Below are 121,896 nucleotides of genomic sequence, written 5' to 3' on the forward strand. Positions count from 1 at the left end.
TACATCTTCTTGCTCCAAACTCCCACCAGTTTCTCAGACACGTTAAATTTTGTTGCAGCAGCACAGTTACCAATTTCTTTCGCCACTTCAATGACATTTAATTTGAAACCAGCTTCATATTTTCTTCTGATTGAACGCTCCATTGTAGATAAGGGATGCTTTTACGATAAAGGTGTATGAGGGTGTGAGATACAAAAAACACAAAACAGTGCAAACGCCGCTTCAGAATGATTTGGGTATTACTGTGTGGTCACGTAGGCACAATACATAGAAAAAAAAGGCTGTGTGCTCCATGGTTACTCACTGAGGTGGGCATTAGCATATCATAATCTCTTGGACCAATAGTTTTCCACATTTGACTTATACGACTGACATTATAAAATACCAGAAATTATACGGTAAAATCAAGTTCTGACTTCTCCACGGGAGAACTTAAAATGCGAGTATATATGGTGGGTGCATTTAAACATACTGTAAAAGCACCTACTGCAATAGTCTTGTCTGTCCGCTGCCTGCAATGAAACAACTCAGTTCTCAAACTGGAAGTCGTGTCTTGGCAATGTGGTTCACAAAATGGTGACACGAACACAGGAAACGCAACAAGGCCATTGCAGCTCATGATTGTCTTCTTGATTCTTCACCACAGGCCACAAGCGACCACAGCAGGGCTAATTAGAGGACCTCACTAAACTATCCAATCAGACGTTGCGACTGGAGGTGCGTGCAAAGGATTGGGTCTTAATAAAAAAACCCATGTGATTCTTACTTACTGGGAACTCCTCCTTTGTGGAAACCTTGGTCCACATCACGAATGGGGTTCAGGGGCTTACACATGCCTCTCGTGGCAGGAGGACACACATGTAGTGCTCATGCAGCCCTGGACATCTAAGGGCATCCTAGACCTATTATTGCTAATGTGTCGCTGCTGCATGATGGCTCTCTCAGAATTATTTTTTGTTGAACATTTCCACAAATAGTTGTGCGTAGACCATGGGATAGACCTTCATAATAGCAGATAAGCAAGGATGTACTGTACATCCCCAAAGCATAAAAATGCATGAAGGTGTCAAAAGTCTGACGTATAACAGAGCTCTGTTTATAAGTTGTTACCACTTGCTGCAATTTTATTCTAAAGTTTAGACTTAAGCCTTCACAGTACAAAGATTGTGTGTTGATTGATTATTCGAACTTTGTTGTATTAACATGTTATGTATCAAACCTGTCACATTTAATTGTTCCATTAATTACCATCCTGTCGCCACACCATCTTTGTTTTAGGTTGTGCTCAATCGAAGCAAGTTGCAGCCATTAAGAAACAACCGTTCATTGCTAAGGAGTGGATGCAGGAAGTTATGCTGACTGAGTTTATCGAGCGCAACGGTACTTAAATGGGCAAGTCGATTTCGGCACTGTCCTTGTTTTTCTGGGGGAATTCCTAAATGAAAGAACATTGAGCATTTTGTCTTTTATGCTGCATTTCATTTGAAGTGAGAAGTGAGAAGTTCTGAATTTCTAGTTGGAATTTTCAATTTGAATGCCCTCTTAAAATGAATTTCCCACTTGGAAACTCGGGGATGGTCTGTCAGGTCAAGTTAGCCTGACTTCAGACGTCAGTCCACAATGGCGACGTACACCTCAAACTTTAATGAAAGCTTTAGTACTCTACTGTTTATTAGTACTTCAGTCTATTTGAATCTCATTAAATCAGTTGTACACACAATACAATCCAACTTCTATCCACGGGCATGTTGTTACTGTGTTTGTATACCCAAATTACCACGTAATGTGTTCTAATCAACTGCTATTTATTCCGATGGAGCAAACACAACAAAGGTTTTCCAACACACATCCATATTGGTTTTCCAAAACTGTTTTACTGGAACGTAGTCAATGTGGGTGTAACGTCATTCCCAACTCTTCGACCTCCAGCTTCCGAGGTAAATGAAACACAGCATAAAATATGAACCTTGGATAATATTTTTGAGTCTGATATTTAGCTTGCATTTTTTGATTGACTGTTGCTTTTGATCATCTAGTTTTACCTGTGCCCGTCTTTGACTTTGTTTTTGTTTATGGTCATTTCCCTGTCCTCTTTCCTCTATTTTTTAATGGGGGTTACAATGACAAAGTGATTTATAATACTGCCTCAAAAATTCAGAGACTCGAATAGATAGATAGATAGATAGATAGATAGATAGATAGATAGATAGATAGATAGATAGATAGATAGATAGATAGATAGATAGATAGATAGATAGATAGATAGATAGATAGATAGATAGTATGGCCACCCAGACTTGGACACAAGTCTGCCACAAATAAGAGGATTCTTCATTCTGTTTTGTGGGAAACTTTTCAGGTAAGTGTTTCCCACAGTACCAAGCACCGATACAAAGCACAGCCACAATAAAGCACTTTGCAACACTCTCTGTCTTTACTCTCTCTCTCTCTCTCTCCTCTCTGTCACTGCCTCCAATCCTCCAAAAAAGTGTTGTCCACCTCCTCCCGATTCTGGCTCTATGTGTTGTTGCAGGCAGCTCTTTTTATGTAATCCCCAAAAGTACTTCCGGTGTCCTGAAGTTGTGGCTCAAAATCACTTATGGGTAATGTTGGGGCCCGACAAAGTAAGGCTGACCAGTCGTACTCAGTGCTCCACGGCGGCACCCATGGAACCCAACAGGGATGAGCCAACAAACTCCAATTCCCATGATGCACTGTGGCATTCCGTGCCAAGGCCACAGCCATTTGCCATCTAGTGCCCTGGGGGAGACAAAGCCCTGTGTAGGCTGTACCCATAGATAGATAGATAGATAGATAGATAGATAGATAGATAGATAGATAGATAGATAGATAGATAGATGTGAAAGGCACTATATAATAGATAGATAGATAGATAGATAGATAGATAGATAGATAGATGTGAAAGGCACTATATAATAGATAGATAGATAGATAGATAGATAGATAGATAGATAGATAGATAGATAGATAGATAGATAGATAGATAGATAGATAGATAGATAGATAGATAGAATTTTATTTGTTCCCAGGGGGAAATTTATCTCTTTCCAGAAGCTCTTTAAATAAATGTGGAGTGTCTGTTGATGGAGTTCAATTCCCAGCCCAGGCAGTTCCTTTACACATTTTCCACAGGGGTTTTCTCTCTCTATTTACTCTCCCACCTAAAGACATGTGTTAGATTAATTAGCCCAGTATGGATGTTAATGTGCTTTGTGAAGAACTGGCAACAAGTCCAGACTGCCTTCTGTCTTGTGGTTGTTTCTATTGGAATACTTTGCCATTCAAAAAAGTCAAGGTTTTTTTCCATAAGTGACATAGTAACACTCTAATTCTTTCATTCATTCTGCTTTGGAGATTTGTTATTGCAATTCCAGATACACCAGTATATCACATACCTTAAGGACCCAAAATGCAGGACGAGTTTCATATGTACATAGCAGTAAAATAGGGTTTCATAAATTGGTAAAAGGTTAGCACCTGTGAAATACCTTTCTCTTGGTATTAAAGGTCATTTAAAGCTTTCAGGATATTCCTATCTTTATTATCCACGTTTTCCTGTTATTGGCCCCCCAAGGTGTTTCTAGTAATTCTCTCTCACGCAAGGTGCCTTACAGCCCTTTAGCGGATGACAAATCACCCCAGTAAGCCTCTAAATGATAAATCATATGCTGGGCACACAGTATTGATCAAATGGGTCATAAAGGTCCTCACTCCACCGAAGAGACGGCTAAATATAATGACATTTAGTAATTGATGTAGATCATTAACCCAGGAGCTGCTGTGTAATGGTCCTAGCAGGTGGCTTCAGCAGGGGGTCCTTTAATTTAAGAGCAACTGCATGAATGCGTAAAGTGAGTTACAAAACACACGACGTACAGGACGGAACTGATGGACTTTCTATTTTACTTGAAGGCCACATTTAGGAAGGACTAACTTTGAGACGGGTGGTCAGATGAACAGGAGGATTTTTAAAAGGATGGCACAAGGCCAGGCCATAGACTCTTAAACATTAAAGTCCTTTAATGGCACTTTACTGGGTTATGTGGTTCCTCTTTGAACCACTGCTTGCCAAAGAGTCATTTGATTCTGTTATGGGTTCTATGCACATGAATTTGGTTCTTTGAGCTTTGAAAAGGTTCCTAACATGTGGGAAAAACAGAAATGTTTAATGTCTAGTAAGCTATTTAGCAGAATACTAACAGGTCAAGAAAATCTGATTGCATGCAGTAAGAGTCCTTTCAAAAGCAGGAACCCATTGCTATTTCACATATCAATGATCATCTGCTCATGGTTACTTATGGAACCTGTTAACAGATCCATCCATCCATCCATCATCCAACCTGGTCTGCTGGAGCCAATCCCAGGGCAGGAAACAAACCCCTGGCAGGGTGCCAGCCCACCACAGGGCACGCACACACTAGGGACAATTTAGGATCGCCAATGCACCTAACCTGCATGTCTTTGGACTGTGGAAGGAAACCCACATAGAAACGGGGAGAACATGCAAACTCCACGCAGGGAGGACCGGGAAGCGAAACCTAGGTCTCCTTACTGTGAGGCAGCAGTGCTACCCACTGCGCCACCGTGCTGCCCCCTGTTAACAAATCTAAATACATAAACCTTCACATGGTTCCAGACAGTCCGTCTTATTTAAACAGTGCATACAATATTTTTGTTAAACCCTTTGAATTAAAACTGAAAGTCACATTTGGACTACTATGTTTGAAATCCATTTTGACGGTGTACGGCGCCAGAATTTTGAAAATGATGTAATTGACCAAGGACCTGACTGTATAGAAATAAAACTATTATTGTTAAGTGGGTAAAAATATGAGCTTGCATTTTCTCCATGCTTTTTTTGGGTATTGTGTCCTGTTTGTTCCAAGTCTAATGTCCCCATCCTTGCCTGTTCAAGGTCTTCTCAGCCTATAATATCAGAAGTTCGGTTAGTGCAGTGGTCTCAAACTCCAGTCCTGGAGGGCCGCATTGGCAGCAGGGTTTCATTCTAACTCTTTTCTTAATTAGTGGTCTGTTTTTGCTGCTAATTAACTTCTTTTGAATTCATTATAACTGACCAGCTCTCAAAGACTCAGACCCCTTCGTTGTTTCTTTATCCTTAATTAGCAGATGATCTTCTATAATACGCTACCGTGGCTGTTTGACACAATAAATCATTTCTACATTTTATCTCCTTACTTTAAAATAAGTGCCTGCATTTTATAATGAACTAAAAAGAGAGACTATAGTGACAGTCTTGAGGTGCTGTTACTTTGTGAATTCACCACATATAGCACTTTATTTATTTCTTGTGTCACACACGGGTGTCAGAGGAACACTCTCCCGGCTCATCACAGGTATGCAATACCCCGCTGGAGTTAAAGGGGGCACTGTCGCAAACTGCCTCATCTTTTTTTCTCCTCCTCTACAGCAGTGAGGGAAGATAACTCCGCCCCTTCTAGCAGGAGGGCTATAAAGTTCTGATGCCTACTGATGTTGGTGCCACATTTGGACCCGGACATAGTGGCAGGACAGAACTCCCTGTGGCAGATCTGCTCTCTGGAGCCAAAGCCTTTTTTTTCCCTCCTTGCTTATTTTGTTTTCATTTTTTCATCCTCGAGTACTGAATTTTGATTTTTATATTAGACAAGTAGGGGGGCAAGCCCCCCTTGGCACCCAAGCCCCAGTTGCGGTCAGTCATCTGCTGCTGCTGTTTGTCTGGCCAGGATTTTAAATCATCCATCCATCCATCTTCTAACCCGCTGAATCCGAATAGGGTCACGGGGGTCTGCTGGAGCCAATCCCAGCCAACACAGGGCACAAGGCAGGAACCAATCCTGGGCAGGGTGCCAACCCACCGTTGCACACACTAGGGCCAATTTAGAATCACCAATCCACCTAACCTGCATGTCTTTGCCCACGCAGACACGGGAGAACATGCAACTTTGAACCCGGTCTCCTAACTCGAGCCAGCGCTACCATTTTTAAATCACCTGTAGCTCACAAACCGTTTGAACTATTGACCTGAAATTTGGTACACATATACTATGTGACGTCTACTGTCCGCTTTCGGAGTGGTGATTGACCTCCAAGGTTATTCCTCTTTTTATTTTTATTTTATTGTAGAATCAACTCTCGACAGCAGGCAGCATTGTGGCTGTGCGGCGCATGCGTACGGGCGCAGTTCTCATTCCCTACCATCTTCGCCGTCACTTCCTCTACCTCTTCATATCTAAAATCATTCTTAAGTCTTCAATCTGCCTCAAGTGCCAGCTTAAGTGAAAAATTAAGGAAAATGTACTAAGTGATTGCAACACAAACACTGGCTTAATCAGTTTTAATTAACGTAAAAAGATGCCGGCGGAAGAAGAGAAGATGTGGGCCGCTAGGGTGGAGAAATGAAGAGAAGCAGCAAGTGCATCGACCTCTCAGCAAACAAATGGTAAACATACAGAGAAAGATGATGAAAAATATTAGTCATGTGTATTCACTGTACGTTATCGTGCAGTCCGCCATTACTGGTAAACAATAACAAGATACAAAATGAGACAAAATAACACCAGTAAACTGTGTCCATCATATAGTATCTGAAAATAAAGAGAGATTAGAGTCTCAGGAATGATCTGCTCAGGTCTACAAAACATTTTAACAATACAATACAATACAATTTATTTTTGTAGAGCCCAAAATCACACAAGAAGTACCAAAATGAGCTTTAATACGCCCTGCCTTTTGACAGCCCCCCAGCCTTGACTCTCTAAGACACAGCTGTCAAACTCCAGGCCTGGAGGGCCGCAGTGGCTCAACCTTTTCCTAATCAGTGACCAGTTTTCACTGCTAATTCACTTTTTTCCCCTTTTATTTTAACAGCCATGTTAGAAGGATTCAGTCCTCTGAATTGATTCTTTTCCTCATTAAATGACAGCCAAACAGAAATGAGATGTGAAACGAGCCAACAGATGACCAGCTTAAACTGGGGCTTCAAACTCCAACTAGTTTCTTTAATGAGAAGCCGATGCTTGCTTGCTATTAATTAAACCCGTTATTTAATTCCACGGCTTGTTGCTGCTCTCGTTCGGCAACAGCAGACATTTCCAAAACTGTTGATTTTCTGTTTTTATAAGAACATTGTCAAAGTGTTTTGAGATATTAATCTTACTGAGACCATCACCTTTCTTTATTTTCAGATATTGTGTGATGTGGCAGCTTGTTTGGTCTCATTATTGTTTGGATGGTAAGGAAGGAAAAAAACTAAAGGGCCTGAGTCAAGTTAATTAAAAGAAGTAATTAGCAGCAAAAATTGGTCACTAATTAAGAAGATGGTTAGAATGAAAACCTGCAGGTACTGCGATCCTCCAGGACTGGAGTTCGACACCCCTGCTCTAAGAAGACAACTCACAAAAAAAAATGTTGTGGTGAAAAAAAAGGAAGAAACCTCAGGAAAGGCAGTTCAAAGAGAGACCCTTTTTCAGGTAGTTTGGGCATGCAGTGGGTGTCAAAAAAGGGGGTAAATACAAGACAATACACAGAACAGAACACAAGTCATCCTCAATATAATATATTAGTGCAATATAAATATTACAGGCACAGAACAATACTCTTAGAAAACAGAAAATCTGCAATATCGGAAAGGTTTGCTATTGCACAATGAGAGCAGCAACAAGCCATGGAATTAAAGAACGGGTTTGATTAACAACAAGAATCAGTGCCTGATTAAGCAACTGGTTGGAATGAAATTGGTTGGAGTTTGAGGCCCTGACTTACAGTAGTTGGTCTTCTGTTGGCTCACTCACTTCACATTTGGGTGCCATCTAAGGAAAGAAATGAAGCAATTTAGAGGAACGAGGAAGAAATTCAGAGGAACAAGTCTTAAAAAAGGAATTCAATTAAAATGAAAGGAAATAGAGTTAATTAGCAGCAATAACAGATCACCAATTAAGAAAAAGGGTTTTAGAATGAAAACCTGCAGCCACTACAGCCCTCCAGGACTGGAGTTTGAGACCACCGTGCTAGTGTTCTCGCATTGTAAACTTGCTCTTTTGCAGCCCCAGGATGCACTCCGGCTTTTTAACATGAGTGTCGAGAATAACGTTCGTATAATTATTTCCCATTTTTCTAAAGCAGGTGCCTGAAAATACAGACAGTGTAGAGAAACAAGTGTGAAATCAAAAATGCCATTAATGGTTCCTTCTGACAGACCTGACACAATAAATCATTTCTACATTTTATCTCCTTACATTAAAGTAAGTGCCTGCATTTTATGATGAACTAAAAGGAGAGACTACAGTGGCAGTCTTGAAGTGCTGCTACTTTGTGAATTCACCATATATAGCACTTTATTTATTATATTTATTAGAGGAACACTCTCCCGGCTCATCACAGATATGCAAACTGCCTCATCTCTTTATCCTCCTCCTCCTCTACAGCAGTGAGGGAAGATAACTCCGCCCCTTCCAGCAGGAGGTCTATTAAGGTCCGACGCCTTCTGATGTCAGTGTCACTTTTGGACCGGACATAGTGTTAGGATTGAACTCCCTTTGACAGATCTCCTCTCTGGAGCCAAAGCCGTCTTTTTCCTCCTTGCTTATTTTGTTTTCATTTTTGTATCCTCAAGCACTGAATTTTGATTTTTAAATTAGAAAACTAGGGGGTAAGCCCACACTGTGGCCAGTCTGCCGCTCACATTGTGAAGAGAGGTGCTGAACGAACCCCAAGGAGAAGTGGTCGCTCCTCCGAAACCCCCTCTTAAGTGGTGATACAATGGGAAACAAACAGTTTTTTTTTTTACCTCCTCTTTGCTCGATCAGCTGCTGGGCTGCTGCTGCTGTCGTGCTGTGTGATCTGCATCTCGCATGGCTCTTCAAACATTTAAAGACCTTTTCAGCATCTGTCCTACTCTTTGTCTTTTATTTCCGGCCCTGGGCGGGGTTAAATCTCTTGCCGCAAATTCTCGTCTTGCGGGACGTGAGTTCTTCATACTTTTTAGTTTATAATTCAAAAATGGAATAAGAATCTGAAAATCTAACAACATCACATTAAAGTATAAATCCTGAAAAGAATGATACCAGACATATATATGTAGGTTTTAAAATAAGCCCGATTTAAAAAACAAAAAATGTGACATAACAACGTCACATAAAATCGTTGCACTTTTAGGCTTAGGATTTTATATATAGAGAGAGAGCAGATATGACTCACTGCTACAAATATAAGAACTAAACAAAACTGCGATAAACTCTTTGATGAACGTACTTAATTTGATTTAGATCCTCCCATGCTACACAGCATATCAGGCAACAAGCGTTCCCCAACGTTTCTAATCTTTGGTAAAGATCTCGGCTTCGTCCCATCTGCTGTTCAGCAACCTCAGGCCTTGTACCATCATTCTTCTTCAAGTGTTCCACGGGCGTCCTTTTGGTTATTTGGCGTTGGGAGGTACCCGTGTCATTGCCGACTTTGGGATCCAATGCATCTCCTTTGGAAGGATGTGACCGGTCATTCTGTGTCTTCTGTGGGCGACGGTGATGTGGAGTTTGCACAAGTCACTTCTTCATAGAACCTCTTCATAGGTAATGTGATAATAGTATTGGATCTTGAGAATTTTGGCATAGGTGCCTCTATCGGAAGACATCAAGTTTCTTATAAATGCCATCTTACACCTTTCAGGTTTCACTGACAAAAATGGCCGTAGGAATCACAATAGAGGTAAGCAGGGGAAACTTGATTTTCAGGGAGACGGATGGCGAGTACCAGATCTTGTCCCTCCTCCAGGACAGTACTGTCGCCTTCCAGATGCGGCACTTGACATCTGCTTCCTTGTCGCCATCTTTGGTGATCAAACTACCCAAACAGGTAAATCTCTCAGTTTCCTCCAGCCGCTTTAATCCTGTCATCACTCCCTTCATTTGGGCCACAGTATGTACGTTCATGATCTTTGACTTATCAGCACTACCTCCGCCATTGCTGGTCTCAAGCCCGGATGTGGACAGAGGAGGTTTGAGAGTCGGGCTAGCAACCCATCCATGTTAAAAACTATAACTTCCATGGAGATGACAAGCAGAATCTCAACAATTACTGCTCTTTCATGAAGTTGTAACAAATCGGCCGACACGGGACACGATTACTACACTTCACCACCCGAGAGGGAAGTGGATGATATTTGAAGGATAAAATAGATAGATAGATAGATAGATAGATAGATAGATAGATAGATAGATAGATAGATAGATAGATAGATAGATAGATAGATAGATAGATAGATAGATAGATAGATAGATAGATAGATAGATAGATAGATAGATAGATAGATACTTTATTAATCCCAAGGGGAAATTCACATAGCATTAACATATTCGGTCCTCGGCCCCTCTTCTCTCCTATACGCACCCCTAAATAACACTGATCTACAAAAAAATATTTTTTGTTTGCTACTGGGAACTTCAGTCCAGCTCTTTAGTTTTTTACATTTACATTTATTTCATACATGAAATCAGAATTAAGCTAGCACGTCCGATTTTTGAGATACACATCATTGCTGTTTTGACACTTCTGAATATCAATATAATATTTCAATACATTATCTGGAGTTTGAACGTTTTGAGTCCCAAAAAATTGTTTTGATGTGTTTACTCAGAAAACAAACCAGAAGTCAATAAGTTTATTTCAATTTACCTCAATATAAAAGTGAGGTCAGCATGCTCAAATATCTTTGAGGCAATTGCTTTTGCAAGAACCAACAGCAGTCACCCATCATGCTTGGAGTAAATTTTCCCCGATATCAGTTTTCCATCACCTTTATATCTTGATGAAATCTTTCCCCATGCTCATCTCTGACATTGTTTAGATTTGGTGGAAAAAAGTGGAGATGAGAATGTAAAAAATGTGTCTTCAGTGACATTCTGGCTCCCGTAACCTAATAGACTTTCAGCAGGTTCTCCACAAGCTGAGCATAATTCTCTGCTTTGTGACTGTCAAGAAAATTTAGGACAACCCGCACGAATGAGGGTGCTTATTCAGTGGGCTTCAGTTTCCTTTTGAACTCCTCGTCAAGCAGCAGTTCATGGACTTCAGGACCAACAAAAACACCTTCTTTAATTTTGGCTTCACTTTCCTTGAGACCAAACTTATTTCCTAAGATTGCTGAAACGCATCGCCTTTACTGTCCAGTCAACCTAGTTGTCCAAGACCTGGAACGTCATAACTAAAAAACGGGACGTGCTGCTGGACGAAAACGGTTTTCAGATTTGGAGTCGGCAAGTGAAATTTGTTAAAGTACAGGTGAAAGAATCCCAGTAGCAAAATGCTTGTTGACCAGTGTAACTGGCAAAAATCAGAAGGAAGTTGGACTGTTTAAGTATATTGTAATCCAATTAATACATTTACTTAACTGGTGCCCGAGTGCTCATTTGTGAACCCTTTCCCCCAGACGCCCTCCCCATTGGCCAAATCTTAACCCCGGGTTCGAAACAAACATAAAGAAAAAATCTCCATAAAAAAAAGAAAGATGTAACATTGTCCATGAACACGGCAAACAAACCAGCAGTACACTTCCTACTGTAGGATGAAGTGAAAAAAAAAAACAATCCTCCGACGGAAACTGCTTCCCGGCTGGCTATCCCAGGGCAGAGGCGGCCTTTGGGGGGTGGCGACTAGGGCAATCGCCCCAGGCCCCGCAATAGGAGATTCTTTTGTCACCGTCAGCTGATCATACAAATATGTGGGGCCTCTACAAGACATTCAAACCCGTTATAGAATGAAATACGGTACGTGGTGGATTTCTTCGGAATAAGGCACCATGTTTTTTTAACAATAATAAGGCGTACAGCATTAGAGGCGGACAAGGCCGTGAGCGTGGTGGTACGGCATATAGCCTACACTTATGGCTCTCGGCCCCGCATATGACACTCGCCCAAGGCCCCGTGTACTCCTAAGGCCGCCTCGTTAATCACGAGTCCAAGTCACCAAACGGGAGCACCCAGAGAACACCAGCCCCTGGCCTCTTCTCGGGATTCGTCACATTGATTCAACTTCGGGGTGGCCACCCACAAATAGCAGATGTCCCTGGGTGAAGTCTGATCCCGAAGATTCTGTAAGCGCAGATAGTCACCTCCTTGCCTTCTGCCTTTTCTTTTTTTTCCTTCCTCCCCATTCTCCTTAAAAAGAAAAGTTTCCCGCCCAAATATCCTTTCCCTGCTTAGTTGTTATAGCAACATGATGCCGGCAACTGGGAGCTGGAATACTTACCGGGCGGGATCCTCCCAGCACTTGGTCGTCCACAAAAGTGCCTGAAGGGCTATTCCTTAGACACCCTCCCAGCCACATTATATAGTGACGGCCAGTCCAGAAGGCCAACCCGCCTGACAAGTTATGTAGCCTTGCTACAAAGTGACCAGAAAATTTGAAAATGCTTTTAACACAGCTAGCTAACTCTCTATTATGCCATACCGACATTTTATTACTTGTTTATTATAGTGCAAGCACCATCACGAGTCATTTGAGAAAACAGACCAAATTACAATAGCAAGCAAGCACACATTAGAGAGCAAACAACAGAACAATATCAAGAAACTGTCCATAAAGGGGCCGATCCAAAGGCAATTCACAATCGAGAGAGTTGCAAAGGCTCTCTGCTCTTTGACAGCATTCAGATCTTTCCGTTATTGCCAGCAATTCCATGTTTTACAAGACGAGAGCAAGTGGCTTGTAAAACACTAACAGATTTAGAAGGCAATGGCTTTGCACTCTCATTTCTGTGTGTGAATATGTGAGGCATTTGACATTTCAGTCTTGTGGTATTGAGCACATGGCGGCATGTTAGGAAGACATCCAAAGACATGTGCGGCACGAATTTGAAAAATTACTCAGCTCTTACTATAGGGAGACTGTATTTAGTCACTTTGGAAGTTATGGACGGTGCAAATGACTTTCATTTATGCGAGTAACAAACACCACATCCACTGAAAGCTGAGGAGTTCAATGATTACGTTTGTTTTACTTGATTTTTTTTTGTACAGATACTTGCTGATATAAGCAAACGACCGAGAAGAAATTCTTGGCAGCTACTGTTCCTCGATTTAACAGCCCACTCTGATCTCACACTGACTCTGTAGTTCAACCTTAGATGTTTTCCAGCCTGCCATTCCGCAATTTAAGCAGTCATCACTTTAGTGCTGATGAAGGACATGTTCCCATCTGGTTCTCCTTGACCTCATGTCAGTTTATAGAACCGGTGACCACAGCATCTCCATTAAGTCGATTCTGTTAAAATGTTGGGTGTGTCCCCAGTTAGAACATTAGAACAATCTAAACGAGAACAGGCCATTCAACCCAACAAAGCTCGCCAGTTCTATCCACTTAATTCTTCCAAAATAACATCAAGTCGAGTTTTGAAGACCCCTAAAGATCTACTTGGTAACTTGCTCCATGTGTTTATGGCTATGTTCACATTACCAGGATGATATGACTCAAATGTGATTTTTTGCCCTAATGTGACACAAATCGGATGTTTTCAGGGCATGCGTGGACATAGAAATCTGATTTTTTTCTAATTGGATATGAGTCACTTTCATATGTGGTCCTAGATCGGATACATGTCTGATTCGAGGTCATGCCACATAAAAGAGGACAATCAGATTGGAATTCATGAACTTTTTTGAAAATGACCAAACGTATCCTTTAATAAGGGTTGCCACTACAATACACTAAACCTTCCACGCTGTGGTGTGCTGAGCTGGTGTGCTGAGAGGCCCACCAAAATAACCAGTTAACTTAAAGGGCAGGCTCAGTTATGGGACACATTCTAGACCCCCTGGAGGTCATAGCAAAGGAACGAATTAACACAGAACTGAGTGCCGTTATGAACAATTCTGCACATCCCCTCCATGACACACTAACTCTGAGGACTTTCAGATAAAGATTTATTCAGCAGAAAACGCTTACAGGGGTCCTTTATACCAGGGGTCGCCAAGTCCGGTCCTGGAGGACCACCGTGTCTGCAGGTTTATCATTCTAACCCTTTTTTAAATTTAGTGCCCTTTTGTGCTGCTAATTCATTTCTTGTGAATGCACTTAAATTGAACTGCTTGTTTAAGATTTCTTGATCATTCCTCTGATTTGCTTCATTTCTTTCCTTAAATGGCACCCAAACAGAAATGAAATGTGAAGTGAGGGAGCCAACAGAAGACCAACTAAGTCAGGGCCTCAAACTCCAACCAATTTCACTCCAACCAGCTGCCTAATGAGGTGCCGATTCGTGTTGTTAATTAAACTTGTTCTTAATTCCATGGCTTGTTGCTGCTCTCGTGGTGCATTCGCAGACATATCCAAAAATTGTTGATTTTCTCTTTCTAAGAGCTCCGTTAAAATGTTTGGGGGATCTGAGCAGATCAACATTCCCGAGACCTTCATCATTCTTTATTTTCAGATATTGAATGATAGACACCAGTTGTTTTGGCTCATTTTGTATCTCATTATTGTTTGACTGCTAATTAAGGAAAAAGAAACAATGAAGGGTTCTGAGTCTTCAAGAGCAAGTCACTTCAAATGAATTCAAAAGAAGTTAATTAGCAGAAAAAACAGGTCACTAATTACGAAAAGGGTTAGAATGAAAACCTGCATGGTGGTCCTCCAGGACCGGAGTTGGGGAGCCCTGCTTAATACCAACAGCAATATACACTCACCTAAAGGATTATTAGGAACACCATACTAATACGGTGTTTGACCCCCTTTCGCCTTCAGAACTGCCTTCATTCTACGTGGCATTGATTCAACAAGGTGCTGAAAGCATTCTTTACAAATGTTGGCCCATATTGATAGGATAGCATCTTGCAGTTGATGGAGATTTGTGGGATGCACATCCAGGGCACGAAGCTCCCGTTCCACCACATCCCAAAGATGCTCTATTGGGTTGAGCTCTGGTGACTGTGGGGGCCATTTTAGTACAGTGAACTCATTGTCATGTTCAAGAAACCAATTTGAAATGATTCGAGCTTTGTGACATGGTGCATTATCCTGCTGGAAGTAGTCATCAGAGGATGGGTACATGGTGGTCATGAAGGGATGGACATGGTCAGAAACAATGCTCAGGTAGCCCGTGGCATTTAAACGATGCCCAATTGGCACTAAGGGGCCTAAAGTGTGCCAAGGAAACATCCCCCACACCATTACACCACCACCACCAGCCTGCACAGTGGTAACAAGGCATGATGGATCCATGTTCTCATTCTGTTTACGCCAAATTCTGACTCTACCATTTGAATGTCTCAACAGAAATCGAGACTCATCAGACCAGGCAACATGTTTCCAGTCTTCGACTGTCTAATTTTGGTGAGCTTGTGCAAATTGTAGCCTCTTTTTCCTATTTGTAGTGGAGATGAGTGGTACCCGGTGGGGTCTTCTGCTGTTGTAGCCCATCCGCCTCAAGGTTGTGCGTGTTGTGGCTTCACAAATGCTTTGCTGCATACCTCAGTTGTAACGAGTGGTTATTTCAGTCAAAGTTGCTCTTCTATCAGCTTGAATCAGTCGGCCCATTCTCCTCTCACCTCTAGCATCAACACGGCATTTTCTCCCACAGGACTGCCGCATACTGGATGTTTTTCCCTTTTCACACCATTCTTTGTAAACCCTAGAAATGGTTGTGCGTGAAAATCCCAGTAAGTGAGCAGATTGTGAAATACTCAGACCGGCCCGTCTGGCACCAACAACCATGCCACACTCCAAATTGCTTAAATCACCTTTCTTCCCATTCTGACATTCAGTTTGGAGTTCAGGAGATTGTCTTGACCAGGACCACACCCCTAAACGCATTGAAGCAACTGCCATGTGATTGGTTGATTAGATAATTGCATTAATGAGAAATTGAACAGGTGTTCCTAATAATCCTTTAGGTGAGTGTACGTGTATAGTGCTTCACAGTAACTATGACTGCTGAGGCAGAAGTTCTCTTGCGTTTTACATTTCCTTCCTTTTTAGTTATTCTAATGCGTGTTCAGACCATAGTGAGTGTGTGTATCTCTCTATTATTAAAGCAAATCTTGAGACGAGACTATTGCCAAGAGAGTTTTTCAAGTGCCGCCCTCCTCTCAACCATTTCAGGTTAACAGCCCACACCCACAGTCCTCTCACCTCTCATTCGTTTGAATGCTTTTGTCAGACACAGTTCCACCACTCTCAGCTCTTATAAATTTTAACGTTTCCTTCACTTTAACTTCCCAATAAAAGATGACTTATTATGTCCAAATCTTACTGAAGAATTTCATCCCGAAGGGTTCTTAAAAGAAGAAATGAGTACATGGACAATCCTGGCAGCGAGAAACGACGAACTCAAATGAATTAACGCTAAAAATGTCAATCGGTTACACAGCAAATCGGTTAAATGCGTACCAATAGACTTTGCTGAAACAGTTGGCGGTGATGGTGCGGAAGATGAAAACATCAACTTACAATATCCTGTAGAATATCTACAACCGTTAACACCATATGGTCTTCCACCGGCCGAATTACTGTTGAAAGAAAGATGTATCGTAATGTTATTGCGTAATTTATGTCTGAGTGATGGGATATGTGATACAACAAGATTAGCTGTATTCAAAATTGGACAAACAATTCTGACATTTTAAATTTTAACAGGCGACAAGAAAGGTAATGTAGTACTTCTTCAGGAGATAACATTAGACACCAAAAGAGATCTTGATATGCCATTCTTATTAAAACATTTACAGTTTCCCGTTAGAATAGCTTTTGCAAAGACAACAGGGACAAACATTTGAAAAAGTTGGTTTACTTATTAGAGAGAAAGAAATGAAATTCATTCACGGGCAGTTATACTTTGCGTTCTCACGATGTAAGTCCAAACACGGAATCAAAATTCAATGCAATCTTGAAGAAAAGTTAATTCCAAATATTGTTTTAACTGAAGTTTTAAAGTAAAAGTGAAAATAATGCATATGTAACAATTCCCATGAAAATAACAATAATCTCTTTAAATTGTATATCCGGTTAACCAAACCCAGGGGTTGGCGAGGGAAGTGAGCAGAGGGTGGAGCCCACTAGCTGTTGAATAAAAATGTCACCCTTACCGAAGTGCCATCTGAGGCCTTGTCGCCTGATCTCACACGCCAGCCATGATGGTCAGCAAGTTACAAAGCCAGAGCAAATCTACAAATTAACAAAGAAGCTATGCAGCAGGCTTTGGCCGGAACTGGATCAGGAAGGTTAATAATTGATGGATGATTTATTTTAAAAAATGGCCTTAGTTTAACTCAGAAACCCCAAAACGACATATATTTGGAGGAAACAAATATCTCGAGATTTGAGCCCTGCTTGTTTCCTAACCCCTCACCTATCATGCTAACGTCCCTTTAGGAAGAAGCAGAGCCCAGTAAAGTGTCCACATGAAGGGTGCCATCTGGACACTGATTTCTTTGCTTTATTCTGAGGCCGTGTGCCATAATTTGGAAAGGTCACTAACAGGCTGGGAACAGTTGGTAAATATGTGAAGAAACTGCAATGCACCATGAAAGGGCTGCTGCTGCACCGCCAACAGAAGTGAGCCGAAAGAAACGTAAAATGAGGCCCAATGTCACATATTTGAAAAAGTTGATTAAATTAACTTCTTTTGTTACAAATGTTCACACTCACCACAAACAAACTTAAACTGAAAGGACACACTGATTTGCTTCGATGCTAGTTGTTGCTTTGGGCAGCATGATGGCACAGTGTCTAGCATCCTAGGTTCAAATTCCATTCCGGTCATTTATCTGTATTTAGTCTGCAAGCTCTTCCTGTGTCTGTGTGGATTTTCCTTCTATGTCATTGTAAGAATCATGATGGATTACCTGGCAATCCACCCAGGAGGAAAGATGGCCCCTTGCAGGGATGGGTGACCAGAGTTAAAGGAGAGCAGAGGATTGGCATCCCAACCTGACTGAGAATTGATCCCTTGCCCAGAAGGGAGGGCAGCATAATAAACGTGAACTTAGTTTTGTCAAGTTTGACTTGCTTGTGTGGAATGTTACCTGCTTGTAATAAATACAACAGAACGTTAATAACAAAAAAAAAAAAAGTAATGAAAGGTCCAGGAGAGTTAGCCTTTTTTGGAGTATACACTCCCCCGACACACTAGAGGGCAGCATTTCTTGTGTCGCTGCTCCCATGGGGCAGGCTGGGAATCGTAGTCCTGTAGGCCAGTCCTGCTGGGTGTCATGTGAGCTGCAGGGATGGACCATCTCTACTTTATGACACTTCCACCTGACAAAGAAGTGACTCCTTCAGTCCTTGTCCAGACACCAGAAGTACATCACAGGTCCAGCTTAAAAAGAACCCTCCACCTCACCTAAGGGAGTAGGAGTCAGAGGATAAAATGTGCATGGAGAGGGAGGAGTTGGGAGAAAGAGGAAGGACTCACCTGTATGTGGAGCAGATTCTACAGGATCTGTAAAGGTATTTGAAGAAATATTAAAAAAAGCACTGCATTTGAAGCCATGACCGTGTTTATGTCAGTTGAGTCAAAGGGTTTGGGACTCTATGACGCACCTGTCATCCACACCGCATACACATGGAGGCCAGTTTAACTGGCAGGACTAAGTTGGCCCCAATGAGAATGCACAAGTTCTGCAATGAACTGAAATAAGCAGCACAGCTCCGGGAAAACTGGGCAAACACGGATGCCAGGGGCAGTTTATTCCCCCCACACAATAGATGGCAGTATCACTCCAGGCTGGTCCCAATTAGGACTCCCGCAGGGTTGCATAGGAGTTGGTGTACAGAAGAGCAACCCTGCTGGGATCCTTGGGTGCCATCAGAGGGTGCTGCCGGGGGAAGATTGTCCTGGTTTCTGTACAACCTGGAAGTGTTCCTGATGACCACCACTGCAACACCAGCGGCATTCTCTGGTCCGCTTTAAAAGAACGTGGACGCATCTCTTGAGAGTGTCAAAGTCGAGGGGCAGCGGGCACAACTCACTAGGAGGAAGGAAGAAGAGAAAAACTTCTTATGTTGATATGGCTGATGCTCAATTGCAAAGGCGCTTGTGTTCCTTTATTTGAGATCAAAGTTGTGCTTGGGTACTACTGAGTCTGTGGTTTGGGGCTCAGTGGCACCACCTTGAGGTTACATTATCTACAGTTAATTATATAGTGCCTTCTCTGTCCATCTGTTATTTAGCTTTAGCTTTCCTTATCCATCACTTAGTTATATAGCATCTTCCATATCTACCTATCCATCTATCACATAGTGCCTTTCATCTCTTTCTTTCTATCTATTATATAGTGCTTTTCACATCTCTCTCCCTATCTATCTAACTGTCATATAGTGCCTTTCATTTCTTTCTTTCTTTCAATCTATTGTAACCCAAGGGGGGGCAGCCATCTAGTGTCCGGGGGGAGGTATTGCAGTGTTCAGGGCTGCTCCCCCTAAATATAGTGTGCAGGGGCGTCCGCCTGCCTCACTATGTATCATATAGTGCCTTTCATCTCTTTCTTTCTATCTATTATATAGTGCCTTTCACATCTCTCTCCCCATCTATCTGTCATATTAAATTCATTTTAAAACTTTTTAATCTTTAATATTTCTATCTTTTTAATCTTTAATCATAATCTAATTTTAAGTCTTTTTAAATCTATGCATCATATAGTGCCTATCATATCTTTCTATCTATTATATAGTGTCTTTCACATCTATCTACCTATCTCTCTGTCATATAGTGCCTTTCATGTCTTTCTTTCTTACTTTCTATCTATCATATAGTGCCTTTCACATCTCTCTCCCCATCTATCTGTCATATTAAATTCATTTTAAAACTTTTTAATCTTTAATATTTCTATCTTTTTAATCTTTAATCATAATCTAATTTTAAGTCTTTTTAAATCTATGCATCATATAGTGCCTATCATGTCTTTCTATCTATCATATAGTGCCTTTTACATCTATCTCCCCATCTATCTGTCTTATAGTGCATTTCATGTGTTTCTTTCTTTCTTTCTATCTGTCATATAGTGCCTTTCATTTCTTTCTTTCTTTCTATCTGTCATATAGTGCCTTTCATGTCTTTCTATCTATCTATGTGTTGCCTATTTTTCGGCTCCACATGGAGTTGATACTGAGCACCTTCAGTGGCAACCTTGCGGTTTATAGTAATAGGATTAAATGTTTCATTAATTCCACAAAGGTCTTTTGGGCATTTACTTGCTGTTGCCATGACCCCATGGAGTCTGCTCACTTCATTAAATGTTATTGCTCTCAAAGGGTACCTTTCTGCTTTCAGTTACAAAACTGAAAAACGGCGAGTTTCTCTGCCTGAGCGTGTGTGTTGAGATTAGGTGACCCTGGCTATCCAGGATTTCTTCCAGTTCTCTTAGAAGCCCCCCAATGTTATGATAAAGAGATTTTGTCCTCTGGCTGGCACTGCAAAAGCAGGCATATTAAAATAAATACGCAGGTGGAATAAGCGAGCTGGCAGATGGAGGAGGCAGGGGTCACCGTTCAGCATGTGATTACTGGCAGTGGCCTGAGATCACAGGTGAGGAGTGAATAAGTAATATAAATTGGAGATATAACATTAAAAAAAAAGAAAATATAAGCAAATAATATTAAAAAATGCACCTATTAAAAAAAGTCCACCTGTGTCAAATTGAACTAAATGGACGTCATTTGGATGAATCTCAGCTGTTCCCCTCACCTTTTCTAAATACCGCAGCAGTTTCAAAACTAAAAACATGTACTGCAAACATTAGAGACACTGAACTGACATGATACATGTGCCACACACCATAACACCAACTCAGAAATTAAATAAATATCAAAAATGACAACCAATATATACTACACCAAACCTCAGACACAACTACCAGTGACACAGTCCTAGGTCAATAAAAGGCTTTTTATTAGAACAATCTAGAAAATAAGAAGCCAATCAGCCCTCAAAGCCTGCCAGTCCTGTCAACTTAATTCTTCTAAAATAACATCAAGTTGAGTTTTGAAAGACCCTCAAGTCCTACTGTCTACCACACTACTTGGTCTCTTATTCCTTATGTCTGTGGTTCTCTGTGTGAAGAAAAATGTCAGTGATGAAATTACAAAACCAAGTTTGACTGTTTTTATTAAAATGTATTAAGTAGCTATACGGGGATAATGTATTTTTTCTGTTTTTCCATTTTAACAATACAGTATTTTTATCCTGATTTTCATTCTGCTTTTCCAGGTGTTCTGGCTATTTAATCCATTTTTTTACTAACTAGCAGTGCTACCTATCTAAGATGGTTTGAAATCTACGTGGTCAAACCCTGTAAACCCCAGCGTTAACGTTTGCAGTGCACCATGCATTCACACCAATGTGAAATGCCATTAGTATGAAAGATTTGTGATGCACCATCTGTTGGAATGAAATGTGCAACGCATTTTATTACTAAAAGTGTTGGTTTTGCGCCATCTGTTGGAATGACAGAGACACAGCAACTGGACAGACACACAGACACTTATCCTTATATTAACCTCCTTATGGTTACATTTTTTACTCAAAAAAATATGTAAAAAGCGTTTTGTGGCTTGAAAAGTAACATATTTATTAAATCTCATCTTTCTACTGTAAGATGTGCAAAAAACTACAAGTACAAAGTCAGAAGTGTAGAAAAGATAATAATGATACCAATAATAATACTACTAATCAGTCAGTCGTTTTCCAACCCACTATATCCTAACTACAGGATCACAGGGGTCTGCTGGACCCAATCCCAGCCAACACAGGGCACAAGGCAGGAACAAACCCTAGGCAGGGTGCCAGCCCACTGCAGGGCACACACTAGGGACAATTTAGAATCGCCAATCCACCTAACCTGCATGTCTTTGGACTGTGGGAGGAAACCCACACAGACACGGGGAGAACATGCAAACTCCACGCAGGGAGGACCTGGGAAGCGAACCCGGGTCTCCTAATTGCAAGGCCGCAGCGCTACCCACTACACTGCCACTAATAATAATAATAATGATAAAAATAATGCTAATACTGTATTATGTGTCAAAATGTGTTGTTTGTGCGGCATATTTTGAAGCACAGTGAAATACACAATCCAGCATCGCAGTCAGGACAATAGTACAGTAGTGTGATTCCTTGCGGATTTCCTTGCCAGACTGATCAGCTTTTGAACAGCACACTGCACATGTGCAATTGACATGAGCGTCACTTTCAGATTCCCAGAATCCCTTTGGATTTCATTGACCATTTCAATTTCATTGCCTGAAGACAGACTCACTTCGTCATCACTGCTTGTGTATCACTGTCAAGAGCGGGCAACACCTGGGCTGCAGAAAAACACTTCTTATGAGATGCTGTTATGAGGCTAGGAGAAGACGTGTGTGCACTGTTGCCCAGATAACACTCGGGTCTGTCGCTTATGCAAGACACACCTATTGTGATGTATGGCTGGCTCTTCATCCCGGCCAATACCCCCACGCTGCCAGGTGGAGCCCTCCCTGCAGTATGGAGGTGCCCCAAAGACCAGCAGGGCATTATGGACATTGGAGTCTTTATTCACAGCCCTGCTGGATACCATGGGGGCCGCCAGGAGTCGCTGCCGGGATGGCCCAGAGACTATTTGCCTTACGCCCAGGAAGTACGTCATAGTCACATGGACAAAGAGAACAATGTGCTTCCTGGGTGAAGAAAAAAGGATTTTTATCTGACCCGGAAGTGTTCCAGGTCACATGGACAGAGAGGGTGAAACGCTTCCGGGTCAAGGAATATAAAGGACTGTGAGAAATCCCAGATGGACGAGCTGAGTTGGGAGGCAGGGTGGCTAAGCGTCTGGGAGTTTGGAGGATTGTTATTGTGATTGATTATTGTTTCTTTGATTATTAGAGAATTGTGGAGAGGAGCGTGCTTTGTGCACATTATTATTATAATAAATAATAACTGGACTTTTTATCTGGTGTCTGACGTGGTGTCTGAGGGCACAAGGGTGCGAGAAAGCCCTTATCTGTCACACTATATTGTACACCGAGCCACGCTCTGCACTAACGCTGTTAGCACTTTTACAGCCCGAGTCATCCTCACGTCTTATGCTTATACGAGACACTTCTTTACAGTTGCCCGAGAGACGCTAGGGTCTAACTTAAGCTTAAGTTGGATTTACGGGTCTGACACTGAAATAGTTGCAGCCTTTCGTCATTTCGTGATGTTCACCTGGGTGTCTAATTTGCCTGTTTTTATTTGTCACTATTAGGATCCAATGAAGGGCGCAGACAACACAGAATAAGGGTAGAATAACAGAAAAACAATGAAAAAGAGTTACCGTATATATTCGCGTACAAGTCAGGTCTTGAAATCCGAAAAATCGATCATACAACCCCGTTTGCCGTTCAAAAATGCAACACTTTAATTTTTGTTTCTATATCTTCTTGCCTCCTCCAATCTCCCATCAGTTCCTCAGATGCATTGAATTTTGTTGCAGCAGCGCAGTTACCAATTTATTTTGCTACTTCAACGATGTTTAATTTAAGACCTGCTTCATATTTTCTTCTGATCGAACGCTCCATCGTAGATAAGGGATGCTCTTACGATAAGGGTTTGAGATACTAAAACACAAAACAGTGCAAACATCTCTTTAGAACAGTTCGGGCCTTACCATGTGGTCATGTTGGCACAATATTCTCTCACGTGGGCATTAGTTCAAGTTCTTCCATGTGAATCTTGAATACCATGAGGACTGATTGAGGTCCTCCATTGATGTTAGATAGAATGCCTAGAGGGAGCTGGGTGGTCTCGTGGCCTCGGGACCCCCGAAGATTTTACTGTTTTTTTCTCCAGTCGTCTGGAGTTTTTTTTTTTTTGTTTTTTCTGTCCTCCCTGGCCATCGGACCTTACTTATATTCCATGTAATTAATGTTCCCTTATTTTAATTCTTATTTATTTTGTCTTTTTTCTCTTTCTTCATCGTGTAAAACACTTTGAGCTCCATTATTTGTATGAAAATGTGCTATAGAAATAAATGTTGTCGTTAGCATATCGTAATCTCTTGGACCGATAGCGTGAGTTTTTCGCATTCGACTTATATGACCGACATTATAAAATACCAGAAATTATACGGTAAAATCAAGCCCCGACTTACCCGCCAGTATATATGGTAAGCATTTAAACCTACAGCAAAAAACAGAAATACTTCTAAATGTCTTATAATGTAAAAATCATACTGCTTTGTTTTTCTAAATGCAGAATAAGAGAACAGAAAAAAGACCAGCTAGGCATTTGTACTCCATCAACATTAATTATTTCCAGAGACATAATTTTGTCTATTTTTCCAGCGCATCGCGCACAAAAGCAAGGGAACGATGGTAGCACCAGAACTCTGCTCACATCATGTCGCTTGCATCGCAAGCTGCAAGTAGTAAGTCTGTGATAAGCGGAATACCGCTACGCTTTACAATCACAGGACGGAAGGACAATCCTGACCGCTTTTATATAATAAGAATGAAGAAGAAGATATCGCAGAGTCTGGAGTAGAAAATCATCTTTTACCTGGAAAAACGAAACTACAAATCCCATCGTGCATGGCAAAATAGACGGGCATGTGTGAAACTCCGCGCCTGCGTAGTAGCTCACGGGACAGAAGGAAAATCCCGACCGCTTTTATATAGAAGGATTGTAAATCAGGTTGGAACAAAAACCTGAAGCCACAGGGGGTCCCAAGAACCAAGTTTAGGAACCACTGCTTTAGTGCTCTCAATTTATAACATACTAGCTACCCCCATAGCCCCCCCCCCACGGAGTAGTGAAACAGGAGAAACTTTAAAAATCAATTAGAAAAAAAAATAAAAATGTAATAATTTGTATTGAGAAAAATATATATTGATAGCTTTCGTATCCGAGAGGCTCTTGATATACTGTACTATATTTTTGGTTTTGCTATGAGGATGAGAATGTAACTGTGATCTCTTTGCCAAAAATGTAAAAAGTAATGAAAATGTAAAAAGCGGAATGAAAAATGTAAAAAGCGGAAAGTTGGTACGCTCTGACGACAAACGGCTCTGTATCTGATCATGCTGAGCTCTGATGAGAGAGCGTCCCCCGCGTGGGGAGAAGAGCACGTGGCCATGATATCTCTGGCAATGAGCAGCTACCCTCTAAAACACGCAGCTCTGATATCTCTCTCAAAAACGTCAAACGTTACTCCTTAACAATCTGTAGATGATAACGTCTACTGAACAAACAGGTATCGCTAGCTAAGTGGAGGCAAGGTGCACTAAACGTGGCGAGAAGTACAGCGACTCGAATGGAGGCTGGTACGCGAGTGAGGGGGGCTCTCTCGGATTCAAGCAAATAAATCAGTGCCGCATCAGAACTATAATACTTAGTGCGATGAGAGAATTCGTAAAATCAGCTGGAATGTTTAAGCAAATTATATAGGGTGGACCAGATCTAATTATGCAATTTTCATTACACTATAACTTATTAAGTTTATTACATAGAAAATCACCCGAAAAAACCCGGACCATCATGAAGTGTGCTAATTGATGACATAAAGAATCATCTTCACGCCGAACTGGAATCGTGCCCGCATAAATCAAAGTCATCCAGACGATCTGGATCTGCATAATTAGATCTGGACCACCCTGTAGAAAAAGACCCGAACTAAGTCCTTTAAGTCGTTTTCTCTGTTGAAAACCGGACAGACAGACAGGCAGTGGATTTTATATATATATATATATATATAGAGAGAGAGAGAGAGAGAGAGAGAGAGAGAGAGAGAGAGAGAGAGAGAGAGAGAGAGAGAGAGATGAACACCAGTATCAGTTACTGACATGAAGCGTTAAAATACGCATGCGTGACTTTGATACTCGGACACTCACAGTGCACCAAAGTGGTGTGAATTGCAATTCTGAAAATTTTTAAAATGACCCTATTCCTTGCAATTTTTAAAGGCAGTATATAAATGATGCACTTGATTACATATGTAAGCCTTACACTTCATACTTAACTTTCATTTCTTTGCGTTATTATTTCATAATGTGAAAAACTACAAATGAAAATGCAGTCTGACCGAAGTGTCGCTTGAGGCAGTCGCCTTTCCGCTTTGCCCTGTCGACAAGGGTCTGCAAAAGGTGCGGGGACATTCAAGACAGGAGCTCACTCCCCTCTGTCAGGCCCTGCTTAATGTGACCCATTATTAGATTTGTTTTCTGCCTATTGTAAGAACATAGAAAACTAACTTCTATCATTTTACATCTGTCTTCATTTTACAGTCTTATGAAAGAACCCTCTAATAATAAAATACGTGTTCCTACACTATTTCTAACCATTATTATTAATTCTGCATGACAGAAAGATGAGTCAACATGCTGCAAAGAGCAACAGAAACAAAAATAGTAAAAAGAAATAAGCAAACATAAGTCGGTCCCTGGGGTATCTTTTTTTCTTCTGATGAGATACTGCCCCCTTGAGGGCTGACGTGATCCTGACAGTTTCATGCCTTGTGGATAACGTTGTGGATTCCAAAACACAGACAGATGGAATTCTTTGCCAGGTCTGCATTATTCCCATCAATTAACAACCCCTTCTGGACTGCTTGGGACAACCACTGTCCCACTCCTGGAGGTTAACAATCAGCCTCTAGGACGGGGGTACTCAAGCCAGGCTTGGCAGATAATGAATCTTGGTGCAGTTTTTCATTATATGGCTGATTAGTGCCTTCATTCTTCTCTGACATCTTTCTTTTTCACTTTGTAAGTTTTTCTTTTCCCAAGATCATCATCCATATGTTTTGTGGTCCATCCCTTCACTCTCATTTATTTCAAAACCTATTAATACAGATATACTCCATGACGCATGTGCACAGTTTCAAATGGAAGCACGTTAGCTGGTGGCTCCTTTATCATTTGGTCCTCATTGTTAACTGATGGCTGGCTAAGAAAGCAGGCAGCAGTTCAAACTTCAATGCAGCTGTTTGAAACTAAAATAGGCAGTTAGGGGTTCTGAATTGTAACAAACGAGTTGACATTGTAGCAGTGCTACTATAAGTTAAAACTGCATCTCCCAGCAGTCCCTGCAGAGGCTCTGATTGGTCTTCCGTCAGGGGTGCAGGGGCTGTTGGGGTCGAAGGGGGTCAGAGTGGCTCTTAAAAGGAGTGCAGGTGTCCAAAGAAGAAAGAGGTGGTTTTTGTTGTATTCTGTGTTCCTATTTGTTGATTTACCGTACTTAGTCGTTGTGTCCTGGATTGTTTCGTTGTTGGGCTCTGGATCGTCTTCTGTCTACCTGTGTGCTGAGGACTGATAGTGTATTCATTGGCTTTCATGCAAGAAAAGGAGCGCTCCTGAACTGTCCACCCATCTTCACCTTTACAGTGTCTACCGGTAGGACTGTTTTTTCATTCCCTTTCAACGTACAGATCACTGGACTTACCATCATCATCATTTCATTACATCCGGTGCTGTTTTCCATGGACTTTGCTTTCATTATCTAGATATACTCAGCAAAAAAAGAAACGTCCCTTTTTCAGGACTGTGTATTTCAACAATAATGTTTTAAAAATCCAAATAACTTTACAGATCTTCATTGTAAAGGGTTTAAACAATGTTTTCCATGCATGTTCAATTAGCCATAATCAATTAATTAACATGCACCTGTGGAATGGTCGTTAAGACCTTAACAGCTTACAGAAAGTAGGCATTTAAGGTCACAGTTCTAAAATTGCAGGACACTAAAGAGACTTGTCTACCGACTGTGAAAAACACCCAAAGAAAGATGCCCAGGGTCCCTGCTCATCTGCGTGAACGTGCATTAGGCATGCTGCAGGGAGGCATGAGGACTGCTGATGTGGCTAGGGCAGCAAATTGCCATGTCCGCACTGTGAGACGCCTAAGACAGCACTACAGGGAGACAGGAAGGACAGCTGATCATTCTCGCAGCGGAAGACCACGTGTAACGACACCTGCACAGGATCGGTACACACCTGCGTGACAGGTACAGGATGGCCACAACAACTGCCCGAGTCACACCAGGAACACACAATCCCTCCATCAGTGCTCAGACTGTCCGCAATAGGCTGAGAGAGGCTGGACTGAGGGCTTGTAGGCCTGTTGTAAGGCAGGTCCTTACCAGACATCACCAGCAACAACGCCGCCTATGGGCACAAACCCACCTTCGCTGGACCAGACAGGAGTGGCAAAAAGTGCTCTTCACTGATGAGTCACGGTTTTGTCTCACCAGGGGTGATGGACGGATTCGTGTTTATCGTCAAAGGAATTGAGCACGCCTGGGACCTGTTGGATCGCAGGGTGAGGGCTAGGCCATTCCCCAGAAATGTCCAGGAACTTGCAGGTGCCTTTGTGGAAGAGTGGGGTAACATCTCACAGCAAGAACTGACAAATCTGGTCCAGTCCATGAGGAGGAGATGCACTGCAGTACTTCAAGCAGCTGGTGGCCACACCAGATACTGACTGGTACTTTTGATTTTGAGCCTCCCTTCATTCAGGGACACATTGTGAAAGATTTTTAGTTTATGTCTTATGGTGTTGACTCTTTTAGTGTTCATACAAATATTTACACATTAAGTTTACTGAAAGTAAAAACAGTTGAAAGTCAGAGGACATTTCTTTTTTTGCTGAGTATATATAATTCACTAAGGCAAGACGACCATGGAAAGCACGCCGGAAGGGGCGTGGATTCACTAAGCCCGACAAGTGAGACACCTATGGCGCACGCAGGAAGGAGCCACGCCCACCAACTCCAAGACCATTGGATACGACGACAACTCGCAGAGCCACGCCCACCAACTCAGACACGACGACACAGAAAAAATGGCGTCATTTATATTCGTCTGTCGTAGAGGCAACATGCAGCTCCAACCCACGCTGACTGTTCATAGAGGCATGTTTCTCGTGGAGGTGAATCGCCATATGCAGCGTGTAAAACGGTTTGCGAGGGGTATCCCATGGGATCCTTAAAACATTCCTTTACAACTGAGGTTAGAACACAATGAAGTAAGCAGTCTTTTAAAAACGAGTTTTCGGTTATGACGCACGACCGCGTGACCATAGCAAACTGTTTTACACGCTACATACAGCAATTCGCATCCGCGACAAACATGCGTCTTCTTAGATGCTCCTGCACTTTGTTCACACCGCCCTCGCTACTACCGTGGTCGGGTGTCTTGGTGGATTATATATAGAAAGGCAGCCAAAACCGCACAGAGCAATGAAATGTCTACGTGAGTCACAGGTGCATCTGGACTGTACAAAGACGACAACGACTCGAGTGACGAGTTGAGGAAGCAGTCTTTAAAAACCAATAAGCCCTGTGCCTCTGTTTCATTACCGCCTCACCTGCTTCACCAATGCAGGCCCCGCAACAGGGCAGCCAACCGGGTAACCAAAGTCTTTGGGTTCAGGGGGGAGTATGGTTACAAAGCTGAAACTTAAAGGAATTGACGGAAGGGCACCACCAGGTGTGAAGCCTTTCGCTTCATTTGACTCAACACAGGAAACCTCACCCGGCCCGGACACGGACAGGATTGACAGATTGATAGCTCTTTCTCGATTCTGTGGGTAGTAGTGCATTGCAGTTCTTAGTTGGTGGAGTGATTTGGCTGGTTATTTCCGAAAACGAACGAGACTCCGCCTGCCAAATAGTTACACGACCCAACAGCGGTCGGCGTCCAAATTCTTAGAGGGACAAGTGGCTTTCAGCCACGTGAGATTGAGCATTAACAGGTCTGTGATGCACTTGTATGTCCGGTACTGCACGCGCGCTACACTGAATGGATCAACGTGTGTCTACCCAGCGTGGGTAAGCCGTTGAACCCCATTCGTGATGGAGACCGTGGCTTTCAATTGTTCCCCAGTATGTGCGGGTCATACGCTCGAAATGATTACGTCCCTACCCTTTGTAAAGCCCCCCATGGTCAGGTGACTTGGTGGATTATATATAAAAAAGCAGCCGGAACCGCAAAGAACAATGAAAAATCAACGTGGAAACCGACTGAGGCGGTGTTTGGAAAATTAACAGTCAACGTGACTCACAGGTGCGTGTGGACTGTACACAGACAAAAGCGACTCAGGTAGGGAGTTGGGGGCGGGCACATAAGCGGGCAGTGCGTACTGAACGAGCGCCGTTCAACCCCGTCCTTCGCTTTGGAAGAGAAGGTGCGACTGCGCTCCTCCGGTTTTCAGTCACGGACAATTGCATGTTGGTTCGTAGCGTGCATTGTTGCAATGTTACTTTTCTTGGTGGTTTATTAAATTACAGATTTTTCAAATGTTTATTTTTTCCTCTGTGCTTAAAAATCATTTAAAAAGCGGCCTGATTATGCGGCGTATGCTACGCCGCGGGTTGGCTAGTATTCTTTAATTGTTGTTTGATTACCGGTTTGCTTTGTTTTTGTCTCTGTATGTGAGTGTGTACGGGTCGGGCCAAGGCTGGGAGCGTCCCTGGGATCTCCTCCATAAAAATAAATAAATCACCGTCTTCTTGATGGTGTGAATCTTAGCGGCACCAGACCGCTACAACATGTTGCTTTAGTAGTAAATAAATTGGTTCTAGTATAAAATTTGGTTAAAGTGAAAACCTGCAGACACTGTGGAGACCTCCAGGACTGGAGCAGAGCACCCCTGCTCTAAGATGTCACTTTTAAGGTGCGTTATGGTCAAACTCCTGAGCTGAGATAGGGGATGGCATTTGTCAACCACCCCCCCCACCCCCAATCACTTCAGCTCTTTGAGGAGGGTTCGATTTCACAATTAGCCAGTAAGTCGACTGCCATTTGGTGTGCAGAGAGAACATTGCATGTTTTCTCTTTGGACATACAGGCACTTCTCTATTTGCTTATTTTGGGTGCTTGGAAGGTCCTGTCAGAGCCATTCAGTCCACCAGGTGACACTGGCAGCCACCGAGGGCGCAGTCAGTAAGTTGAGGGGCGGGTGTAGTCGTGACACTGAGGGGGAATACTCTGGGTGCCTTTTATAATAGTAAAAGTGTGCACACTCTGCATGAACCTAAAAGTCCACAGTCTATACATAAAGGGGCACTGTTTGTGCTACTCAAAGGGCACACGGTCTGGACACTGAGGGGAAAACAGCTTGTCATAGTCTAATAATACAGACTACCCACTATGGACAACGAGAAGTGGCATCTGTCAGTTCCACCTAGGGTTCCACTTTCAACCAGCACTGGGTTCTGTCCTGTACCAGCGTTTGCTGCTTTGCATACTACAGTGCATCATTATACATTCTGTAGCTGCTGGTAGGTAAGGCAGGATCAAGCACGAGTCAAACTTGTGCCAAAAGAAATCTCCTAGATCAAAAGTTTGTTTTAAAAAAGTTTAGTCAACACATGAATAAAGAAAAAGGTTGTTACACACGTAGAATAAAGGGCAAAAAAAAAATGGGAAAAATTGTCTTTTCTCCAAACTTCACCTTTTCTTGTTAAACTTTAGTTGTTTTCTATACTAAAAGATGCTTTACTTCACCTTCAGTACGTTCTTAACATACGCCGCTGCACGTTCAGTACAGCACGTTGAGTTACATACTACTTATGGCAAGGCAGGCCACTAACTGAGCCTAATCTGTAGTCAGAGGGACAAGAAACAGTTAGAATATTAAATATTAAAATTCAATTCAGCTTATGGGGGTCATAAGAACCTCTCATAGACTATGCACCTTTTTATTGCCAAATGTTTAACTTACCTAAGCAAATACTTCTATCTCTTTGACTCTGTTTGTGACGTGAGTGCAGAAAGGGCTTCTTTCTTTTCACCCTGCCATACAGATGTTCTTTGTGCAAATTGCACTGAATTGTAGAACGATGTACAGATACACCATCTGCAGCAAGATGTTCTGTCAGGTCTTTGGAGGTGATCTGTGTGTTGTCTGTAACCATTCTCACAACCCTGCTCATATGCCGCTCCAGTATTTTTCTTGGCCTACCAGACCTGCTGGGTTTAACAGCAACTGTGCCTGTGGCCTTCCATTTCCTGATTCCATTCCTTACAGTTTAAACCTCTGAGATGGCTTTTTGTAGCCTTCCCCTAATCCACAAAACTGAACAATCTTTGTTTTCAGATCTTTTGAGAGTTGCTTTGAGGATCCCATGCCGTCACTCTTCGGAGAAGCGTCACAGGGCTTGCATTCAGATCAGCAAAATTACAATTGTTCTACAATTCAGTGCAATTTGCACAAAGAACATCTGTATGGCAGGGTGAAGAGAAAGAAGCCCTTTCTGCACCCACACCACAAACAGAGTCGCTTGCTGTATGCCAATGCTCATTTAGACAAGCCAGATTCATTTTGGAACAAAGTGCTTTGGACTGATGAGACAAAAATTGAGTTATTTCGTCATAACAAAAAGCGCTTTGCATGGCAGAAGAAGAACACCGCATTCCAATTAAAACACCTGCTACCTTCTGTCAAATTTGGTGGAGGTTCCATCATGCTGTGGGGCTGTTTGGCTAGTTCAGGGACTGGGGCCCTTGTTAAAGTCGAGGGTCGGATGAATTCTACCCAATATCAACAAATTCTTAGGATAATGTTCAAGCATCAGTCACAAAGTTGAAGTTACGCAGGGGTTGGATATTCCAACAAGACAAGGACCCAAAACACAGTTCGAAATCTACAAAGGCATTCATGCAGAGGGAGAAGTACAATGTTCTGGAATGGCCATCACAGTCCCCTGACTTGAATATCATCGAAAATCAATGGGATGATTTGAAGCAGGCTATCCATGCTCGGCAGCCATCAAATTTAACTGAACTGGAGAGATTTTGTATGAAGAATGGTCAAAAATACCTCTGTCCAGAATCCAGACACTCATCAAATGCTATAGGAGGACAACGTCTAGAGGCTGTTATATTTACAAAAGGAGGCTCAACTAAGTATTGAGGTCATATCTTTGTTGGGGTGCCCACATTTATGCCCCTGTCTAATTTTGTTATAAGGGATATTGCATATCCCTCTCCCACCTGGACAGAGGCAGTGGTGCTGTAAGAATTATGTTTTTGGACTTCTCTAGCGCCTTCAACACCATCCAACCTCTGCTCCTTAGAGACAAGCTGACTGAGATGGGAGTAGACTCACACCTGGTGGCATGGATTGTGGACTATCTTACAGACAGACCTCAATATGTGCGTCTTGGGAACTGCAGGTCTGACATTGTGTGCAGCAATACAGGGGCGCCGCAGGGGACTGTACTTTCTCCGGTCCTGTTCAATCTATATACATCAGACTTCCAATATGACTCGGAGTCCTATCACGTGCAAAAGTTTGCTGATGACACTGCTATCGTGGGCTGCATCAGGAGTGGGCAGGAGGAGGAGTACAGGAAGCTAACCAAAGACTTTGTTAAATGGTGCGACTCAAACCACTTACATCTTAACACCAGCAAAACCAAGGAGCTGGTGGTGGATTTTAGGAGGCCCAGGCCCCTCATGGACCCTGTGATCATCAGAGGTGACTGTGTGTAGAGGGTGCAGACCTTTAAATATCTGGGAGTGCAGCTGGATGACAAATTGGACTGGACTGCCAATACTGATGCTCTATGTAAGAAAGGTCAGAGCAGACTATACTTTCTGAGAAGGTTGGCATCTTTCAATATCTGCAGTAAGATACTGCAGATGTTCTACCAGACAGTTGTGGCGAGTACCCTCTTCTACGCGGTGGTGTGCTGGGGTGGCAGCATAAAGATGCAAGACGCCTCACGCCTGGACAAACTTGTTAAGAAGGCAGGCTCTATTGTAGGAGTAAAGGTGGACAGTTTAACATCTGTGGCAGAGCGACGGGCATTAAGCAAACTCCTGTCAATCACGAAGAATCCACTGCATCCACTGAACAGGATCATCTCCAGACAGAGGAGTAGCTTCAGTGACAGACTGCTGTCACCATCCTGCTCCACTGACAGACTGAGGAGATCGTTCCTCTCCCACACTATGCGACTCTTCAATTCCACCCGGAGGAGTAAATGCTAACATTATTCAAAGTTATTGTCTGCTTTTTTATTTTTTTCATTTTTTTTTTTCCATTTTTATTACTATTTAATTTAATATTGTTTCTTTGTATCAGTATACTGCTGCTGGATTATGTGAATTTCCCCTTGGGATTAATAAAGTATCTATCTAATTTTTGTTAATCCAATAAATGTCACTGCTGAAATACTACTGTTTCCATAAGGCATGTCGTATATTAAAAGGAAGTTGCTACTTTGAAAACTCAGCCAATGATAAACAAAAATCCAAAGAATTCCCAAACCTTTTTCATATGACTGTAAAAAAATAAACAAAAGAGGTCAATTTCTCTTCCCCCAGGTTGGAAACTTCACATGTTGATTTTTACAACGATTAAGGTACAGTAACACACAAATTCAAACATTTCTCCACAGCTCAACGTGAGGAAATGTTAAAACAAGTTGCATTCATGCCAATCAGCACGCACAAAAAAGGCTATTTCCTCAAGTGTGGATGGGCATGATTATGTGCATCGCAAGCGACATCATAGATGGTCATGGAGGCAAACTGAATTGCAGAAGCCAGCATATCACCCTAAAGATACGCAGGGGCTGGATGGGTGATTGACAGTGAAATGTCACTGTCACAGGTTCTCTGAGTTCTGCATTCCACGGACCCTTTGAACATTCATTTCGAGAAGACTGGCAGAGACTCCCATTGGAGCCTTTAAGAAGATAAGAGTGGATCACAGTGAGAGGTAAGGCACAGTGGAAGACTGAATGCAAGAACAGCTATTAGGACAATCTGGAGAAGAACAGGCCATTCAGCCCAACAAAGTTCACCATTCCTACCCACTTCATTCTTCTAAAATAACATCATGCTGCATTTTGAAGGTCCCTAAAGTCCTGCTATCTGCCACACTACTTGATCACTTATTCTAAGTGTCTGTGGTTCTCTGTGTGAAGAAAAACTTCCTGATGTTTGTACAAAATGTATTAAGTTTCCAACAGTCATGTTCTTGATGAACTAATTTTTAAAATAACCCGTCCCAATCCACTGCACCAATTCCCTTCATAATTTTCAACACTTCTATTCTGTCTCCTCGTAATCTTCTTCTGCTTAAACTGAAAAGGAACAGTGCACTACTACCTAAAATACTGTGCACAGTTTTACTGTAAAATATAACTTCATTTTTTTTTTTTCAAGGCTTCCAGATTTATGTTTACTTCTGTGTGTAGTATTGTCATTTCTGTTGCTCTGAACAAATAAAAAAAAATCACCCTATAAATGTGACAGGATTCCTTTCTTGCAGAAAATACCAATGAGGTAGACCCTTTTAATGGTTTCTAGAACATAACTACATGTGGTTTGGTCCATAAGCAAGTTCAACTGGCTACAGAGAAATGACAGTTCAGTAAATTGAGCAACAGCTGACCAGTTTTAAATCTTAAATTACTGTACTTCCATAGTATATCTTCATACTGACAGCATGACTACACATTTTGACTGGAATGTCTCCTGGCAATGGTTCCAGGATTTCACATTTTGTTGGCATTAACTACAAGGCTGACAACAGAACTGCATTTTCAAACATGAATGAAAGGTTTTGAATTAATGACTTCATTTTGCTGGTTATCCAAATTATTATGCTACAGTGTAAAAAAAAAGAAATACACAAGCAGTTGAGACAAACTCGGGACTGTTAAGACAAAATGTTCAAAGCAACCGAGAAAAGCTGTAATATGTACTTTTATCTGTTCTATAATTGCATATATTGTACGTCGCGAGTGGCAGCCATTCCCACAGCTCAGTGTATGACTTTATCTTTCTGCCTTTTTTTCTCTATTTCACTGTTTCTGAATTTCCCCCTTGAGATTAATCTGTCTATCTATCTATATCCAAAAGGAAGGACTGTCCCACCGAGATGATCGAAAACACATTTGGGAATCAAATTTCAAAAAGAAGGAACTGCGTACTATTCAGGAAACACACAATTTTAATGTAACATTAACAAATAAAAAAAGTCCTCCATTTTTGTAAGAGTTAATAACCGCTGATTTTCTAATATATTGTACGCCCAAAGCAGCACGGGTTCAGCTCTACCCACCGCCTACTACATTACGTTATTTCTAATATGAAATCCGCTTACTCAGAGCTTTTTCGTGTTAAACAAATCCTGTGATTTTGTTACAGTATAATCCCGGTAGTCTTCCGGCTCACGTGTCTCAGCACATTAAAATAAATCGCAGGAGTTTCCGGAATCGTCGTCAGCTGCCGCGCGCGCTACAGACCCTCAAGTACTGGGGGAAGAGTACGGGAAGTCCACACATCGCCTTCTCGGCTTCCGTAGCTCGCACAGGTAAGTAAGCAATACAGTACAGTATTACTGTTCTTTAGAACCGTAGCGCACTTTACCGCTTTACAAATTAGCGAACTGAACGATTCCTTGAAGCGCGTTGGGCGACTCGATGTACGAGAAGGAACAAATTGGAAGTTGTGTAAAACGATTCCCGTTGTGTGGTTTATTTTGTTAACATTTCTATCCCTAAAACACATTTTTTCGATGATCAACACGAGGCGTGTCTGGCATTTATTTCCCGATCACATAACTCGGCTCTGGTGACGCCAATCTGTGATGTCGTCAACTTCGAGTCCGCAATACATCCAAGGTCTGGATTCGGACCTGGGTTGGCGTCGAACCAAAAATCCACAAATTGCATCTTCCGCCCACCTCCCATATCCAGAGGCTTTCTTTGTATCCTCAGTAAGACAGCTTTCAAGCCATAATGAAAAAAAAAATTGGGAAGACGACGAAGCTGAAGTTAGCTACTTTTTTTCGTTCTTCCCTAAATGCAGCTGTGTTTTGCCAGTGTAGCCTGTAGATGGCGGTGCATACCAATTCTTGAACATCCATCAATACATCCAACTTCCAAATCCGTTAATTCATTTAGAAAATGGATGGATGGATTACTTACGTACACAAGAGAGGCTGACGTTTGTTATTTATTCACACACAGTTAAAAACTCTCAGAGTGAAATTGGTAATGTAGGATGTATATATACTAGTAATCGTGTACTTTTATACCTATATGTTGGCATTCTGAGATGCTGCAAAACGGAAAAGCAATCCATAGCAATGTAGCTATAAACTGATGATTCATTCGGTGCGAGGCATTCAGCAACTCAAGAGGTGTCCTATCATTTTTAAAATCCGTGACCCTGTAGTTAGGATATAGCGGGCTGGATAATGGATGGATGTCTTCTTTTAAAGGCTTCTTTTGACAACAAAAAAAATTGATAATTTTTACTAATGGTGCCGTTACAAAAACATCTATTTGTGTGCCGGTGTTCTAGAACAGGTGTTTTAACGAAACATCCTACCCATCGAAATGATCTACTCACTGATACTACGCATGCGCAGACCAAAATGATGCATATACAATAAATCGAGAAATGTTAACATTTCCATAAATTTCATAGGCGATTTCTAAATACAACATTTTAAATGATGACATGGTATAACGTTATAAGTTTAATGTTACGACTTACAATAAACGGATGGGTGTAACATATACGGTGTATATACCATTCATGCCAAGTAATCTGTTGCTTTTGTTGACATAGTGTGTAATAAATAAACTGTTAATTTAATGTGCTAATTAGAACTTGTTTATTTTGCTTTTTTAAGCTATGGAAAAAAAGTGGGAAGAAATTTTTAACTACGGTAGGATACTTCGACAAAGTAGGACAAATCGTCAGAACACCGGTCCCAAGGTCCGGGATAAATGTTTCCATTTGAACCTAAAACCCAGGGGCTTCGCTAGTTTTAGCACTCGGTAGGGGCATAGTCAACCCGGATATTGTCGTTAATCGGGTGGTTTCCAGAGGTGAAAGAGCAGGGACGAGGTTCGCCCGTGAACTTTTCACAGGTTCGTCCATGCAAGTAAGAACGCGGCACGGGAAGAAGTGATGCCTGGATGCCAAAGTCCATTGGACTCCCTATGGATCGGTGGGTGCGGGGTGTTGTGGCTCTTAGAAATCAGGGTCTAAAACCCCGGAAGCTCCTGATCCCCACCACGAAGCCATTGATAGTAACTTCCAAAACAACACCCGTCGCCTTTTCTGGTACTTCACATATAAGACATTTTATAGGCACCTGTCCTTCAAATCAAATCGAATCGCTGAGCAGTAAGTCCATCTGGGTGAGCCCGCACCTTGGGTTCTAAAGCGAGGACCTCTTCGTCAGGTCACATAAGGTGTTGCGCACCCGTGATGTCGTCAACTTCTGATTCGGCCTTAGGGATTGGCCAAACGGAAGTTCAAGTGCGGTTTTAGTTATCACTTTGTGTACTTCGGTTATTTCAAGTTTATCTGAGTTCAAACTGAATTCCACCAGTTCAGAAACGAAATGGCAGAGCCTTGGTAGCAGCAATTTATTGAACGTTTGTCCAAAAACACGAGGTTTGTTTAACTTGCAAAGACTGACTTCAGGTAAATAGAAGGGCAGACTTGCCTGTTTTCTTGTCTAAATCGCTCCTGAGTCCATTATGTTGTTGTGCTTCATTTCAAGGAGAATGCGTTTATACGGCATGCATGGTTAATAAAGTGGATTACAGAGTGTAGTTTAGTTATGCTGCTTTTATTATTCGAGCCTCTTTCGTAGCATTAAGGAGTTAAAACATTTACGCATGGCGTAACATTCAGGTTCGCTCGGAGACAACGTTAACGAATATGGAAGTTGGTGCATTTTGCATTTTTAGTTACTTCAAAGAATCAGTTGACACATTTTTGTTTATTGAACATTTTTGTAACCATAGATCATTCAAAAATAACCGGGGTAATAGAAAACAATTCCATGAGTTCATGGCCGGATTAAGACGAAATTGGGTCTGATGCTGCAGCGCAAAAAAGTCCTATTTTTTTCGGCAGTGATGCATGTGCATTCGACACTCGCCGTACATGCGCACTCAGACCGACCAAGGAGCCTTTATTGCTTGCAACGAAACCAGCCAGCCTTTACTGAACATGAATAATAATAACGACGTAGTATCATAACAACTTGAAATTAACATTAGACAATGTAACATCAATATTCAATAGCAATTGTCTGAAAAGTGCACTTAATGCAGAAAACCTAACAATGAAATGCACAAAATTTCGCAATTCTCTTACGAAACATAGTAAGAAAAAAATGAATTTGCAGAGATATTGGGTCAAAGTGACTCAGTTCAGGCTCTTGACTGTAAAAATGTGTCCACAATTTAAATTTCATAAAAGACCAGAATCCCATCGAGGATTTTAAAAATTCTACACATCCATGCTGTGTCCGCGGGCTGGCTTTTAGTTTTACCTTTACAGATAACCATTTAAATAGCCATCGATTTTTACTGTACAGCTAACTTTCAAGGAGAAAAATTTTCTACGTGGCACTTACCGAACAATAATAAAGTAGCAAGAATCCCCAAGATATTGCAAAAAATGCAGCTAAATTACTAAGTAAACTGTTTAACGTAAAATTGATAGCATTAACTTGAAATCTTCAGTTAGCGATAAACACAACGACGGTATAGTTACGTTACAGCGTAAAGAACAATAGTAACTGTATAATAAGTAACGTAGTGTATAGGCATCCGAAATTCGGACTCCAAATTTCATTCTATGAATTATTTTGAGGTTAATATAGCAAAGGAAAACTGTTCAGCTTCCGGAAACTTCTTATCTTTTTTCATCTGGGCCTATTTCAGGAATGGGCCCTAATGCTGCAGCATCAGTAGCACCCACCTTAATCCCGCCCTGCATGCATTAGTAGACTGCTTTAAATACCTGCCTTTAACAGCCATTGTCTAACCTGCTTAGTCCAGAACAGGGTTGCCAGGGTCACCTAGAGCCTATCCCAGCTGGGAGCAAGACAGGAACAAACCATGGACAGGGCGCCAGTCCATCGTAAGGTGAACACACAACCACTCACTAGGGTCAATTTAGGATCGCCAATCCATCTAACCTGCATGTCTTTGGACTGTGGGTGGAACCCTGAGCACCCGGAGGAAACCCACACAGACACGGGGAGAACATGCAAACTCCATGCAGGGAGGGCCCGGGACTGCCTTTTAAAAAGCACTTTAGAAATTTAATGTATGTAGTTAAAAAAAATAAATAAAAAAATAAGCTTATGGTGGCTCGATAGTTTTCATACACAGAAGATTCCAATTCTAGTGATGTAATATGGATTGATGTGCTGATTATAGTTGTGGAAGATCTGCAGGTATTTCTGTTTTTATATATAGTGGCACAGTGGTAGTGCTGCTGCCTTGCGGTAAGGAGACCAGGGTTTGCATCCCAGGTTCTCCCTGCATGGAGTTTGTATGTTCTCCTCGTATTTATGTGGGTTTCCTCTGGGTGCTCTGGTTTCCCTCCACATGCAGGTTAGGTGTATTGGCAGTATTAAATTGTCTGTAGTGTGTGTTTGGAGAGTGTAGGTGTGTGTGTGTGTGTTTTCACCCTGCTATGAACTGGTTCCCTGTCCGGGGTCTATTCCTGCCTTGCTGCCTGTGTTGGCTGGGATAGGCTCCAGCACCCCTGCGGCCCTGTTCAGGACTAAGCAGGTTAAAATAATGCTAACGTTATTAGTAAACAAACAGTCTTAAACAATCATTATACAGACATGCTCATAAGTTTACATACCTTGGCAGAATTTGTGAAATATTGGCCATTGTTTGGAAAATATAAGTAATCATACAGAAACCATTCCTTTTAATTAGGGAATGTGCTCAGGTGAAGCAATTTATTATCACATAATTGCGTGTTCCCTTTTTAAATCATAATAACTGAAATTCCCCAAATGGGTACGATCAAACGTTTACTAACCCCTGAATGTTGGGACTGGTAATATGCGTACAGGTTCAAATTAAGGGAGAGTGTCCAAACCCGTAACCTCCTTGTCTGTGTATAAATAGTCCATTCAAATTTATGCAGAGCTGCACTGACTTTGCTGGATACCAAACCATGGCGAAAGCAAAAGAAGTATCAAAGGACCTGCAAGAAAAGGTTATTGAATTATATAAATCAGGAAATGGATATAAAGAGATATCCAGAGATCTGAAAATGCTTGTCAGTTGTGTCCAGACTCTGATAAAATGGAAAGTTAGGGTTTCTGTTGTTGCCAAGCCACGGTCAGTTAGACCAACCGAGATTTCAGGCATAACTGCCAGGAACGTTTGTCGAGATGCTAAGAAAAACCCATAAGCCACTTCAGCTGAGACACAGGCTTCTCTGCAAACAAGTGGTGTTGCTGTTTCAAGATGCACAATAAGGAGGTACTCGAACAAAAATGGGCTGCATGGTCGAGTTGTTTTAAAGAGAAAAAAAAAAAAATCCCACTTACGATATGCCAAACAGCATCTGGACAAGCCTCAAATCCTTTGGAGCAAAGTCCTTTGGAGGGATGAGACCAAAATTGAACTTTATGGTCACAAATATAAATGCTATGTTTGGGGAGGATGCATCAAGGCCCATAGCAAAAAGTACTTCATCCCTACTGTCAAGCATGGAGGTGGATCTCATGTTCTGGGGGAGTGTGAGCAAAAACGGCACAGGTAACGTAATAAAAACTGATGCCAAGATGCATGCAGCACGTTACCAAAGAATATTGGAGGACAACGTGCATTCATTAGTCTGGATCTTGGATCTATCAACATGACAATGATCCAAAACACAAGGCCACGTTGACCCTTCAGTGGCTGCAGAGGTCTCCTGACCTCAGTTTCATTGAGTCACTTTGGGGAGACCTCAAATATGCGGTTTGTGCAAGGCCACCCAAGAATTTACAGGACCTGCAGGCTTTATGCCAAGAGGAATAGGCAGCTCTACCATCTGAGAAAATTGAGGGCATCATCCAAAATGATTTCGTAAGACTGCATGCCGTATTTGATGCTAAAGGGGGCAAATACACAATATTAAGAACTAAGGATATGCAAACTTTTGAACAGAGACCATCTTATTACTATGTTTTGTTAAACGGTTGTGCTATTCTGTGATGCCTTACAGTTTACCTCTTTGAGGGCTGAATATTTTTTTCCAAAAAACTTTTTTTCTGAAAAGCACATAAAGCAATTGTTTCACACATAAATCAACATAAAACATCCGTTGCTGTGGCTTCTGTCGGTGCCTGTTCGCTGTTTCTGGCGACTGCGCGGGGACGGCAGTAGGAATGTGCGGCAGGGTGGCTGCTTGGCTGTCTTCACGCGGTGGTGGCAATTGCACTGCGACACAATCTGGTTTGTACCGCTTGTCATTGTAAGTGGTGCTCCTCCCAGGTGAACGTTGCCATAGGCGCATCAGCTACACGAACGCGTTCAGCATCATGATCAGCCAGGGCGTGATCAGCTAATGCCAGCACCTCACTTTAATTTTGGATCTCCAAATCAATTAAATCCCATAAGTCAGAATCTGATTCAGTGATAATAAGCAAAATGTCATCCACGATGCTTTGCGCATCTGCTTTAGTCTCTCGCCCGATGTCGATCCTCTTAATCTTCTTTTCCTTTAACTTTAAAGGCTAATCTCTTTTAATCTTTCCTCATAACTCATCCCCTGTAGCCTTGGAATCAGCCTAGTCGCTCTTCTCTGGACTTTCTCTAGTGCTGCTGTGTCCTTTTTGTAGACCAAAACTGCCCCCAGTACTCCAGATGAGGCCTCACCAGTATGTTCTAAAGCTTGAGCAGAACCTTCTTGGACTTGCACTTCACAAATTGAGGTGCTATATAACCTGACTTTCTGTTCGCCTCATGGCTTCATACTGTTGGTGCTAAGCTTTGACCCTACCATCCGTGTGAGATTCGTCAGACCAGTCTTCTCTTTTCTGTCTTAAACTGTGCAGTTTTGGTGATCCTGTGTGCCTGTTGCAGCCTCAGCTTTGTGTTCCTGGCTGACAGAAGTGGATCCCAATGGGTTTTTGCGGCCCACCAGCCTCAAGGTTTCGATGTGCTGTGCGCTTTGAGATGCTTTTCTTCTCACCACAGATGTACAGAGCAGCTATCTGAATTACCAGCTCAAAGCAGTCTGGTCATTCCCCTCTGAACCCTCTAATCAACAAGGCATTTATGGCAGCAGAACTGCCGCTTACTTGGTGCTTTTTATTTTTTTGTTTGTCATACCATTCTGAGTAAACTCAAGAGACTGCTGTGTGTAAAAATCACTGGAGATCAGCAGTTGCAGAAATACTCAGCCCAGCCCTGACCTGTATCTGCAGGATTTTTATGTATTGCAGTGCCGCCACATGATTGGCTAATATTAGATAATTGCACGGATAAGCAGGTGTACAGGTGTTCCTAATCATTTGATCGATAAGTGTTAGTTGACCCCATGATTGTTGATGTCTGCTTGTTACTTTTTAATGATTTTTTTTTTAATGCTTTACTCTGTGTGACCTCTTCCTTTAACGATAGCTTTCTCTGGGTTGCTGCCAGGCATTTGATCTTGTTTAAAACAAACATTTGGTAAACTCTTGCTTGTTTTGTTGCTGATGTCAGGGTCTGGGCTAAAGGGCAGCGCTCACACCATGCAGACTGTTAATGCAGAAAGTAGTCTTGAGGAGCTGAAGTGACAGGAGAGGCAAGAATGACGGAAAATAGGAATAATTGCAGTCGTTGTGGTAAAATGGTAAGTTGCTTTGTGCTTTTTATTGAATGGCAGCAGGGGTGGCACCGTAGCATGTCATCTCCTCTTCAGTTCCGCTTTTCTAGATGAGGGTTGCAACGCACAGCAGCGTATTCCATATTACCGTCCTGCTAGGAAGCAACGGGCCACTTCTGACTTTGATTCAAGATCAGTAGATTCCTCCTGATTTTAGTTTGACATTTAATTGAGTGAGGCCATGCATGCAGCTCGTGTTTAGTGTCACTTTTGTCTTTGATTTACAGCATTGTTCATGAAGCTTGTAGTATTGGAAAATTATTTAAAAAGACAAATTCTATATGGGCTGTATGTCGGTGCAGGCAATGGGTAGCAGAGGTGCCTCGTGGGACTCGTGTCCTAGTTTTGAATTTTGCACTCACTTCTTATCTATATAGAGCTTGCATGTTCTCCCACCTGGCTTTCCTCCAGTGTTCCTCCCAACACTCTAAATACAATGTCTTCCATTATGTTTGTGGCACAGACACATTTTTCTTTTGAGTTTAATCACGTCTGAATTGTCTGAGTTGTAATTTTAAAGTGCACATTGCAGACTTTACTTTAAGGGGATTTGCATACATTTCACTCGCACCATGTAGATTCTACAACACTTCTTATGCATTGTGCCCCCCATATCAGGGAACCATAATATTTGGGAGAATTATCATCACAGGTGTTTGTGATTTCTCCGGTGGGTTTCATTCCTTCATAAGATACCTCGGCTTGCTTCTAATCTTTGTGGATGGTACAATACAATTTATTTTTTATAACCCAAAATCACACAAGAAGTGCATCAATTGACTTTAACAAGCCCTGCCTTTTGACAGACCTCCAGCTTTGACTGTCAAAGAAGACAAGGAAAAACTCCCAAAAAACCTTTTGTAGGGGAGAAAATGGAAGGCACCTTGAGAAAGGCAGTTCAAAGAGAGACCCCTTCCAGTTCGGTGATGTCCAAAACAAGGGGGTGAATACAACACAATACACAGAACAGAACACAAGTAATCCTCAATACAATATAACAGTGCAATAGAAATATGACAAGTACAGAGCAGAATTCAACAGCAGATGATATCACATAATACAATTTGGGTCCTCCCTCGCGTGGAGTTTGCATGTTCTCCCGTGTCGCGTGGGTTCCTCCGGCGCTTTGTTAGTCTGTAGTTGCCAACATGAGGGTAAGAGCTTTCCTAATAAAAGTCAAGGAAGCCATTGTGAGGGTGAAAAAGGAGAATCAAACCATCATAAACATTGGTAGCACATTAGAATGACCAAAATCAAGTGTCTAGAAGAATCAAGAAGAAGAAGAAGAAAGAACACACTGGTGGGCTAAGTAATCACAAAGGGACTGGTAGGCCAAGGAAGACCTTCACTGCTGATGACGGAAGAATCCTCACTATGGTCAAGAGAAAGCCCCCAGTGCCTGTGTGACAGATCAGAAACAATCTTCCGGGGGCAGATGTGGATGTGTCAGACGACTATCAGCAGAAGACTTCATGAACAGAAATACAGAGGTCACGCTGAAAGATGTTAACCACAAAAACAGGATGGCCAGATGACAGTTTGAGAAAAAAAGAACTTCAAAGAGTCTGTGGAATTCTGGGAAAGGAACAGACAAGACAAAGATGAACCTGCAAAAGAGTGATGGTGAGAACAAAGTGTGGAGATGAAAAGGAACTGCCAGAGATCCAAAGCAGACCACCTCATCTGTTAAACATGGAGGTGCTGGGGGTGTTATGGCTTGGGCGTGTATGGCTGCCACAGGTCCTGGCACACTTCTCTTCATTGATGATGGCAGTGGCACAATGAATTCTGAGGAGTGTCGAAACATCTGATGTGCTCAAGTTCTAGTAAATGCCTCCAAACTCATTGGACGGTGCTGAGCCAAACATTCTGCTGAGGCAACACAGGAGTTTATTAAAGCTGAAAAATTTGAAATTCTTGAATGTCCAAGCCAGTCACCCAAATTAAATCCGACTGAGCCGGCCTTCCATATGCTGAAGAGAAAACTTAAGGGGACAAGCCCCCAAAACAAGAAGGTGGCTGCATCAGAGGCTTGGAGAGCGTCACAACAGAAGATCCTCAGCACCTGGTGATGTTTGTGATATGAGACAAAGTCCTAAATATGATGGCTTTAATTGACCTGCCAATGTTGTGTCCAAACATTATGGTGCCTGGAAATGGGGGTAAGGTGTAGCAAAAGTGCTGTCATTTCTACAAAATGTAACCAAAATGTATGCAAGTACCCCTAAAAGAAAATCTGCAATGTGCACTTTAATCACAATGTTTGATTTGTAATTTTTAAACTTTTGAGCAGATGGGCAAATCAAGGAAAAAATCTTTGTCCCAAACATTATGCAGGTCATAATAAATGCTGGTTCGGCGGATTAAGGATTCTAAATCGGCCGTGTGTGAGGGAGACTTGTGATGGACTGGCCAGTTCTGCCAGGATATGCTTAGTTCCCCTGCACCTTTTAATTGCATTAATTTGGTTTTGGCAATGTTATCTGATTTTAACCAAAAAACATTCACTCTTCTGCTGCTTCAGGCTGCTGGAGGACATTGTGAAGCTCTACTTCTGATCTCAATTTGCTTTCTTGTTCCTTTCATTACAGAGTTTCCTGAGGAGTCAGACCACAGTTTTCATCCTTCTCGTGGTTGTATCTCTTAATGTCAGGTAGGTGTTGTAAGTCTGCATTTTTAAAATACTGTACTTTCTAGGCTTCTTATCTTGCGACTTTGATGGTGTAGATACTGAAGAATGCAGGGAACTTCAGCCTTGTGTCATATACAATGTGTTTTGTCATGGTTGGGTCCAAGGGTGATCCTCTTTTCCCCTCTATACTCTTTATCATGTAGACCCTACCAGAATCTCATACTCTTACCACACTGTCTGGATTGACCTCAATACTCCCCCACCCACATTAAAACTTTACAGGTGCCGGTCATAAAATTAGAATATCATGACAAAGTTGATTTATTTCAGTAATTCCATTCAAAAAGTGAAACTTGTATATTCGATTCATTCATTACACACAGACTGATGTATTTCAAATGTTTATTTCTTTTAATTTTGATGATTATAACTGACAACTAATGAAAGTCCCAAATTCAGTATCTCGGAAAATTAGAATATTGTGAAAAGGTTCAATATTGAAGACACCTGGTGCCACACTCTAATCAGCTAATTAACTCAAAAGCCTTTAAATGGTCTCTCAGTCGAGTTCTGTAGGCTACACAATCATGGGGAAGACTGCTGACTTGACAGTTGTCCAAAAGATGACCATTGACACCTTGCACAAGGAGGGCAAGACACAAAAGGTCATTGCTAAAGAGGCTGGCTGTTCACAGAGCTCTGTGTCCAAGCACATTAATAGAGAGGCGAAGGGAAGGACAAGATGTGGTAGAAAAAAGTGTACAAGCAATAGGGATAACCGTACCCTGGAGAGGATTGTGAAACAAAACTGTGGGGGAGATTCACAAAGAGTGGACTGCAGCTGGAGTCAGTGCTTCAAGAACCACCACGCACAGACGTATGCAAGACATGGGTTTCAGCTGTCGCATTCCTTGTGTAAGCCACTCTTGAACAAGAGACAGCGTCAGAAGCGTCTCGACTGGACTGCTGCTGAGTGGTCCAAAGTTATGTTCTCTGATGAAAGTAAATTTTGCATTTCCTTTGGAAATCAAGGTCCCAGAGTCTGGAGGAAGAGAGGAGAGGCACAGAATCCACGTTGCTTGAGGTCCAGTGTAAAGTTTCCACAGTCAGTGATGGTTTGGGGTGCCATGTCATCTGCTGGTGTTGGTCCATTGTGTTTTCTGAGGTCCAAGGTCAACGCAGCCGTCTACCAGGAAGTTTTAGAGCACTTCATGCTTCCTGCTGCTGACGAACTTTATGGAGATGCAGATTTCATTTTCCAACAGGACCTGGCACCTGCACAAAGTGCCAAAACTACCAGTACCTGGTTTAAGGACCATGATATCCCTGTTCTTGATTGGCCAGCAAACTCGCCTGACCTTAACCCCATAGAAAATCTATGGGGTATTGTGAAGAGGAAGATGCAATACGCCAGACCCAACAATTCAGAAGAGCTGAAGGCCACTATCAGAGCAACATGGGCTCTCATAACACCTGAGCAGTGCCACAGACTGATCGACTCCATGCCACGCCGCATTGCTGCAGTAATCCAGGCCAAAGGAGCCCCAACTAAATATTGAGTGCTGTACATGCTCATACTTTTCATGTTCATACCTTTCAGTTGGCCAACATTTCTAAAAATCCTTTTTTTGCATTGGTCTTAATTGATATTCTAATTTTCTGAGATACTGAATTTAGGACTTTCATTAGTTGTCAGTTATAATCATCAAAATTAAAAGAAATAAACATTTGAAATACATCAGTCTGTGTGTAATGAATGAATCTAATATACAAGTTTCACTTTTTGAATGGAATTACTGAAATAAATCAGCTTTGTCATGATATTCTAATTTTATGACTGGCACCTGTACTTTAAAAGTTTTAACCCCCTGGCAAGTAAGAAAAAGTACTGGAACAGGCAGGATAAAAAGTTACACATTTATTCATGTATTCTAGATCCTAGGCCCAAAATATAAACAAGCAGAATATAACTGTGAGTGTTGTCAAAATAATATTAATATAACCTGGATGCTCATCAGTTCACCTTGCTTAGACTACCAAGTGGCTCTCAGATTTGGTCTTTCAGGATGGAAAATGGCAGAGAGAGTTTTTTCGTTAGCATCTTTATATCCGTTCGGCTTCCTTGATTTTCATCCTGGACCACTGGAATATCCAAGTGCAGGCTGACTCTGCTCCTTTATTCTAGTCCTGTTTGGGAATGACTCCACTACAGCAACAACATTTATTTCTGTAGCACAATTTTGTTTGCAGGACGTAGCTCAAAGTGCTTTACAAAATGTCAAAGAAAAAGTTACAAGAAAAGAAAAAGAAAATTCGATAAGAATAATCTGTCTTCTTATATAATATGCTACTGTGGCTGTCCGTTTGTCTGTCCAGGATTTTAAATCGCCTGTAGCTTCCAAACCATTTGACCTATTGACCTGAAATTTGGTACACATATACTACATGACCTACACTGTCCACTTTCGGGGTGAAGATTGTCCTCCAAGGTCAACGTAGGAAAGTCAAGGTCAAAAATCAAATAACCTGTAGCCTGAAATTTGGTACACATATACTACGCGGAAACTCTGCACTACAGCTTAATATTCAAAGCAAAGAGTTTTGGAATTATTACTCTTTTTATTTTATTGTATAATTAACTCCGGCAGCAGGTGGCTGTGCGGCACATGCGTATGGGCGTTGTTCTCATCACTGCCACCTTCGCCGTCACTTCCCCTACTTCTTCATATGTTAAATCATTCTTGAGGCAGGTTGAAGACTTAAGTGCCAGCTTAACTGAAAAATTAGCAAAAACGTATTAAGTAATTACAACACAAAAACTAACTTAATCAGTTTTAATACGAAAAGATACCGACAAAGGAAGAGAAGAAGCAGGCCGCTAGGGTGGAGAAAAGAAGAGCCGCTCAGGAAGCGGCAAGCGCATCAACCTCTGAGCAAACTAATGATAAACGTACAGAGAAAGAGGATGAAAACTATGAAGAGCACACTCGGCATTTGTGACGGGTTGACGCAGAGCAAAAAAGAATTGCTCGAGCAATTTTTTTTGGTTTTTCTGTATTTTGAACTAACTGTAACCAATTGATGTTTTTCTTAGGCAGTCCAGTTAGGAGTGCATTATAATAATCTAGTTGACTAAAAATAAATGTGTGAGTTAGTTTCTCAGCATCTTGCAATGTTATAAGCTCAGGTCAATTCAGCCCCCATTCCTGCTTATACTTTTTAAAAACAACCCCTTTCCACAGGCCCTTAATCTCATCCTATTCTTTTTCAATCTAGGTTAACTTTGTTGCCATCCTGTTGATGGCCTTTAATCTCAGCACACCTGTATTCCCCCAGGCTAGTTGGCCAGTCAGTTACTGCTTTTTAACCATCCTTTCCTAAAATTATATCAACTTTAGTTACTACCTTTAGTAAGTACAACAATTGGCTTCTAGAGTATTATTTTTTTATGGTAGTATATAGTATTTATAGTATTAAAGTAACAATTTTATCATAATTTTTATTATGTTCTCATTCTCATAGCATAATTTATATACAACATACAGTGGATTCAAAAAGTATTCAGATACTTTTTCACATTTTCTTAAGTTGTAGCTTTATGCTAAAATAATTTAAATTTATTCTTTCCTCATCAAGCAATTCTCTGCACCCCACAATGACAGAGAAAATGGGATTTTAGAAAGCTTAGCACTTTTATTAAAAATAAAAAAACTGAATAACAGCCTGGAGTCGTCTTCAGTTTGACAGAACAAGTGTATCACACCTGGATATGGGGATTTTCTGCCATTCTTCTCTACAGATCCAACCTGACAGAACTTGGGAATATGGAAACCATTGGTGGACAGCCATTTTCAGGTGATCCGGAGATGTTTGGTTGGATTCAATTCTAGGCTTTGGCTGGGCCACTCAAGGACATCCCCAAAGTTGTCCTTAAGCCACTCCTGTATTTAGGGTCATTCTCCTGTTGGAAGGTGAACCTTCACCCCAGTCATCTGGAGTGGGTTTTCATTTAGGATATTTCTGTACTTTGCTCCATTCAGTTTTCACTTAATCCTGTGGTCCCCCAGTACCTGCAACTGATAAACTACCCCACAGCATGATGTTGGCACCACGATGCTTCACTGTTGGAATGGTATTGCACAGATGATGAGTGTTGCTTGGTTTTCTCCCATTGTGATCCTTAGAATTGAGGCCGAACAGTTAAATCTTTGTTTCATCAAACCACAGAATCTTGTTTCTCATAATCTGAGAGTCCTTTAGGTGCCTTACTGCGAACACCAAGTAGGATTTCATGTGGTGCCTGGCCACTCTGCCATAAACCTGAGATTAATGGAGTGTTTCAGTGGTTATTAGCCTTATGGAGGTTCTTCTCAACTCCACACAAGTTCTCTGGTGCTCAGCTAGAGTGATCATTGAGTTCTTGGTCACCTCTCTTACTCTTCTCCCCTGATTGTTCAGTTTGTCCAGGTAGTCATCTGAGCTAGAAAGGTCGTGGTTCTTCCAAACTAATTTAAGAATTCTGTGGAGGCAATTGAACCTTCAATGCTGTAGAATTATTTGTAGCCTTTCCCAGATCTGTCCCTCAACCAATTTTTGTCCCTAAGATTTGTAGGCAATTTCTTTCTAGGGCTTGGTTTTTGCTCAAATGTGGGATCTTCTCTAGACCGGTGTATGCCTTTCCAAATCAGTCCATTCAACTGAAATGATTATAGGTGGGCTCTAAACAAGGTGTAGAAAACACGTTTTAAGTGATCTGTTGCAGAAGATTGTTTCCTGGAGGTGGGTTGGGTAGTTTGGCTCAGTGATCAGTTGCAGTAAAAGGTTTCCATGGGCAGGAGGGGCATTTATTTGGTACCCCTGCTGGCTTTACCATTGCACACATTTACTGTACATGTAGATGCTGATATGTGATCAGGTGACATTTTTCCTATCAATTTGGTGATTATGCCCACTGTTGGCTCTCACTTCTGTAAGAACTAAATATGAGACAACATGGTCTTCTGTGTTCAAAGCATATTGTTTATTAATGAGAGATCTCTTATCCGTTCCTATAAATTATGGAGAATTTCTTGGGCCCGGCAACTCTGTCACTTGATCCCTGTGGTCACAGTTTACCACACACCACCCGCTCTTAAATTCTCCGGTTTCATCATTTGTGATGTCCTACTCATTGCAGTCCTCTCTGACTGAGTTTATTCCTTTGTGCCTCACTAACGTTTCTCTTTCTCTGTCTTTTGCTTTTCAGCTCAGCTCTGTTGGGAAAGATGAAAACAAATCCCAAAATTCTAGTGGTGGGAGCAGGCGCTGCAGGAGTTGGGGCAGCCACCAAACTGCTCAAGAATGGATTTCATAATGTACAGATTGTAGAGGCAGAACCACACATCGGGGGGCGCATTATAGGCACCAAGTTCGGTAAGCAGTATATGCATGGCTTTTTACAGTTGGTCACAGATGCAGTAAAATTAAAAAGATGTCAATGGCCTTAGTATGGCACACTGGTTAGAGCTTTTATTCCTGGATTGTCATGTTTGGTTCATTAAACTGACCCCGCGGAAGCCTGTGAGTAGGTCTGGCAACTTACTTCCCCCATATCCAGGGCTGGTTCGTGGTATCACCCAATGCTGCCAGGCCATATAAAAGAAAATAAAAATAAATATGAGCAATGACAGCATAAATAAATAAAAAAACTTCCAATAAGAGAATTAACAGTAGAGCACACAGCTCCAGACACTATCCGCATTTAGGATGTGAATGGAACTTGTAAAGTAGCTCCTCCTCAGTCTCTCTGGGCTGATCTTCAAGCAATGATCACATTTCACCGACCGCAGCACAGAGAAGAAGCCATCGTTGGGGTGTGTGCTGTCACTTAGAATTTTCTTTGCCCTGTTTTGACATCGGACATGTCCTGGAGGTTAGAGAGTGCACACCCAGTGATGTATTCAGCTGTCCACACCACTCTCTGCAGAGTCTTGCGGTCCTGCCAAACCACGGGAGTGATACATCCTGTCAGGATACTTGAATGGTGGATGTGTAAAAATTCTTAGTATCTAGGAGGGCAATCTGAAATCCCTAAGGATTGTTGTTGTGCCTTCTTCACCAAGGTGTCAATGTACTTGGACCAGGTCAGGTCCTCTATGATGTGGACATTGGGATATCTGATCCCACCCATCCTCTCCAACTTACTGCTGTTAATACTGAGGGGTTGGTATTGCCTCTGGTGCTTTGCGTTGATAATCGACTCCTCTTTTCTTCCTGGCGTTCAGGCTGTTGTCCAGACACCACTGTGAGAGACTCTCCTCTTCATCCAGATAAGCTGCTCATTATTGTTACAGAGCTGTCCTACTACAGCTGTGTTATCAGCAAACTAGATGTTAACTTGTTGAGTCAAGTGCAGTCAAACAGTCATAGAGGGAGTACAGCAGCAGACTCAGAACACAACCCTGTGGAGACCCTGTATTGAGAGTGGCCACCCACTCAAACTACCTGGGGTCTCCCTACATGTTAAGAAGTCAAAAACCCAGCTACAGAGTAAAATGATCAGACACAGGTCCCTGACCTCGGTAATGATCTTCTTCTTCTTGTAATTCTTGAATATCCTCTCAAAATGCTTCCTTGCTATAGGCATTTGTATGTCTGGATGATAGTCATTCAGATAGTTTTCGTGTGATTTCTTAAGTACTGGGAAAATAGTGACCATCGAAAGAACGTTGGTATGATTGGGTGGATTAAGGAAAGATTTAATATTACTGTGCACCTGAACGTGTGGTATTACTGTCATACCCGAAAATGTCTTGGTGTGCCATCTGGACATGCAGTCTTCTATGATATAGTGGGTCAGTGGATTAGCATTTCAGTGGCCAGTTTTTAAATAAATAAGTTTTCGGCTTGATCTCTGCGGGTGTGCATGCGGTCTGTCTCAATTGTTTTCTGCAGTGCACGACTGAGACGCTGCACCCACTGGGACATATAAGGGGGAGCCGACATGAGAAAAAGAGAGGGGAAAAAAATGATTGAGAAAGAACAGAGCTGTGAGAACGGCATCGGGCGGGAAAAAGGCATGTCAAGCCAGCCAGCAGCCAGTGTGGTGAAAGGCAGTATAGACGTGAGCACTGCGAAGGAGGGAAGGATCGGCCTTTATGGGTGGATCATCCCTACTGAATATTGGAGAGGAGTGGGTGAGATCGAGAAGGAGTTATACCCCAGAGAACCGAGGTACAGCAGAAGAGTGAGAAGGAGGACGGGAGGACAACTGACCTTGAGTGGTCTGGCCGACGCCACTTGAGGCAGCTAAGATGGGGGTCAGAAAGTGAGGACTGCGGAGCTGACCTAGCATTAGATAAGCTGGGGAGACAAAGGGGGTGTTGCGCTGGGCTCGTCTGACAGAGCATGAAGTACCCGATAACTGTTTGTTTGCTCTCGTTTTTAATTCTTATTTTAATCTCACATATTGTTGCCTGTTCTTAAAAAAATGTTTATTGAAGAGAGCACTGCCCTTATTGAGCACTGTTTTGATTTTTTGATTGTTTTTAACAAAAACACTGAAGCATTTTTGCACCAACCTCTTGGTTTGTGTGTTGCGTCCTCATCCACTGGCTCATCCCTTGAGTACATGACCGGAGGTTCAACAGGCTCCCTAGAGCAACTGATGAGTGTGGAGCTGACCTGCACCATCACACCTTCCTGGTCTTCACTTTCCTATAAGCTCTCCTTACATTTTGTGTCAAAGTAAGTGCTGTATCCTGATATCCTGACTGTGCTGTGCTCTTGTCACAGACGTTATGTACCTCTGGCTGGTTTTAGTAGTATTTTAAATCAAAGCACCTGTAAATATTAGTAAGCTCATCTGCCAGACAGGTGTCGCCACTCGCCATGGTCCATTATTGTCCGTAGACCTTGCCACATGTGTCTCACTGCTCAAACTGTGCTTTTACTTTTTTCCCCACCCCATATCTTTTGTTTACCCTTTCTTAGGTTGTACGAGGGCAGTTTTGTAATTGTTCATATTCCCAGAAGCAAGCCCTGAGTATTACACAATGGTGTGTGTGTTTAGTGAATCACAAATATGTTTTATCCACCTATGGTTTCTGATTTGGGAAAGTCTAGATGATGACTTCAGGGAAAAATATCACCAACTAGTTTATTGATAAAGACTGCCACTGCTTCTGTAAGTACATTGATGTCATCATCATAACTGTGTCTGAATAAGTCCCAGTCAGCGACACTCTGCACATCGTGGGGAACATCACTGATTAGTCAGTCGGGTGTGTGACCTCACACTCGACTGGAGCTTCCTGTTTTAGGCTCTGTTCATTTCAGAGCTTTAGGAAAGATGGCGGTATAGTCAGGTTTGCCCAGTGGAGGAAGCGACTGGACTTTACAGCTGTCTTTATATGAAGTACTGCAGCAATCCAGTGTCATTTCCCCAATGAAAGTACATGTAATGTGCTGATAGATTTCTAGCATTACCCTTCTGAGTTTAGTCTTGTTGAAATCCCCACCAACGATGATCCATGTTATCACTCTGGTAAGGATTGAGTGTCTCATACAGTTCTGCCTGAGCAGTTTTGGTGTCTGTTTGAGGTGGAATAAACACAACCATGACAATGACCTATGTAAACTCCTGAGGGTCTGCATTTAATTGTCAGCAGCTCCATTTTGGGCAAGCAGTAGTGTGACAAAAGAGCTACTATCCTACTTTGTCACCAGTTACCACGAGACATACACCTCCACCTTTCAATTTGTCAAACTCCTCTGTTCTGTCCTCACAATAAACAGACAGACATTCAGTAGGATGAACCGCATGACCTAGTATCAAAAGAGTCATCCATGTCTTGGTGAGACAAGAGGAGTTGCAGTCTCGTAAATCATATCACATTTAAGAGAACAGCACTTAAATCAGTTCTTGTGCAGGATTGGTTCCTGCCATACATCCAATGCTTCTGGGACAGGCACCAGATTAGACAGTGAATGGATGTGACAAATTATAACATCAGTAGAATTATTTTTTATGATATCTCTTCCTCACAATGCATCCTTCACTCAGTTTAGTATCTGTACCGACTGCACTAGGTGGCAGCAGCTTTGAATGGAAAGGGCACCAGAAAAAGTCACAAAGTCAAAATAACAAGCCAAGGGATGTCACTGTTAATATGTGAAATAAATAAACAAAGCCAAAGACTTGGACCACTAATTGTAGTCAGAATACAGTCCATGATTTCATTAGCAAAGGGAACAAATATCCAGAGCCAAATCAAGCAGACATTATTTGTCGTGAAGGAACAAAAGAAGTTTTGTATCCAAAATACACTAAGAGGAGCTTCTTCTTAGTCCTTCCGCTGCTCCCATTAGGAGTCACCACAGCAGATCATCTTCTTCCATCTCTTCCTGTTCTCATCATCTTGCTCTGTTACACCCATTACCTGCATGTCCTCTCTCACCACGTCCATAAACATTCTCTTAGGCCTTCCTCTCTTCATCTTACCTGGCAGCTCTATCCTTAGTACCCTTCTCTCAGTATACCCAGCATCTCTCCTCTGCACATGTCCAAACCAACGCAATCTTGCAACTCTGGCTTTGTTCCCAAAACATCCCACCTGAGCTGACCCTCTAATGTCCTCATTTCTAATCCTTTTCACCCTCGTCACACCCAATGCAAATCTTAAAATACATTAAGAAGAACAATTGCTAAATTTTTTTTTAGGAAGACTCCGATCACCCTTTTTTTTTTTTTTTTTTGCTTAAACTTAACAGCAGTATGTGGCAGTGCTATACAGAGAAGGTGAGAGCTGAGTAAAAGAATTCAGCTGATGGCACCAGGAAACAATGACAAGGAGTTCTCCTTTAGCTCATGCAGAAGAGGGCTACTTCTGCGGGCCAGATGGCGTAAATTCTTTGCTGACCACTGGCAGTTACCACTGTGCAAATGTTGGATTTGGGATAGCTTGTGGTAAGAGTCCACAGCAAAACACTTGGCGTAGTTGGCAGGATTTGCATTTATGGAGGGGTGAAATGAGCTTAGGAAGCACTCAACTTGCAGTGCTTAGTCCTTGTTGATCTTTCTTTTTGTTGTCCTCATTATCCTTATTTTTCTGGAATAAACCCTTGTGTTTAGAAGGTGGTCTGTTGCAGTGGTTATTCTGGGTACATGTTTTGCACTTAACTGTCTCCATCTGGTCACACGACCAATCAATTAGATAACAAAGTAATGATTTAAACAATATTTGCACTGTTTTATTCCACCAGGACAATCTTGGATTGATCTTGGAGCTCAGTACATCCATGGAGCATCTCCCTCCAATCCTGTGTATGTAATGGCAAAAGACATGGGCCTGCTGAATGACACAACCGAAGAAGAATCCGAAAGCAAAGGATGGAGAGTTTTTAGCCAACAGAACAAAAAGATTGATAACGCCTTTGCCAAACAAGTCTATGAATTTGGTGAAAATATAATACTCAACAGTTACACCCTAAAGAAAAACTATACTCAAGGACAGAATCAGAGCATGGGGGAATATTTTGCCACAAAGATCCAGGAGCTGTCAACCAATTGGAGCAGTGACCCTCACCGAAGCAAGGAGGTGAATGGGATCTTCAGCTTGGTCATCAAGAACTACCTTCTAGACATAGGAACCAGTGATCTTCAAGATGTGGGTGTGGACGCCTGGCATGAATTTGGACCTGTGGAAGGGGGTGAACTCAACCTCCAGGGGTATTTGTTTTGGATAATTTCATGTTTTGAGATTTGCTTCTGTTCACACATTAGTTGACCTCTAATTTGTGCTTGATCTCCTAGTAATGTGATATCCAGGAATACAAGGATACAGTGCATTGAAATTACCGGCATACTGGAGAGGGGAGAGAAAATGAGGGCTCATCATCTATCATCTGCAGGCTACAGTACAAATGCTCTCTGGGAGATCTCGGCGCATCTGTCAGATCTCTGTAGTACCCTCGTTTCACACCCTGCTTTCACTGCATAAAACCCCAAACAAAGCCCTTTCACAAACAGACACACAACATAATTGCCCATCTGCTCAGATTTCATATAGACTTATTCTTTTTCCGGCTGCTCCCGTTAGGGGTTGCCACAGTGGATCATCTTGTTCCATATCTTCTTGACCTCTCCATCTTGCTCTGTTACACCAATCAGTGCCACCATCTCCAACCAATATAACACAGCTGGTCTCACTATCATCCTGTAGACCTCCCCTTTCACTCTTGCTGATACCCGTCTGTCACAAATCATTCCTGACACTCTTCTCCACCCATTCCACCCTCCCTGCATTCTATTTTTCTCCTCTCTTCCACAATCGCCAATACTCTGTACTGTTGATCCCAAGTATTTAAAGTCATCCACCTTGCTCATATTCCATTTAGACTAGATTAGATTTAATTAGATATACTTTATTTGTCCCAAGTGGACATTAAACATTTACGGAAGCTCACAAGAAGGACAAAGATATATTGTGACCACTAGGGGACACCACTGAGCCCCAAACCCCAGACACAATCTGACACAAAACAGTTCCAGGGTCAAATAAAGGTTTCTTTGTTTCTCAAAGTACCTTAACCACAAGCCATCCTGTCCATCTACTTCCACTTCTCCAGGTGAGGTTTGTCTACTGCTTCCTGAGTCTGACTCTCCTAAGTGAGGCATGTTGAATCAGGTAGTACTTCTGATGTCTTGACATGTCATGGCAGAAGCTCTCCCAAAGCAGGGAGATATTCTCTAGGCAGCACCCTTTCAGCTATACCCAGGGATTCCAACAGGATTGTCTTTCCAAATAACAAGTCTCATGGAGCCCTACGGAAATCCAAACTGGGAACATACCAGAGTGGAATTGTAACCTTTCACCCTGGGTGGATTAAATGTACCCGATAACCTGTCTTCCCCCCAGCAGTCCATTATATGAATTCCCCAACTTAGATAGAAACCTAGAGCCATTCTGTGCAGGTTGCACCTCTACTTATATAGTTCATCCATTATGGCCTCTCGACCAGTGTGGCCAAGTGCCGGAATGACAGGACAAAGGTGAAAGAATGGTTGGGACACCAACTGGGTCCTCCCATTTAATTCTACATTCCAAAATAAAAAAGATACCTTTATGGCTACAAATCGCAGCCAATCTGGGCAAATCACCAAAAAAGGAAATGGGCTCTTCGGCCGTCAAAATCCATGTCTTTTTAGGAAGCACCTTCTGGCTGTCTGCTCTGTACCAAAGATGCCTCCTTTTGGGTGGCCGGGCTTCTTCTCTTACGTGGACCGGAAGGGGCGGGGCTAAATGCCATCACTGGGTGGTTTCTCCGATCTTTTAGGATAGATGGAGAAATACACGCTAGTAACAGCGTCCTGGCAGGTTATCATATATCTTGAATAAGCACATGAGGAGATCCTCAGACGCACATCCGTGATACTGGGTAAGGTGTTATTCTCCATGCCAATCTGTCCGTACAAGCATTTACAATATATGTATATAAATATTATATATTAATGTCTACGCTTGGAAATGTGTGTGTCTGTCTGGCCCAGAAGTGAGAGGTGGAGTCGGGGTGAGGACTCCACCTCAGAAGAAACAGAAAACTCGCTTAGCCGCTAATAACACAAGCGATGCCACCAAGTCAGCAAAACGATTCCTCACAAGAAAGACAAAGTCGCTTTAGAACATTAGAACACTCTAGACGATAACAGGCCATTCATCCCAACAAAGCTCACCAGTCCTATCCACTTATTTCTTCTTAGCCGCTAACATCGGCAAATGGTATCCCTTTTTACTTTTCCTCCCGCTGCTAATACGCAAGTGAGGCGAGCACATCAGCAAAACGAATCCTCCTAGGAGAGAGATGCCCAGAGTTGTTCCTTTAAATTACCTGACGTCTTTACATTTCAATTTTTTTTCTGATGATTTCAATAGTTTCTGGCACTGGCTTACACAGCTAGCAATAAATAAACAACGACCCCCCAAACACAAATAAGAACTTCTAGCTAGGTCAATGAAGAGCTTGGTAGTTGGCAGTAAGATGATGAGACGTGTCGAGATGTCCCACAGGTTTACATTTTAAGGCATTGACATTTGAATACAAAAGGTCCAGCTTTTTGTGTGAACAACAGGAACATGAAATTGGAAGTCCGTTCCATCCAAAGTTTCCTGGCTGAAGACCCCAGCATTCAGAATGATTCATCTGCAAGTCTGCAGGGTACATATCGGCTTTACAGTGGTCCCTCCTCAATCGCGGGGGTTGCGTTCCAGAATCCCCCGCGAAAGGTGAAAATCCACGAAGTAAAAAACATACGTTTATATTGTTGTTTTTATATTGTCATGCTTGGGTCACAGATTTGCACAGAAACACAGGAGGTTGTAGAGACAGGGACTTTACAACACTGCAAACAAACATTTGTCTCTTTTTCAAAAGTTTAAACTGTGCTCCATGACAAGACAGAGATGACAGTTCCATCTCACAATTAAAAGAATGCAAACATATCTTCCTCTTCAAAGGAGTGTGCGCCAGGAGCAGAGAATGTCAGAGAGAGAAAAGCAAACAATCAAAAATCAATAGGTGCTATTAGGGCTTTTACAGTAAGTATGCGAAGCACCGCTCGGGAAGCATATCGTATATCATTGAGTTTTATTTAATACATAATACGTGCTTTGATTGAGTAACTTCTCAGCCATCCGCCAATAGCGTCCCTTGTATGAAATCAACTGGGCAAACAAACTGAGGAAGCGTGTACCATAAATTAAAAGACCCATTGTCCGAAGAAATCCACGAACCAGCGAAAAATCTGTGATATATATTTAGATATGCTTACATATAAAATCCGTGATGGAGTGAAGCCGCGAAAGTCGAAGCGCGATATAGCGAGGAATTACTGTAATTGTAATGTCCTCACGTTTTTAGTCTATCTTTAGTAAATCTTATGGTAATCTCCATTGTGTTACTGATTTGTCTTCTGCAATGTCTAGACCGATCTATCCTTGATTGACCCCAAGTGACCACAACTGCAAGAATAAACTTTCACATTTTTTAGGTCAGTTAGGCTTAAAACATCACAGATGTATGACATTTAACCTTTTGTTTTTTGGTTTACTTTTCTGGAATAATAGTGTTAAGAAAAACAATGCATTTCCATTACGTATACAGCTTTGTAAAATTGACACTAAAATTCATTGTACTAGAAAGAGATTCTTTGGGGTTTTTTTAAGGTATTTTTTTTCTGGGGGTGGAAAACAATAAGTACGTTCTATCTTGAAAGAGGCAGAAGAAAAGTTTGTTAAGAACTGCGAGAAAGAAACTTAGTCAAAATTGTGCCAAAGCTGTTACCAAAAAGATAATGCCGATCTGTCATTAATCCCTAACGCTATTCAGAAATCAAAGTTTAGAAACAATGCTGAGAGTCAAAATAAACAGAAAAGCACCAAAATAAAACGAATCACACAAAAGGTTCTATAAGCCTAATCTCAGATAGTACAGGTCTGTACACAACGGTTAAAGTACCATCATGCTGATGATGTCAGAGGCCACACGCTCACAGAGACTCCAAAAAGGGTGGATACTCCAAACTGCTGTTCGGCGCATACGCACAAACAGTCAGGACCCTTCCCCCTACCCGAAGGCGGAGGGAGGCCACCCTCTTGTCCACCGGGGTAAACCCCAATGCACAGGCTCCGAGTCGGGGGGCAATAAGTATGCCCACACCTGCTCGGTGCCTCTCACCGGGGGCAACTCCAGAGTGGTAAAGAGTCCAGCCCCTCTCAAGGAGATTGGTTCCAGAGTCCAAGCTGTGCGTCGAGGTGAGTCCGACTATATCTAGGCGGAACCTCTCGACCTCGCACACTAGCTCAGGCTCCTTCCCCTTCAGAGAGGTGACATTTCACGTCCCAAGAGCCAGTTTCTGTAGCCGAGGATCAGACCGCCTTCGGCCACCACCCAACTCACACTGCACCCAACCTCCTTGGCCCCTCCCATAGGTGGTGAGCCCATGGGGAGGAGGACCCACGTTACCTCTTCGGGCTGTGCCAGGCCGAACCCCATGGGTGCAGGCGCTCGCCATCAAGCCCCACCTCCAAGCCTGGCTCCAGAGGGGCTCCGGTGACCCGCGTCCGGGCAAGGGAAAATGTCGTCCATGGTTTTTATTCTTCATCGGAGGTTTGTTGAACCGCTCTTTGTCTCATCCCTCACCTAGGACCAGTTTGCCTTGGGTGGCCCTACCAGGGGCATAAAGCCCCGGACAACATAGCTCCTAGGATCATTGGGACACGCAAACCCCTCCACCAAGATAAGGTGACGGTTCAAGGAGGAGAGTTCAGGAGAGTATTAAAAAAAAAAAAAAAAAACAAAACTCCATGTTTGAGTGTTAAAAACTCTGAGGTTTAGTGTAGACGAAACACAAAAATGGAGACAAATGTCTGTGGTTTTCAAACAAAAATGCTGCCTGAGCGTTGAGGAGCATATATGTGAGGCATCTCTTGTGGAGAAGGAACTGGAAAGGAGGAAGTGAAAGAGTCACAGCATAACAGCCAGCCCACAGCTCTCTGCACTTCCGTTCGTACTGCTGACCTTTTATGTTTCACTGTTTTCCAGGCACATGCATCGGATTGTAGAGAATTTGCTGAGGGACTTTCCAAAGGAAAACATTCTGCTTAGCACGCAAGTGACAAAAATTGAGTGGAATGGATCGTTCCAGAGCAGCGAGGAGGAAGAGGAGAACCAGTATCCAGTGCGTGTGCTTTGTGAGGGAGGGAAAGAGATCCTTGCTGACCATGTGCTTCTCACCATCTCACTTGGTACTGTATTCTGATGCTATGGGATGACAACTCCATCTCTGGCGCCTCTTGGGCTTCGGTATCAATTACCTTATATACTCGCGTATAAGTCGATCATAAAATCAGACACCAACGTATACGCCCATTCAAAAATACAACACTTACATTTTTCTTTTTATTTATTTATTTATTTATTTTTTTTAACATCTTCTTGCCTCCTCCAATCTCGCACCAGTTTCTCAGACGCATCGAATTTTGTCACGGCAACGCAGTTATCAATTTCTTTTGCCACTTCAATGACTTTTAATTTAAAACTGCTTCATATTTTCTTATGATCGAATGCTCCATCGTAGATAAGGGATGCTCTTGCGATAAAGGTGTATGAGGGTGTGAGATACAAAAAACACGAAACGGTGCAAACGTCGTTTCGGAATAGTTTGGGTCTTACCGTGTGGTCACGTAGGTACAATACATAGAAAGAAAAGGCCGTGTGCTCGGTGGTTACTCTCTCAGGTGGGTGTTAGCATATCATAATCTCTTGGACCAACAGCGTGAGTTTTCCGCATTTGAATTATACGTTCGACATTATAAGATACCGAAAATTATACAGTGAAATCAAGCCCCGACGTATCCACGGGAGAACTTAAACGCAAGTATATACGGTAGATCTGTGCCTGCACTGCTTGTTACTAATTGTTAGTTAGAATACAATCAAGGGGGCAAACTCCACTTAAAGGAATGCTCCATGCAAAAATGATATTTATAGCTAGGTCCGTAAGTATTTGGACTGTGTTACAGTTTTCATAATTTTGGCAAAATGGATTTGAATTAAAGCAATCAAGATATAATTGAAGTGTAGATATTCAACTTTAATTTAAGGTATTTGACAAAATCATTGTATGTGCCATTTTGAAAAGACGGACATTCTCATACGTGGTCTTGAAAGCACCCAAAAATTTTGGGGACCATGCATAAATGTCTGTCATTCCTAAATAACTCATTCAATATTTCTGTTAAACCCTTTGAATTAATACTGAAAGCCTACACTTCCTTTTCCTTTCTGCTCACAATAACTCCTATAAAATCCTTATGAGGTGAGTCATCATCTAGTCACTTTTGCTATTTGTTGTGCAGTTGATGATAACAAACCCTCAAACTCCCTTTACTTTAGAGTAGCTAAACAACATAAAGGTGTTTTTAATGTGTGAGGAAACCAAAGTCTCAGAGAAAGTAAAGGAAGAATATACAAAATGCATACAATCAGTGCCAAGGCTGGAACTAAAACCAAAGCTCAGAGCATTGAGACAGCAGTGCCTACCACTGTGTCAACATGATTCTCTGCCAGATGATCAGATGGGTGACAAGCCCAGGAAAAAAATATGTGCTAGTCAGGATGATCTAAGACAGGGCTGTCAAACTCCAGGCCTGCTGGACCGCAGTGGCTGTAGGTCTTCATTCTAACCCTTTTCTTAATTAGTGACCAGTTTTCACTGCTAATTAACTCCTTTTCCCTTCATTTTAATAGTCCTGTTTTGAAGGATTCAGTCCTCTGAATTTATTCTTTTTTCTTCATTAAATGGCAGCCAAACAGAAATGAGATGTGAAACGAGCCGACAGATGACCAGCTAAATTGGGGCTTCAAACTCCAACCAATTTCACTCCAACCAATCTCTTAATGAGAAGCTAACTCTTGCTGCTAACTAAGCTTGTTATTTAATATTATGGCCTGTTGCTGCTCTCATTCTGCCACAGCAGACATTTCCCAAACCGCCAAAATGTTTTGGTGACCTGAGAGATCAGCCTTTAGTTTCAGATATTGTGTGATTGGCACAGGTGAGCTGCTCATGTGGTGGCTTGTTTTGTGTCTCATTATTGTTTGGCTGCTGATTAAGGAAAAAGAAACAACTAAGGGGTTCTGAGTCAAGTTAATTAAAACAAAGGCAAAAGAAGTTAATTAAAAATTTCACAGTAACCACAATGTATACAAGTTGACGCAACACAACATGTTTCTGAGGGCTTATGGGTAGTTTCAACATGCACAACGCAGCGCTCTGCCATTAGTCTAGTTGTGGGTCAGATGAGCATGGGCACTCAACTGCAGGGTTGCACCATTTTTGTCCAACACACCGTAGTGAGGTTTCTTAGGGGTGATGGAGTGAAACATGCTGAAATTCACCCAAGGATCTGCACGTGCCATAATAAATGATGTCTTGGGGGTACCGTAAAGTTGGTGCATGTTGGGTACCCAAACAACTTACTGGTCTGCACGAGCCAACATCCTTTGGTGAAATTCATCAGAAATGTCATGACAATGTGTTTTTAATCCACAGCGGAGCGTCCATGTTCATTTGACTTTGACTTCTACTAGACTTCCAGCAGAGTATTGTGCTGTGCATGTTCCCATAAGCTATTGCAACCATATTATATTGCTATACATCTATCTATCTGTTGCAGTTCCCATAGAATTATCATTTTTCCTTTACTTTAACCTCATAACATATAAAAAAGTATCATTTTTGTGTGGAGTATTCCTGACTAGTGCCCACTTATCCATTCTGGGATGTAGAAGCAAATTGCTGTAATTAAGCGATGGGTATACAAGGACAGAAGTGCAAACTTAATATACCTGCATTGTGATTTGGTCCCAATTTTCTGTAACCAGGAGTGTTAAAAGACTTTACGAGCCTTCTAGAAATATCTCTAGCGTTTTAACTCTGCTCTGTTTTAGGTTGCCTGAAGGCACTGGCGTCCACTTTATTCCACCCCCCACTCCCTTCGGAAAAGACTCTAGCAATTGAGACGTTGGGGTTTGGCACGATGAATAAGATCTTCCTGGAGTATGACACGCCATTCTGGGAAGAGGGCGTGGAGGAAATCAACCTCATTTGGGAAGACGAACATCCTGGCAATGCAATAATCAGTGAACCAAAAGAATGGATTCGGTTTATACCGTGGTATGAGGTCATGCCACGAGAAAGGTAAGACAGGATTTACAGCTTGTGGAAGAATTTGTTTTACCATCCATTAATTACTTAAGGATGGTTGGGGTTGAGGGTTGCTTTCTCTGCAGCTTAGAGCACAAAGCAGGAGGCAACCATAGATGGGGTGCACTCCATGTTAGGGACACATTAGGGTGCTGGAGGATTGTTACGAGCGTCGAGGAAACCAAGAGACGAATACAGAGTGTCATAGAGTGAAGGAACTGCAAGTCACCACTGGATACTGTTGGGGTGCCAAACCGGTCATCCCCATTTAATTCTAGCAAAACTATTTTTTTTTGGAACAAACAAAAAATTAGGGCCACAATTGTGTAGTAATTAAAAAATATATATTTTTTGTTTACTATATTTCAATTCAATTAGAGTGCCATTGAAAGCTTCTACTATAGACTGCCATCAGTCTGTATAAAGGTCTCAGAAAGGAACTCCATGCTGTCTTGGGTTCTGTGCAAGACTGATCACCTGAACACCCGTCGGCATCAGAATTTATAGCTTGGCAGCAGAAGGGATAGAGTTAGTTGCCCTCAGTAGGAGTCTTCTGTGTGCTGTGGGGGGAGCAAGAGAAGAAAATGTTTGTGCCAGTGCCCCCCCTCAACCCAAAGTGGTATTACATCCTAGTGATGAGCCCAGAGAGTGGTCCACAGACATGCCTGTATGACAAGAGTCTTATAGTGTGGTGGCTTAGTGAGATTACCGTTATAGAGCGGATAAAAGCACCACATTTTTCATGGCTAATCATTAGGGTCTATGAAAGAATTTTAGCCTAGGAGCCCAAAAAAATTGCTTGAAAAAAACACAAAACTGCAGATATACCGATTATCAATGAAAATTGTTGCGAAAATGACCAAAAATGACAGTACGTGCATTAAAAGAACCAGACTTTGACACTTCAAAGTCTTTGACAGAATCATCAAGTCATTCATAAATGCTTGAATAAACCACAAAACTGCAGATTTACAGATAGCAATGAAAATTGTTGTCAAAATGACCCAAAAATTACTGTCCGTGCACTACAAAAACCAGACGTAGATAGGCAAAACTCGAAACTTGACAGTCTTTGACAGAGTCACCAAGTCAATCACAAATTATTACATCACTATGAAATAGTTTTCAGATTTAATTCTATTTGTTGTACATGCATTTACACAGTGGTGAGTAGTCCAGATTTGCATTACTGCATTTGCATCTGGTGTATTCGCCTTTACAGGAACATCTGATCCGCTCACTCCAGGCCCTGGAGACTTCAGGGAGAGCGGCCCATTGTGGCACCCATGATCCTGATTCTGTCACCCATGCATAGCCCAATGGAGAAAGAATCAGTTGGTCATTTTGTAAGTTTGTTGTCCTGATTCCTGCCTGATGTACAACCCTTTGTACATGCACAGTAGTGCGTCCTGTGTAGATAGCAGTTTCTCCATTGATCGGTTTGCATGACAGAAGAGTTCTCTTCTTAATTGATTCACAGACATCAAAGGACTGCTTTTATCATACAGGATAACAGTCAGTCTTTCAAACATGTTGAATTGTACACAATCAGAAGTCAACTGCTGAAATGGATATTTGGCAAGATTTAGAAATGTCTCTGTGACATCATCATACGCCTGCCAGGCCTGCCAAGCTGACTTCTTACCTCTACCAGTGAAAGCTGAAGTTGTATCCCAGCCGGAGTATGCATGGAACACAGGCAACGCTCTTGACTTTGGCTCACCCAAGCTTGTACATATTTCGTTAATGTGGTAAAATCTGTGCTTCTTGCTTGTGCCAAAGGCCACCCAAATATCAGCAGCAGATTGTGTGATGACTAGGTCATGAAATAGGATGACTACTACGTCGGTATCTACAGTACGCACAATGACACTTTTTGCTCCGTCTTCCAGTGCATGTTGTTCATGTACAGCAATCCATCCGAGTGTCGGCCTACTCGTGGTTGCAGTCATTCATGGGAGAACCAGAACCAAGAACTGAAACAGCATGTCCTGTCCTGGTGTGACACATATTTTTTTTTTTCTGGTGACCAATTGAACTCTTCAATCTTATTTGTCAAAAAAGCAAAAAGCTCCTTCTTATGCGTTGGGTCACGGAGATAATCCATCCAGTTACGTGGAAGTTTTGTCTGACCGGACATTTTTCTGCGTTCGCCTTTTCCCCTCTTTTCTCGTGTTGTCTCTTTCAAACTGCCTGAGATGTTGCTGTCCCAAACAACGTCTAGTCTGTTGCAGTTTTGCAGCAGCTTTTCAAGGTAAGGGATGAAAACACCACTTGCATACATATCAAACGTGTTAACAGTGTTAATGGGCAGGAAAAGGATGATAGCAGCTCCATCCAGAACTTGGCAGTCATATAAAACAGGTGACTCACATGGATCAGGCTGTTCAAGGCACTTCAGCAGATCAGACTTGGTACCTGGCAAGTGAAACTTACCGAAGTCTGACCGGGAAGGAGGGAATGACTGCATTTCGTGTGCACAAAACTCTTCCAAGTCACTTTTGCGGTTTTCCATAGCAATGTAAAGCTGCCCAAACAGTGCAACATGGTTCTTCAGTTCTTTGATCTTCTTGCCCTGCTTTGGAGTAGACTTGTGTTTAGGGTTACTGAAGAGTGCCAGCGAATTTCTTTTTATAGGATCATTAATTGAGTGAGTTCGCTCATCAAGAACCCACTTAACAAAAGTTTTGGTATTGTCTCTTACCTGTGTCCTCAAGGCAGCGGAGTGAGTCAATCACCAGTTGACCTGTACAGATATGGTTATCAAGAGTAACTAGTTCTGGGAAATCAACCAAGAATGGATTGCCCCTCTGTCTCATAGCTTCACAGAGGCATGTCACCTGTGTGTGGAAAGTTTTATGAACTGAGAAACCCTGTTCATGGTGTAGCAAGTTCTTACTGTTGTCAGAATCATCATCATGGAGGTATTCTTCCTCAAATTCCTTCTGTAGTCTCTCAAGTTCTGGTCCTGAAATCATTCATCGTCTGAAGGCAATTGGATTTTCTATGATTCCCACTGCACCACCTGAACGCTTCACGATCTTATTCATCTGCTGGTGCTTGGTCAAATGGAAAGGCAGAGAATTTGTTACATGTCTTTGACAAAACCCAGTGTGACTTGTTCTGAAACTCATCTTTGACCGAGTCAGGCAAGGATTTCATGTCCCTGATATGGACAGGCGTCCATCTTGCATAATTTACATGGTCCAACACAAAAAACAGAGGGGTTAGTTCTTCCAAAACATCAACATACAGTGGGAAATTTCTTTCTTTGTGAGCCCTGATGAAAATCAGAATTAGGGTTTCATATCTCATGATCATGTCCCAGAACATAAAAGTAGGACTTTTTGACAGCATGTCAATTCTCCAAGCCTCTGCTGCTTCCTCATCTTTTGGGCCTGTACTAAGCATGAAAGCCTCCTTTTGAAGATTCTGCAGGGCAAGCACAGTGACTTGATGAGCATGCCTAGTTCGAGTTAGGTGGGCAGCCTTCAGAAACGAGTCAGCCATGCCAGATGATACTACTTCAGCTGTGGCGAGTGCGGCTGTCCAGCCTGAGCTTTCAAGGAGATCACCCAAGTAATTCCACAGAGCCATTTCAGTATGCAAGTCTCCAAGCATAACCACTTACACTTTCTCACCATGAGTGTCCGGCCATTTCCACTGTTCCAATTTGGCTAGGGCAAAAAGAGGCTGGTCAAATGTTGTAACGGGAATCTGTCCAGGATTCAAAAATTCAACAGCCTTTCTTACTACATACAATCCATGTTTAATCATGGCAGGTATAGCAGACTTTTCATAGAACAAAGGAAGCATGGCACATATTGCTGGGGGGGTCTTCCACCATTGGCTCTATAGAGGAATGGTAAGCTGCACATGCAATGGCATCACCACTGGTCAATTGTTCCTTATCTAAAAGTGACAATGCGTTCTGAATCCACAATATCTACAATATATTTGATTTGGTTAAGTTTTTTTTTTATCACATGCTGAGTTATTGACATTCCCATCAGGGTTATGTTAGGCCGAACTGAAACAATTGTGATATTTCATGCCTATTAATTTTGTGTTTTATACTGTTTATTGTGCAATCCCATCAGGGCTGCTAGGCTAAAATAACTCTATTGAACTTAAGGAAGAACTGTGCCAAATTTGATGCTTTTTCCGCCCTGTAAGGGTACCCTTGAATCCGGTCACTAAGCCACCACACTATTAGTCAAAAATCAGGAGAGCAACCAGAACCGAAAGGATAAGTCAAGCGAGAAGGTCAAAGGTAACAACAAAGTCAAAACTAAAATGCAACATCATAACTCTAGGGCCTACTTTGGAAAAATAAAAAGTATTCATCTAATCATTTTTGGCTTCATATTTGTAATTAATTTCAATCATTTTGCAGACATATATTTTCACTTTAACATTAAAGAGTCTTAAGTGTTAAAAAAGCCAAACTAAATCTACTGTGATTCAATGTTGTAGATCCAAGTGGCAAGTGTAGCATGCATAACGATTTTCAATGGCACTCTGATTGAATTGAAGTATAGTAAAAAGTGTGTATGTATGTATGTATGTATGTATGTATGTTGTGTGTGTGTGTGTGTGTGTATATATATGTATATATATATATGTGTGTATATGTATATATATATATATATATATATATATATATATATATATATATATATATAGTAGCAGTAGGGGGCGCTAGTGCTCCTTGAACCCTCAGGTACAACTCCAGACACCAGGTAAAAGTCCAAGACTTTTTATTGTTTAGTAACACTGTGCACAAAGCACCCTCCACACTACTTATTCAAACCACTAACTACAATACTACAAACTCTATAATTTTCTCCTCCTCACCCAGACACTTGCTCCTCTACCTCCCAGCTCAGCTCAGTGTCTGGACTGAGGCACCGTCCTTTTATAGCCCCTGACCCGGAGGTGTTCCTGTCCCAACAGTCCACAGTTCCTTACTCCTTCCAGGTCAGGGCAAAAAGTCCTTTTATCAACCCGGGAGCACGTCGTTCCTTCCTGTCACATGACCATGCGTACTCCCGGGTTATAGGGCACACAAGAGCAGGGCTGTGTAAAAACACTACATAGTCCATAAGGCCCTGCTGGAACTTGGGGCACGATCCTGCTGTCGGGAGAGCTCCTCCTGGCAGCCTGGGGGTGCGGACTGGCAGGGGAAGCCGGCAGTCCTCCACACTTCCCCCCACCCCCCCGTGACGACAACTGGGGTGGAGCGTCCTGCCCCGCGAGGGACGTCCTCCTCCAAGAGGACCTCAGCGGACCCTGGCTGCGTTGTCCATGTCTCCCGGCGAACCTTGGGGGAATGGTGTATCCTTTATCCGCCCGCTCCCCTGTCCTCCGGGGAACAGTCTCGGCACTGCGTGGCCCAGCCGACGGCAGTTGTAACACCGACGATGTCCTCCTGGGTGTCTCCCTCTGCAAGACCAGAAACACCTCGGGAATTCCGTCAGCGTTACCTCCGCCCCTTTCTCTGCCAAGGAGGGGTTTATGGCCGCTTTGCTGCCCTTTAGCCCTCTCTCTGATATGTCAGGAGTCCCACGCTTTATTTTGGGGATCTCCTGTTTCGTCTGGGGCTTGTGCACAGTTTGAGTCTCTCTATCGAAAAGAGAGCCTCTTTGCTGTTTGCACACCCGTTGTCCTTCGGTTATTAGGAGCCGGCGTCATTAGTACCGACTTGCCCCGATGAACAGCACCATTCAGCTGCACGGCTTACGGCGGCGCTTCCCGGCGCTCCTATCACGAAGCTACTACCCGCACATACGACCCGGTTGGGACCTGGGGGCTCGTGCGGCTCCAGGCGGGACTTGGGACCTTTCCTGCTGTAAAACTTTTCCCTCAAAAAGTCCGTTTGAAGGGAAACCAGTCCTCACATTTATTTTTTTTATTAAATGGGGAGCCCCCTTTTAGGGGGCCCCTAAGAGGACCAGCACTTGGTTTAACCATTTCTCCCACCAACCTTAATGGGAAACCTTTATCCGTTTTAAAGGGCCTCCGGCGTCTCCCCTGCCCACCCGACATTTAAACCGCCATTTTTTCCCCCCGGGTCCCCTTTTTTCCAGAAATGGGTTTGGCCCATTTAGCCCCCTCTCTGCGGGGGTTTTGGCCTTTTGTTCCCCTTTTATTAGGAGAAAAATTTTTATTTGGGGTCTCCGTTCTAAACGGAAGTTTAATGCCCCTACCGAAAGAAAGCTCCTGGCCAACCCGTTTCGTGATTAGGGGGCTTGTACGTGCCCATGACAGCCTCCATTAGCTAGCGGCGGGGCTGGGCGTCTCTCAGGGGCTTTACCCCAAACATAGGTTTTGGGGATGGGGAACGCGTCCAAAAGGGATGTCCCGCATGCCAATATTTTTTTAAACCATTTGGGCATTGTGTCCCCAAAAACTACGGGCTGCAGCATACTTTATGTCCCTGGACAATGCCCTTTATGTCTAAACCGAGGAGGCTGCTTGCACCCCCAGCTACACCCCCCGGAGTTCCAGCCCCGGCATAAACCCCATATTCCTTCATTTCCTTTGCAGTCCCAGTTTCCTCTTTTCCCTTTTATTTCTTAATATCTAAAAAGTATGGGAGGTATTCCTGAGGCCCCCCAATCCTTTCAGGATTTTTAGGGGGTTATTTTAACTGTTTAGTTTTATACGGCCGAAGGAACAATAACCTCCCTTGGCCCTTTTGGGGGGTACCAGGAGGTTAAAAGGGCTTTAAGGGGTTTCTAAAAACCGTTTAATCTGCCGTTTTTTCCAGACGGCAAAATCTTTTATCCACCCCACTCCCTTCGGAAAAGACTCTAGCAATTGAGACGTTGGGGTTTGGCACGATGAATAAGATCTTCCTGGAGTATGACACGCCATTCTGGGAAGAGGGCGTGGAGGAAATCAACCTCATTTGGGAAGACGAACATCCTGGCAATGCAATAATCAGTGAACCAAAAGAATGGATTCGGTTTATACCGTGGTATGAGGTCATGCCACGAGAAAGGTAAGACAGGATTTACAGCTTGTGGAAGAATTTGTTTTACCATCCATTAATTACTTAAGGATGGTTGGGGTTGAGGTTGCTTTCTCTGCAGCTTAGAGCACAAAGCAGGAGGCAACCATAGATGGGGTGCACTCCATGTTAGGGACACATTAGGGTGCTGGAGGATTGTTACGAGCGTCGAGGAAACCAAGAGACGAATACAGAGTGTCATAGAGTGAAGGAACTGCAAGTCACCACTGGATACTGTTGGGGTGCCAAACCGGTCATCCCCATTTAATTCTAGCAAAACTATTTTTTTTGGAACAAACAAAAAATTAGGGCCACAATTGTATAGTGTGGTGGCTTAGTGAGATTACCGTAACAGAGCGGATAAAAGCACCACATTTTGCATGGCTAATCATTAGGGTCTATGAAAGAATTTGATCTAGGAGCCCAAAATAATTGCTTGAAAAAAAACACAAAAGTGCAGATATACCGATATCAATGAAAATTGCTGCGAAAATGACCAAAAATGACCGTACGTGCACTAAAAGAACCAGACTTTGACACTTTAAAGTCTTTGACAGAATCACCAAGTCATTCACAAATACTTGAATAAACCACAAAACTGCAGATTTACCAATAGTAATGAAAATTGTTGTCAAAATGACCCAAAAATGACTGTCCGTGCACTATAAAAACCAGACGTAGATACGCGAAACTCGAAACTTAACCGTCTTTGACAGAGTCACCAAGTCAATCACAAATTATTACATCACTATGAAATAGTTTTCAGATTTATTCTATTTGTTGCACATGCATTTACACAGTGGTGAGCAGTCCAGATTTGCATTACTGCATTTGCATCTGGTGCAGTCGCCTTTACAGGAACATTTGAACAGCTCACTGCAGGGAGAGTGGTCCATTGTGGCACCCATGACCCTGATTTTGTCACCCATGCATAGCCCAATGGAGAAGGAATCAGTTGGTCCGTTTGTAAGCTTGTCGTCCAGATTCCTGTCTGATATACAACCCTTTGTATATACAGAAGTAGTGCGTCCTGTGTATGTGGCAGTTTCTCCATTGATCAGTTTGCATGACAGAAGAGTTATCTTCTTAATTGATTCACAGACATCAAAGGGCTGCTTTTATCATACAGGATAACAGTCAGTCTTTCAAGCGTTTTGAATTGTACACATTCAGAAGTCAACTGCTGAAATGGATGTTTGGAAAGATTTAAAAATGTCTCCCAGGCCTGTCAAGCTGACTTCTTACCTCTACCAGTAAAAGCTGAAGTTGTATCGCAGCTCGAACATGCATGCATGGAACACAGGCAACGCTCTTGACTTTGGCTCACCCAAGTTTGCACATATTTCGTTAATGTGGTAAAATCTGTGCTTCTTGCCTGTGCCAAAGGCCTCCCAAATATCAGCAGCAGATTGTGTGATGACTAGGTCATGAAATATGCCTGCAAGGATGACTACTACGTTGGTGTGTACAGTACACACAATGACACTTTTTGCTGCGTCTTTCAGTGTGTGCTGTACATGTACAACAATCAGAGTGTCAGCCTCCTTGTGGTTGCATTCATGGGAGAACCAGAACCAAGAACTGAAACAGCATGTCCTGATGTGACATATATTTTTTTTTTCTCTGGTGACCACTTGAACTCTTCAATCTTATTTGTCAAAAAAGCAAAAACCTCCTTCTTATTGGTTGGGTCACTGAGATAATCCATCCAGTTACGTGGCAGCTTTGTCTGACCGGACATCTTTCTGCGTTCGCCGCTTCCCCTCTTTTCTCGTGTTGTCTCTTTCAAACTGCCTGAGATGTAGCTGTCCCAAACAACATCTAGCCTGTTGCAATTTTGCAGCAGCTTTTCAAGGTAAGGGTTGAAAACACCACTTGCGTACATATCAAATGTGTTAACAGTGTTAATGGGCAGGAAGCGGATGATAGCAGCTCCGTCCAGAACTTGGTAGTCATATAAAACAGGTGCCTCACCCTGATCAGGCTGTTTAAGGCACTGCAGCAGATCAGACTTGGTATCTAGCAAGTGAAGCTCACCGAAGTCTGACAGGGAAGGAGAGAATGACTGCATTTCGTGTGCAAAAAACTCTTCTAAGTCACCTTCGCGGTTTTGCATAGCAATGTAAAGCTGCCCAAACAGTGCAACATTGTTCTTCAGTTCTTTGATCTTCTTGCCCTGCTTTGGAGTAGACTTGTATTTAGGGTTACTGAAGAGTGCCAGCGAATTTCTTTTTATAGGATCATTAATTGAGTGAGTTTGCTCATCAAGAACCCACTTAACAAAGTCTTGGTATTGTCTCTTACCTGTGTTCTCCTTGCAGCGGAGTGAGTCAGTCACCAGTTGACCTGTACAGATACGGCTATCAAGAGTACCTAGTTCTGGAAAATCAACCAAGAATGGATTGCCCATCTTGTCTCATAGCTTCACAGAGGCTTATCACCTGTGTGTGGAAAGTCTTCTGAACTGAGAAACCCTATTCATGGTGTATCAAGTTCTTACTGCCTCTGCTGCTTCCTCATCTTTTGGGCCTGTACTAAGCATGAAAGCCTCCTTTTGAAGATTCTGCAGGGCAAGCACAGTGACTTGATGAGCATGCCTAGTTGAGTTAGGTGGGCAGCCTTCAGAAAGCGAGTCAGCCATGCCAGATGATACTACTTCAGCTGTGGCAGGCGGCTGTCCAGCCTGAGCTTTCAAGGAGATCACCCAAGTAATTCCACAGAGCCATTTCAGTTTGCAAGTCTCCAAGCATAACCACTTACACTTTCTCACCATGAGTGTCCGGCCATTTCCACTGTTCCAATTTGGCTAGGGCAAAAAGAGGCTGGTCAAATGTTGTAACGGGGAATCTGTCCAGGATTCAAAAATTCAACAGCCTTTCTTACTACATACAATCCATGTTTAATCATGGCAGGTATAGCAGACTTTCATAGAACAAAGGAAGCATGGCACATATTGCTGGGGGGGTCTTCCACCATTGGCTCTATAGAGGAATGGTAAGCTGCACATGCAATGGCATCACCACTGGTCAATTGTTCCTTATCTAAAAGTGACAATGCGTTCTGAATCCACAATATCTACAATATATTTGATTTGGTTAAGTTTTTTTTATCACATGCTGAGTTATTGAATTCCCATCAGGGTTATGTTAGCCGAACTGAAACAATTGTGATATTTCATGCCTATTAATTTTGTGTTTTATACTGTTTATTGTACAATCCCGTCAGGGCTGCTGGGCTAAAATAACTCTATTGAACTTAAGGAAGAACTGTGCCAAATTTGATGCTTTTTCCGCCCTGTAAGGGTACCCTTGAATCCGGTCACTAAGCCACCACACTATTAGTCAAAAATCAGGAGAGCAACCAGAACCGAAAGGATAAGTCAAGCGAGAAGGTCAAAGGTAACAACAAAGTCAAAACTAAAATGCAACATCATAACTCTAGGCCTACTTAGGAAAAATAAAAAGTATTCATCTAATCATTTTTGGCTTCATATTTGTAATTAATTTCAATCATTTTGCAGACATATATTTTCACTTAACATTAAAGAGTCTTAAGTGTTAAAAAAGCCAAACTAAATCTACTGTGATTCAATGTTGTAGATCCAAGTGGCAAGTGTAGCATGCATAACGATTTTCAATGGCACTCTGATTGAATTGAAGTATAGTAAAAAGTGTGTATGTATGTATGTATGTATGTATGTATGTGTGTGTGTGTGTGTGTATGTACAGTATGTGTGTGTATATGTATGTGTGTATATATATATATATATATATATATATATATATATATATAGTCGCAGTAGGGGGCTAGTGCTCCCTTGAACCCTCAGGTACAACTCCAGACACCAGGTAAAAGTCCAAGACTTTTTATTGTTTAGTAACACTGTGCACAAAGCACCCTCCACACTACTTATTCAAACCACTAACTACAATACTACAAACTCTATAATTTCTCTCCTCCTCACCCAGACACTTGCTCCTCTACCTCCCAGCTCAGCTCAGTGTCTGGACTGAGGCACCGATCCTTTATAGCCCCTGACCCGGAGGTGTTCCTGTCCCAACAGTCCACAGTTCCTTACTCCTTCCAGGTCAGGGCAAAAAGTCCTTTTTTATCAACCCGGGAGCACGTCGTTCCTTCCTGTCACATGACCATGACGTACTCCCGGGTTATAGGGCACACAAGAGCAGGGCTGTGTAAAAACACTACATAGTCCATAAGGCCCTGCTGGAACTTGGGGCACGATCCTGCTGTCGGAGAGCTCCTCCTGGCAGCCTGGGGTCGGACTGGCAGGGGAAGCCGGCAGTCCTCCACCTCCCCACCCCCGTGGACGACAACTGGGGTGGGCGTCCTGCCGCTGGACGTCCTCCTCCAGAGGACACGTCAGCCGGACCCTGGCTGCGTTGTCCATGTCTCCGCGAACCTTGGGGAATGGTGTATCCTTTATCCGCCGTCCCCTGTCCTCCGGGGAACAGTCTCGGCACTGTGGCCAGCCGGCGCAGTTGTAACACGACGATGTCCTCCTGGGTGTCTCCCTCTGCAAGACCAGAAACACCTCAGAATTCCGTCAGCGTTACCTCCGCCCTTTCTCTGCCAAGGAGGGGTTTATAGCCGCTGCTGCCTTTGCCCTCTCTCTGATAGTGTCAGGAGTCCCACGCTTTATTTTGGGGATCTCCTGTTTCGTCTGAGGCTTGTGCACAGTTTGTCTCTACTCGAAAGAGAGAGCCTCTTTGCTGTTTGCACACCGTTGTCCTTGGTTATTAGGGCGGCTCATTAGTACCGACTTGCCCGATGAACAGCACCATTCAGCTGCACCGGCACGGCGGCGCTTCCCGGCGCTCCTATCACGGCGCTACCCGCATACGACGGTTGGGACCTGGGGGCTCGTGCGGCTCCAGCGGGCATGTCACCGCATGCCCGGACCATTACTCCTTTCTTCAAACCAGTCGGTCATTGTGCCCTCTCTGTTGTCGGGCTACGGTGCTTTGACACGGCTACTTATCATTTGCGGTGCCGGTTCGCACTGTGTCCCTTTATGCTCTACAGCGCGGAGGGACTCGCCTGCACTCGCAGCGCACACCTCCGAGCTTCCCAGCCCAGCGCTGCCAAAACCCATCAGTGCCTTCAAGGGGTGCTGCGCTCGCTCCCAGTTCCTCCTCTCGTTCCTTCAGTTGTTCAAATCCGCAAGAAGCGGCTAGGGGCTCGGTATTCCTCGAGGCCCGTAAATCATACAGGTAATGTTTACAGCGGCTGTATTTTCGCTTTCGTTTTGCTTACCCTCCGGCCGGGAACCAAGGCACCTCCTCCTGGACGTGTTCAGCTGGGTCGCGAAAGGCTCTTGGACTTGGGTCTCTCAAAGGGACGGCTGGCTACTACAAGCCCCTGAGATCTGCGTTGTCCTTCACGACTGCAGACCTTTCAGCCACAACCCGTCCAGGAGGCTCGGACCCGTCAGGGGACGACCCGCCTCGTCGGAGGACTCCGGGTTACCTTCACCGTCCCGGAATCCACGGCAGGTGACCAGTCTGTTGTCATCGTCGATCGCGGCTGTCTCTAGCCATCTCGCGTCACGACTTGCACTTCTGGGAGTTGCCGCCATTTTGTCGGACCGTGAGGCAGGTATCTGAGCGCTGCTGTGATCTGTCTGCAGGCGCTGCAAAACAGGATATATATGAATTGAGCGTCGGGCGTTTACCTGCAGCTGCCTTAGCGATGGCGGCACCCGACTGTATAGGAGCCCGGCCGACAGCTGTCCGTATCCCGAGTTCTTGCTGCCGGGCTTGTTCGGCCGAATAGCGCTCTGTCTTCTCGCTCCGGTCAGGTAGGCCCGGTCATTCGCTCCGTCCAGGCCCTGAACCCCTAGGACTGACCTTCTTTTCCCGGTCTTCTTGCCCCCGTTCTCGGATTGGACTGGCGCGCCCGTAGTGTTTTCAGTAGCGGTGGTGTTTGTACTTCGTGAAAAGCTGGGGAATCCACGAGGGTTGTCTGCCCACATGAAATTTATTTTGAATGCGGTCCCCTGCCAACAGCGACCAGAATCCTGCCGATCGCCAGTGTGGCTCCAATGACCGTGGCGCTCCGGGTTATAGGGCACACAAGAGCCCAGAGCCCCCTACAGTGACTCCGGTGGTCCCCAAGGTATCCAGCAGGGCTGTGTAAAAACACTACATAGTCCATAAGGCCCTGCTGGAACTTGGGGCCGATCCTGCTGTTGGGAGGCTCCTCCTGGCTATATATATATATATATATATATATATATATATATATATATATATATATATATATATATATATATATATATATATATATATATATATATATATAAAATACAGTGGAAAGTATTCGACCCCTTCAATTTTCTCTTTGTTATATTGCAGCCATTTACAAAATCATTTAAATTCATTTTTTCCCTCATTAATGTACACACAGCACCCCATATTGACAGACAAAAAAAATAATTTTTGAAATTGTGGCATATTTATTAAAAAAGAAAAACTGAAATATCACCTGGTCCTAAGTATTCAGACCCTTTGCTCAGTATTTGGTAGAAGCACCCTTTTGAGCTCATACAGCCATGAGTCTTCTTGGGAAAGATGCAACAAGTTTTTCACACCTGGATTTGGGGATCCTCTGCCATTCCTCCTTGCAGACCCTCTACAGTTCTGTCAGGTTGGATGAAACGTTGTGGACAGCCATTTTAGGTCTCTCCAGAGATGCTCAATTGGGTTTAAGTCAGGGCTCTGGCTGGGCCATTCAAGAACAGTCACAGGAATTGTTGTGAAGCCCCTTCGTTATTTTAGCTGTATGCTTAGGGTCATTGTCTTGTTGGAAGGTAAACCTTCAGCCCAGTCTGAGGTCCTTAGCACTCTGAGAAGGTTTTTGTCAGGATATCCTGTACTTGGCGCATTCATCTTTCCTCGATTGCAACCAGTCGTCCTGTCCCTGCAGCTGAAAAACACCCCCATAGCATGATGCTGCCACCGCCATGCTTCACTGTGGGGACTGTATTGGACAAGTGATGAGCAGTGCCTGGTTGTCTCCACACATACCGCTTAGAATTAAGGCCAAAAAGTTCTATATTGGTCTCATCAGACCAGAGAATCTTATTTCTCACCATCTCTGAGTCCTTCAGGTGTCTTTTAGCAAACTCCATGCGGGCTGTCATGTGTCTTGCCTCTCCTCAGTGTCTGGAGACAACCAGGCAGTTTTTCTTTTTTAATAAATCTGCAACAATTTCAAAAATTATTTTTTGTCTGTCAATATGGGGTGCTGTGTACATTAATGGGGAAAAATTAATTTGAATGATTTTGCAAATGGCTGCAATATAACAAAGAGTGAAAAATTGAAGAGGGTCTGAATACTTTCCTGCCACTATATATATATATATATATATATATATATATATATATATATATATATATATATATATATATATATACATACATACAGTGCTCAGCATAAATGAGTACACCCTTTTTAAAAAGTACAAATTTAATCAGTATCTCAATGAACAAAAGAACAATTTCCAGAATTTTCAAAAGGCTGAGTTTTATTGAACACTTAACTCCATAACATGAAATTAAGGTTAATAATATAACTTAGATCACAAACTTTTTAGTTTTTAAAATTGTTGCAATGTCACCCAAGAAGAAAACCCCACTCACTAATTTTAGACATTATTTGGGGAAAGGGAAAGCTCACCAGGAAGGGAAATCTATAAAAAGTGCAACATATCCTTCTTCAGAATTCCCTTTAGACCTGGAGCTGAGGAATTGTCCCAACTTGGCTCAGAACCCAGAGGATGGATGCATTTCAGTCATAAACTTTTGGCATTCTTTCATTTTTCCCTTAAGTCCAAAATGCAACATGGTTTTAAGTTTTTGATCTTCCCCCTGTTAAAGTGCGATGTTAAGGGCCGAGTGCCAGCAATTTTTTTCGAGGAGGCGATAACGGGAAGGCGAACGGACCCAAAAAAAGTTGCAGTCCCCACAGCCGTGCCTCAAAGCACGAGGAATTTCCCCCTTACCGCAGTAGGTAAAAAAACCCGGCGGGGAAAAATTTAAATGATGCCTCCGGGTTGAACTTAAGGGTGTTATTTATTGGGAAAGTTTAATTTAAAACCCGTTATGTTAAATTTTATGTAAGTTCTATCTGGGTTCTTCCCTAAAACCCTTTAGCTAGTTTTTTCCTTTAATTCATTCAGGTTTGGCAAGTTTTCAATATTCCCACTGCAAATGGGTTAAATTTATTTCATGCTGGTTTGGAGGAAAAGGCAGGGGAATTTGTTAGTTTTAGCAAACCCGGGATTGTCAAAACCTCTTTTGACAAGTGGGCTATCTGATTCTTTATCTAAGGTCCACTTAGTCTTTTAAAGCACAGCAAACCAGAAGGGAGTTTTCCAAAACATCAAAATAAATTTTTCCCAGCCCCCGGGAAAACCAATTGGGCCTAATACCCATTTCAGCCCAGAACGTGGATTTGAAGGATTAATAAAGCCTCTTGCTTCCATTGCAATGTAACACCACTGGTCAATTGTTCCTTATCTAAAAGTGACAATGCGTTCTGAATCCACAATATCTACAATATATTTGATTTGGTTAAGTTTTTTTTTTATCACATGCTGAGTTATTGACATTCCCATCAGGGTTATGTTAGGCCGAACTGAAACAATTGTGATATTTCATGCCTATTAATTTTGTGTTTTATACTGTTTATTGTGCAATCCCATCAGGGCTGCTAGGCTAAAATAACTCTATTGAACTTAAGGAAGAACTGTGCCCAATTTGATGCTTTTTCCGCCCTGTAAGGGTACCCTTGAATCCGGTCACTAAGCCACCACACTATTAGTCAAAAATCAGGAGAGCAACCAGAACCGAAAGGACAAGTCAAGCGAGAAGGTCAAAGGTAACAACAAAGTCAAAACTAAAATGCAACATCATAACTCTAGGGCCTACTTTGGAAAAATAAAAAGTATTCATCTAATCATTTTTGTCTTCATATTTGTAATTAATTTCAATCATTTTGCAGACATATATTTTCACTTTAACATTAAAGAGTCTTTCTCTGTTGATCAGTGTTAAAAAAGCCAAACTAAATCTACTGTGATTCAATGTTGTAGATCCAAGTGGCAAGTGTAGCATGCATAACGATTTTCAATGGCACTCTGATTGAATTGAAGTATAGTAAAAAGTGTGTGTGTGTATGTGTGTGTGTGTGTGTATATATATATATATATATATATATATATATATATATATATATATATATATATATATATATATATATATATATATATATATAGTGGCAGTAGGGGGCGCTAGTGCTCCCTTGAACCCTCAGGTACAACTCCAGACACCAGGTAAAAGTCCAAGACTTTTTATTGTTTAGTAACACTGTGCACAAAGCACCCTCCACACTACTTATTCAAACCACTAACTACAATACTACAAACTCTATAATTTTCTTTCCTCCTCGCCCAGACACTTTGCTCCTCTACCTCCCAGCTCAGCTCAGTGTCTGGACTGAGGCACCGTCCTTTTATAGCCCCTGACCCGGAGGTGTTCCTGTCCCAACAGTCCACAGTTCCTTACTCCTTCCGGGTCAGGGCAAACAGTCCTTTTTTATCAACCCGGGAGCACATCGTTCCTTCCTGTCACATGACCATGACGTACTCCCGGGTTATAGGGCACACAAGAGCAGGGCTGTGTGAAAACACTACATAGTCCATAAGGCCCTGCTGGAACTCGGGGCACGATCCTGCTGTCGGGAGAGCTCCTCCTCCTTGCCTGGGGGTGCGGACCGGCATGGGAAGCCGGCAGTCCTCCACACTTACATCCCCCAAAAGTGACAACAACTGGGGCAGAGCGTCCGGCCCCGCGAGGGACGTCCTCCTCCAAGAGCCTGGCTGCGTTGTCCATGTCTCCCGGCGAACCTTGGGGGAACGGTGTATCCTTTTATCCTTTAAACGCTTTCGCGTTTTGCTTACCCTCCGGCCGGGAACCAATGAGCACATCCCCTCCTGGCACGTGTTCAGCTGGGTCACGCAAAGGCTCTTGGGACTTGGAGTCCTCAGAGGGACGGCTGGCTACTACAAGCCGGCTGAGATCTGCGTTGTCCTTCACGACTGCAGACCCTTCAGCCACAGCCCGTTGCAGCTTGTTTCGGCGGCGCTTCGCCGCCTTCCCCTCCCTTCCAGGAGGCTCGGACCCATCAGGGGACGACCAGCCTCATCGGAGGACTCGGGGTTACCTTCACCATCCCGGCATCCACCGCGGGTGACCAGTCTGTTGTCGTCGATCGCGGCTGTCTCTAGCTGTCTTGCGTCGCGACTTGCCTTCTTGGAGTTGCCGCCATTTTGTCGGACCGTGAGGCAGGTATCTGAGACGCTGCTGATGATCTGTCTGCAGGCGTCTGCAAAACAGGATATATATGAATTCGAAACGTTTGCCGTTTTACCTGCAGCTGCCTTCGTAGCGGATGGCGGCACCACCGGACTGTCTAGGGAGCCCGAAGCGCTCGACAGCTGTCCGTGTCCCGAGTTCTTCGCTACCCGGGCTTGTTCCGCCCGAATTAGCGCTCTGTCTTCCTTGCTCCCGGTCAGGTAGGCCCAGGTCATTCCGGCGTCCGTCAGGCCCTGCAACCCGCTAGGACTGACCTTCTTCTTGCCCATCGTCCTCCGGATTGGACTGACGCTCGCCGCCATACCATTTTCAGTAGCGGGTGGTGTTTGTACTTCCGTGAAAAGCTGGGGAATCCACCGAGGGTTGTCTGCCCACATGAAATTTATTTTGAATGCAGGTCCCCTGCCAACAGACGGCCAGAGAATCCTGCCGACTACGCCAGTGTGGCGTCCAATGACCATGACGTACTCCCGGGTTATAGGGCACACAAGAGCCCATGAGCCCCCCTACAGCGATTCCCGGTGGTCCCCAAGGTATCCAGCAGGGCTGTGTAAAAACACTACATAAGGCCCTGCTGGAACTCGGGGCACGATCCTGCTGTCGGGAGAGCTCCTCCTGGCGGCCTGGGGGTGTGGACCAGCATGGGAAGCCGGCAGTCCTCCACTATATAGCAAAGGGTCTGAATACTTAGGATCATGTGATATTTCAGTTTTTCTTTTTTAATAAATCTGCAACAATTCCAAAAATTATTTTTTTTGTCTGTCAATATGGTATATGGTATATATATATATATATATATATATATATATATATATATATATATATATATATATATATATATATATATATATATATATATACATTGCTCAGCATAAATGAGTACACCCCTTTTAAAAAGTACAAATTTAATCAGTAGCTCAATGAACAAAAGAACAATTTCCAGAATTTTCAAAAGGCTGAGTTTTATTGAACACTTAACTCCATAACATGAAATTAAGGTTAATAATATAACTTAGATCACAAACTCTTTAGTTTTACTCAAATTGGTTGAAGCAAAAATGAATACACCCCGCAAAAAAAACTACTACATCTAGTATTTTGTATGACCACCGTGATTTGTAAGGACAGCACCAAGTCTTCTAGGCATGGAATGAACAAGTTGGCGACATAGTGCAACATCTATCTTTTTCCATTCTTCAAGAATAACCTCTTTTAGAGCCTGGATGCTGGATGGAGAGTGCTGCTCAACTTGTCGCTTCAGAATTCCCCACAGGTGTTCGATTGGGTTCAGATCATAAGACATACTTGGCCATTCAATCACCTTCACCCTGTTGTTCTTCAGAAATGCAACAGTAGCTTTAGATGTGTGTTTTGGATCATTGTCATGTTGGAAAAGTGCACGATGACCAAGTGCACGGAGTGATGGCAGCATCGTCTCCTTCAGTATAGAGCAGTACATTGTTGAGTTCATGATACCATCAATGAAATGCAGCTCCCCAACACCAGCAGCACTCATGCAGCCCCACATAAGCACACTGCCACCACCATGTTTCACTGTAGGCACCATGCATTTTTCTTTGAAATCCTCACCTTACGACGCCATACAGTTTTGAAACCATTAGTTCCAAAAACAGTAATATTTGTCTCATCACTCCAGAGTATAGAGTCCCAGTAGTCTTCATCTTTTTCAGCATGGGCCCTAGCAAATTCTAGGCATGCTTTTTTGTGCATGGGCATTAGGAGAGGCTTCCTTCGTGGACGATACCCATGCATGCCATTCCGCTGCAGTGTGCGCCATATGGTGTCACTGGAAATGGTCACTCCAGTTTGGCTTTATACTGCTTTAGCTAACTGCAGTGAACTTGCATGGCGATTTTCTTCAACCCTTCTCCTCAGAAGACGCTCCTGTCGAGATGGACTTCTCTGTAAGATGGTTGCACTTCCATCTTTCTTAAATTTTTGTATCACTTTTGCTACAGTATTTTGACGGATATGTCAAGCTTTGCTGATCTTCTTGCAGCCCTCACCTTTTTTGTGTAAAGTAATGATTTCCTTTCTTAGATTTTTTGACATTTCTGACAGCATGAAATGGAAAGGGCTTTCCTTTGTTAAGTAATGCCCTTTTATAGTCGGCTGTCTGCTGGACACCTCTTAAATGAATCATTATACTCACCTGTGGTTGAATGCCTGTTAATTAGAATTTTGTAGTCTTAAGTGTGGCTTTTCTCCTAAGACTATAATTGGGGTGTACTCATTTTTGCAACATGGGCTTGAATGAATTTGTTAGGAAAATCACTTTTTTGTGTGTGCAAACTAACAAATCTTGCTTGCAATCAATGGCCCACATTTGTGGGAGTATTTTGTAGTACAGTATCTCATAGAAAATGTTGATACTGAAAGGAAACTAAAGGTTTTCTGACAAATGTAGTGGGGTGTACTCATTTATGCTGAGCACTGTATGGATGTATACAGCACATACATTCGCACCCTCACCTACGTTTTGCGCATGCGACTAACATAAATTGAAATCATGTGTTCAGTGCAGGCCGCGGTAAGTTAAAACCATCTTCTTGTTATTATATTTTAATTACACCGCATGCGTTCGCACTCCGCTTCCCCACCTATGTTTTGCACATGTGACTCACATGTAAAGGTGAAAGCATGTGTTCAGTGCAGGCCATGGTACATTAAAACAAACCTTGTTATTATTAAGTAATATACTGCCCTAAAATGACTCATAAAAGACCAAAACTTGATGTTTGCTCTTTTCAAGACTCTTGGATGAATGAATATGGATTTGTACAACAAAAGGATCGTGCTGTGTGTGCGTTATGCTGTGAAAGTGTTGTATGTCATTCGTCAGTTGTACAAAGATATTAAACTAAACATCAGTTCACGTTTAAAAACTCTGATGAGAAAAGTGAAGCTATAAAATGGGCTGTTTCTGGATTTAAGAAACAAACGACTTATTTTAGTCAAATAATTGGAACCAAAAATAAAGTAGCCAAATGAGGTTATAAAAAAAATTTGACAAAACCATTCTTTTCATATATGATCCAATGTATTTTAAAATATTGATTGAGCGATTAATATAAGATCTGGTTATAATGGGCTTCAAAAGTATATACTTTTAAAGCCCATTATAATCGGACTAATTTTGATACTATATATAACAAAATTGGTAGAATTATGTCGGCGCGCAGAATAACATTCTAACACAGGATCGGCGTGACACTACCGAAAGGTTGCTGACCCCCTGTTGTAGAACAATAAAATGGGAAAACTTCCTAGAAGAAAAGTACTTTTTATAGGCACAGTAACTATGGCTGAGTCTTCAGCAGTTTGTGCTACAGTAGCTTTTCTGTGGGCCCGGACCAGACGGACTAGCCTTCTTTCCCCATGCACCTCAATGAGGCTTTTAGGATGACCACCAAGGAATGAGACAGTATGCAATCGCCTCCTTATTTATATTTCTCACATCCTGCAATGTCATCATTGGTGACGATTACATTGAGTTGATGGGAGGTGAGATGGCATCAGAAAAATGAAGAAAAATTAAACAGCAGAAAAAACTGAACAAACCACAAAGCATGAATCTAACATTGGTATAAAACCCCCAAATTACACAACTTATGTATACATGTCAAATACTACACTCCTAATGTTAAAATTTATCAGTCAGGCTGACTTACACATCTTTAGGATGTAAGAGGAAAATGGCAGAAAAAAAAATTCAGACAGACGCGGGGAGAACATTCAGAGAGCCCAAAGGCACTACCTGGGACAACAGAGCTGGGTAGGGGTGCATCTGTTTAGGTAGTTACATGCAGTTTATTGTAGTATACCAGCTTGATGAGTTTTCTTGTGTTTTCTAGTCATCCTATATTGTATACAGTGCCTTTCACTAGCTCATGACAAAGCATGTAAATGTACAGAACAGTTGCTCCATATGTATGCAAACAGAAAGAAAGGTAAACTTGAGTGGTCCTAAAATTGGAGTGTGTCAATATTTTATTTACTGCTAAAGTGCCCCTCTATGTGCATTCTGTACTGAATTGTTTTCACTTTGTCAATTATGGGTTATTGAGCATAGATTGGTGGGAGAAAATGGCAAATTTATCCATTAAAACAGGCCAACAATTTATGAGGTGGGAACGGAAATGAACAAATGGGATGCTGGGAAGAAACTGTGGTGGTGGTGGATGGGAGAAATGACATCATCGGGAGGGGACCAGAGGGAAAGAAGGAACCCGGAAGTGGCTGGTTTCTTTAGGAGTCCGGGTAAACTCACAGCGGCGGTGCTTCGTTCTTTCTAAGGAAATAAAGAAAGAGAGATTAGTACCCCGCCATTGTCCCCTGGCACGACATGTCACGGTATGCATCGGATCCTTAAGCTGCTCCCTATGCACTCATGCGTGATAAAATATATATAGTGAAAATGGCGCTACATAGCACCCGACCTGACACAGAGGCACGTGTAAAACACACAGAGACTTTGATTTTTCTTCAGCAGTAGGGCACGTCTTCCCTGTGAACCCCCCAGCCACAACACAGTCCCAACAAGCACTTTCAAATCACCACAACACTCCTGTTTTGCACCACCACTCCTCCTCTTTGGCAACCTCGTCCTCTTCCTCCTGATTCTGGCTCCTGAGTGGTGGATGCTGGCCCTTTTTATAGCCCACCAGAAGTGCTCCAGGTGCTTGATCACCTGTTTCTAATTGCACTTCTGGGCGGGGCTATAAAGTTGTCCGGGCTGCCTCATGCCCATGCAGCACCCCCTGGCGGCCACCCCAGATCCCAACAGGGCTGTGGAGAAATCCATCTCCAATGGAGCCCTGCGGTAAACTGAGGCACCAACATCAGACAGGGGGGCTGCCACCAAGCGTCCCAGGGGAGGTACTGAGAAGCCCATGGTTGCTCCCCCGGAATATGTGTGTGAGTAATGTATATATGTGTGTGTGTATATAATGTATGTGTGTGTATATATATATATATTGCTCAAAAGAATTAAAGGAACACTTTTTAATCAGAGTATAGCATAAAGTCAATGAAACTTATGGGATATTAATCTGGTCAGTTAAGTAGCAGAGGGGGTTGTTAATCAGTTTCAGCTGCTGTGGTGTTATTGAAATTAACAACAGATGCACTAGAGGGGCAACAATGAGATGACCCCCAAAACAGGAATGGTTTAACAGGTGGAGGCCACTGACATTTTTCCCTCCTCATCTTTTCTGACTGTTTCTTCACTAGTTTTGCATTTGGCTACAGTCAGTGTCACTACTAGTAGCATGAGGCGATACCTGGACCCTACAGAGGTTGCACAGGTAGTCCAACTTCTCCAGGATGGCACATCAATACGTGTCATTGCCAGAAGGTTTGCTGTGTCTCCCTGCACAGTCTCAAGGGCATGGAGGAGATTCTAGGAGACAAGCAGTTACTCTAGGAGAGCTGGAGAGGGCCATAGAAGGTCCATAACCCATCAGTAGGACCATTATCTGCTCCTTTGGGCAAGGAGGAACAGGATGAGCACTGCCAGAGCCCTACAAAATGACCTCCAGCAGGCCACTGGTGTGAATGTCTCTGACCAAACAACCAGAAAGACTTCATGAGGGTGACCCAAGGGCCCCATGTCCTCTAATGGGCCCTGAGCTCACTGCCCAGCAGCATGCAGCTCGATTGGCATTCGCCATAGAATACCAGAATTGGCAGATGCACCACTGGTGCCCTGTGCTTTACAGATGAGAGCAGGTTCACCCTGAGCACGTGACAGAAGTGAAAGGGTCTGGAGAAGCCATGGAGAACATTATGCTGCCTGTAACATCATTCAGCATGAGCAGTTTGGTGGTGGGTTAATGATTGTCTGGGGAGGCATATCCATGGAGGGTCACACAGACCGCTACAGGCTTGACAAAGGCACCTTGGCTGCCATTAGGTATCAGGATGAAATCCTTGGCCCCATTGTCAGACCCTATGCTGGTACAGTGGCTCCTGGTGCACGACAATTTCTGGGCTCATGTGGTGAGAGTATGCAGGCAGTTCCTGGAGGATGAAGGAATTGATACCATTGACTGGCCACCACACTTTCCTGACCTAAATCCAATAGAACACCTCTGGGACATTATGTTTTGGTCCATCCAATGCCACCAGGTTGCACCTCAGACTGTCCAGGAGCTTAGTGATGTCCTGGTCCAGATATGGGTGGAGATCCCCCACAACACCATCTGTCATCTCATTAGAAGCATGCACCGATGTTGTCAGGCATGTATACAAGAACACAGGGGCCATACAAAGTGCTGCGTACAATTTTCAGTTGCTGCAATTAAATTTTGGCAAAATGGACTAGCCTGCCACATAATTTTTTCACTCTGATTTTTGGGGCATCTTTGAATTCAGGGCTCTGTAGGTTGATCATTTTCATTTCCATCAAACGATGTGGCATCCTTTAGTTCTAACACATTACCCAGTCTATATCAGTATAGATATCCAGGAGGATTTCTTTTTCCCATTGAGATCTGATGTGTTTTCAAAGTGTTCCTTCAATTTTTGTGAGCAGTTTATATATATATATATATAAATGTATATATATATAAATCAACTTCTTAACTATATATATTTATACCTCTGTATTATAAAAAAAATGGATACAATACGTGTTTTTCTCGAAGACACTTTCACATCCCACAACACGAGACTTTTTGCCAAGACATTTAACCACACCCGGGGCCGGAAATAAAAGGAAAAAAAAAGTGAGGATGACAAAGTAGACCATCGTAAAGAATTCAAAAATGCTAGTGCGATACACATGCAGAGCAGGTTAGAGATAATGGAAGTACGAAAATTCAAAAGTCTCGCATTAGTGCAAACAAATGTAAATTATTACTCAGTGAAATAATGGAACAGCGAAAAGAGATCAAATATATTGTTTGGATTTAAACTTTTAGTCGGAGACTTGTAGATCATCTAATTTGTGTTGCCATCAGGGAAAAGTAGTGTTTGTACCCAATGAAGAGGCGTATCCGCGAGAATTAAATGATGAGATTGTTGTTGTCCCTGGACATTCTCACGTGGACTTTTAACATGAGATTCTTTCAAGTCACGCCCTACTTGCAACTATTTTTAAATAAGATCACGGACATATAAACTCTCAGTCATGTAAAGGCTTTTATTAGACACATGTCCTATGCTCTCCGCTCTTTCTAGATGACACGTCAACAACTAAGCGAAGAAGAAAGAGCAGCACGTGCAGATCACGCGGCACGGCAACAGCAAGCCAGCAGCTGATCACTGTATTTGTTTCCCATTGTATCACCATTTTAAGAGAGGGTTTCGGAGGAGCGACCACATCTCCTTGAGCTGCGTTCAGCCCCCCTCTTCACAACACAAGCGGAAAAGACAAGATGTGGCAACTACTTAACGGATTTAGATCGGGTTTTTTTCTGTAATTTGCTTGAACATTTCAGTTGATTTTGTGACTTCTCTCATCACACTAACTATCATAGTTCGCTTGCAGTACCAATTTATTTGCATGAATCTGAGAGGGAAACTGCGGGCCAAGAGGAGGGGGCAGTGGCGAGGGGGGGGGGCCTCCTCACTCCTGTGCCAGCCCCCATTCGAGCCGCTGTACCTCTGTGTTGGAGCTCACCTTGCCTCCACTTAGCTAGCGATACCGGTTTGTTCAGCAGACATTATCATCTACAGACTGTTAAGGAGTAACATTTGACGTTTTTGAGAGAGAGATCAGAGCTACATGTGTTTTAGAGGGTAGCTGCTGATTGCCAGAGATATCACGGCCATGTGCTTTTCTCCCCATGCAGGGGACGCTCTCCAGTCAGAGCTGAGCCAGAATTGGCCAGAATTACTTTTTATTTATTTTTTTTTAAGTTTGTCCTGTTTCACTATTACGTGGGTGGAGCTGTGGGTATCCGCTAGTATAATTATATAGAGAAAGGTGGCAGCACCCTTGGTAGAGTGACCTGGGTTGCTGTATTTCTTTGGAAGTGCATGAATCACCCTTCAATGAGGACCATAGGTCCAAATGTTTCCTAGTAAATATTAGTTTGGTGGGTGTCTAAAAATAACTTCACAACACTGTCATATGATCTAATGATGATAGCAGTGCCCATGAAAGCAAAGGACCAAAACATGGCAGCAATTGCAATAAAACAAAATGGTGGTTTTAACGGTGTCCCCATCATAGAGATGTAATTAAATAATATTTGAAAAAACACATAATTCCTATGCAGGAATTATATAAAGAAATGACAAAAGACAAGAAAAAGCAAGTCTCATGACACAATCACGACACCAAGAGGAACACTTCTGCATCACTAGATTAAATATGTTTCAACAAGTGGATGCATTTGTCTTAAGATGTCAAGTCCTGTGATGTGATTGGCTGGCTGGTTCATAGCTGGTACTGCCCCCTCATGCCCTCCTACTGTTCATTTTGTCTTTCTTTGGTTATTCAGGTTTAACCATTCACTGATCGGCATGGTAGCCGGAAGAGCAGCTGAATATATGGAGACCCAGAGTGAAGAGGAGCTGGCTTTAAACATCACTCAGAATTTCCGGGAGATCTTAGGTATAAACCACCATTTGCATGTTCTGTTTGATGCCATGGCTTCTGTTCATGTGCGCTGTTAACAACATGTCCTTGGATAACACTGACACATTTTTAGTGGAGAGAATGGTTAATCTCATAATTTCCCATCTTTCAAGTGACAATGATGCATAATCAATAAACTTCACAAATTACTGCGAGGAATTATCAAGAGTTATTGCCCCATATATCATTTACCATCCAATTAGTACAATTTCTGAAAGGCAAGTGACGCTTCTAAAAACAGCAAGAAGCAGTGCATGTGTGCCCCAGATGTGTTGTTTATCCTGAACACTGTGCCATGGGCCCTCCGCACCTAATCATTAGTGGCCCATATCCTTTCTGCTTTGTCTTCCTCTTGTTTTAGCGTCATGGATTCCATGGCCCTGTGGGGCTCATAAACACATAGTGCCTCCTTCTCACTTATTTCATTCTTTACATCCCCTTGTTGATGAAATGGTGGTTATAGTCTTCGTGCCCCGAGGTGTGCAAGTGAAGCTGTCTTCTCAAAGCATATGAAATCCCAGAATTAATCCAGTGTGCTAATTTGTGTTTGTTTTCCCAATAGGTAACCCTTCCATACCACATCCCAAAAAGGTTTTCTACACTAAGTGGCACTCCAACCCATACACCCGCGGTGCATATACATACAGAACCGTGGGAGCAAAAGGCTCGCAGTTTGATATACTGGCTGAGCCTTTACCTAAGGACAAGAGCCTGTCCACGCAGGTGAGTAAAAACTAAGAAGTGGTGGAAATTTAGAAGTCTTCATAAAATGTGAAGAGGCATTAAGGCAGAAGAGATGGTGCAGTGTGATTAATTATAAGTAACTGGCTGTGTAAGTCTGTGATGTAAAAAACCCGGGGTCTTAGAATCTGTTGAAATCGTCAGAAAAGAATTGAAATGTAGAGGTGTCAGGCAATTGAAAGGAACTACTCTGGGCATCTCTCTCCTAGGAGGATTCAACAACAACAACATTTATTTATATAGCACATTTTCATACAAACAGTAGCTCAAAGTGCTTTACATAATGAAGAACAGAAAAATAAAAGACACAGTAAGAAAAGAAAATAAGTCAACATTAATTAACATAGAGCAAGAGTACGGTCCAATGGCCAGGGTGGACAGAAAAAACAAAAAAAACTCCAGACGGCTGGAGAAAAAAATAAAATCTGTAGGGATTCCAGACCATTAGACTGCCCAGTCCCCTCTGGGCATTCTACCTTACATAAATGAAACAGTCCTCTTTGTATTTAGGGTTCTCACGGAAGGACTTGATGATGATGGTCACGTAGACTTCTGCCTTTTAATCCATCCATCATTGTTGGAGCATCATGATGCTTTGAGTAGGTGTGCCACCACCACAAAGAAACCAGAAAAAGAAACAGTAGAGAGAGTAGGGGTCAGCGTGGATTATAGAGCCACCATGAATAGTTATTATGATGAACTGAACATACAGAGTATCAGGATTAAGTTAAAGTGAAGTTATAAAAAGACCATGTTAAACTAATATGTTTTCAGCAGTGTTTTAAAGTGCTCTACTGTATTAGTCTGGCGAATTCCTATTGATTTGTTTTACCATCGTGCTCACCTTGCTTGTGTATTAGCGGCTAAGCGACTTTGTCTTTTCTCCTGCTTCGCTTTGCCGTCGTGCTGGCCCCACTTGTGTTATTAGCAGCTAAGCAAGTTTTCTGTTTCCTCGGAGGCAGAGCCCTTACCCCAACTCCACCGCTCATTTCCAGGCCAGACAGACAGACACACACACTTCCACATGTAGACGTTTATACATAAGACAAGGTGGTTAAGTTTGCAGATGATGCCAGGCTAGGTGGACTGGCAGATAATTTCGAATCTGTTGAATCATTACAGTGGGACTAGGACAACAGACAGGCTTGGGCAGATGAAACCTAATGTAACTAAATGTAAAGCGTTGCACTGAAGAAGTAAAAATGTGAGGTTTGAATACACAACTGGAGGTCTGGAAATTGAAAGTCCACCTTATGAGAAGAATTCAGACATCGAGGTGGACTCGACAATTTCAACTTCCAGATAGAGTTCAGAAGCCTAAGGTTATATAACAACATGATGTGTGGAGTACAAGGAGGTTCTATTAAAACTTCATCATGCACTGGTGAGGCCTCATCTGGAGTACTGGGTGAAGTTTTGGCCTACATAAAGGGCGGAGCAGTGCTGAGTCCAGTGAAGAGCAACTAGGCCAGGGCTCCCCAACTCTGATCCTGGAGGACCCCAGTGGCTGCTGGTTTTCATTCTAACACTTTTCTTAATTAGTGACCTGTTTTTGCTGCTAATTAACTTCTTTTGAGTTAATTTTAATTGATTTGGTCTTGAAGACTCACTCCTTAATTGTTTCATTTTCCTTAATTAGCAGCCAAACAATAATGAGATACAAAATGAGCCAAAACAACTGGTGTCCATCATACAATATCTGAAAATAAAGAAAGATGAAGGTCTCAGGAATGTTGATCTGCTCAGGTCCACAAAACATTTGACCAGAGCTCTTAAAGAGAAAAATCAACAATTTTAGAAATGTCTGCTGTTGCACAGTGAGAGCAACAACAAGCCATGGAATTAAAGAACGGGTTTTATTAACAACAAGACTCGGCACCTAATTAAGCAACTGGTTGGAGTGAAATTGGTTGGAGTTTGAGGCCCTGACTTAGTTGGTCTTCTGTTGGCTCCCTTACTTCACATTTCATTTCTGTTTGAGTGCCATTTAAGGAAAGAAATGAAGCAATTCAGAGGAACGATGAAGAAATTCAGGGGAATACATCCTACAAACGAATGTCAATTGAAATGAATTGAAAAGAAGTTAATTAGCAGCAAAAACAGGTCACAAATTAAGAAAAGGGTTTTAGAATGAAAACCTGCAGCCACTGTGGCTCTCCAGGACCGGAGCTGGGGAGCCCTGAACTCGGCTGATTCCAGGACCAGAGGGGACGAGTTATGAAGAAAGACTAAAAGAGCTGAGCCTCTTAAGTAAAAGTAAAAGGAGATTAAGAGGAGACACAAATTGAAGTGTTTGAAATTATGAAGGGAATTAGTCCAGTGGGTTGAGATGGTGACTTTAAAATGAGTTCATCAAGAACATGGGGGTACAGTTAGAAACTTGTGAAGGGTAAATTTCACACAAACATTAGGAAGCTTTTCCACACATAGAGATCCACAGACATATGGAATAATTGACCAAGTAGTATGGTGGACAGGAGGACTTCAGGGACCTTCAGGACTCGACTTGAGTTATTTTGGGAATAGTAAGTGGATAGGACTGGTGAGCTTTGTTGGGCTAAAAGGCCTGTTCTTGACTATATTGTTCTAATGTTGTAAAACGTCCAAAACAAAAGAGCTACAAGAGTTGAAGCCTTAAAAACTCACATATGTAGCGCATATAACTGTCATATTGGTTACAAGCTTTTATAAATACTGTTAAAGCTCAAGGTGACATGGTGTTGTAGTGGTTAGCACGTCTGCCTCATAGCTCCAGAGTCCTGTGTTCAAATCACAGTCTGGATACTACTGGTGTAGAATATACTGATTCACTTTGCATCTATGGGTTTCCCTCCAACATCTCAAAGACATGCATGTTTGGTTAATTGATACGTGGATCCCTGAACGTTCCTGAAGGACCCAGGACCAGGAACCCAAAGGTTGTTGGAGCCGCTCATAAAAAGTAAAGCAACTGAGTCTAAGATGCTGAACATTAGAGCAGATGGTAAGAATTTTGGGCCCCCTGACATGCCAGTTTTTGTGTAATACTGCCATTCCAATGCCCTCTGGATACCCATTATCATTTTATATTTCTTCTCTAGATGTCTTTTCTACTGTATTTAGATCTAATGATAGGTGTTGCCCTATTTAGGCTGGTTGAGTTAAGTCATTAAACAGAATAAATGTTAATAGCTAAAATGTTATTGTTTGTAGCCCTACAGCAGGACTGTCGAGCTCAGTTTTATTGAAGGCCACAAATAATATGATGGTAAATCAAAAAGTAAAGGCAATTTGAAAATTACGTGGTAACGACAATGGGCAAAAGTTGACGTAAAACAACACGTTGGCTTATGGTGTCGTGGCGAAAAATTCATCATCAGAAGGCTTTTTACCTAAAAATAAAGGCTATTAGGACTCGAGGTAGACAGACAGAGTTTTAAGGCTTTATTGCAATAAATCAACCACACGGACTCAACCCAATTCGGCCGAATGAGATTGAGCCCCGATCATTTACTGTCCATTGTTCCTCTTGGTGTCTGTTTGGCTCATTTTGATAGGTCTAAGACTGCGTGGAAGGCTTCCTTTTACCATCTTTGGGCTACCCTATGTAATTTCCTATCTTTTCTGACCTTGCTCTAATGAGCTCTTTTGCCCACCTCCTCTGACTCCCTTTTACTCCTGTCTAACCAGACTTTGAGTTTCCATGGGAACCCTTATTATCTCCTTACTTTTCCTATCACTGGCCCCCTTATGGAATTTGTAATCTTTCTATGCTGTTCCCATTTTCTCTAACTAGCCAAGGCTTCAATTCCATATATGGGTTTTCCTGTCATCGTTTCCTCTCTTAAGCCTTCCAAACTTTTTACAATAGTGACCTGAAGCTTAAGCTTTAATTAAAAAGAAGTATAGTATGTGCTTTCATTTGATCATTGCTTGGCATGCTTGATTTGTCTTAATTTCTACACTAAAGTTAATTGCTAATATATTCTTATAATATTTTTGCTAATGCCTGTATTTTCTAAGATTTTCTCTTCATGCATTAGGTCAGCGTGACCCTGCTTATAGCAAAAGCCTTTAGTTGCCTTTCTGCTGATTCATTAGCCCAGCTGCTTTCAGAGCCATCTTTATCTCTTCCTAGCCTTGAATCACAGGTGTTCTCAAACTTTTATCCTGTCCAAAACTGGTCTCGGTGAATCAATTAGCTGTTATTTTCTTACTTTGGAAATTTGAATGTAAGCCTAAAAAATAATGCAATATAACTGCTTTTTTAGTTAACTATTTGCTTAACATTCTAGTTTATGCTTAATCTAATGATTTAGAAGCTTTTAACTACTTTTTATGGCTCTATATGTTAATTTGCTATTCTCTTATGCTAATAAAAAATTTTCCTTCTACAATGGATAGTTGAAACGCACACAGCACAGCACCCATTAGTCTAGTTAAAGCCAAGGTCACGTGAACATGGACGCTCCGCTGCATGACTGTAGCATTGTTGAACAACGCGCCATAGCGAGATTTCTTTAAGCAGAAGGAATGAGCCTGGTGAAGTTTACCGAAGGATGTTGGCTCATGCAGATCAGTAAACTTTACGGTACCCAAAGCCGTCATGCACTATGGCATGTGCATATCCATAGCTGACATCGAAATGTGCAGCTGCAGCAGACAATGTAATCCGTTGGTCTTCTCTGACGAAGCCATTTGCCATTTGGATCTGGGCTTGTGCGTGTTTGTTGATGGTCAACCAGATTGAGCTTTCTTCGCCATTCTTCAAACATTATGCCCATTCATAAACTTTTTCTTGAGTCCTGTTGTTTTCACTTATGATCCTTTGTCTGCCAAGATATATGGAGCCATCATTGTACCGTAAAATGGCATTAAAAACCAATTATGTACACTACTAGTACATGTAATTGCAGGTTAAATAAATCCTGTTATAGCAAATACCGAAGTAACGAAATTTTCAGAATAACGAATACTTTTTGTGGGCCCAGACAAACTTGTTCATAGAACATCATGTTAAATGAATTTTGTTTTAATGAAATGTAAATCTCAGTATAACAAACGTTTTTTCAACCAAAAATGGCCACGAAGATAATTGTGCGATGAAAAATATACTCAATGCCGCTCCTAGACTTTCCGGAACCCTGACGTTAGATGTAACTTTTTTTAATAGAAATACAGGTATGAAAATACAGAATGAAAACGAGTTGCTGGATGAAGATGAGGGCATGATTCCAAAATGCTTTTGCCACGTCGTTTTTCTTTATTCCGGAATCAACTTATTCCAGGGTTGTTATTTCTTCGTTCTGCATAAATTGACACTGTTTCTCACTTTTTTTTTGTTGTTCATCTCAAAGAAAACTTTGAGAAGTGCTATGAAACTTGAGCAGTACGGTATCGGTACACAATACAACTACCCAGGCGGACGCTCGGTGGAGCAATGACTCAGAATTCGCCATTATGTATGATGTCGTTGCGCCTGCACACTCGCCAAGATTGCCTGAGACCAGAAATTTCGCAACAGATTTTGTGTGTGTGTGTGTCTCTCTCTCTCTTTGAGACAATCTGTTACAGGGTTCCGAAGACTTGGCGTGGAAAGTGTAGGAGCAATATAAAGTATTTTTTGCATCGCATTATCATCATCAGTGGCCATTTTTGGTCAAAAAAAGTTTACATTTGGTTAAAATGAGATTCATTTAACATTATGATCTATAAACATTTGTCTGGGCCCACAAAAAGTATTCAGCATTGTGAAAATTTAATTACTTTGATATTCGCTATAACGAAATTTAACCTGTATGGTGTCTTTAAACAAGTTTTTAAGATGGGTGCAGAATTGGCTCAGACACAGGAAGCAGAGGGTGATGGTGCGAGGAACCTAATCAGAACTGGCTGATGTTAAGAGTGGTGCTCCACAGGGGTCAGTGCTAGGGCCGTTGCTATTTTTAATATATATAAATGATTTAGATAGGAATATAAGTAACAAGCTGGTTAAGTTTGCAGATGATACCAAGATAGGTGGATTAGCAGATAATTTGGAATCCGTTATATCATCACAGAAGGACTTGGATAGCATACAGGCTTGGGCAGATTTGTGGCAGATGAAATTTAATGTCAGTAAATGTAAAGTATTACACATAGGAAGTTAAAATATTAGGTTTGAATACACAATGGGTGGTCGGAAAATCGAGAGTACACCATATGAGAAGGATTGAGGAGTCAAAGTGGACTCTAAGCTATCAACTTCCCAACAGTGTTCAGAAGCCATTAAGAAGGCTAACAGAATGTTAGGTTATATAGCACGATCTGTGGAGTACAAGTCCCAGGAGGGTCTTCTCAACCTTTATAATGCACTGGTGAGGCCTCATCTTGAGTACTGGGTGCAGTTTTGGTCTCCAGGCTACAAAAAGGACATAGCAGCACTAGAAAAGGTCCAGAGAAGAGTGACTAGGCTGATTCCAGGGCTACAGGGGTTGAATTATGAGGAAAGATTAAAAGAGCTGAGCCTTTACAGTTTAAACAAAATAAGATTAAGAGGTGACCTGACTGAAGTGTTTAAAATTATGAAGGGAATTAGTACAGTGGATCGAGACTTGTATTTTAAAATGAGTTCATCAATTACACGGGGACACAGTTGGAAACTTGTTAAGGGTAAATTTCGCACAAACATTAGGAAGTTTTTCTTTACACAAAGAACAATAGACACTTGGAATAAGCTACCAAGTAGTGTTGTAGACAGTAAGACGTTAGGGACTTTCAAAACTCGACTTGATGTTTTCTTGGAGGAAATAAGTGGATAGGACTGGCGAGCTTTGTTGGGCTGAATGGCCTGTTCTCGTCTAGAGTGTTCTATTGTTCTGATGTTCTAAGTTTACACGGATACAGAGGGGCTTGTGGGATTTGTAGTTTGGGGTTTGTAGGCATTGTACACATAAAACCCGGAAGCGAACGATATGGAGGGACTTTTTTGATTTATTCATTTTCTAACCGACTTGATCCTTAGCCGCACCTAAACCAATTTATCAACTGGACATTCACAGCAGGGAAGGATTGTGCACGGCCACCAGATTTAGGGACGGCAGTGGGTTCTTTTCCCCCAGTCTTTGTGAAAAGGTGCACCTCAGAAGACCATTTACCTTCTGTACTCTGGTGGTAGGACTGTGTCCTGTATCTCCATGTTCCAGGAAGCAGTTTACTAAAGGGGAGTATTCCGCCACATCCTTCCAACCATTAACCAGTGATTTCACTTCAAGATCCACCTTCATCACCTACTGTAAAGACTTTTCCAGAACTGTAAATATCACCAGGGGGTTTGTTCATGGTGTCCTATTTTTACTTTTTGTCATTACCTTTCTTTGCCAGCACATAGTAAATAATGAATATGCATATATTTCTCTGCTGAATATATATCGGGTTCTGCATCGGAAATGTGACTGTGGACAAAAACATTCAGGTTTTCCCAAACCAGAAACCCTGGATGACCAGCCAGGTCCGTACACTCCTCAGAGCCCACGACGCTGCCTTCAGGTCAGGTAACAGAGCTCCGTACAGAGCTGCCTGAGCCGCTCTGAAAAGTGGAATTAAAAAAGCCAAGACGGACCATAAGAGGAGCATAGAGTCTTACCTGTCCTGCCACAATACATGGGAGGTGTGACAGGGAATACAAAACATCACAAACTACAGAGGCTGTGATGTAACAGGAGATCTGTGTGCGCAGCTTTGGTCACTTTGAATCATAACAACAGCAACACTCTCCTGCTCCCACCCTCACCGGGTTCCTGCACCACTCCACTCACTGTAAAGGGGCACGATGTCAGACGGGTGCTCCTGGCGGTGAACTCCAAGAAGGCTGCCGGCCCAGATGGTGTGCCTGGTAGGGTGCTCAGAGCGTGTGCCCACAAGCTAACCCTTATCGTCACCAAAATCTTCAACCTATCCCTAGCTCAGGCAGTCACTCAGTCCTGCCTAAAATCAGCCACAATCATACCAGTGCCGAAGAAGTCTCCCATCACAAGCCTAAATGATTATCGCCCTGTGGCCCTCACTCCGGTAATCATGCAGTGCTTCGAGAGACTGGTTCTCCAGCACATCAAGGACTATCTCCCCCAAGACTTCGATCCCTACCAATTTGCATATTGCGAGAACAGATCCACAGAAGACACCATCGCCGTAGCTCTCCACTCTGTGCTGAGCCATCTGGAGCAGCAGTAGAGCTATGTCCGGATGGTCTTTGTGGATTATAGCTCAGCTTTTAATACAATCATTCCTGACATTCTCATCACCAAACTAGTCACTCTTGGCATCCCCCCTCTCACGTGTCTGGATAAAAGACTTTCTTACCGACCGGCTCCAGACTGTGCGACTCGGCCCCCACCTCTCTTCCATTCGCACACTGAACACCGGTACCCCACAAGGCTGTGTGCTGAGCCCCATCCTGTACTGTCTCTACACCCACGACTGCAGTCCAGCCCACAACAACAACCTCATTGCCAAGTTTGCTGACGACACCACAGTGGTCGGACTCCTCTCAAAGGGAGACAAGGCAGCTTACAGAGAGGAGGTCCTGAAGTTGGCAGCCTGGTGTTCAAAGAACAATCTGGCTCTGAACACCAGGAAAACCAAGGAGATCCTTGTTGACATCAGGAGGCACAGCATTGACTTACCCCCCTTTTACAGCAACAGTGAGTGTGTGGAGAGGGTCCATACCTTCTGGTTTCTCAGAGTACTTATCTCTGCTGACATCTCCTGGACAGACAACATCACAGCAGTCATCAAGAAGGCTGAGCAGCGGTTACACTTCCTGAGGGTCCTCAGAAAGCACAACCTGAACTCCAACCTGCTTCTGATCTTCTACTGCTCTTCCATTGAGAGCCTGCTGACGTACTGTATCACAGTATGGTACGGCAGCTGCACCTTGGCAGACAGGGAGAGGCTTCAGAGATTAGTAAAGGCAGCACAGAAGATCTTTGGCTGCCCTCTCCCCTACCTGATGGACATTTACACCTCCCGCTGCCTCAGCAGAGCAAAAAACATCATCAAGGACAGCTCCCACCCTGGCTCTGATCTGTTTGACCTGTTGCCCTCACAACAAGGACAAACAGACTCAATAACAGTTTTTCCCAAAAGCCAGAACCATTCTAAACTCATACATGCACTGACTACACAGCCTAACCCCCCAACCCCTGGACTTCCTTCTGTCCATCAACTGTGCAATATCCAATATCTAAATGGTACTGATAATAACTGTGCAATATCTGTATACTGTACAATATCATTACTCTCCGGGTCCAACATCCACTACTCACTACACATGGTCATCATTATTGTGCAATATTTAAATAACGTGCAATAACCCAATAGTGCAATTGTTATTTTTTCCTGTATTTAAATAATGTGCAATAACCCAGTAGTGCAATAGTTATTTATTCTTTCCATATGTATATAGCGTCGCAGAACTTTTTTGCAACTTTTTGCACCATTTGTTTATTTACTTGTTGTGTTATATATATATATATATATATATATATATATATATATATATATATATATGTGTATATGTATGTGTATATGTATGTATGTATGTGTGTGTGTGTGTGTGTGTGTGTGTGTGTGTGTCTGCGCTGAAGGAGCTGCTTTTAATCTCATTGTACATGTGTATAGTGACAATAAAAGGCATTCTATTCTATTTTAATTTTTTTATGTTATATTTATGTTTATATTGTTAATACTCAGGTGTCAGTGTTGGCCTGATTCTATTGTAGCTGTTTCTTCGCTATTCAAATCTGTTGGCATCTCTTCTAGAAGTCAGGGTTTGTTACGATGTTCTTGACCCACCCGCACCTGTTTGGAGCCTGCATGCTCCAGGATTTGATTACCCTTATTTAAAATCGCATCGCCGTAAACCTTTTATCACACCCTGTTCTAAAATTATGTAATAACCAAAATTGTGATAATAAACTCTTTAGCAAAGAAACTAGAAAATGGAAAAATGGTCTAGCTTTCAAACCAGTCACTCGACCCTCCAAACGCACCTGAATGCATGTGTACATCTTCTCACTTGTTTACTTTTTGCCTTGAAATAATTCTCAATGATTTGCTTCCAGAAACTGCAGATCTTGTTTGCTGGAGAAGGAACAAGTCGCAATTTACACAGCACTGTCCAGGGAGCCCTCATGTCTGGATGGCGAGAGGCTGAACGGCTCATGAAGTTTTACCAGACCCCTGGTGCTTCTGCTGAAAGTGAAGAGGCAACCCCAGGTACACAGTAACTTGGCTGACACTTGATGGGACTGAAAACCTGTCACAGGAAAGTAAGTAGAAATTATTGGCATTTGTGATTTGGGCTCAATCTGAGAATAACATAAATATAATCAAGCATGGCCAGCTCATTTTACTATGTCAGTATATGGCAGGGTTCAACCCCATAGAAAAATAAGAGAAAAGATCAACACTGGCAGCAGTTGAGGTCCTAAAGTATTATTAGACTGACACCTTCATCCAAGTCGGCCGACTTACAACATTTGAGATACCATTGGTTCCATTTCTTTTGTTTTTCCATTTGGAGCACAGGCAGGTCAAGTGACTTGCTCAGGGCCATATAGTGTCAGCAGTGGGATATTGGCTCACTGCCTCGGGGTCACTACTTCACACTGCCTGCTATGTTAAGAGAAAAATTAAGATTAGAAAGGATGCCTGCCTGTTTTTATGACACAGGGATATCTGGGAACCCTACAGATAAGATCTATGAGCCACAGTCGTCATTTAGGCTACACTGTATTCATACTGTACTTTCACATTTTCATTTAAAAATAGTTTTTAAGCAAAAAAAACCCACTGTCCACACTGAAATGCACAAAAATTCATATGATTTAGACCTTCGCCAATACTGGGCATGCGGCAAACTGCAAAGAGACTCTGTGGTGGACAGAGGCGTAGCTCGGGTTTTCAGCACCCGGGGACAACTGAAGATTTCGTTCACCCTCCTGTTTGCCAAAATGCAATGGGGAAGGGAAAGACAATTTTAAAAAATGTCTTTAACATAATAGTATTTTAAGAAAAAAAATTCATACAAGTCTCCGAAAATGATAACGCCGCCTCGTGTTCTTTTAAATCTAAATCCGTCATTTAGTTTTTGTAAGAAAAAAATTGTTTTCCGCATTTCAAAAAGATTTCAAAGAAAGTATATAGCAAATTATAAAGCAAAATAATTATATATTTATAAAAACTGCATTACTTACAATTTATTCGTACGAAAATATGATGGGGAAACGTCTAGACTTTTGCAGCCATCTACTAGAATACTTCACCACAGCCCAATCAATTTTCTATCAAACACATAAACACAAATCACTTGGCACACAGAAATGGCGTTTGCAACAACTTAGACAATGATACACTAAAGCCTCATGTCAGTCGCGCGACCTGTTTAATAACGTCAAAAAATGTTTATGGGTGGGAGTCAAGCATGTTCGAGTAGTGGAAGGGATAAATTACTGTCTGTTTGGTTTATAGAACTTGTACGTGCTTCGAAATCAGAAAGAGACAAAAACATAAAAAGATATCCTCATACAGATGGAGTGATGGGCTGAGTATGCGAATGTTTTTTATTTACTTTTTAGTGCGTTTAAGAATGGAAAACATTTCATTCTAAAATTTCGTAACATCAGTGCTGCGCCTCCTGGATGCTGCGCCCGGGGGCAGATGTACGATGAGCTTTAGATTTGCTGCACCCCTTGGTAAGCAGAGCGAGGTATGCAATTAATTGTATGTTGTTTCATTTGTTCTGTTTCTTTACCAGTCTGAGATTCTCTGCGTGTCGATTCTATTGAAACCCAGGGCTGCTACATTCGTAATCCAGCAAGCAATTCTCTGTGATGATATCGTACATAATCGATGTGCTGAGATGGCAATCAATCCCAGCCAACCGGGCGTAAGGCAGGAACAAAATCCCGGGCAGGGTGCCAGCCCACAGTAGGGCACACACACCTAGCACACACTAGGGACATTTTATGATCGCCAGTGCACCTAACCTGCATGTCTTTGGGCAGTGGGAGGAAGCAGACACGGGGAGAACATGAAAACTTCACGCAGGGAGGACCCGGGAAGCGAACCCAGGTCTCCTTACTGCGAGGCAGCAGCGCTACCACTGCGCCACCGTGCCGCCCACAACCCAGTAAATAACCATAAATTGCCATTAAAGAACTATTATTTTTAAGAGTATAGACAGTAGGCTACATTACTTTTTCCCCGGGGGTAATTGTAACTTTTTAAAATAATTTCAATATCCATTCACCTATGCATTCTTTCTTCTAAGATGTTCGCCGACTTTTTTGTTAGTGCAGTGTTCTGTTTCTTATACGTTTTCACGGTGTCGGAAATGCATTCTTTGCAGTGCTGATGGCAAATTTGGATCACTTCAGTTTGGTCGTATTTATTCATTTATTTATTTATTTTTACGAGGCCACACACTCAAATTAAGGAGCTGTTACTCGGATGGCCGCGTCCCCGCGTCGTGAACCCCAGCCGGACTTCGCGCGCCTCCGACTTTGCACTTCACCGCTCAGCGCATTCGGCTCCGCCCACTTTTACCCGTTAAGTCGCCGCTGTCTGTTGTCATGGTAACCTCCTCATCTGTGAATGACACCTTCTCATTCCGTGACGGCGCTGAGAGCGAAAAGGCATTTGTTTTTCCATTTGACCAAAGAAAGAAGAAAGAAAAAAAAAAAAAAAAGATTTGGAGTGTCAGGTTCAAAGCTTTCTCTGAAAACGGTAAGCCGCACTATCTTAGAATTACGGGTACGGCCAGATGCCGCTGTGTTTAACTGGAACCGAGTTGTGATTTGATTTGTATTTTAATTTTAAGAAACTCAACTTAGGAAATTGCTCATCTTTGTCAGGTCTGTGTTTTAATTAACATTTCTTTATCTGTTTTAATGTTTGAAAATGGCATGGCTTGACTAGCGATCAAGCACGTATCATTCCGTGGAGTGGACTTTTCCACTTTAAGTGGCTGCCTGCGTGAGCTCTTTTTCCACGCTTACCCAAATAGAACCACCAATAAGAATTTTGCTACAAATGACACGTGGATTGAGAAACGAAAGGAATAACAAACGAGGCAGAATCAGTTATCTGAAAAGTTGAAATAATAATTAATGAAATAATAACATAACAGAAGGTTTGCATTTAATAGTATTTTAATACTTGAAGTGTCACATGGACATTGATCGACCATCCATTAACATTTAAATTTTCTCATACTGGACGGTCCAGGACTGAAAATACACCAGTGCCTTACGACGGTCGTGCAGGTGTTACCTATTTGATATCGTTCCGTGAACTTAACTTTATAAGCATTTGTGTAACCCGCTTAAGCAGGTGTGGGAACTGATGGCGTCTGTTTGCCATACGAGCGCCGATTTACTGTGTAACACTAACCTGATCTTTCGAGATGACTCTCCGATATAGTGATCTTCTCCATAGACGGTATGCTAAAGCCTGGCACTTAAAGGTGCCAAAGTGGCTGTTCCCAGGATAGTTCAAGAACGAACGTGTATATATTAGATCCGAAACATGCTCGATTAATAGCCATGAATATGTGATATCGGGTTTGTGGCACACCAATGGAGTCGGGATTTTTTTAAAGGACTCTTACTGTATACAAGCACACAGACTAACGCCAGGTTTTCTTTGATCTGTTATATCCTGCTACGTATACTGCTTCTCATTAAATATTTCTCTTATTTCCACATATCACTCAACAAATAAACTAATAGGAAAGTTCACTCTATGGCTGTATTAACTAAAAATATATTTTTTTTATGTTCATGACTGTCCAATATTTGCATAAAGCTCCGCCTCTTTTGTCGAGCGCACCTTCTAAAAGATCCCCACAGTTCTGTGTACTTGGAAGACTTTTAGTAAATTGATTTGGGTTTTTTTCCAAATGCCAGGGGTTTTAATTAATTAATCCTTTTTTGTGTGTGGAGTGTCTTAACAACCATTTAAAACCCAAACAACCAAATCCACAGGCAAAAAACTCCTCCTAGAATGCAATGGCTCTACAAGAATCCACAGAAACCAGTAAAGAGCCATTAAAGACGCTTCATTCATAAGAGCGTGTGCGGGTGCTTTAATGGACTGAGATCTGCTGACTGTGGAGGCCGTTTGAGTCCAGTGAACTCATTGTCATGTTCAAGAAACTAGCTGGAGATGAGTTGAGCTTTGTGGCATGGCACTGGAAGGAGCCATCTGAAGATAGGTACGCTGCAGGCATAAAGGGATGGACATGGTCAGCAACAATACTCAGGTTGTGGCATTTAAACGATGCTCAGTTTGTGGGACCCAAATTGTGCCAAGCAAATATCCCCCACACCATTACACCAGCAGCAGCAGCGAGTTACAAATAAAGACTGAAACTAACAGCTATCTTCATTGAGAATTTATTGGCTATGGATCAGCAGTAAAAGTTAATCAGGTTTGGTGGACCGATAACCCACACAAACTTTGGGATGACGATAATCAGTCCCGCTATATCCTAACACAGGGTCACAGGGGCCTGCTGAAGCCAATCCCAGCCATCACAGGGCAGGAACAAACCCCCAGGCAGGGTGCCAGCCCACTGCAGGGTACACACACACACACACACACCAGGGACAATTTATGATTGCCAATGCACCTACCCTGCATGTGTTTGGACTGTGGGAGGAAACCGGAGCACCCAGAGGAAACCCACGCAGACACGGGGAGAAAACATGCAAACACCACACGGGGAGCCTGGCAAGTGAACCCAGGTCTCTTACTGCGAGGCAGCAGTGCTACCACTGCACCACTGTGCCGCCGGGGCTTACACAGCTAGTCTTATATATAAACGTCTGTCTGTCTGTCCGTCCCAGAAGTGAAAGGTGGAGTTGGAGTGAGGGCTCCACCTCAGAGGAAACAGAAAACTCGCTTAGCTGCTAATAACACAAGCAATGCGAGCACATCGGCAAAATGAATCCTCCTAGCAGAGAGATGCCCAAAGAAGTTCCTTTCAATTACTGGACATCTCTACATTTCAGGTTTTTTTTTCTGATGATTTCAGTAGTTCCTGGGATCCCAGGCTTTTTACTGCACAGGGTTATATAGCTAGTCTTCTATACTGTATAAACGTCTACATGTGTAAGTGTGTGTGTCTGTCTGTCCAGCCTGGATGGATGGATAGATAGAGGAAATCTTGCTTTTTACAGAAGCTCTTTAAATAGATATATGCGTACATAGGTAGACAGATAAATATATAGATATATACACACATACACTATGGTCTGAAAACACACCAGAATGACTACAAAGCAAGAAATTTTAAAAAGAAAGAAAACTTCTGACTTGGCTGTCACATCCCAGTGAGGCACTGTGAAGATGTGGTACTGTTGATATAAACGAGCTCCAGTTACATTTCTTGCTGAATAATTTGTCCTCGGTGTTGGTGCATCAGAGAGAGGATGTCTAGCTTTGTTCATAATGGCGCTCAGTTTTGTTTTAATTCTCTCCTTTGCTACAAACCCTTTGGGGGTCCAGAGTTTGTCCTATAATTAGGCCTCTCCTTTTAATTAGCTTGTTGAGTCGGTGGTCCTCTCTTGAAGTGATGTGACCAGCTCAGCACATCACAGCATAGAATATCACACTGACCATCACAGAGGTGTAGAAGATGTGAAGAATGTTACTACCCGCAACAAAGCAGTGCAATCTCCTGAGAAAAGAGAGCCGGCTCTGCCCTTTCTTATTTAGCTCCTCTGTGTTACCAGACAAGCCAAACCTGTCATTAATGTGGACATCCAAGTATTTTTAGGAGTGGACCACCTCAACATCCACTCCTTGAATAGTGACCAGATGTGGAGCGTCTTCGGTACGGTGAAAGTCACTAAGCCGTTCCTTGGTTTTGCTGATGTTGAATTGCAGACAATTCTTAAAGTTCTCCCCCTGACTCCTCACCTGTGTCTCATCCCCCTTTATCAACAAGTACAGAATCACCTAAGAATTTCTGTAGGTGACCTGATCTGCTGTTATATGGATAGTCTGAGGTGTACAAGGTGGACATAAAGGCAGGCAGGCCTGTTCCTTGTGGTGCTCCAGTGTCTCTCACACAGTCCTTGAGTCTCACACACCAGACAGTCCATCTTCAGGACCCCACAGGCTTACCCACCTGCACATCTCTGAGTTTAGCCCTTAACAGGGATGGCTGGACGGTACTGAAAGCGCTGGAGAAATCAAAATACATGATCCTCATAGTGCAGTCAGTTTTGTCCAGAACTATAGAAATATATAAATAATTTTACTGTACACTTTTGATTTCTAAGTTGCTTTAGAAATACCGTAAAGTAAAACAATGTCATGTTATGAAAATACAAACTTCATATATTACATTTATCATTACTTGATCACTGATATATGTTCAGCCTTTGGCTCCTTCTTTTTTAGTTTATTAATATTAAAGTCTATAAACACACCTAAAATTGCCTGCACTCTTCGACAAGCTGGACGTTCATCTTCATCAGACCGTGACGGCAGATTAATCATCTCCAAGGTAACTCCGATGATTTACCGTTTTCTGTTGGAGGCCCTCTGAAGCATTCATCGGAAATCTTTCTGTCCTTTTCACATCATTAGAGTTGCCATTAAGACAATAAAATACTGAGGTTTTCTGAGTATGACCGCGACACGAGGCTGCTGTCCCAATTGCCAGATCAGAATGGAGGTGAATGGAGAGCTGCGTCCTTCATTCATTTACTCAAGGAGGTCGTGCCCTGTGCTCTTTAAAGTGCAAGGCACAGTAGACCTTGAGACAATATTGTTGTGAAGGATGCAGCTATTTTAAAAATATTTTTCTATATACTTTTTATATCTTTATGCATATGCAAGCTCTATTATATACAATCCAGGGAAGTAGTAAGTAACTATTGACTTTTTCAATGTATTTGAACTGGCAAACTGTTGATCTTCATGCAAATGGCGCCTACAGATAAAGGTGATTTACTTGAATACAATTTGTCTAAGGTGTGCCTTTTCAATCAATTTTCAACAAAATTATCAATAGATGTGATGGTCTTCTGTGGAAGAGCAAGTCCACCCTCGGTATTAGAAGTTGCTGTTGCCCCCTTTAGCAGTGATGACTCCTTGTAGTTGTTCTGCATAACTGTCCACCAGTGACATTTTTGACTTCGCCTCCATGCAAAATTCCTCCAGTGGCAAGATGTTTGTGTATTTTCTTGCTTGTTCTGCTTGTTTCAACATTTCAGTGGGATTCAAATCACTTTCACTGGCCAGTCCGTAAACTTCCAGTTCTTTTTTTCTCCTTGGCACATTTTAGTTTCAGCTTTCTGACAGACGGCATCACATACTCCTTCAAGCACACTTTAAAAGAATGGCAAATTCATAGTTGACTCCAAAGTTGTTGCTTTTTTTTGTTGTTGTAAAAAAAAAAAAAAAATACATTTTATTGAATTTATTAAAAACAAATAACATTCCATACAAGCAAGTCAAATTTTACAAAACTAAGTTTAGATCGAATCAACCCCCACCCATGAGAAAGAGAGCTAGGCCAACAAAGTAAAACCTTTAATAGTATTAAAAGTAAATAAATAAATACAATACAATAAATAAGGGAAGAGAATCCTTTTCCCCAACTTAAGTGCTTATTCTAAAATGTTATTGATTAGATCCTGCCAGGTTTTGAAAAAGTTTTGCACAGATCCTTGAAGATACTTTTATATCTCTTTAATTCGTGATAGAGACCTTTAACATTCCAGCTCACAAAGTTAACTGTTTGGTCATGGAGACATTGCTTCTGAACTTTTGTTGACATTTTGTAATCTTAATTTAAGATAGTACATTATTACATAAGACAGCTTTGACCTTAATTTCCAATTTTTACAGGAGTTATTACCATGAAGCCTATTGTTATGTTGGCTCTTACAATTACAAGGATTAAAAGGATAGATTAGAAATAGCTTGCCCTCTTTCTTACCCCCTCCTAGTAGACTCCAAATTTGACCGCAAACTGTCCAGGCCATGACACTGCAAAGCAACATCGAACCCAACCATTACATTTCCACCATGATGCTTCACAGTTATGAGGTTCTTCTCCTGAAACGCTGTCTTTGGTTTGCACTGTTATTGTGGCCACACAACTCTATCTTTGATTCACCTGCCCAGAGCATTTGTTCTATAAGGCCTGGACTTTGCAGAGATGTTCAATGCCAAACTGTACTTTTGCTGTAATGTTTTCTTTGGACAGTAAAGGTTTTCTCCTGGCACACCTTACTTGAAGGTCCAATTTCTCTTTCTGAGGGTAGATGCATGCACTTTTGCTAGAGTTACTGTTGTGGAGAAATCTTCAGAAAAAGTGAGCAGATTTGTATTAAATCTATATAATGTACTAGCCAACCCGCGGCGTACCATATGCCGCATAATCAGGCCGGTTTTTTAATGATTTTTAAGCACAGGGAGAAAATGAACATTTGAAAAATCGATAATGTAATAAATCGGCAAGAAAAGCAACATTATAACAATGCACGGAACGAACCAACACACAATCGTCCATGACTGAAAACTGGCGGACCGCCATCCCTCATGTGCCTACCTCCAACTCGTCACTTGAGCCGTTGTCGTCTTTGCACAGTCCAGATGCACGTGTGACTCACATAGACTTTCCGTGTTCCTGCAGGAGCACCTAAGAAGACGCATGTTTGCCGCGGATGCGAATTGCTGTGTGTAGCGTGTAAAACAGTTTGCTATGGTGCACGGTCGTGTGTCGTAACCGAAAACTCGGGTTTTTAAAGACTGCTTACTTCATTGTGTTTTAACCTCAGTTGTAAAGGATTGTTTTAAGGATACCATGGGATACCCCTCGCAAACCGTTTTACACGCTGCATATGGCGATTCACCTCCGAAAGAAACATGCCTCTATGAACAGTCAACATGGCTCGGAGGTGCCAGGAGTTGGTGGGCATGGCTCCTTCCTGCGTGTGCCATAGGTGTCTTACTTGTCGGCGGCTCAGTGAATCCACGCCCCTTCCGGCGTGCTTTCCATGGTTGTCTTGCGTTAGTGAGTTTATATATATATATATATATATATATATATATATATATATATATATATATACTAATAAAAGGCAAAGCCCTCACTCATTGACTAATCACTAATTCTCCAACTTCCCGTGTGGGTGGAAGGCTGAAATTTGGCAGGTTCATTCCTTACAGCTTCCTTACAAAAGTTGGGCAGGTTTTATATCGAAATTCTACGCGTAATGGTCATAACTGGAAGCAGTTTTTCTCCATTTACTGTAATGGAGATGAGCTTCAATGCCGTGGGGGGAGTTTCGTGTGACATCATCATGCCTCCCACGTAATCACGCGGTACATAGAAAACCAGGAAGACCTCCAAAAGCACTGAAGAAAACATGCATTATATAATTGAGAAGGCAGCGAAACAATAAGAAGCGGCGAGTGACATATACAACCATATTCATGAGTTCTGCTACTTCGGAAACAAAGCACGATGTAAACCTAAACTTTAAATTAAGTTCATAGACAGGCTGCCGCTGGCGTTTGTAATTTAGTGCCTGCCCATATAAGGCCGTCCGTCAGCGGCAATCCAATAGCAAACTGCCACGGGTAAATATTCACGGGTGAAGGACTGTGCTTATGGAGAGGAAGATGAGATGGTCAGGGTGGTGTTTGACACAAACTCAGCGAAACTGCGAGAGAAAGTTTTAAGTGCCAGGACTAAGGTAACATTAAATACAGCCATGGACATAGCGAGATGGCACCAGCACAGCTGGGAACCTTCGATGCATGTACACCGAGCGCTCACGTGAACTGGCGCGTGCACAGATAAAAGCAACAGTTCCAAAGAGTGCTGAACAAAACCGAATTACACAATTGAAAAGGCAGCAAAAAATATGAAGCATCTGATACATACAAGCATATTCATAAATCCAACTACTGCGGAAACAAAGCACACGTTGGAAAAGTCAATGTCCGCTAAAGGAAGACAGTGTAAAAAACCCGTGCATGCAGTGTGTCAGGTCTCAGATAAAGAAGAAGACGAGCTGTTTATTGATGCAGTAAGAACGAATCGATGAATGAAACCTGTCATCTTTACAGCGATTGACAAACACGGAATGTAACTTGAACACAACACATCCTACAAATACGAACCTGATTGAAAGAAATAATGATAATCAAATCCTTGATGACAGCAACACTCAGTAACACTCACAAAACAAATACTGTATATTGACAGTCATGTTACGTTATTTTTAAAATGTTCCCTTTTCTTTTCTAGCTTTTTAACACACTACTTCTCGCTGCGATACGGGTATATATATATATATATATATATATATATATATATATATATATATATATATATATATATATATATATCCCGATCTACATACTCGAATAATGGATACTTTATTAGCCATCAATGATTGTTTTGGTAAAGCCATACTCAGTGTATTCATTAGATGAGCGGTAAAAAGTAAGAGCGAGGGAGGATGACTTATTGAGGCATGCAGGCTGTAGTGCGCGTCAACTCTATCTGAATTGCGATCACATTTGAAAAATATATCTTTTCAAGTTCTATTTAGTCCATATGTGTCAAACTCAAGGGCAGGGGCCACATCCGCCCGCGTGTAATTATATCCGCCCCGAGATCATTTTATATACTGTATTATTGTTATTAAAGCCGGGTATATGAAGCGCTGGTAACACAATAAACTACAGATCCCATAATGCAGCGCTTCAGCTGCCTTGCCAACACTTACGCGTTAATCAAGTCTACCTTATGATGCTGCAAGTTATTGCGAAGCTAGCTCACACGATGCTGAAGAGAAAAGTTGATTCTGAAAATAGAGCCTTTAAAAACCGATGGGAGGCTGAGTATATGTTTACTGAACCCGTGTGTCTCATTTGTGGAGCTAATGTGGCTGTAATTACAGAATTTAATCTAAGACGGCACTATGAGACAAAACATCAGGGTAACCTGAATGCAATGCAGAAGATACAGAAAGCTGCATAATTAAATAAGAATCTGACACTTCAGCGGACGTTTTAACCGTGCACAATCACAAAGTGATTTCAAGTGAAGCTGCTTTTATGGGAGACACAAATGCACCAGTGCACTTTGCCCCACTTTCCCTGTTGCCAAGTAATGTTAAACCAAGTCGTCACTACGGTGTTCCCAAATACGCACTTTGCTGATAAACTGAGCGCACTGAGTTTGCACGCGCTTTGGTGACTTTGAAGAACAAAAAAAGTCCGTCTACATGCGGCTCGAACCTTGTGCATGTTTGGTAGCACATATCTGTGTGAGAAGCTCTTCTCAGTGATAAAGACTAACAAAACAGCACACAGGAGTCGCCTCACTGATGAGCACCTGCAATCCATCCTGAGAATCTCCACAACACAGAACCTCACAGCAAACAGAAACGAACCTGTGGCCAAAAAAAGATGCCAGGCGTCCAGCTCTAAAATGACATATGAGCAAAGACAACTGAATGATTTGATTTGTTATTGCTGAAAGGAACACATTTTATTTATATTTCCAGGTTTTGTTATGCAGCATGTTCATATTTGAATTTGTATAATTTTGACAGGATATATTTTTATGGAGAGCAAAATCTTTTGGGATATTTAAAATCTAAGTTTATTTTTATATAAAATTACATAAGAGTAAAGAAATTTGAATGTTTGTTCTTTTAACGTTTACTTTATTTCTAACTTGTATAATTTAGACAGGATATATTTTTATGGAGAGCAAAATATTATAAGTTGTTTAAGGTTTGAGTTGATTTATTCACAAATAATATTCCTGTCTGTTTTTACCATTCCTACCAAAGATATTTCTGTCGACTAAATAAAAATTCCTTCTATTTAAAATTTAAATAGAACTTGAACAAATACGATAGTTCATAATATCCACAGAGACTTGCGTAAGAGCGGGAGTTATCCGTTTTAACAAGCAGCGTATTGCACTGATCTGAAATAGCTGTGTGTGTATATATAGATATGTATGTATGTGTATATATATGTGTGTGTATGTATTTATGTGTGTGTGTATATGTATGTGTATATATGTAGATATATATATGTATATATGTGTATATGTATAGATATGTATATATATATATATATATGTTTATGTGTGTGTGTGTAAATATATATGACAACAACACTCATCACTCACAACAGTGACAAAACAATTACATTGACAATCAGGTTACGTTATTTTCAAAATGTTTCCTTTTCTTTTTCATTGCTTCTTTAACACACTACTTCTCCGCTGCGAAGCGCGAGTATTTTGCTAGTATATATATATATATATATATTTTGTTGTAGAGCACAGAAGGTCGACTCAGTGTTTATTTCAGTTCCAATCACGAAACATCCCTGTTTCGTACATATTTCTCGTCACCCACTTTACATGTTGTTTTCGTAATAGTGACTTCATGCTGTACCTGTTTTCATAACAATTACCTCTCCTTGTAAATTTCTTTCTCCTAATAATCATCAGTCATTTTATAACAATCATTAGGGCTCAAAGGTCGTACTTGCCACCTGGCCCTGAGATGACCATCACCTGATCATGTTTTATATTCCTAATTTTGAGCTAATAAAAATTGGTCATCCTCATTAAGTTGGAACTAGGGTGGCCGACATATGAGAAATTGAACTGTTCAATTAATAATTGCTTGCTGTATCAGCATCCAGTAAGACTAAAATCATAGGCAGCTGCGATGGTAAGTACAGCACACATCTTCACTGATAAGGGCTAAGCTGCTAGAGCTGGAAGCAGGATAAGTGGCCATGAGTTGGCTAACAGAGTGCTAAAGCCTTATTAATTAGCCCTTAAATTCTTATATTGCTCAAAGCTAACCAATACACAGTGAACCCTCGTTTATCACGGTTAATCCGTTCCAGACTCTACCGTGATAAATGAATTTTTCGCGAAGTAGGATTCTTTATTTATAAATCGAATATTTTTGCAGTTAGAGTATAGAAAACCTGTTTATGACCTTCTAAATACGTTTTTTAACATTATTAGAGCCCTCTAGACATGAAATAACACCCTTTAGTCACCATTACACTCGTATTACCCAATATATTAGACAAAATAAGAGAAGATAAGACATATTAGACATTACAAATATCATATTACTAGGCGCACTCGCCTTTTAAGGCGACCGACTTTTATGCGCTCCATGTGTACATCAGGCATGTAAGTGTAGAGAATGAGAACATCAAAGTGCCCATTCATAACATCTCCCGAAAACCTAAGTTTTTTTTTTATCTCCTCAAGTGCCTGTCCAAAGTCGTACAATGTCAGCCCGAATCTGTACCGCTAAAGACGGAGTTTCATGCACTAAATAAGCTATAGATGAGAATAAGCAAGCACCATCTCCCCTGATATTTACTACTCGGTGAGGCATTTGTACTCCACCAGCATTAATTATTTCCAAAGACATAATTTTGTCTATTTTTCCAGCGCATTGCGCACAAAAGCAAGGGAACGATGACAGCACCAGAACTCTGCTCACATCGCGTTGCCGTGCACCTCAAGCCGCAAGTAGTAAGTCTGTGATAAGCGGAATACCGCTACGCTTTGCACTCACGGGACGGAAGGACAATCCCGAACGATTTTATATAGTATATTATTGTACTGTACATTTAATTGCACACAACCACTAACCTATGAAGGCACAACCTCAGTAGGAGAGTCTTCAGAGGTGGTGCAGTATCTTCAGCAGGTGCGTTGTTGTCTTGAGTGAAGGAGTACTAGGAGTAGGCAGTGGGTGTCTGGGTGCGCGGCTGAAGAACATCTTGATAGGCAGTTGCTGGCGCTGTCTTTTCATATGCGTGAGGAGGCTTTTGTAGGGTATTGCCATCTTTAATCATATCCAAGAGTTTCACCTTCTCCTGGATAGTAAGCATCTTCCTCCAGCGCTTAGTTTTATTGTCAGAAGGCTTAGAAGAAGCAGCACGTTTAGAAGCCATCGTAGGGCTTAGATAAAAGTTCTCAGAAAGCGCATGCGTAGTGACGTAAGCGTGTATGAGAAAAAAATCGCGATAGAGTGAAGCCGCAAAAGTCGAAGCGTGATATAGCGAGGGATCACTGTAATACATTTTGCTTTACGTTGATTAATTAAGATATTGATTCATGAGGAAGCATTGACGTATGAACATAAATGCTATCTAGAATGTATGTATACAATGCCGATGTGACAGCCTGTGAGCACAGGCAGCTGCGTCGTTAGGCAGTGGTGCCCTGCCACATACGGTCTGGCTTACCAGCACGGGGGCTTAGCCGCTGGAGATGAACGCAGACGGCTGTTTTGATAATCGATTCTTAAACTCCTGTATAGTTCAAACTAGCTAACAAAGTACAGCTTGCCTTTAATCTGATCATCTAGAATATTCGTAAGCCTTAATATATAAATTTAAATGCCATTTTAAAAAATGCTTCTACGTTTAAAGTTTTTATGCGCTAGCTTGCAAGGTTACTTAGATTTTTTTCTTTAAGTTTATGGGCCATGAAGGTTTGCAGAAACTGGTTTAGACTTTGGTGAGTCAAAAGGCCCAGCAGAGCCACCATGTCCCCAAAACTAAAGCAGTTCCCTCCAAAAACACAGCGTTCTTGGGTCATAAAAACAAAGCAAGTGAAAAACAAGCCACATAAAAAACAAAAATCAGCGGCCTGTAAAATAATAGTGTCTGTCTAAGCCACTTAAAAAGATGTCAAGCAGCTCCTTTAAATATTCAATAGTTCTAAAACCAATAACAAGGCATATTAATCCTTGGTCTAAACCTCAACGTTACCTGTAGTGCTGCCATCATATAGCACTTGTAATCCCACCAGGGCATTAGCTGGTGGGCTTATTACAAGTCTCCCGTGTTTAGGTTAGCATGGGTTGTGCAAGGAGCTGCTACGTCGGTGTCTGAAGTCAACCATGTGTTGCCAGGACAGTTTCTAGCTCTATCCAATGCTAAAATGGATATAGAGGGTGGGTGAAAGGAAAGAACATCTAGCAACACAATATGAGAAGAACTTGAGAGCCGTGGTGGAGTTATCCCAGTATGCACCTCTGCTGCAGAAGTTTGCCGGCCCCATGCAGTAAGCCCACAGAAGTGGAGCAGAAATGGGGAGAGATGTATAATCTTACGTGAGGAGTAATATGTAGATGGTTTGCCTTTTTGAGAAATGTTTGATTTCAAATATTTAGCAGCCAGTCTTTTTAAATCCCTTGCGAGACTCCTAGGCATCTACCACCATCTTTCTGGTGACCTTAGGGAGTTCTTTTGATCGTGGCATGATGACGTCACACACATCAATTGCCAAATGAACACTGGACCCTCAATATCTGTAATTTATATAAGACAGGGCACACCTGCATGCTCCCTAGGGAGGTTCAAATCATTTAGCACATATACATGTGGTGGTTCGATAACCTGATTATTCCCAGAAACCTGATATCTGTCTCAATATTTCAGAAATAGCTAAGTTTATATTGATGAGCTCAACATACAGTGCTAAGTCTCAGCAACACAATCTCAAGTAGGATAACATGTTAAAAGTTAGGGCTCATTTATACTTCACGCTCAGAACACATACACATACACATCATGGCTGCCATGCATGCCCAGCATTCATTTGTCATGTCCTCTGAGCAGGTCATCAGAAATTAACGCCACGCATGCAACCAGCAAAAAGTTGGGGGGTGCAGTGTAATAAAAGTCAGAATGTGACATCAGAGTCTTTATTAACTATCTACATGTGACAGAAAGCTGCTTTGAGAATCCTACAGGATTCGATGTTTGATGAATGGTTCGATGTGGTGAAGCAAAAATGCTGACATACAGATGCATTTGTGGTGCTTTTATATTCAAGCGTTGCATATTCCCAGTCGTAATGACACGATACATTTTAAAAGTCTCACATACCGTCTTTTGTACCGCCTTTTTTTCCTGAGGCTTCCTCCTGACCTGACATTAGCAGCAAACAGCAATAGGTCACGAAAAAGAACACATTAAATGTATGATATTCCAGCTCTCTGCACATTTTGAATCCTTGGATTTAAACTTATCACTTTCATGATAAAATGCATTAAAGTATGTATGTTACATTTTACAGATATATCGTTAATTTAGTTTAAATAATGAATACTGTTAATAATTACAAACATGAGGTTGACACAGTGGTGGAGCGGTAGCACTGCTCTCTTGCAGGGAGTCACGTCACTGGTGTTCCCTGCCTGGAGTTTGCATGTTTTCCTGCTGGTTTTCCACCGTGTGCTCCAGTTTTCTTCCAAAGATATGCAGATCTGGTGACGCTAAAATGACGCCAGTGTGCATGAGTGCTTGTATTCACCTTGCGATGAGCTGATGCCCTGTCCAGGGATTGTTTCTGCCTCATGCCCAATGCTAGCTGGAATGGACACATCCCTGGATTGATGGATTTAATCATTAAATATCCTTTTCGGAGATATTGCGGTATCATCGGAATTTAATGGGTGTTTAAGGCAATTCACAACACAGCGAAGCCGAACCTGTTCTCACCGTGATAATATCTCGCACTGCCACCTGGTGGATTCCTCCAGATTTACATAAAGTACGTGTGCAAGTATAAACAGTAAAACGTTTGCGTAGCACAAGAGTTCCCAAAGTGGTCGATTTGAACTTTCTAGGAGTCGATAGTTTCAATAAAAATGTGGGTCGATGACCGCAAAAATAGACCCCCTTACTACTGCTATTTGTTTGTTACTTGAAAATATCTATGATTCCATTAGGCATCTAATTAAGAAGTAAAATAATTCAAAAAAACACTTTTTTGATAAAAACACATTACATACCAAACTTGTGAACGAAAAGTTAAAATGTGTCATTAAAAGAGTCACACGTAAGAATGCATGAAAATACATGTAGCACAAGCATGTCTGTGCATTGTCTTATTGAACGTATCAAAGCAAGTGCGAACATGAAAAACCGTTGCATGTCCACATTTGCTCGCTGTGGGACAAGACGACGGATATTCGATATTAGCAGAATCTATTAGTTTTGTACGGTCATGCTTTCATAAAACACTATAAATTGGTTCCTTTGATGTGACATGTACTTATTTGTGATTTGAACTCTGAATATAATTATTGAGGAGCAGTACTACGAAAAAGAAAACCAGAGGACACAGTTTATTTATTCGAGTTTGAACAAAGTTCTGTTTCAAGTAAGTACATACTTTACTGTTTTTTTTTTTATCACATGGGCTGTCAAAATTGTTTGTTAATAAAAGTTTTTATTTCTTCAGATAATAATATGACTGAACCAAAAAAGAAATGCAGACAGTACAGCTTGGACTATTTGTACTTATTTTGAATTTTCAGATTTATTTCATAAATGTCAAAAATGTAAAAAAAAAAACTCTGCTCACATTTTTTTGCTTTAATTTTCGTTAGTGCAGGTTTCGATATTAAATGTTGCACAAGATAATGCCATATTCCATAGTCCTTTAACTTTTTCAATCATTAATTACAAGTGATTAAAATGAAAAGTTTGATATCTAGTGAAATATTTAATATCGAGTACTGTACAAATTTATTAATTTGATTAAGTAAAGTAAATGACTATGGGGTCGATGGTTTTAAACGTTTTTGGTAAAGGGGTCTGCGGCCGAAAAAAGTTTGGGAACTCTTGGCGTCCAGTGGAGCATGCGTCACGTCTCGGGAAGTATAAACCTGGCCTAACACACATTAAGTAGCCCAACTATTCTTTCAAAGAATAACATAATACAATACTTATTTCATTTAAGTAAAAGTATCAGAGTTATTATTATTGCAGCAGCACTGAGTGTAAGATAAGAAGCACATGCACCGGGTTCTTTGCAGGCCTCAATTGCATAGTCAAGTAGAAAATAGTATGCCGTGGACAATCTGGTAACAGAAACACCGTAAATAAAGAGTCAATTTGACTAAACATATTTATAAAACATAAAACACAAAAAACATTGTACCGGCGTAATGCTTATTTTTTGATTCACAGTGGCTGATGATGATATTTAACTCTTGTTTGCTTAGTTTAATGACATGGGGGGGTTTAGACTGATGAGAACTCGAGAATATTACATGCGCATGTAGACTTGGATCATTAAGAGAGCAGGGGTCTGCCTTAACCAGGTTTACATTTATTTGGCTGACACCTTTATCCAGGATTACTTACAACATTTATGATACAATTAGTTACATTTCTTTTTGGTTTTCCAATTGGAGCACAGGCAGGTCAAGTGACTTGCTCAGGGTCACACAGTGGTGTCAGTAGTGGGATTTGAACCCACAAAGTTACCACAACCACTACACCACACTGCCTGCAGTTATTCACCTTAACCTGGAATCTCACACAGACACTGGGAGAAGGTGCAGATTCTAAATAGGCAAGAAATAGCCAAGGCCAGGAATTGAACACACGGCATTAGATCCATCTGGTATCAGTTCTAGCCAGTGCACCACCATGCCACCTATTAGACTTTAATAAATATCTCTATTATAAAAAAAAAGCAAAAAAAAAAAAAAATCTTGGGATGAGACTGCAACAAGACGTGATCTTTTAAAGAGAGACCCAGAGACACTTTCACGTTACGCGAGATGGGCAAATCACGTCATACTTACAACAATTTTTGGAAGCAAATCCCGTGACACACATGCAGAGCAGGTTAGAGATAATGGAAGTGATGTCTGGGGGAGAAGAGAGACGAGGCAGTGACTTTAAAACGTTCGAAGTGCCACACAAAATGCAGATCATGCCGCACAGGAGCAGCAGCAGCAAATCGGCAGTTGATCGAGCAAAGAGAAGGTTAAAAAAAAAAAAAAAACTATTTGATTCCAATTGTATCACCATTTAAGAGGGGTTTCAGAGGAGCGAACACGTCTCCTTGGAGTGCGTTCAGCCCTCCTCTTCACAACGGCACGTAGCTGTAGAGTAAAGCTCACATTAGCGCAAACAAATGGAAAATATTACTTGGTGAAATAAAAGAACAGCAGAAAAGAGATCTAATAGTGTTTGAGGATGTCTGGGGGAGAAGAGCAACGAGGCAGTGACTTTAAAACGTTCGAAGTGCCACACGAAATACAGATCACGCCGCACAGGAGCAGCAGCTGATCGAGCAAAGAGGAGGTAAATAACAACTGTATTTGATTCCAATTGTATCACCATTTAAGAGCGGTTTTGGAGGACCGTCCATGTCTCCTTGGAGTGCGTTCAGCCCGCCTCTTCACAACAGCTTGTAGTGCTTGACAGGGAAAGGGTTGTTGAGTGAAGCCCCCTGGTATTTCAACAAAAAGAACTGAGGTATTTACTTTTATCTTTAGCTAATCGTGAGATTTTTTTATCTTTCAGGTGACTGAAACAGAAACCTGTCCCACCTCTGTTTAGTTATCAGCTAATCAAGGAGTAAGTATTCTTCATTATCCATCATGGCCTCCTTGCCAGCCGTCCCTGGGACACAAGAAACTTCACCTACTGCTATGCCCACGGCTTTCCTCAGCTACAGTTTGAATGAGTTGCAAGTGAGAATCCACACTGTTCTGATTGTCATAATCTTTTCTCTGGTCTGTTTCCTCCTCCTGCTGGCTTTTTTCTACGCCTTTTGCTTCCGCTGCACAATTGATCCAACGACAAAGGACCCCCAGTCCCGCAATAAATGCAGTTTGGACCGAGAGGATGCCACCTTCCAGAGAAGTTCTTCACCCTCCATGACCAACTCCATTTAATCATTTATTGAAAAGACTTGGAATTGTGAAGCCCAGTGTTCTTTTTTTTTTCTAGGAAAACAGCCAAGTGTTCAAGGTGCTAGGAAATTTTATTGCTTTGATTTTACTTTAAAAAAATTGACTAATATTTTAATCTCCTGAAAGATAATACCAAACAGGCGTGCTTACACATACACACATTATAAACAGTATTAAAGTACATACATGAAGTAAAGAGGAGGGTGCATTGTTATAGCAGCCCTCCTCATAAACAAGCAAGGATATATATATATATACTCAGCAAAAAAGAAACGTCCCTTTTTCAGGACTGTGTATTTCAACAATAATGTTTTAAAAATCCAAATAACTTTACAGATCTTCATTGT

General features: G+C 42.1%; 1 protein-coding gene across 1 annotated transcript; it reads left to right on the forward strand.

The window, feature by feature from the left end:
• The first annotated feature begins 36,206 nt into the window (after window positions 1-36,206).
• On the forward strand, window positions 36,207-121,591 carry LOC120542727 (peroxisomal N(1)-acetyl-spermine/spermidine oxidase-like). The gene is made up of 12 exons (XM_039775365.1): window positions 36,207-36,291; window positions 43,460-43,589; window positions 46,214-46,275; window positions 51,500-51,666; window positions 56,497-56,962; window positions 61,834-62,036; window positions 64,744-64,993; window positions 71,772-72,005; window positions 90,883-90,995; window positions 91,582-91,742; window positions 101,843-102,049; window positions 121,158-121,591. Exons 2-11 carry the CDS (start codon window positions 43,548-43,550, stop codon window positions 102,005-102,007), a joined length of 1,863 nt encoding a protein of 620 aa, XP_039631299.1. The 5' UTR covers window positions 36,207-36,291; window positions 43,460-43,547; the 3' UTR covers window positions 102,008-102,049; window positions 121,158-121,591.
• Window positions 121,592-121,896: the final 305 nt, after the last annotated feature.

The sequence above is a fragment of the Polypterus senegalus genome, chromosome 13 (assembly GCF_016835505.1).
Source record: "Polypterus senegalus isolate Bchr_013 chromosome 13, ASM1683550v1, whole genome shotgun sequence".
In the NCBI taxonomy this organism is placed as follows: domain Eukaryota; kingdom Metazoa; phylum Chordata; class Cladistia; order Polypteriformes; family Polypteridae; genus Polypterus; species Polypterus senegalus.

What these genes read in the sequence shown, in the direction of transcription:
- LOC120542727 (XM_039775365.1), top strand. Translation starts at nt 43,548, where the DNA reads ATGACGGAAAATAGGAATAATTGCAGTCGTTGTGGTAAAATG. An exon ending in GAGGTCATGCCACGAGAAAG is followed by an intron (nt 64,994 to 71,771) that starts GTAAGACAGGAT and finishes CGTTTTTTCCAG; the next exon opens with ACGGCAAAATCTTTTATCCA. An exon ending in GAGGTCATGCCACGAGAAAG is followed by an intron (nt 72,006 to 90,882) that starts GTAAGACAGGAT and finishes TTGGTTATTCAG; the next exon opens with GTTTAACCATTCACTGATCG.